The sequence below is a fragment of the Lucilia sericata genome, unplaced genomic scaffold (assembly GCF_015586225.1).
Source record: "Lucilia sericata isolate MDLA Ls3-8-SP2 unplaced genomic scaffold, ASM1558622v1 Contig000480F_arrow, whole genome shotgun sequence".
Classification (NCBI taxonomy): Eukaryota; Metazoa; Arthropoda; class Insecta; order Diptera; family Calliphoridae; genus Lucilia; species Lucilia sericata.
This window is the reverse complement of record NW_023994495.1, coordinates 148,756-292,934: the sequence shown is the minus strand read 5'-3', so window position 1 is coordinate 292,934 and position 144,179 is coordinate 148,756. Positions and strand designations below refer to the sequence as shown.

Sequence of the window (144,179 nt, the reverse complement as noted above, 5' to 3'; positions counted from 1 at the left end):
TCTCAAAATCACTTAAACACATATTTCTCATTACTAAATAAAGGTATCCATACAGATATCCATAGAAAATTGGCACAAATATTGCTTTTATCTACAGAAATCTTATTATAATTTTTTTCGGTCGATCCATAATTGGTCATAGTTCCCATTTAAGGTCCCCTTTCGAGAATAACTTAAACGCATTACCAAATAATGATATCCATAAAAGATTTGGCACAAATATTTATTTTTTAATTTTGTCATACATATTGTTTGGGAATCCACTGAGTTGAAAATCGAAATCAGTCCACAATTTCTTGTACCACCCATAGGGATTGAAAAATTGATTATTTTTCGCAAAAAATTAAATAAAAACTGTCCAAAACGAACAGGAATCTCCCAGTTACTAGATTTACGCCATTCCCACTACACTATCAAATAGCTTCGTAATTGTTTGCAACTGTTCACATAGAAATTCTCTTTCCTGTTTGTGTTAAAAATTGTTGTTAACCCAAGATCAAATAATGCACATTGAGAAAGTGTAACTGATAATTTCTTATGCCATTCAGCAACATCAGTGTTGATAAAAGTTATTCAGCAGCAATGTTTTGTACAAACAGAAAATAACATGGCATTTTTATATTAAAAATATTAGTTAACGAAGGACAAAATAATGAAGTGGTGCTGTGGATGGAAGGGAGAATTAACAAACTGAGCATTGCAGGTTCGATTCCTGGTCGATTTATCTTTTTTTGTCATAAATATTTAATTTTTTGTTAATCAAATTAAGTGTCGAAATTCGGTTCAACAATAAAAATTTAAAAGCAATTTTTTTTCATAGGATCAACAACGTTGAAAATCTATTGTACCTCCCGTACAACATTATATAAGTTTTATAACTATTAACATACATTTCTCTAACACATAGAAATTATTTTAAATACAGAAACATAGGTTAAATTTAGTATGCTCTGTAACAGTCTGTTAAGTGGTAATTTTGTTTTTAGTTCTATATTGTAAGGCGTAATGAAAGTAATTCTAAAATATTAGGGTAAATTTGAATCAATCCATAAAATTTGATAATTTATGAAACCAGTTTAAGGTGGAGGGTATTTAAGATTCGGCAGAGCCATATATAGCACTCTAACTTGTTTTTTAACTAATATTTCAGAGTGATTTTATCGAATTCTTCTTATACACTATGTTTCCTAGATTTTAGGCAGAATTCTCGAGGAACATATGAAAAATGATGTATAAAATGTTTAATTTACACTGATTTTTTAATAACACAAAAAATTTTATAAATCGAAATGAAGGATTGCTACTTAAAATTTAAATCTGGCATTAGAATTTTATTATCATATCAATTTTTTTATTGCCAACATCAAGAGTATATATGTAAATTCTGGGTCCTTATTATACCCTTCCCTTCGTGAGAAGGGTATATATAAGTTTGTCATTCCGTTTGTAATTTCTATAATATAATTTTCCGACCCCATAAATTATATATATTCTGGATCCTTATAGGTAGCGGAGTTGATTAAGCTATGTCCGTCTGTCTGTGTGTTTGTTGAAATCCATTTTTAGAGGACCCCAGATATCGGCGAGATCCGAATCTTCAATAATTCTGTTAGACATGCTTTCGAGAAGATCGCTACTTAAAATCAGCAAAACCGGTCCATAAATACCGGAGATATGAGCAAAAATCTGAGACAACCCCTGAAAATTTGCTAGAGAGTTGAAATTTTCCACAAATATTTCTTATAGGTAAGGTTTGTTTGGTATTGAAAATGGGGAATATCGGTCCACGTTTTCGCATAGCCCCCATATAAGTGGAAAATAAATAACATTTTATGAGGATCGGTCCATAAATGACCCTACCCCTCATATTTTGTCTCCTCCAAAAAATTACTTCAACGCCCATTACTCGCTTAAAAATACGAGTCTAGCGCAGAAATTCTACTCCCCATATAAGGCCCCTTCAGAAAATGACGTTAACGCTCACTACTGGCTTAAAAATAAAAGTACACCGCTGAAGTTAGACATACGTAAGTTTCTTACGAGCACAAATCTCTCTACCTAATTTTATGAGAATCGGTCCATAATTGACCCTACCCCCATATAAGGCCCCCTTCAGAAAATGACTTGAACGCACATTATTGGCTTAAAAATGCAAGTTTAGCAATGAAATTCGATGTACAGAAGTAAGTTTCTTACAAGCCAAAATCTCTATCGAATTAATAAATATAAAAATAAGAATAAAAAATATAAACAAAATATAATTGACCTCAATTGACCGCTCATATATGTTCATGGTTAAAAAGATGGACAACAATTTTCAAAATCCCGCTTTTTCAATATAATTTCATTCAAATCCCGCTTTTTAATCACTCGGATCCCGCCTTTATTCTAAAACCATCTGGTCACGTTATGTATGGATCATATATGGATTCATATATGAAGCATATATTTTCATATATGTTCAAATCCGAAAATTGGCGGAATTGGGCATAATCTCCATATATTTTCATATATTTCCATATGTGTTCATATATTCTCCATATATGGAGAATTTTTTCATATATGATTCCATATATGTGTCCATACATGACATGATCATATATCGCCATTTTTCGGAAGGAGTCAAAAATATTTTTTGAATGTTCTCCGGTTTAAAAGGGGTGCAAAAAAAGTACCAAAATACAGTTTTTACCCGTTTAATCCCTAAAGGGGCCGAATTTTAAAAAAGTACCAGACACCTGTCCGCTTATTTTTTAAATGAACGACGATAAGCTTTAAACAGTTTTTGTATTTTTTTAGGAGATATGAGGTTACCGAATTTACCCTTTTTTACCCTTTTTTACCCCCTAAACATTCGAATCTCAAAAATCCCGTCTTAGTGGATCTATTTGATGGGAGATCAACCTCCTGTCCAAATTTCAGCTCTTTAGCTTCAACCGTTTAGGCTGTGCGATGATGAATCAGTCAGTCAGTAATGTTAGAATTTTATATATATATGTAGATATTAGGATATGTTCATAATAGTCTGTAAGGAGTGAATCCATTGACTTAAATAAATAAATAAAATTAGATTAAACATATTATGTTTAATATTTAACCATAATATGGTCACTTAAAAAAAACATATTAAACTCGAGTTTTATCTCGATTGCTTTATTTATCAGTGAAATACGAACATATATGGATTCATCCGTAAATAATTTTGCCATACATGGGATCATATATGAAAATATATGATTTCAAAACTGATATTATGTTCCATATATGGAATCATATATGAACCCATATTAGAGCTGTTGATATGTACGAACATACCACATATCCAGATGTTCAATTACTATATACATATATTCATATGTACATATGTATGTATGTATGTATGTATGTATGTATGTATGTATGTATGTATGTATGTATGTATGTATGTATGTATGTATGTATGTATGTATGTCTGTATGTATGTATGTATGTATGTATGTATGTATGTATGTATGTTGTATGATATGTATGTATGTATGTCTGTATGTATGTATGTATGTATGTATGTATGTATGTATGTATGTATGTAGTATGTATGTATGTATGTATGGTATGTATGTATGTATGTATGTATGTATGTATGTATGTCTGTATGTATGTATGTATGTATGTATGTATGTAGTATGTATGTATGTATGTATGTATGTATGATGTATGTATGTATGTATGTAGTATGTATGTATGTATGTATGTATGTATGTATGTATGTATGTATGGTATGTATGTATGTATGTATGTATGTATGTATGTATGTATGTATGTATGTATGTATGTATGTATGTATGTATGTATGTATGTATGTATGTATGTATGTATGTATGTATGTATGTATGTATGTATGTATGTATGTATGTATGTATGTATGTATGTATGTAGTATGTATGTATGTATGTATGTATGTATGTATGTATGTATGTATGTATGTATGTATGTATGTATGTAGTATGTATGTATGTATGTATGTATGTATGTATGTATGTATGTATGTATGTATGTATGTATGTATGTATGTATGTATGTATGAGTATGTATGTATGTATGTATGTATGTATGTATGTATGTATGTATGTATGTATGTATGTATGTATGTATGTATGTATGTATGTATGTATGTATGTATGTATGTATGTATGTATGTATGTATGTATGTATGTATGTATGTATGTATGTATGTATGTAGTATGTATGTTGTATGTATGTATGTATGTATGTATGTATGTATGTAGTATGTATGTATGTATGTATGTATGTATGTATGTATGTATGTAGTATGTATGTATGTATGTATGTATGTATGTATGTATGTATGTATGTATGTATGTATGTATGTATGTATGTATGTATGTATGTATGTATGTATGTATGTATGTATGCATGTATGGATGTTCATATGCATTCATATTTCTCATAATTGATCTTTATTAATGAGTAATTTTTAAAAAATATTATTAAAATTATTTTCAAGCGAACAAATATTATTTTTAACAAGCTTAATTACATGTTTTCTTGTATATAAAGCAGAGACTGAAATAACTGGGCCATAAAAGCAAAGTGATTGAATTGTGATTTATTTTTTATTTTTAAAAATAAATCACTCAGAATAACAGTTAAATAATGTTTTTTGTTTATGTGCTTTGGTATGACTTTTACTACTTTTTGTTGTTTTTAATGATTGCAGTGATACACAAACAATTTTTTCAATTTTCATTGTGGTTGATCTGTTTTGCTGTTTCAATTCTTTCTCTTTTATTTCGATTATGCATAGTAGTTAATTTTCAACAAACTTTAGGAAGAAGTTTTATATTTGTACAGTTGTTCCTTAAGGAAAGAGTGTCGAGATGGGTCGAAAAACCAATCGTGAACTACGAAATTTTTTCAATTTTCATTGTGAAACAAATAAAACTGTGTGCAAAATTTGTAAAAAAATATATAATGGAAATCATTTGACAAATTTAAGAAGACATATAATGCAACATCATAAATCCGTTTATGATGATTTATCTATCGCCGATTATGTGGAAGTTCAGAATAAAAGAGTGAAAATAAGTTACAAAATAAACAAAGATGATTTTGTTTCCTCAATACTCCAAATTCTTACGGATGATGGGAGACCTTTATCCATTTTACATAATGATGGATTTAGAAACATTGTTGATCCCATTTTCGAATGTTTAAAAATAAATCCAATTAATTCCCATAATGTAAAAATCTTTATTGAAGAAAAGGCAAATAAACTAAAAGAAGATATCAAAATACTTCTAAAAAATAAAATTATATCCCTTAAAATTGATGTCGCTACAAGGCTTAACAGAACCATTTTAGGGATTAATGTACAACTGGTAATGTTTACAAACGGAAAAATGCATATAGTTATAAAAAATTTGGCAATGATTAATTGTGAAGAAAGAGTTACAGGGGACTATATTAAACAGGAAATAATGAAAACCCTGGAAAGATTTGCGATAAATATTAATCAAATTTACAGGTAAGTTATCTTTTTAATTTACGTACTTACAAAATTAACATACTTTATTCAACGTTTTTCAACGTTTTTTTTTTAATAACGATATGATTCCCTATACCAATTATAATTATACACAAATTATATGTTATGTATCGATAAATTTGAAACATGATTTCATTCAACCTCATTGAGCATAGAAACATAAAATTAAGCATGTAGACCACGGAATAAACAAGAACCTGTAAAAGGGGATTTTTGGTACTATTTAATCCTTCAAAAAGCACTTTTTGAATAATTTAAAATATTGAACCTAGAAATAAATATGGAATTAAACACGCAACATCTTGATGAAATGGTAGTCTATAACAAGTTAGAGTGCTATATTCGGCTGAGCCGAATCTTAAATACCCTCCACCAGCTACTTTTATATTAATACTTTTTTAATTGAACAAATATTTGTAAGTTTTCTCATGTCTTAAATAGAAAAACCCCAAGATTTAAACAGCTTAAATCTGTTACAATTCCAAGATTTGTTGAACATTACAAACCCCATTTTCTTTTATATTTGTATAGCGCCCTTAGATATGCTTTAACGATATTTAATAATGTGCATGTGTGTGAAAGATTTAAGGATTTTCAAAATACATATATATAATTTTGTTCTACACAAATTGTTTTTAGGGGCACGACCTAGTATGGGAAGCTAAATTTCTGTACATAAAAGCTATATTTCAGTCAAATTTTGTATCTATATAGTAATTTAGTAATAAGTAATGTGTGTTCAAGTGATTTTCTGAAGGGACACTTGCATGGGACCGATAGCACCCATGTTATGGACCGATCGTGAAAAAATCTTGAAATAGAATTTTTGTATACCAAACTAATATTTGTGCCAAATTTTGAATCAATAGCTTTATTTGGTAATGAGTATTGTGCGTTTAAGAGATTTTCGTAAAAGGACCTTGTATGGGAGCTATGACCAATTATGTATATAAAGACAAAATTTCAAAATTCTGTATCTATATCATTATTTGGCAATGAATATCGTGCATTTAAGTGATATTCTGGAGGGGACCTATTATGAGAGCTATGACCAAATATGGATCGATTGCAAAACAATTTTATAGTGTAATTAAGTATATAAGAGCAATATTTGTGCTAAATGTATGGATATCAATATTTTGTAATGAGTTATGTGCGTTTAAGTGATTTTTGGGAGGTGACCTTGTATGGGAGCTATGACCAATTATTAACCGATCGGAAAAAACTTCCATAATAATATTTCTGTATATGTGAGCAATACTTGTACCAAATTTTATATGGATATCTTCATTTAGTAATGAGTTATGTGCGTTTAAGTGATTTTCGGGAGGGGACCTTGTACGGAAGCTATGACCAATTATGGACCGATCGGGAAAAAAATTCATAGTAATATTTTTATATGTGAGAGCTATACTTGTACCAAACTTTATATGGATATTTTAATTTAGTAATGAGTTATGTGTGTTTAAGTGATTTTCGGGAGGGGACCTTGTATGGGAGCTATGACCAATTATGGACCGTTCGGAAAAAAATTTCATAGTAATATTTCGGTATATGTGAGCAATAATTATACCAAATTTTATATGGATATCTTGTTTTAGTAATGAGTTATGTGCGTTTAAGTGATTTTCGGGAGGGGACCTTGTATGGGAGCTATGACCAATTATGGACCGATCGGAAAAAAAATTCATAGTAATATTTCTGTGCATATGAGCAATACTTGTACCAAACTTTATATGGATATCTTAATTTAGTAATAAATTATGCGCGTTTAAGTGATTTTCGGCAAGGGTCCTTGACCAATGACTATGACCAATTATGGACCGATCGGAAAAAAATGTCATAATAATATTTCTGTATGCGAGAACAATAATTGTACCAAATTTTATATGGATATCTTGATTTAGTAATGAGTTATGTGCGTTAAAGTAATTTTCGGGAAGGGACCTTGTATGGGAGCTATGACCAATTATGGACCGATCGGAAAAAAATTTCATAGTAATATTTCTGTGCATATTGGCAATACCTATTCCAAATTTTATATGGATATCTTAATTTAGTAATGAGTTATGCGCGTTTAAGTGATTTTCGGGAAGGGTCCTTGTATGGGAGCTATGACCAATTATGGATTATACTTATTCCAAATTTTATATGGATATCTTAATTTAGTAATGAGTTATGCGCGTTTAAGTTATTTTCGGGAGGGGACCTTGTATGGGAGCTATGTCCAATTATGGACCGATCCAGAAAATTTTTTCTTTGGATGAATTCTATTGACGTAAGATTTTAATTTGTAAAATTTTGACGGAAGTTATTAACAAAAAACTCATTTTCCGGGAATATGTACTTTTGTATGGGAGGTATATGAAATTCTGGACCGATTCTGGAAATTTTCAGCAGGAATCAAGATGTTGTGTAGAAACGAATGTATGATGACTTTCATGAAATTATCTTGCATAGTTTTCGAGAAAATTACATCAGAATGTGTAAAAAATGCTTATTTTTTTCGGAGTTGTTTTAAATTTTGATTCATAATTTTTCCCGATGTGAACAGATTTTGCTCATTTTCAATACCAAACTGTACCGGATAATAGTGAATATTTTGGGTGAATTTGGTTAAATTATATTGCTTCGTTTTAACGTGAGCGTGTTTTACACAGACAGACAGACAGACGGACGGACGGACGGACGGACAGACGGACGGACATAGCTAAATCGACTCAGAGTTTCATAAGGACCCAGAATATATATACTTTGTTGGGTCTCAGATGAATATTTCTTGGTGTTACACACGGAATGACAAAGTTATATATACCCTCTACACCACTGATGGTGGTGGAGGGTATAAAAATGCACATTTTGGAACCTTTTCGATCTTTAGCTAGTACATTTTGATTTTATGCAATATTGATTTTGATTTTTATATGCAATATTGATCCTATTGAAGAAATTGCTTTCCAAAATTCATTGAAATCGAATGAGAAACAAAAAATGGCGTTTAATAATGTTCCATTTAGAAATTCGTGATTACCTTTACAAAACATTCAGAAATGCCAGATTTATTTCTAAAATTACCTCTCTGACCCACTGTACAACGCAATGACACTGATTGTAAATTGGGCAATAGTTGTGATGAATATATACTGATAATCTTAACAGAATTATAAGCTCTAAAGGCAATTGCATAAATAATTTATTTATCTATTTTAGATGAGAATTTAACATTATAAAATTAGACTTATTTAGCATTACAACGGATAATGGGAAAAATATGATTAGAGCTGTAAAATTCATGAATGATGAAATGTTAACCGATGACATAGAAAATTCAGATACCGATGATCTGCTGGACAACATTTTAATACCAAACATTCATTTAATGCGATGTGCAGCACATACGCTACAACTTTGTGCTGTAGACCTCCACAAACAAAATGATTTAAAATATAAAATAGAAGTTGCAATTTTATTATTTTGTAGACTAATATTAAAAAAACACAATCAAAAAATACCTCCTTTAGATGTTATAACCCGTTGGAACTCAACATACACAATGATTAAATCATTAAATGAAATTCGTGAATTTATAGACGAAAATAACCTTTTAGTAGTGCCAATAGATTGGGAATGGATTAATATGTATTTGAAAAAAATGGAACCAATTTGGAACGTAACAATGAAATTCCAAAAAGAACAATTTCCTTTATGCGAATTGTTTAAATTATGGATGAATTTAAAAAGAGGGTTTCAATTAAGTCAATTTGAAATGCAAAAGCGTATATCGCAAATTATGAATGGGAGAGAACATTTCCTATTAGATAATGTGACTTTATTAAGTGCTGTATATCTGGATCCACGTTTAAACTTGCTTTTAACTGCTACTCAGAAGCTATCAGCCAAATCTAATTTAAAGAATATTGCTAAAAGAATCCAAACAATAAGAGAAGTATGTTGATCTTATTTACATGTATAAGTCTGTAATTTTTATACAGCCCTTACAGATAAATGGAGATGATGTAGAAGCCAACCAAATAGAACAAATTCCAGATATTGTTGTAAATGAGAACTGCAATACAAATGAAAATGATTTTCTTACATCGCTGATGAATGAAATTGAATTGGAAAATACCACATCAAATTCCTCCGAAAGTTTTGAAAATTTACTCGAAGTTTACAATAAAATTGAAAATTTTGAAAATATCCATAAACGACTTCCCATAGACACAAATATTTTTTCATTTTATGAAAATATTAAATACAGTTGCCCACAAATTTACCAAATAGCTGCAATAGTGCTTGGTGTTCCTGCTACCCAAGTATCCGTAGAGAGAGCATTTTCTTCTCTACATTTCATTCTAAATGAGGGGCGGAGTAATTTAGGTCCAGATATTTTAGAAAAGTAACTCTTTATTAAATTAAATTCTAAGCATAATATTTAAATATTGATAATCAAATGAAATAATAATAAATTAAAAAATGTCTATTTGTATTAATATTGAATATGAATTAATATATACTTGTACTTAATTAATATTAAGGTGAACTATTGTTAATTTGCTCTTTTATACATATATGTAGAAAAAACTTACTTTTCTTTTGTAAATAAAATATTTAAACATAAAAATATACTATATACATAATAAAATCAAAAAACATCAAAGTTTCTTAATAAGAATAGCTTTATTTTATTTTTATTTTATTTGTTTGGTCTATAGATTAATATAAATCCTTACAGACTAAAGTTATATACAAATTTTTAGGAATTTAAATGCAAAACAATTTTTCTTTTTATATTAGCATTACTTTCCGAATAATCTATTAAATGATAACATTTGTTAAAATTTTCACATATGCGGCGAAAGGAGTCGTTGTTAGCATACACGGAGCTGTAGTACATTATTTTCAACGGTTGAAAGTTACGGGTTGATCGAGATGGGACATTAAAATTAATTTTACCAAGCAAAAACTCCGATTCAATATCACCACGGATTAATCCAAGTAAAAATGAAATACCCAGCATTAATCTACGACTTTTTAGTGTTGGTAACTTTATTAGATCAGCCAAGCGCCAAGAAACTGTTACTGTAGTGGTGAGAAAATACTAAAAATATTGCCTAATTACGCTTGTTATGATCAAATTTCATAACAAGTAAAATAGTAAATTTTACAGATAAAAGATATTCAAAGAAAAATATATATTTCTACACAAAGATAAAGTTTTTTATTTAAAATGTGTAAAAAAGGTATCAAAAATACTGTTTTTATGTGTTTTCATTCTTATGCATTAGTAAAATTTTTTGGAGTGTACGAGTTTTTTGCAAGTAATTCTCTTGTTTACAAATTGTGTTGTTGTTTTTACAAAATTGTTTTTGCAATTTTTGAAACAAAGCGACATCAACCTACATTGTTGAATGCTGTTAAGCAACTGAAGATAATTTTTTGTATTTTTACGCCTCTTGCTATGAGTTTTGTTTACGATCGGGTAGTGTACGTGTGAATTGCCGAAAATCTTCGTAATTTGAACAATATGAACGCGCAACGCTGCTTTAGATGCAGTGTTGCCATAACGGCATTTAATGTGCGATTCTAGCACTTTTTTTTGGCTGCTGCACTTTTTTCTGAAAAAAATGCTAAATGCTTTTTAGCATTTTTTTGCCATTTGCTGTATTTTTTTAGCATTAAAAGTGCATTTTTAGCATATATTCTTAAATTTTGCACTTTTTTATCTGATAATTTTTAAAATTCTTAATATATATTATTTTAAAAATTATTTTTTTACATTACTTCTTTAAGTGTATTTGCTTGACAGAAAACGAATACTTTTTGTTTACAACTCTGTCAAAATATACAAATACTAAACTTATTTACAACGCTGATTAAAAAATTGACACTTAACGAATAACGGAATTAAAAGAATAAAATTTTCCTTTAATTCTTTTAAAAAATTCTTAAAACGTTGAAATGTACCTTGGCGAAAACGTGTTTAAGAGTGATTTTATCAATTTAAATAAATATGTAAGTTTAAAACATACAGAGTGATAAGAAACAGGATTTAGCACAACCAGCAGACAGTTAATGACAAAATTGTAAATTTCATGCATTTGTTTCGATTTTTTAAAATACCATCGCAATATAATTTGAAATTTTTTTTAAGGTTATATGGGAGTAGAATTAATAATGGACCGACCCCCTCAAAATTTAATAGGAATTTTTGTTCTTATAAAAATTATGTATGTATGTACTTTAAATTGTTTTTCTGAAGTGACCTTATACGGGACTTATTTTGTGGGAGTTTGTGTTATCGTTATATTGTCCATTTCCAATGCCAAATAAATCATATCAATAGAGGTTATACGCGGCTCTATAGTTCCCCCCGTGTGAGTTTTTAAATGTGCTATTAACATTATAATATAAAAAATGACAAAATCCATATAGCCCCATATTTTTCGACGGTGGATACAGCTGGTCTAATCTTGACTTGTCACTTTTTGTATTTTTTAAAATGCAGCAATTTCAAATTATAAATTTAATTATCCATAGGAATCGGGAAAAGAAGAAAACTCAAAAGAAAACTAGTAACACATTAGACAGGTACGTACAAACAATCCTTTTTATTAGAATTTATTTAATTTTTCATATTTACTAGGTTTTTCGCAAGCAAAAGCCAACATGACAATTCTGAAAACGACACTAGTGTTGTTCCAAGATTACTCAAAGAAACAACACGAAGCCCAAATCTCTTAACTATCGATGACAGTGATACCAGTAGCAATGAGTCAACACGTTCTTCCCAGATGTCTAATTCTAATAACACATTGGAAGTCACAGACGATGATATAAATAATAATCAGGAAAGTCAAACAATGAAAGGGTAAGTTTTACTTAAATTAAAGAACAGTGGCGCTTTTTGAATAAATTTTAAATATATTGTAACTCATTTGTATAAGTTATTTCAATATTCCTTTTAATATGAATTTATTAAATTTAAAGTTTTTGGTTTTATTCTGTGTAAAATTTGAATAAACTTCTTGTCTAGAAATGTAATGGGACCATCCAGAGGTCCTCAAACTACACAGAGGGAAAAAGAAATATACACGCTTGGTACCAAATTGGCACCAAAGAGTTTGTAATTTTTCAATAACAACCGTTGTCAAAGTATATACATACGTACGACAACACTATGTCGCAACGTTGTCAACATTGCAACAATTCGTTGTCGAAATCTAAATTTTTTACACATACGTTGTCTAAATTTTAACAAACGTGGTAAGTTCACTATTGCAAACAATCCGTTTATAACGAATTTATATATAATTTTTAATATACCTATGATCTTATTCATAGGTATATTTTTCTTAATATCTTTTTATGATTTATTGTTTTTTTTTCAAGAAATTAAAAAATATATTTATTTTAATACTAATATAATATTCATTTAAATTACATCGGTCCATGAAAAACATACTAAAGTAAAAGCTACAGGCGATTGAAATTAAGAAATTAAAAAATTAGATTTTTTAATAAAAAAAGTACATACTTTTAAATTTTAAATTATTTTATTTTCTCACTTTTTACTGCAATTAGTAATGAAAAAACAATATTCTTTAAGTTATAACTTTAAGAAATCATAAGATTTATAGTTTCAAACCGAATTTTATTTTAAAGATATGAGTGTTTCCTTTGAAACAAAGGACAACAACTTAAAATTCTTTGACAAATCGTCCGTATATTATTGTTTTGGTCAAACAATTATAATTTTTCTCTGGCTCTACGTTGGCCATGAGACAGTAAGTAAATTTGTTATTACTTTTGTAAAAATGAAGAACATTAGAGTGTTTTCTAAAACATATCTATATATGTACATATGTATATAAAATTCTTACGTTACTGACTGACTGATTCATCTTCGCACAGCCTAAACGGTTGAAGCTAAGGAACTGAAATTTGGACAGGTGACCGCCAAATAGATCCACTAAGACGATTTTGGGAAATTCGAATGATTAGGGGGTAAAAACGGGTAAATTCGTTAACCTTATATCGCCTAAACTAGAAAAGATACAAAAGCAGTTTAAAAAATAAGCGGACAGCTGTCTGTTACTTTTTCTAATTCGGCCCCTTTAGAGAAAAAAACTATATTTTGGTACTTTTTTTGCACCACATGTATCTTTTAAACAAGTGAACATTCAAAAAATATTTTTGACTCCTTCATAACTTAACGAATAAATAAAAATATGAATTCAGTACTGTTAGGATATTCGGACGTTTAAGGGGTGAAAATTGTATCTATTTTTAGTACTTTTAAACATTGTATTTGGTTAATTAACTTATAAATATGAATACATTATAATGGGCTCCCACTACGATGTTGCAACTTTTTGGAATAGAATTATTATTTCATTAATGGGGAGGAAAAAAGTATAAAAAGGGGAAATTTGATTTTATTCAAATACAATAAGTCAATTTAGATAAAAGTTTTAGATTAAGAAACACTAAATATGCTAATGGGGTTATTTGGAACCCCGGTACCAAGTGATATTTTTTGGTACTTTTTCATTCTCCAACTGGTACTTTTTGAGTTTTCTATGATATTGAAATCGAAATATGAAATTAATATTAAAGGGACTTTTCTTTAAAATTAAACCTAGAAACATAAAATTAAGCATGTAGAGCCCGGTGTAAATGGGACATATAAAAGGGAATATTTTGGTACTTTATCGTACTTCCACTGGTACTTTTTGAGTTTTATATAAATTGAATTTGAATTTTTTATAATATTGAACACATAAACATGAAATTATGCATGTATAACCCGGATTAAGTGAGAACCTATAAAAGGGGACTTTTTGGTACTTTTTCGTTCTTCGAAAGGTACTTTTTAAATTTTCTATAATATTGAACCTAGAAACATGAAATTAATCATGTAGAGACTGTAATATATGAAAACCAATAAACGGGACTTTTTGGTATTTTTCCGTTCTTTAACTGTTACTTTTGGAGTACCCTATAATATTAAACCTAGAAACTTGAAATTAATCACATAGAACCTGGAGTAAATGAGAACATATAAAAGGGGACCTTATGGTAATTTTTCTTTTTTTAACTGGTACTTTTTGAGTTTTCTATGATAATGAACATAGAAACATAAAACTATCAGGAACTTGAGTAAATGACAATTTATAATGGAGTATTTTCTGGTACTTTTTCGTTTTTAACTGGTTCTTTTTTAATTTTTTTTCTAACATAGAACTTAGGAACATGAGGTCTTTTCGTACTTCAACTGGTACTTTTTAAGTTTTGTAAAATATTGAATATATAAATATAGAATTAAACACGCAGTATCCTGATTGAACGAAAATTTAAAAAGGAGACTTTCTGGAACCTCTTTTTACTAATACTTTTCGAATTTTCTATAATATTGAACCTAAAAACATAAAATTGAATTGTATAAAAATCTGTATGCGAGGAATTTCTGGTTGAAAATTAAACATCACCCTGATTTAATGAAAATCTATAAAAAGGCACTGTTTTGTACTTTTTCGTTCTTCAACTTTTTTTTTAAATTGTCTGTAATATTGAGACTAGATTCATGAAATCAAACTTATAGGGTCCTTATTGAAAGGGGACTTTCATAGATTTTCAATATTGAAACTAGAAACAAGTATGAAAATCTATAAAAGGGTACTTTTGATATTGAAGTTATATGTATATACATGCATTTACATATATATATATATATATATATATATATATATATATATATATATATATATATATATATATATATATATATATATATATATATATATATATATATATATATATATATATATATCTATATATATACTATATATATATATATATATTGGTACATTGGTTCAAATCATCAATTTTCTGAGCGAAATTTATTACGACAAAATAATTAAACACTTTAAAGCCTAAAATAGAGCAAAGCCATAAATAGGTATATAGAACAAATTTAAGCCAAAATTAACCCTTTGGTAGCCACTAACACATTGACCACAATTAAGAGGACTTATATAACACAACTTTTTTCATTTTGGAAGGACTTGTCGGATTCGCGGAAGTTTTTTGGAACTAATTTCCAGTGTAAGATTCTTTGCTTCCGAACTACGGTTGCTACTGTCCGGACTAATAATTCAGTTTTAATCAGAGACAGTAATTGTTATTATTTTTATTTAAAAAAATCTAATTTAAAAATTATATTTGATTTGTATTTCATTTCTCAGAAAAAACAAATTGCTGAAATGAAAATTAGTTATAAAACTCATTATGAGATATTTAGGTTTAAAACACATTAAAAATTATCGTTTCTGAACAGAGATTAACAGTAAATTGGTAAGAATTTCTTAACCACTGATATCGTCAACCGAATTTGTTGACATTTTGCAGAAATTAGATTCCAAAATTCGAAGTTATGTTAGAAACATTTTTTATGCTCTTAAAATAATCTCTAAATTATGAAAATTAAATAAAATTTTCGAAAATTCAAACTTAAGTTCGAAAAAATCTTAAAGCTGTTAAAACTAGGGTTATTTCAAATATTGTCTTTATTGGAGTAAAGGGATAATTTTTCCAACCATGAACAAGAATATATATGAACTACTGACACCTCTAAGTGCTTTCCATTTGACAGTTATTAAGAATTATTTACACACTTTCCAGAATTGCCGTTTAAAAATAATGATTAAATATAGACAAAATTTTCTTTTAAATATTTGTTTAGCATTTCGGAAAAATCAATTACGAATTTGAATTTGGTGTACTGTTAATATAATTACATCAAAAAAAATTATATTCCCAGTTCCAAAATTTGAATTTCGCACAGGAAAACTGGTAGTTTGAACTATAGTGCATTTACGATGAGGGCAGCGAAGCACACTGGGTATAGCAGCTAATCATTTCATAAAAAGCGATGAAAAATTTAATGAGTTATATTAAGTATGTAGCATAACTCAACTAATACTCAATGTATTAGTAAAAAATCTATTTTCATTAATACTATTGAACAGCTATGAAAATATAGATTTTGAATTATGGATTTCTCATAAAGGTATTGACCAAATTTTACATTATTCTTTCAACAATATAAAAAATTTCACAAATTAATATTTTATTGTGAATAAGGCGTTCTGAATATTATAATTTATTTTTAATTGTCGCACTGTACATAGGGAAATACATATCTAGAATTGTTCATAAATATTTTATAATTTATTTATAGAAAAAGTATGTATGTACAGAAGGTGAGGTCAGTATGGTTGCAGAACCCGAACTTGCAATGAAAATAACAAAAACTTCGTAACATGCAAATTCTGTTCCTGTGAACTACAGGCAAAAGTGTCTGTTTTAAAAACACATTCCAACACTAAAAAACATAAAAAATATGCTGAATCCTTCGGAACTTCCCAAAAAAAGATTAGTTTTAACGCTGAAAACAGCAAAGAAGCGAAATTAGCACGACTGTGGGAGAGTAGAATTTCTTTGTACGTTGCATCTCATACATCTATAAATTCCGTCACACATCTTACTGAATGCGAAAAAGAAGTATATAAAAATCAACCAGTTTCATCAGAGTTGAAATTGGCGAAGACAAAATGTACGGCTATTATTCGTAACATTTGGGGTCCACATTTCAAGAAATTGTTAAAATCTGATATCGAAAATTGTCCATTCAGTTTAATTATAGATGAAGCTACTGATATAAGTAATGTTAAGTATTTGGGAATTATAATAAAATATTTTAGCATTCAACGGAAACAAATAATTACAACGTTTTTGGCTCTTGAAGAGTGCGAAGACTCAACGGAAAATGGTTTGCTAAAAACGATAAAACATGTTTTAAAAGAATTTAATTTAAGTATAGATAATATGTCCGGAATTGGTACTGATAACGCCGCCGTGATGTTGGGATCGAAAAATGGATTATATAATAAATTGAAAGAACTTAAAAGAAGTAAACATTTAACGTTAATACCTTGTGCTTGCCATTCCTTACAACTAGCGGTTACTGAAGCTGTGTCTAAAAATTTTCCACCTGATATAGAGTATATTTGCAACAAAACGCATAATTGGTTTTCCAAATCGCATAAAAGAACTATAATGTACAAGAATATTTATGGTGCAATAAATGATGGAGCAATACCTTTAAAAATTACGAAAGCATGTCAAACGCGATGGATGTCGATTGAAGTTGCAATTAAAAGAATAAGTGAGCAATGGATCGAATTAAAAACACATTTCGGAATTGTTTCGGTATCAGAAAAATGTTTTTCTGCAAAAGTTCTGTATGGATTGTACAAGAATGAATCACTTTTCTTAATATCGATATTTTTAAAAAATATTTTAAAGGAAACTCAATCACTAAATAAGGCTTTACAGGCAAAAAATTCAGACCCAACAAAAATCTTTAATGATATCATATTCACAATTAAAACCTTAGCAGGTATGATATACATCAATGATAAAATTAATGAAATTATTGAACCTAGTGAGGAAACGGACTTCGAAAAGTATTTGCTTCCAAAACCATACTTAGGGTATGAATTTGAGACTTTGTTGGAAGAGAAAGTAAAAGAAAATTTAATAACAGAAGAAGAAGAACAGAATGTGAGATTTTCATGTATCAGCTGCACTAAAGATTTGGTTTCAGAATTAAGAAAACGCCTTCCCCAAAACATCAGAGCTCTCCAACAAATATCTATATTTTCCATAAACAACACATTAAATCCAATTAAAGAGCCCATATATGACATTTTAAAAATCATGAAAAAGAAATCTTCAGAAATCGATACTATACAAAAGCAATGGAGACTTATAGCAGACCACAAATGGAACTCTAAAACCAGTACAGTTGATTTTTGGATAGAAGTTCATAATTTTAGAAATTCAATCGGTGAAAATACGGGAATGGCCATAGATAAAACATGCTGCAAATCATATAACATTCCAAATTCTTGATAAAATTGGCAAATCCGAAAAATATCAGACATATGAAAATGAAGCAGAAGATCATATAGTTGATGAAATTATGAATGACCTGCAGTTGATGTAGAACAATTAATATAAGTTTAAAATAAAGGTAAGTAATTAAGTAAGTACTTTAATTTATCGTATTAATGAATTTTATTTTTCAAATATAGGATCATCATTTTTCCATTAAAGAATTCTACTTGTTCAATTCAAAATGAATTAAAAGCTAATATGTTAATACATATTTTATTCGGTATATATGTAAACATAAAAAATCGATAGTATGTACGTGAAACTAGACACTATTCAGAGTAAAACTGGGTTTGTAGTTTTTCGATATCGGATCTGTTTTTCTTTTAAAGTTTCAATTTAAGATGTTCATTTCATATTCAGAAAAACTCAATTGTTAAAGCGAATTTTCGGTTCAAATCCAGAAAAGCTCAATTGAAATTCGGATTTTTTCATTTAAAATTTTGAAAAGTGCAATTGATATTGAGATTTTTCATTTGATATTCGGAAAAATTCAATTGAATTTGTCAAGTTCCATTTCAAATTCAGAAAATACCAATTTAAATTGAGATTTGTCACTTCAAATTCAGAAAATCATAAATGATAATGAGAATTTTCATTTATAATTCAGAAAAACCCAATTGAAATTGAGATTTTTCATTTTGAATTCGGAAAAGAACAAATGAAATGAGATTTTTCATTTGGAATTCGGAAATTAACAATTGAAAATGAGAAAATAACAAATGGTATTGATAATAATACAATTTATGTTTAATTTTAAATGAATGTATGAAATAATAATGTAATTGTTCATTTCCTAATTGAAAATTTAAAATCTCATTTTCAATTGATTATTTCCGAATTTCAAATTAAAAAATCTTATTTTCAATTGATTTTTTCTGAATTCAAAATAAAAAACCACATTTTCAATTGTCCTCTTCTGAATTTTACATGAAAAATCTCAATTTTAATTGAGCTTTTCTAAATTATAAATCAAAATTCTCATTATCATTTGTGATTTTTGCAATTTAAAATGATAAATCTAAATTTAAATTGGTCTTTTCTGAATTTGAAATCGAATTTCTCAAATTCAATTGAGTTTTTATGAATATCAAATGAAAAATCTCATTAAAAATCCCAATTTCAATTGAGCTTTTCTGAATTTGAACTGAAAATTCGTATTAACAATTGAGTTTTTCTGAATATGGAATGCAAAATCTCAATTTCAATTGGTATTTTCTGAATTGAATTGAAAAGTTCTCATTTTCAATTAAAAAAGGTGAAGTTTGTGTAATTTTGTGTAATACTTGCAAAAGTGTTATATATAAAAATTAAAAATTTCATCTCAAAAAATTTTAACTTGACAAATTTAAAGCTAGTAAATTATGAGATAATTAGGAATAAGTTCAAATTTAATATTTCCAAAAATTTAAATAAATCAAAAAATATTTATGTATATAGGAAACAATACAAACTACAAAATCGTCTTTATTGTTTTCAATTCAAATAGGAGAAAGAAATTAAAGGACATAGATATTCCTAAAATAATATTTAAACTATAATATATTTATATAAAATTAAAATTTGAAAAAAAAATTATAAAAATTTTTAACAAGAAGAGTTGAAAATAAATTGCATAAAAATGGCCCATAAAACAAGATGTACCTAAAACTATTTGTCTATTAATATAAAAACTGTAAATATTTATTTTAACGATATTTATAAACAAAAGGTGTATCTGAGTTTAAAATGTCTGCTTGAAATGTACAAACTTAAAGTATTAAAACAATTTTTCCAAAAAATTAAAAACCATAAAATTATTTATGAGGAGCTTAAAAATAAAATGTTTTGATTTGTATGCATATTTAACAATATATCGTCACCTAAAAATTTTACAGGAGAGACAAAAAACTTAATAAAATGAAAACTATAAGTGTTATATAAATGACATTTTCATACATGTATTATATCAATAAACACCTTTGCATATAAGTGTGCCGCCAAGACATTGTCTATTATATTGCTTTTTAGGACATTCTGACTTGTTTAAATTTTTTTGTTTTGAATTTCATGTTAATAATGTCGGTGTTTTTGACAGAATTCTAAAAATTTGCGACAACATGTATTTTAATGCAATGAGTAATTTTCAATCAAAAAGTCGATTTTAAATGTTTTGGTTGTTACGCCCTTTTGCATTTCAGGTGACAATATGTACATATAAACTAAACATATTAAAAATATTTTGGTATATAAAAATTGTTTTTGTCAATAATATTATTTCCAAACTTAAAAATTATACAGAGTTTAAAAAAATTACTTAAATGGTAAAACAAGATTCGAAATAAAAAAAATATTTTTGAAGAAGTACGGCTGTATTTATAAAAACTTATTTTAGGTTTATTAAACAATTTTAGGCAAAATTCAGGAAAATCGTATTTATAAACGTGAAATAGCTTAAAACACCTTCAATAAACCATTGACAATTAGAAGAATTTTATTGTAGGCTCGACCCTTCTTTAAGCCAACAATAAGTTGATTTTTAACAATTTTTTTCTCAGATAAAGATTTTTCCGGTAATTTTAGGTTGATTGCGAAAACTAATTATGGTTTCTTTTAAAATAAAATCTAAAAATTCTAATTTTAACGTTTACAAATTTGTAAATAAAATCCCAGAAAATTTTTAAACGATTATATTTTGAGGAAAAAACTCAAATCTAGGCATTATTGGATTAATGCATGAATATTTGACAATATTCCAATTGTCCAGCACTATTTTTTGGCAATTTGGAAGTGCCCGTCTGTCAACCAAATGATGGGCAAAATCATTTGATTTGGCTTTTTCAAAGTTTGTTGGTTAAATATAATGCCATAAAGTAATTAACCATGTAAATTATATTGATTAGTGTTATACTAATGCAAAATATATTCGCCGGCATTAAAATTAGTCAAATATCAAAGAAATTTATCAATATTTGCAAAAATTTATCAAAAATTACAAGGAAAATAAGTAAAAATAAGAAAATGTGTCATAGTGATGTATATTTTGTCGCAAAATATCCGTTATTCGGACACTTTTATTAATAATTAGAAATTATATGTTATATTTATACATCTGAACTAAATAGACATTTATTAAAGCCATATATATATTTATTTTTCTTAAAAGTTTGTTTTTATTGTCAAAAATCTATTATAAACAAAAATATGAAATTAAGAAAACCGAATCAACGAATATTTTATCCTAATTGTACGCAACACTAACACATAAAATGACAGCCATATTGTACAGTGCTGCCAACTTAAACATAAATCAGCACAATAGTTAATATACGTTTATTATTTGTTTATGAATATCACAATTTTATAATTGGTTTTTAAGGCTAAAGTGTGCTTTAACTATTGAGTGCATTAAAAGCAAAAAAAGATTTTTTTATAAATACAAGCGGTAATATTTAACGATATACAATTTAATTCTTTTATTTAAAAATTAAATTTTCAAAAGTTTAAAGCTAAACATTTATAAGATATTTTAAAATAAAATAATTTTTAAATAAATCCTTAAATTCAATTTAACAAAATATAAGTAAAGTTTTTACTGAAAGTAGTCGCACGTTGTGTAGGAACTAAAATAACAAAAAGGTTGCGTAAAATATATTTTTTTGTTGTAAATATTCTAAACTATTATCCTGAAATATGTATATACAAAAATTGCAAAACAAACCGAAAAAATCCTTTGTTATTATCTACTGATATAACCTAAAAACAATCAAACATTTTTTTTAAATTTTAAGCTCTGATATTGATTAACGAATTAAAAAATCATTTAATGATGTATAAACATTTTAGTTGTTATAAAAATTGAAAAATTATTACTCTTTGCAACATATAAATGGAATAAAAAAATAAACTGCTAGCTAATATGGTATTCAAATTTCTTCATAAAGTAATTTATACTTATTATTAATAATACTTTTTTGTTAATAATAATCAAAATAAAATTAATGTGTTGTTTCTAGATAACGTCTGAGTAGTTTGAGTTAAAATTTTACTTGTATTTTGTGTTTGTTGCAATAACAAAATACAAGTAAAAATTGTGCTCAAACTACTCGCACGTTATCTAAAAACAACACATATAACTAATATTTATTTGCAAACGTTTTTACGAATTTATTAAACACAAACAATAAATTCAGAATTTATATTCCAAAAATTATTTAAGATTTATTTAAACAAAAAAATATTCAATTATTACAATTTTTGAAAATAATTTATTTTTTATGTATCTATATCAGCTTAAAAAATTGAAATACCTATTATATCTCAAGAAAATAAGTTTAAGAAATTCATGTTTTATGTCATAGAAAGTGCAATTACTCCTTTTTTGTACAAAGCATTTGATTTATAGTTGAATACTACTATTGAAAAAAAATTTAAATTCTGTAAAGATGTTAATTAAACACCGAGAATGAAAATGTATTCTTAATTATTTATATGCATACTTTTTAAAATATCTATTGATGTAAATAAAATTTTTCTATAACTTATAAAATACTAATTTTTCGATATTACTCTTGTTAAAACAAAAATATTATATGTTATAAACGTATATAAACATTGTTTTTTAAATAAAATATCGTATTTTTCTCAATTACCCGTTTTAAAGTTTTAGCATTTTTTTATACAAGATTGCACTTTTTTAAGAGACTTTTTTCCACAACGACTTCTGGCAACACTGTTTAGATGATAGAATTTTTGCGATTTATTATTCAAAGTATGTTAATAAAGGCTTCTGCTTAACCTTTACGAACAGTATGAAATAATAAATAACAAATCATGATTTTTGTTTACCTTTACTTTTCTGTTTCTCTCAACCATTAACCTCAGAATTTCTCTTTTAAATCACTCTCTCAGTGATTTAACACAAAAAAGAAATAATAAATAGTATATGGTACTAAAATATTTCAAAAACCAAAATGGCCCAGTTATTTTCGGTCTCTGATATAAAGTAATATGAAAATTGTGTTCCTAAATTTATTCTTGGCATAAACAAATGATATGCCTACATATTTATGTCTAAATTTGTAACATACGCTCCCTGTGTTATTTTGATGTTGTTTATCATTTGGGAATGCTGAAGTGGCAAATAATGACCGAACGGGACAATTTTTTCTCTTGGAACAGGTTGGTTTTTCGTTTTACATATAAAATATTTATTTACAATTAAACAGCTGATGTATATAAGTGTTGCTAATTTTCATTTCCAACAGTTAAATTTGCTTGGCAAATTTGTTGACCCGTGTTTTGTAAAACTTTACGTGCATACATATAAAAAACCGCGAGAAACAGGTCAAAAATCCTCATAAATGTTTATTTATCACTAAAAAATCATTCAAGTTAAGGGTACCAAAATCTTTTTACCATACATTTTCTAGAATTTTATTACATTTACACGTGTTTTTTTTTCCTTTTTTAATTGACAATGTTTTTTTTTCTAAAAAGTGGCATATTCCCAAAATAATTTTGCGAAATATGCTTTGTTGTGGGTTTTATTATATTTTCATACATATGTATGTATAAAAATCGCGAAAACTCTTCGTCTCTTCGTCGTATGCCTCAAGCATTGAAAATTTCGATAAATTACGGCATAGCCGTCCGATACAGGAATGTAGTCCGAACCGGAATAGTCAGTCAATTTCGCTCTCGCTGCCACAACAAGAAGTAGCACCATAAGAATCCTAAGTTAAATAAAAAGAAAACAAAATGAATAAAACTACTCTATCTTAAATTGTCCTTATGGACCACCCTCCCTTTAATGAGAACCGTTGTCCCCAGGTCGGCCTCAATAGTTTCCTTAACATATAAGGGTGTAAGCTTGTTGCCCAATCTCCGATTCGCTTTCACGAGAACTTTTTCGCCCACTTCAAATGTTCGATTCCTTCTTGTCTCATTAAGTCGCTGCATTTGAACTTTCTGCGCCCTTTGTAATCTATTTTTCAAATCGACTTCAATCTCCGGAGGAGTTGAGTGAATTACGTCAATAGGTCGTTTATTCGTGACACTTTGAATCGTTCTGTTATATTCGATGGTCGCCATGAGTATCAATTGTACCGTATCATTGATAGATTTCTCAAGCTTAAGACCACGGGCAATTTCCAATAGGGTACTATGTATTCTTTCCACCTGTCCATTTGAGGTACTGTGGAGTAGTGGTGCGTTTGATTTTTGCACATTAAAACTATTAGCCAGGAGTGACCTTATTGTCTCTGAATTAAGAGAAAGTTAATTGTCACAGAATATTGTTCTTGTGCGATGATAAATATTTATAAGTTGTAAAATCGATAATTTTACATCCGCTATAGTCCAAGAAGCTATTGACTGAAAAAGTGCAAATTTAGACAGTTTGTCTACACATTTTAAAAAATATACTTTATCTGTGGAAAATATATCTATATGTAGAATTTCCCCAACACATGAAGGAATAGGTGTTTCACCGAGTATCTGTTTTTGTGGATGGCGATTGTATTTTGCCTTTTTGCAAACTTTACAATTCGCGACAACCTCGTTCGCCAAATGGGTCATTTTTGGGAAAAAAATAATCCTCCAGGATCTGTTTCGCATTCTCCTGGGCTACTCTATGAGCCCTGTTATGCTCTGTCACAACAATTTCCCTCTGTTCATCCCTGTTAGTAACATCTGTCACCATATATTTCGCATAACGAAATGTTGTCGAGGGAAATGCTTCGACCAATCCATGCTGTATGAACGCCAAAATTGAGAGCTCGCAATGCATTGCGTTTACCACGTCCTCCTTTACAACATCAAATACCCTCTTCATTAGAGTTGTCCTATCTGAGAAAGTAATAGAGTGTCTGGTTTTCTTCCCGAAAATAATGTACGTTCGTGTTACACCCAATTTACATGATGATTTTTTTCATGTTTGCCCAGACGTCTGTTTTCATGTTTGTCGATGATTGGTGGTGAGCGGGGTAGAGAAGAATGGGGGGTAAGAAAACAAACATGATTTGGGATTTTCATGATTGTTTTTGACATTCCTCTTTAAACTCATTCGTACTGTTGATATTATGCTCATGTAAAAAAATAATTATGTCTTTTTTTTACATGAAAACATTAAAATTTGCATTAAAAAAATACTATAGCGTGTTATTAAATTTTTTTAAATCAAATTAAATGGTTTTTATGTTAAAAATTTAATTTTGTTTTTATTACGAATAAGTAATTAAAAAGGATTATACAATTAAACATCAAAAAAATACATGCATAGTTGCATGTAAAAAATCACCGTATAAATGTTCATGATTTTTTGGAAGATTCTCAAAAGAGAATTGGAAAAAACAGACGTCTGAAAAGTCTTCATGTAAATTGCGCCTTAGTGATTCTGTGCTCTCTTCAATAACTATTTGATTTCGAAAGCAATTTAGAGGTTTATCAGTAGATTCAATAGTATAAGACAGAGAAATCTCGCTATGAATTATAGCAATGTCATAGTTTGCATCTTCTTCTAACTTGTGGTCACTTTGCAAAGCATGGATATTCTGTAAGGCATGAATATTTTGCCGTGATAGCGCGTCTGCAACGTGATTTTCCTTTCCAGGTTTATAAAAGATCTCAGCATTGTGTTCGTCGATAAAGGCTTTCCACCTTTTTATTTTTGCGTTCGGATTTCGGTCTGAAACCGCAAACGTAAGCGGTTGGTGGTCTGTAAAAATATTCAAATCCCTTACACTATATAGATAATTTCTAAGCGTCTTCAGAGCCCAGACAATTGCGAGCAATTCGCGCTCATTGGTTGCAAAATTTAGCTCTTTTTCCTTAAGAGTCCTCGAAATCATGGTTATAGGTTTCCCGTTTTGAGACAAAACTGCCCCCAGGCCGTAGGCCGAGGCATCAGTTGTTAAGTCAAACGGTTTTTTATAGTCAGGATAAAGTAACATAACATCCTCGGATGCTAAAACCTCCTTAAGCTTCTTAAAAGCTTGAAGTTGTTCGCCGTTAAAATCTATGTTAATTTTCGTGGACTGCCCGGTACCAATTTTGCCGTTTTCCTCCTTTAGAATGTTTGTCAAAGGTCTTGCTATTGAAGCAAAGTCTCTAATAAAATATCTATAATAACTGGCTAGTCCTAGAAAAGATCTGAGACTGAAGAGCGTAGTGAGCTCACGAATTCCATAATAATAGGTCCTCATATGACCCTAGCCCATATGAAAAGCCCCCATCAAAATTTCACTTAAATGTCCACAATTTTATTCAACAATAAATGGCATAAGTATGTATATCTGAGGCAAGGTACAATTCAATTTAAATGCTTTATTATTGCAACTAAATCACATTATATTTTTGTCAAAGTTGTATGGTATTACATACTATGTAATACCGACTATGTAATACATAGTCGGCCTCGCCCGACTATAATTTCTTACTTGTTTTTTTTAATCAAATTAAGTGTCGAAATTCGGTTCAACAATAAAAATTTAAAATCAATTATTTTTTTCATAGGATCAACAACGTTGAAAATCTATTGTACCTCCCGTACAAAATTATTTATGTTTTATAACTATAACTATTACCATACATTTCTCTAACACATAGAAATTATTTTAAATACAGAACATAGGTTAAATTTAGTATGCTCTGTAACAGTCTGTTAAGTGGTAGTTTTGTTTTTAATTGCATATTGTACGGCGTAATGAAAGTAAGTCTAAAATATTAAGATAAATTTGAATCAATCCATAAAATTTGATAATTTATGAAACCAGTTTAAGGTGGAGGGTATTTAAGATTCGGCAGAGCCGAATATAGCACTCTAACTTGTTTATTTTACATTATTCACTTTACAAATATGTGCTCAAATAAAAAATACAAATGTTTTCATTTATGTGTGCTTAAAATAAAAAAAATAGATTCTCATTTCCGAATGTGAAAAAACATAAATTGCTAATTTCATTCATGTCTATTTATTACGAATGTATCAATTTAAGTGTTCGTACATGATTATTTCTGAACTCTGCTGATAACAATAGATGGAAGTCTCTTTCTAACTCTTCTACTGGAATTTCATATTGAGCCTGTAAACGCTCTATACGGAAAATGAAATGCTCTATGCTCATACGTAAGTTATTCCCATCAAAAATGAGACCCCATTTATCTATTCTTATCCACATTTTAGGTAACTCTTTATGTACGGCAATATTTGGAATAAACGATGTATTTGGGACATTACTATTGCCGAAACTATAACCAGTGGTTGCTTGATTGTTACTAAAATTTCCATTAAATGGTAACTTACCAACTAGATAATTAGCGTTAAATTGAATACCAGTGGTTTGAGGAATCTGATTTGTGTTGCCATTTTCTCGTGACACAAAATTACTATAAACAGTTCGAGTTGGTAGAGCTGGTATTGATAAAGGAGTTCTCTTTTGACTATTTTCTGAACACGCTTGACCTGTCGGAACTTGACTAGTCCCTGGCATTGCGTTTAACTCTACACTCGGTGGATTAATGTTGTAAAGTTCAGCGACTCGTGCTCCACTTACATTATTGTTACCTACATTAGTGGGCTGTGTAGTTTGATTATTTCGGGAAGCATTTTTCGAAAGATCTCCTACAACTTTCATTAAATCTCCTATTGATTTTCTAACTTCCTGCATCTCACCCTAAACCATACTTCTAATCTGCTCATGTAAAGTTTTCTGAACAGATAATGCTTCATCAGCCACTAAATCTCTGACTTCTGGTGTTATTTCTTCACTGATAGCACTACTTTTGGCAGAATTCATGGGTAATCCTGTTTCCGTTTGTTAATTTCTAGATGTACTGGACCTATTTGATATTATTGTGTTAGATAAATCTCTAACCTGACCTTCGTTGGATTTACTATTATTTTCATTCATATTGACTATGGGTGTTCTAATTCTACGCTGTTTCGGAGACAAAGCATTATAAGTTCTGCTCGTATCAAACTCAACTTTTCTTTTTCTATTTCTAAATTGCGCTCTAGTTTCCCTTTTCATCACCTAAATGAACCAAAATATATATTCAATAGCGATCATTTTGAACTAAATAAGAAACAAAATAATAACATTTCGTTTTGTAAATAGATGTTTAAAAAAGTATCAATATCAATACTGTCCCTGGCATTGCGTTTAACTCTACACTCGGTGGATTAATGTTGTAAAGTTCAGCGACTCGTGCTCCACTTACATTATTGTTACCTACATTAGTGGGCTGTGTAGTTTGATTATTTCGGGAAGCATTTTTCGAAAGATCTCCTACAACTTTCATTAAATCTCCTATTGATTTTCTAACTTCCTGCATCTCACCCTAAACCATACTTCTAATCTGCTCATGTATAGTTTTCTGAACAGATAATGCTTCATCAGCCACTAAATCTCTGACTTCTGGTGTTATTTCTTCACTGATAGCACTACTTTTGGCAGAATTCATGGGTAATCCTGTTTCCGTTTGTTAATTTCTAGATGTACTGGACCTATTTGATATTATTGTGTTAGATAAATCTCTAACCTGACCTTCGTTGGATTTACTATTATTTTCATTCATATTGACTATGGGTGTTCTAATTCTACGCTGTTTCGGAGACAAAGCATTATAAGTTCTGCTCGTATCAAACTCAACTTTTCTTTTTCTATTTCTAAATTGCGCTCTAGTTTCCCTTTTCATCACCTAAATGAACCAAAATATATATTCAATAGCGATCATTTTGAACTAAATAAGAAACAAAATAATAACATTTCGTTTTGTAAATAGATGTTTAAAAAAGTATCAATATCAATACAAATAACTAAAATAAGAATAAATATCTTCGTAAAAGAAATAATAAATATCTAAATAAATAGTAAAATAAATAAATGAATAAATAAATAATGTTAATAATTGAAATTTCACGATATAACACAAAAAAATTAAACTAATACAAAACTATAGTTACTCCTTATTTCGATATTAATTTTCTAAGGGATTGTTGATCAGTGGCGGTATGACGGTTTATTAAATTTTTCTTGATTCTCTCCTAGATAGCTATTGTGATCTTACCGTAAATCATACTAAAACAAAAGTAAATATACTAAACATCCTTATGTGTTTTACACTTCTAACGATAATCATTAGAGGGAAGTATGGGATGAATGTCGACCGCTTGTCTCAAGCGGCTGTCGCTTTTCATCCATGCTGTTTTGCACTTACAGATTCAGACTGAAACTACAAATATAACAACAACAAAAACAAGACTAGGTGTACATTTAGACTGATTCAAGCGTCAATTCTAAGGACTTTCCTCTTCTTGAAGGTATTGGTCTATTATTTTTTTGGTCACAAGCAATCACAAAAGAAAGAGTAGTTCACACAACGGACTTCTTGATTTACTTTCCCAAAAACGGATATGACTTTACCCTTTACCCTGAAGGAGCTCCCTAATGACGTTTAAGCACAATCCTTTTCGTAACTAATTTATTGTATCGCGCCTAATTTGAGCACTTAAGGTAACTAATTTTATATAATTCCTTTTGTTTATAGATTTCCCTTTTTTAAGATATGTTTGAATTTAAGGATTATATTTTCTAATTTACTTTTTTAGATTTTGTTGTTGGCCTTAATCACTTACACCTAAACATAACAACACTACACTCTCGAAGGACAGAATATTTTGTTCACAATAACACAACTAATTTATCAATCTTATTTTTTTCTTATTGTTCTTTTTTATATTTTGTATATTTTTTTTTCTTTTACATCGCCTAATGGCTAGATTTGGCTTTCCTTTTTTCTTTCGCCAATAAATAATATTCTTGTATATTTTCTTTTATATTGCCTAAAGGCTTTGTTTTGCTTTTGCAAATAAATGTGGCTTTATTTCAAATTATTATCTATAGTCTCGGAGTAAAATTTTCTCTAGCCTCTTCTTATTAGGCGTAGTTTAAGATATGTGCAAGGATTACATATAAAATATATATGTATATAGGCAGTACTTACCTGGCTATTTCTCCTGTGATCTATTGCTTATCCGTCACCAGTTCAGAGAACAGCCAGCTATATGGAAAACAACATTTTTTAAATATTTTTCTTGTAAACATCTATAACAACTTATTTTACTTGGATTCTCTGTTAATACACAATAATTAGTTATTTATGCACTTTACTTTTGGGTTTGATGGTTGTATTTTCTGTTTAATTAATTGTCTTTTGATAATATTTAAAATTCTCAGATTGTCTGTGACTATTTTAAATATTAAAATTTTCTTTTCTTTCTTTGCTTACACTTGCACTTTTTTACACCTTTTAAGCTTGTCTACCTAACCATTACTTCTTTTACACCACTGACAGCTTATTTACTGACAATATTTTGCCGGTATTATTTCCCGCCGATACTTATTTATTTCTATATAACCTTTCCCGCGAATTGGATTCTGAATATATTAAAAGAAAATAATATACATAATTTATTTAAGCGCAACAAAAAAACTTTACTTTTTGCTGACTTTATTTGTTTAAACAAAATAAATTAACAAATTATGCGTTACTGCTCTTTATCATCCTCGTACAATACCAGGCGTTCAGTAATTTTAGCAACATATAAAAATTCATTCATAATTTTCTATTTTCATATTTTGATTTTCAAAACTAGTTACTTTTGAATGAAAACTGCAACCCTGCACATATTTTCTACTTAGTGCGTTGCCACTACTATGCTTACTAAACACTGCTTCCCTACGGCTTGTACTCAAACAGCTGTTATTTACATACACATGGCAAGGTAAATTCAATGAATGATGGTAAGTATTACTTTATTTTTTTAATATTTCTCTTTCTTTCATTCTTTCTTTCTTTCTTTTTAGGAACCCAGGACAATAATGTGGAAATGGGTATCTACTGACCATCTGGGTGAACACGTGTTGTTCCAAATAGTTCATTTATAGTTTATTAATATGTTTTCTTTTCTATTTCTATTCAGATACAAAATTTAAACAACAAAATCAAATCCACCGAGATTGGGCTGGAGGAGTGGTGGCTCCAACTGCATTTTTTTAGCCCAATATCCTAATAATAAAACCAAAATTGAGCTGGAGGAGTGGTGGCTCCAACTGCAATTAGTAGCTCAATCTCAATTACAAAAGAAATCCTCCGGGAGTGGGCAGGAGTGGTGGCTCCAAACGCATATAGTGGCCCCTCCCAATAACGAAAAATTAAATCCACAGAGATTGAGCTGGAGTGATGGCATCATTTACTATTAGCTCAATCTCCATTAAGAAAAATCCACCGGGAGTGGTCAGGAGTGGTGGCTCTATACACAATTAGTAGCCCTCCCTATTTGAAAGAAATTTTTGGGAAAAAAGAGGTTTTATGACTAAATAACCTCTTCCCAAACCGCAATTTCCCCGTCCCCCCACGCAAAATTTTTTTCCAGGAAATCATTTTACGAGAAGTAGCATAAACAATACTAATAATAATTATTTTACTTTGTTAAAATTTTGTTTATTTTCTTTTACTCATATGCATCACCAACATAAACATGACTTGGCCTACCCAATTTGTTACAGATCGCTTTTAAGGTAAGTCAAGTTGTTTTGTTTAAGTTAATGGTTCATTATGAAAGGTATTAGGAATATTTAGAGACAAAACTACGTAATTTTGCACGATTTCTACTTGTTTTACATTTGTATATTTTTGGCGTGATAGATACCGATTGGTTTACCCTGTAACGTTTCCAATTCATACATATTATTTCCCACGGGTTTAACTACCCTACATTTTAGAAACTATTTGCAGAATTTGGCATTTATATTTTTACTAAAATTGCTTAGTACAGTATTTCTCCGGTAAACTTCTTGACCGGGTACCAATCTAATAATACGTGCTCCTCGATTGTATCTTTCCGCGCTCTTCTCCTTCGCTTTTTGTATAGTTTGTTCCATCTTCTCCCTTATAATTTCTAACTTGTCATTTCCACTTATTTCTAAGATTTCATGATCGCTTAAAGATTGCAATTTACTCCCTAATTTATAATCGGCTCCACTAGTGCTTAAAGATTGCAATGTGATACCCAAAAAGTGCAAAAAATGGGGTTACACCTGTGGCTGTGTGTACGGACGATCTGAGTGCACACTCAATTTCGGAAAGGCACAGGTCCCAGTCTCGATGATCTTTCTCTAAATATACTCTTATAGCAGACAACACGGATTGATTTACTCGTTCACTCGCATTGCTCTGGGGTGAATACACAGCAGTTGTTATTAAATGTTGTATTTTATAGGTTTTTAATAAATTTTCAAGGCTTTTGGCCACAAACTGACTGCCATTATCGCAGTCAGGCACTCCGAATTTATGGAAGATTTCGTGAACGAGAAAATTTGGTTGTCGCTTCTTTCATCGCTTTCAAGAACATGAACTTAGTAAAATGATCAAGGACAATGAAGATGTAACTATTTTCCTTTCTCGAGCGAGGATATTTTCCCATGAAATCTATATACAATTTCCGTTATGACAGATTTTCCTATTTCGGGTCTCAGATTGAGGTTGCAAGGTTTTGATTCCTTACAGACTATACAATTACCTACAAAGTTTTTGAATTGAACTGCCATTTCTGGCCAATAAAAAGTTCGTCTCAATCTCTCAAGTAGGCTTGCCAGATTTGAAATCAACAAAAAACGTACATCGTAGTTAAAAAAGCTGTACAATTGAGTAGAAAAAAGTACAATTGTTTATTTTAAAAAAATTCAATTAAATTGTTCTAAAAACGCTATATTGATATAGGTTGTTATGATTTTTCACAACAAACTCAATTGAAAACTAATTTATGAGAAATAAATTTATAATTAATCCAATTACAAATCATTTTTTAATATTCGTGTGTTATTAATTTATATTTTTTCTTTAAAAAATGTCGAATTCACCAAATTTTTGTTTTGTTTAGTTTGTTTACATATTCAAATATAAATAATTTGTTGTGAACATTGATATGTTTGATATCTTTTAATGGAGAAAAAATATCCAGTAAAAAATTCTCTATCAACGAACTGTCATATTTTTCATTCTCATACTCTCTCGTTGCAAATTTTGTAAAGTACGCGAACGGAATATAGTAACAAATTGTTACAAATTACCGAGAACTCGAACTGATATATTGTTGATAGAAAAACGTTCTAAAAACCCATACAATTTTATTCTGATATTCAAATTTGTCATTTAGCTCTTTTTTATTTAAAACATATCAATTATTACAAGTCAAAAACTTTCTTCCAACTTCCTCAGATTCTTCATTTACGAAAACTTAGAATGGCAGGATCGTTTTTCTTTAAATCGTTCCACAGCGGGTATGGATAAAGTCATCGAATGGTACATGACGGAGCATTACAGACCATTTTAATATTCAAACATGTCCTTCAGATTTCAAATTTTTTTATTTCGAAAATTCATTAAAAACTTTCATTACATTGATGTCTAAATCAAATGTTAATAACTTTAAAGCATTAATAATAAATGTAATATTTAATACATGACAGTTATGCAGTTAAAAGTACACGTACTGCTAAAAACAGTACGTCTACTCTCAAGTGTCTTTGCTACACCCCCGTGTGCTGTTGTTAATGTCGAGTGAGCATGTTCAATTAATTGGTGTGTAGTCATCACTATAATCCATAATTTCCATGGTGATTCTTCACCTGTTTCATCGAAACCAAATTTTTGTTTTTTAAACCATCTTCAACTTTTATATCAGGCAATTTGTATTTATTTTCCTGTATATGTTTCACCAAATCTACATATTCTTCACTTTCGAATTCATTCGTTTCAAAACCTAAAATTTCTGTTAAATTGAGCTCATCAACATTTGGTAATCTTGATAGCATATCGGCAACTATGTTTTCTGAACCTTTTCTATGTTTAATATCAAAATCAAATATCAAACATTCTTTTTCGGTAACGCTATAATTTCTTTGGCACGAATTCAACTTTTGCGAAAAGAATGCAATGGGATGTTCCTCATTTTCCCCGAATATTTGGTACAAAACAGCACCGATACCATATTCGCAAGCATCGCATTGCACATAGAGCCTCTTAGTGAAGTCCGGATGACGAAGCACTGGTGCTGAGGTCAGAGCCTTTTTCAAGTTTTCAAATGCAACTATAGCTTCTGGGGTCATTTCGAACGTTTTTGATTTTTTTAGGGTATCTGTTAGCGATGCAGATATAACTGAGAAATTTTTAATGAATCTGCGGTACCGTCCTGCAGTACCCAGAAAACTTCTTACTTCTCTCACAGATTTTGGCATTTTTATTTCCCTGATTGCCTTAACTTTATCAGGGTCGGTTTTAAGCATGCCTCCACCTACGATGAATCCTAAGCATTTCAATTGCTCGAAACAAAATTGGGACTTCTTTAAGCCTACTGTTAAGTTGGCTTTTCTCAGACAATTAGCTACATCCTCCAGTAATGCAAATGTTTATCAAAGTAATTCGAAATTATTAACAAGTCGACAAGATAGATAAAAACATTGTCCTTCAAAGTTTGTGGTATAACCTTGTCCATCAACCAAAGGGCATAACCCGAAATTGATATAACGGTCTCCCTGCAACGGTAAACGCGGTATACGGTTTACATTCTGGATCTAGTTCTATTTACCAGAAAGCGAATTTAAGATCAACGCTACTTATAAAATACGTCTCATCAATCCTACTTAAAATTTTGGTAAGGGATATGCGTCTTTAATAGTTAATTTATTAAGTTTTCTCTCGTCGAAACAAAATCTATTTTTACCAGGTTTCCTTACGATTGTGGTTCTGTTACTCAACGCACTCTCACTTATTTCTATCACATTTAATTCTAACATGTTATCAATTTCTTTATAAATAACATCTTGAACTGCTGGTGAAATAGGATAGTGACGATCCTTGATCGGTTTGGTACCATCTATTAGCTTAATCGTATGCTTTTCTAAATTCGTTTTTCCCAATCCTTTTTCTTCAAACGTATCAAATTTAGCAATTACTTCATCTAATCTATGTCTTTGTTATCCTTTAATTCATGAGGTCCTATTCTATAATTATCTCTTTCCTGCGCAAAATCTTCTAAAACTTTATCTATTGCTATTTCATCTACGCCTACAACTTCTGGGGCTAAATTAAAAGTACACAAAAAATCTATTCCTATAAATGTTGTTCCAAATCAGGACAAAGATATAGAATTATATTATCTTTCTTATCTTTATACTTTATGGATAAATTTACTTTACCTAAGATTCTATGGTGTTGACCACATTGCAGAATATTGGTATTAATTTTAAACCTAATTATTCTACTAGTTCTCTAGATCCTTTTCCTAATATGCTCACAGATGCTCCACTATCGAATAATCCTAATATTTTGGATTTTTGGATGGACGATGGTCCCCAGTCATTCCCACGCCCGTTTCAAGTTTACCTGTCAAATTGGGCAGTTTGGAGTTATCACGTTTGGTTTCCCACAACAAGAATATTTTTCATTTAAAATTTACAAGAATTTTTATTGTTGATAAAACACCAACGTTTTTGCAATTTTTGTTTTTAGTTTTACAAATTATGTTTGCAATTTCTGAAACAAAACGACGGTAACCTACTTTGTTTCATGTTATCAAGCAACTAACTGGATTATTTGGCGCTTGTTGAGTTTTTTGTTTATTGTGAAAAAAAAAACTGTTTTTATTTTTTTCATTTTCAAACAACTCACACATGTATGCAATTATTAATAAGTGTGATGAGAAGACTTGTCATATTTGAGTATTTTGCATTTTTTATTTTTCACTATTCACTTTACAAATATGTGCTAAAATAAAAAATACAAATGTTTTCATTCATGTGTGCTTAAAATAAAAAAAAAATATAGATTCTCATTTCCGAATGTGCAAATAAAAAAACATAAATTGCTAATTTCATTCATGTCTATTTATTACGAATGTAGCAATTTAAGTGTTCGTACATGAATATTTATGAACTCTGCTGATAACAATAGATGGAAACAGTTCGAGTTGGTAGAGCTGGTATTGATAAAGGAGTTCTATTTTGACTATTTTCTGAACACGCTTGACCTGTCTGAACTTGACTAGTCCCTGGCATTGCGTTTAACTCTACACTCGGTGGATTAATGTTGTAAAGTTCAGCGACTCGTGCTCCACTTACATCATTGTTACCTACATTAGTGGGCTGTGTAGTTTGATTATTTCGGGAAGCATTTTTCGAAAGATCTCCTACAACTTTCATTAAATCTCCTATTGATTTTCTAACTTCCTGCATCTCACCCTAAACCATACTTCTAATCTGCTCATGTATAGTTTTCTGAACAGATAATGCTTCATCAGCCACTAAATCTCTGACTTCTGGTGTTATTTCTTCACTGATAGCACTACTATTGGCAGAATTCATGGGTAATCCTGTTTCCGTTTGTTAATTTCTAGATGTACTGGACCTATTTGATATTATTGTGTTATATAAATCTCTAACCTGACCTTCGTTGGATTTACTATTATTTTCATTCATATTGACTATGGGTGTTCTAATTCTACGCTGTTTCGGAGACAAAGGATTATAAGTTCTGCTCGTATCAAACTCAACTTTTCTTTTTCTATTTCTAAATTGCGCTCTAGTTTCCCTTTTCATCACCTAAATGAACCAAAATATATATTCAATAGCGATCATTTTGAACTAAATAAGAAACAAAATAATAACATTTCGTTTTGTAAATAGATGTTTAAAAAAGTATCAATATCAATACAAATAACTAAAATAAGAATAAATATCTTCGTAAAAGAAATAATAAATATCTAAATAAATAGTAAAATAAATAAATGAATAAATAAATAATGTAAATAATTGAAATTTCAGGATATAACACAAAAAAATTAAACTAATACAAAACTATAGTTACTCCTTATTTCGATATTAATTTTCTAAGGGATTGTTGATCAGCGGCGGTATGACGGTTTATTAAATTTTTCTTGATTCTCTCCTAGATAGCTATTGTGATCTTACCGTAAATCATACTAAAACAAAAGTAAATATACTAAACATCCTTATGTGTTTTACACTTCTAACGATAATCATTAGAGGGAAGTATGGGATGAATGTCGACCGCTTGTCTCAAGCGGCTGTCGCTTTCCATCCATGCTGTTTTGCACTTACAGATTCAGACTGAAACTACAAATATAACAACAACAAAAACAAGACTAGGTGTACATTTAGACTGATTCAAGTGTCAATTCTAAGGACTTTCCTCTTCTTGAAGGTATTGGTCTATTATTTTTTGGTCACAAGCAATCACAAAAGAAAGAGTAGTTCACACAACGGACTTCTTGATTTACTTTCCCAAAAACGGATATGACTTTACCCTTTACCCTGAAGGAGCTCCCTAATGACGTTTAAGCACAATCGTAACTAATTTATTGTATCGCGCCTAATTTGAGCACTTAAGGTAACTAATTTTATATAATTCCTTTTGTTTATAGATTTCCCTTTTTTAAGATATGTTTGAATTTAAGTATTATATTTTCTAATTTACTTTTTTAGATTTTGTTGTTGGCCTTAATCACTTACACCTAAACATAACAACACTACACTCTCGAAGGACAGAATATTTTGTTCACAATAACACAACTAATTTATCAATCTTATTTTTTTCTTATTGTTCTTTTTTATATTTTGTATATTTTTTTTTCTTTTACATCGCCTAATGGCTAGATTTGGCTTTCCTTTTTTCTTTCGCCAATAAATAATATTCTTGTATATTTTCTTTTATATTGCCTAAAGGCTTTGTTTTGCTTTTGCAAATAAATGTGGCTTTATTTCAAATTATTATCTATAGTCTCGGAGTAAAATTTTCTCTAGCCTCTTCTTATTAGGCGTAGTTTAAGATATGTGCAAGGATTACATATAAAATATATATGTATATAGGCAGTACTTACCTGGCTATTTCTCCTGTGATCTATTGCTTATCCGTCACCAGTTCAGAGAACAGCCAGCTATATGGAAAACAACATTTTTTAAATATTTTTCTTGTAAACATCTATAACAACTTATTTTACTTGGATTCTCTGTTAATACACAATAATTAGTTATTTATGCACTAGAATAATTTACTAGCACTTTACTTTTGGGTTTGATGGTTGTATTTTCTGTTTAATTAATTGTCTTTTGATAATATTTAAAATTCTCAGATTGTCTGTGACTATTTTAAATATTAAAATTTTCTTTTTGTAATTTTAAAATTTTCTTGAAATTAACTTTGCTTACACTTGCACTTTTCTACACCTTTTAAGCTTGTCTACCTAACCATTACTTCTTTTATACCACTGACAGCTTATTTACTGACAATATTTTGCCGGTATTATTTCCCGCCGATACTTATTTATTTCTATATAACCTTTCCCGCGAATTGGATTCTGAATATATTAAAAGAAAATAATATACATAAAATATACATTGCACGATGGTGGAATGTTTTGCCGTACTCTTTGCGTATTTTTTCGCATTCGAATAACGTGTTTCGTTTAAAACTCATTCAGCACTTTACTAATTCCATTTAGTATTTTAGGTGTTAGTATTTATCGTTATATGCATTTTGTATTGTACGCAAAATTAAACTTAAAGAATTTCTAAGTTTTGCTGTTGAATGGGACCTTTTTTGTATTTTTTATAATAATTTATTTTTTATTTTGTATGGCTGGGGAGCCGTTTTGATGAAAATAATTGTGCTTTTTAAAATAGTTTTATATTTTGCATATTAATCAAAAACGTTTTTATTTTTATATGATTTCAGGTATATTTTTTTACTGTGTAATATTGTTATTTTGGCCATTGTGGCTTATATTACTGAATTATGATAATAAATAAATAAATAAATAATTTATTTAAGCGCAACAAAAAAACTTTACTTTTTGCTGACTTTATTTGTTTAAACAAAATAAATTAACAAATTATGCGTTACTGCTCTATATCATCCTTTTACAATACCAGGCGTACATTAATTTCAGCAACATATAAAATTTCGTTCATAATTTTCTATTTTCAAATTTTGATTTTCAAAATGAAAACTGCAACCCTGCACATATTTTCTACTTAGTGCGTTGCCACTACTATGCTTATTAAACACAGCTGCCCTACGACTTGTACTCAAACAGCTGTTATTTATTTACACATGGCAGGGTAAATTCAATGAATGATGGTAAGTATTACTTTATTTTTTAATATTTCTCTTTCTTTCTTTATTTTTAGGAATCCAGGACAATAATTTGGAAATGGATAACTACAGACCACCTGGATGAATATGCATTGTTCCAAATAGTTCATTTATAGTTTATTAATATGTTTCCTCATGTGAAGGAGGCTTAAGAGAGTAATTTCTGGTACTTTTGCGTTTTATTTTATCTAATAAAATTCGTACTGACAGTTTTTACCAAATCAGATAGAACTCTTATTTGCTTTAATTCGAAATGAAATTTCACTTTTCCATAAAAACACTCAATTTAAACGGATGGTTGTATTTGTTTATCCTAGACACTACGCAGTGTTGCATATGCTATTCTTGTTCGAAAAACTCATTTTCGAAAGTTTTAACTCAAATCTAGGGTATAAGGTGCAATTACACAACTCGCGTTGTACGCGTCAGCGTGTTATAAGTTTCTGCCAAAAAAAGTAGAAATAGTATATTTTCATTTAACAGGTTACACACTGTAGTTTGTAACGCGTCTGCAGCGAAAAGTTCAATAACTTTCACATATTGGCGAGTCGGCAGCTGATCAGGGTTGTTTTGTGTAGAATAAGAATAAACTAAAATGAAATAAATTTCACCTGCAATGAAAGAAAAATATTAAAAAATAAACAAAAACTTAAAATTTTCATTTCTAAAACAGTAACACCATGTCTATATTAGACAAATATTTATCACGGCACTTGACAAAACACGGCAAAAAATTTTAAGGTTTTTGTTAATGTTAATGCATAAGGGTAATAATACATTCCGAAGAAATACAACTAGGACACAATTGGGCCTGTTGTGCGCTCCTTTTCATGAAACAAAAAATTGTTAACTGAGTATATTATTTTTCAGTGTTCAGAAACTCAGTTTCCTGGACGTAATTCCTAAAAATTTTCCAGTCAGTGTTATTTGAAAAAATCTCGCGATTCTTTCAAATATTTCTCCTGCTGCGCTTTTCAAAAGAAAACAACAAACAGCTCATAAAACTTTTAACTTATTTCACATTATATATTATAATCACATATACATTTCCCAATTGTTATATAATAATCGGGAAAGATATATGGGCACTTGTCAAGTTTCAAAACCTTTTTTTTAGCTTTTGGCACTAAATGGGTTAAGAATAATATATTTTGCATATCATCTGAGAGGCCTTTCCACCACCTCTCATATCATATTATGCAAATTATGGGCACTTTTACAAAAAAGTCATGTTTCAAAACCTTTTTTTTTAGCTTTTGGCACTCAATGGGCTAAGAATAATATATTTTGCAGATCATCTGAGAGGCCTTTCCACCACCTCTCATATCATGATTTTTTACTTTGATTTTTAACTTTATATATACATATATACAGTTTTTGAACGTCTAAACTCCATAACTATAAGAGAGCAAGCCAAAAAAATAGTATCGTTAGATTAAAATTAAATTTACTATTAATGAAAAAAAAATTACAAAATTAATGAAAAAAAATTACAAAATTTGGAGCCGTTTAGAGTCGTTAAGGAGTTCCAAATCTAGTACATAAGTAGCCAAAAACAAATAGATTTGCTCAAAACTCCTCATTGGAAACGTGATTTAACGATGATGGAGGCATTTATAAATATTAATTTTTGGATTGTTTATTACACATATAGAACCAATAATATGCAACTCTGTAATACATACTTGAAACATGTGGTACGAATGTTATGAATGATTGGCAGCACTGTATGACAACTCTAAATCGACGTTGTTAATTCGCAAATCATATATTAAACCGGAGAAGAGAAAATAATTAATTCGGATATAATAATAACATTTAAAATATTTATTGAAAATAATACTACAAAACAAAAAGACAGTGATTATTTTGATATAATACAAGAGGAACTGACGTGTAAAAAAAAAAAAATAAAAACTCAAGTGTAACCAAATTTTCTGTCGCGCTGCCATTTTACAAAAAAAGTATAGCAAAGCAAAAAATTAAACTCCCTGCATATATGATCAGGTAAAATTAAAAAAAATGTATATTAATATTTTATAGGCTTGGTAACCAATAAAATTTTCTTTGTTAAAAGACGAAATTCCATCATTCACTTTCTTCTACGAGATGTGACCACGACATCAAATTACAAAAGCTTTATTGTATAGCGGTACTTCCACAAAAAACAACCATAATGAAATGATACATTTCATGTGTCCATCCTTAAAAAATAATAGACGGTGCTAAACGTTATTTTTCCTTTTTTGAATATGCAAATTTTTATCAACAGGCTAGGTTTTTTTATTGTTAATTACCCTTAAAACACATTAAAAGAAAAAATACGTAAAAGCCAACAATAAGGAAAAAAGAAAACTTGTTCACGTGTTTATATGTGTATGTGTGTGTTTGCTTTGTGTAAAATGCATGCATGAGAAGAAATAGCGGAATCCACACTTTCTGTATTAAAAATATATTTCAGTTTTATAATGTTTAGCTTTAATTTCATAGTTTCTTCATGGCTTCACCTAACAAAATATAAACAAATAATTAAATGCAACGCTGCAACTTACACAATGTAGATACATATGAATATTATGTGTATATGTATGTTTGAATGTATATACATTTGTGTGTTGGTCTGTCTGCAATTAAATGTCAATTGTAATAATCTTTGCGAAATAAAGAAAAATGTATGTAAAAAATTAAAATTGAAACTATAACGAAAAATTGTGTCACACTCCTTAAGATTTTTTTAATATACTTATTTCGTAAAGTTTTTTTTTGGATTCATAAAATAAGTTGAAGTTTCCAAACTGACTACCTAATAATCTATAAAATTATTTTGTACACTAATTGGCCAATCTTAAACGTTTACAAAATATATCATTAGTAGTTATAGTTTAACTTATAAGCTAACAAAATGAATTAATGGTCGTAGTTTTTAAATAATCTGGGTCCTTATAAAATATGAAAACCATCCAGATCTGTTCGTCCGTTTCTCTATAAAAGTAACGATGTGACCTAGAAAAAGGACCTACTTCGTTATTATCATTCCCCAAAAGTGCTTTGCTGATTATAAATGATTTCTATTTTTCGTAAAAGAATTAAAGTTATTTTTGCATTTGTAGGCTTTGTATTACAAATAAATGAAGTAAATAATATAAATATAAAAACAAGTAATAACAATATTCGCCGGTCCGTAAATTAAAAACAAAGGTTTACACAATATAAAAAAAATCAACAGCACGCCTCTATTAAAAGTAGCTCTATTAAAAATCAATAAATTTGGATATACTTAAAACGTATTTCTAGTAAAGCCGGTGTTAAAATATGCAAAGAATGTCGATGTTTCCAAAGAAAATTATAAGTGTTCATTATTTACATTTCTAAATAAAAATATAAAATATCACTTTGTTTACTTTGTTTGGATAAATAAATAAATAAAATTCGATGCTACTCTGATTCTGTAGAATATTCCAACACATTATTTGTTTTTATTTATAATTTAGCTTTATTTTTATTTGTTGTTGCATTAAATTGCAATAAATTTTGTTGTAATACCTATCTGGTCAGAAATAAGTTTTTATGTTTTGTTTATAGCAGAGCTATAAACATATAGTTTGAACTAACAAATTACCTATCAGTTTATGTTTTCGATTTTTTTGCTGTTTAATTACTTTAGAATTTGTTATACATCTCATCTTTTGACTTTATTAACTATTATTCTATCATCCAACCAATACCGCACCTCGTTATCGACTTAGGTGGAAGGTTTCAATTTTGTTATCAAGCTAGCGCCAACGATTCTTTTTGATCGAAATGATTTTTTACTTTCTCGGCCAATCGGTGTAATGTGTGAGCTAAACAATTAACTCGATATTACTTTTAATCGACTTTATCTATTACAATATACCACTAATATCATGAAAAGTGCGGAAATTATTTCGTGGTTTAAATTTGGCTGATTTTATATCCTAATCCATAAAAGCAACCGATACATTATCGACATATCAGATGATAAACTAAGAACAAAATTACTCCCTATAATCCAATTAAAAGTAATATTATAAAGTAAATAAACGGTTTACTATTATACATTTTTAAGAAAACAAATGTATAATTGTTATGAAGTCGATATCATTGGACGGATATTGTTCACTTTTAACAATATACCCTTTCATATTTTGAAATTTTTATATTATGAAATAATAGTTGATTTATAAAAATTTAAAAATTTCTTCGAAATTAATAAAATTGGCCATTTAAAATTTTATTTAAAAATGATTAAAGGTGAAGTGAAGCAGAAATGTCTGATTTAATTAATGATCAATCAAAATAAAACATTTTCTTTATTTTGAAATTCAAATTCTATTAGTTTTAATTTCAAAGTAATATATATTATTGAGCCAAAAATCATTCCCCGTCAGCCGGTTCTACGTACCGGAATGACCCGAATTATTCGGCCAAGGGCTGTCAATCCCAGCAACAACAACAATTGAGCCAAAAATAAATTTAAAATATAAAAATTTTGAAAAAAAAAAATTCTATTGAAAAAAGGTATTTTGTTAATTTTTATATTTAAACAAAATCTTATCATTCCCAATATTAACAGGATTTGAACAAAAGATATAGCATTTTAATTGGAAGGAAATTAAAAAAATTAACTTCTGAATGAATTGTCAAAATTTTCTTAAAGATCAAATAAATTGGATTCAGTTCCTAGTAACTCCTTTTAATTCGTAAAAAGGAAGAGTCTTTCTATTGCCGTATCAAAAAATAAAATCAGATTGGAGAAAATTTGAGATAATGTTTATGTCCTGTTTTTTCGTGTATATAAAAAATTCTAAATGTGTAAGCTTGATCTTCTCAACTAGATCTACAAACCGCACTTGGCGACATGTTGAGTAAATTTTTGCAGAGTAATTATTAAGATGTTTTTATTATTATTGTTTAATGTGATTTTGAAGTTGATGTTTTTATTATTATTGTTTAATGTGATTTTGAAATTCGAAAAATTGCTATCCATTAATTTTATGTAAAATCTATTTAATGTTAAAATTTGAATTATCTTTAAATAATTGTTTAAAATTTATTATACGTAATGTATCAAAAAAATTTATGATTTTTGGTAAAATAAAAAAAAAAAATTTAATTATTTAAAATTCCTATAATTTAAAAATACTTACATATTTTTTTTTCAAGTCGTATTAATAGAGGAAGCTTTTGTATAGCCAACATATTTAATAATAACCAGCAAACTGTCTTCAAATAGGCAACAGTTACCCGATTCTGAAAAATTGACGCCGCAGGATCAACCATCACTTAGTGACCAGCATATACTATACACACCGGTCTTCTATATCTCTGGTATGTACCCAATTATTTCATTCAAATAACCAGGGACCAAAAATAATTGTTATTTTTTTTCTTTCGAAAGAAAAGGTTACGCAAAAAATCCCTTTAGGTCTCCGTAACCAATTAACATGAAAAGTATATTTTTTGGTTATGAATAACTGTTATTTAGCAACCAATATTTTTTTGGTAATAGATAACCAAAATTTATTTAATTTATCTTTTGGTCAATATAAATATTAACGAAATTAAAAGGCAAATTAATTTAAATTATATTTTATTTATAAAATGAATAGACATTTGTTGCAAAACTGGCTGGTTAATTTACTTTGCCAAAGATATTTAAAAAAAATATAACCAATAACAATTTTTTGGTTACGATAATTGTTATTCGTAACCAAAAAAATATATTTCTCTCTGGTATTTGTTACGACGACCAAAATCAAATAAACAAATAACACTTATTACACATATATATAATATTTGCAAATTTGACTTATATTAAATAACGATAAATATTTTTAATATTTTAGGGAACGGTGGTTATGTAGCAGCACCATCTGCGGGTTATACATTACCCCAACAGAGTGGGCTGCAACAGCCAACTGTAAGTGCAGCAGCTTCAGGCTCTGCTGTACCATCACAACCCCCACTTCAACTTCTACACGGCATTCAGCCAACAGTAACTTCTGGGCAACAAACAGATTTATATAAAATGCAGCCTCAATCGGCGCAAAACATTGTAAGTTGCTATCTCTTTAATTTATTATAAGCATATATTTCCCTTCATACTTTTTTATATGTCTTGTTAAAAAGACATACATTCAATGCACAAGATATCATTTATTTGTATGCTCTGTAAATCCGTTTGAATTGTAAACAAATACTAAGAAGGATATTATGGATCTTGTGGATTTATGTATGTTAACTTTCTGTTGTTAATATATTTTTATTTACTTATTATTATTGTTTTTGTTATGTAAATAACATTTTAATATTTTTTATTATTAAGACCTAACAACACCACCTACTCTAAAAACGTTTTAAATTAAGGGACTGACTTACTACAATATTTTCTTATGTTAAATTTGAAACGATTCTTCTTCAATGGAGCGCTTTAGGTCTTTATAAAATGTAACATAATATTTACAGTCCAATTAATACACTTCAGTATATTTTACTTGTATGTCAATTAATAATTTTCACCATTCTTTACAATTTAAATTTGAATCTTATGCACAATTTTATTGATTTCAGTGTATCTGTTGGTGTTAGGCGATATCATGGATTGCTATATTCTGTTATTTTTATACCCTCCACCACCATCAGTGGTGATAGAGGGTATATATAACTTTGTCATTCCGTGTGTAACACCAAGAAATATTCATCTGAGACCCAACAAAGTATATATATTCTGGGTCCTTATGTAATTCTGAGTCGATTTAGCTATGTCCGTCCGTCCCTCCGTCCGTCCGTCCGTCTGTCTGTCTGTGTAAAACACGCTCACGTTAAAACGAAGCAATATAATTTAACCAAATACACCCAAAATATTCACTATTATCCGGTACAGTTTGGTATTGAAAATGAGCAAAATCTGTTCACATCGGGAAAAGTTATGAATCAAAATTTAAAACAACTCCGAAAAAAATCAGCATTTTTTACACATTCTGATGTAATTTTCTCGAAAACTATGCAAGATAATTTCATGAAAGTCATCATACATTCGTTTCTACACAAGATCTTGATTCCTGCTGAAAATTTCCAGAATCGGTCCATAATTTCATATACCTCCCATACAAAAGTACATATTCCCGGAAAATGAGTTTTTTGTTAATAACTTGCGCCAGAATGTTGATATCTTCACAAAATTTTACAAATTAAAATCTTATGTCAATAGAATTCATCTAAAGAAAAAATTTTCTGGATCGGTAAATAATTGGACATAGCTCCCATACAAGGTCCCCTCCCGAAAATAACTTAAACGCGCATAACTCATTACTAAATTAAGATATCCATATAAAATTTGGAACAAGTATTGCTCATATGCACAGAAATATTACTGTGAATGTTTTTTCCAATCGGTCCATAATTGGTCATAGCTCCCATACAAGGTCCCCTCCCGAAAATCACTTAAACGCACATATCTCATTACTAAATTAAGATATCCATATAAAATTTGGTACAAGTATTGCTCTCATATACACAAATATTTCTGTGCAATTTTTTTGCGATCGGTCCATAATTGGTCATAGCTCCCATACAAGGACCCTTCCCGAAAATCACTTAAATGCGCATAACTCATTACTAAATTAAGATATCCATATAAAATTTGGAATAGGTATTGCCAATATGCACAGAAATATTACTATGAAATTTTTTTCCGATCGGTTCATAATTGGTCATAGCTCCCATACAAGGTCCCTTCCCGAAAATTACTTAAACGCACATAACTCATTACTAAATCAAGATATCCATATAAAATTTGGTACAATTATTGTTCTCGCATACAGAAATATTATTATGAAATTTTTTCCGATCGGTCCATAATTGGTCATAGTCATTGGTCAAGGACCCTTGCCCGAAAATCACTTAAACGCACATATCTCATTACTAAATTAAGATATCCATATAAAATTTGGTACAAGTATTGCTCTCATATACACAAATATTTCTGTGCAATTTTTTTGCGATCGGTCCATAATTGGTCATAGCTCCCATACAAGGACCCTTCCCGAAAATCACTTAAACGCGCATAACTCATTACTAAATTAAGATATCCATATAAAATTTGGAATAGGTATTGCCAATATGCACAGAAATATTACTGTGAATGTTTTTTCCAATCGGTCCATAATTGGTCATAGCTCCCATACAAGGTCCCCTCCCGAAAATCACTTAAACGCACATATCTCATTACTAAATTAAGATATCCATATAAAATTTGGTACAAGTATTGCTCTCATATACACAAATATTTCTGTGCAATTTTTTTGCGATCGGTCCATAATTGGTCATAGCTCCCATACAAGGACCCTTGCCGAAAATCACTTAAACGCGCATAATTTATTACTAAATTAAGATATCCATATAAAGTTTGGTACAAGTTTTGCTCATATGCACAGAAATATTACTATGAAATTTTTTCCGATCGGTCCATAATTGGTCATAGCTCCCATACAAGGTCCCCTCCCGAAAATCACTTAAACACACATAACTCATTACTAAATTAAAATATCCATATAAAGTTTGGTACAAGTATAGCTCTCACATATAAAAATATTACTATGATTTTTTTTCCCGATCGGTCCATAATTGGTCATAGCTCCCGTACAAGGTCCCCTCCCGAAAATCACTTAAACGCACATAACTCATTACTTAATTAAGATATCCATATAAAATTTGGTACAAGTATTGCTCACATATACAGAAATATTATTATGGAAGTTTTTTCCGATCGATCCATAATTGGTCATAGCTCCCATACAAGGTCACCTCCCAAAAATCACTTAAACGCACATAACTCATTACAAAATATTGATATCCATACATTTAGCACAAATATTGCTCTTATATACATAAATTACACTATAAAATTGTTTTGCAATCGGTCCATATTTGGTCATAGCTCTCATACTAGGTCCCCCCCAGAATATCACTTAAATGCTCAATATTCATTGCCAAATAATGATATAGATACAGAATTTTGAAATTTTGTCTTTATATACATAATTGGTCATAGCTCCCATACAAGGTCCTTTTACGAAAATCTCTTAAACGCACAATACTCATTACCAAATAAAGCTATTGATTCAAAATTTGGCACAAATATTAGTTTGGTATACAAAAATTGTATTTCAAGATTTTTTCACGATCGGTCCATAACATGGGTGCGGTCGGTCCCATGCAAGTGTCCCTTCAAAAAATCACTTGAACACACATTACTTATTACTAAATTACGATATAGATACAAAATTTGACTGAAATATAGCTTTTATGTACAGAAATTTAGCTTCCCATACTAGGTCCTGCCCCTAAAAACAATTTGTGTAGAACAAAATTATATATATGTATTTTGAAAATCCTTAAATCTTTCTCACACATGCACATTATTAAATATCGTTAAAGCATATCTAAGGGCGCTATACAAATATAAAAGAAAATGGTGTTTGTAATGTTCAACAAATCTTGGAATTGTAACAAATTTAAGCTGTTTAAATCTTGGGGTTTTTCTATTTAAGACATGAGAAAACTTATTTCTACAAATATTTGTCCAATTAAAAAAGTATTAATATAAAAGTAGCTGGTGGAGGGTATTTAAGATTCGGCTCAGCCGAATATAGCACTCTAACTTGTTAATGTTACGTTCTGTATTTTATCAGGTTTATATATTGTTTACATCGACTTCCATTTCAGTGGTAAAGGGTACATTAAAACAAGTAAACAGATATTTTACATCTGGCTTTTTAGTGTGCGATAAATTTACAGTTGAATATAACTGATATTCAATCACAACATATGGGATAATAGTTACCTTTTCTGACAATACTAATTTAGTAGGACAAAGTAGTTTGCTTTTTATATAAATTGAATATTAAAACTTTTTAAATTTTTTGTACAACTGCTATTGGAGATGTATAACAAAATCAGCAGTTTTTAAACTTTCTCGCAAAAAGTTTATTAATTTATGTTGTTATATTAATTAGAAATCTCTGCATCAAGCAATAATTCAACTTTCATAGGTACGATAAATAATGAGCTAATGATAAATAGCTTTTTACGGATCTTTCTTAATTATATTAAAATTAATTATTCTTTTATGATATAGGTTTTTCGATAGAAATCTGTGATTATAACTAATATATTCGTTTTTATATGAAATGCACATAATCGTGTCAACCCAGAAACCACTACGCTAATAGACAACCCTGACAAAATCGATATGTACAACTCTGTTAATTTTGCGTCTCTGAATTTTTGAATATAACCGCTAGAGTGTGAAGCGAGGCACGCAACGTCTTGTCGTCGACGTCAACACGAGTTGAACTAAGAGTATTTTTAATGTATTAGAGAACTATTTTTAAGTTTTGGAAAATAAAGTTTTGTTTTAATTGAATAAACGTGCATTGGAAAATTATTTTAAATCAGTCAATCAATCAGTTGACAATTATTCAGAAGTGGGATCTGAATTCCAAAAGGAAGTGATCTGAATTCCAAGAATACACGATGGAAAACTTACGCACATTTACTGTGAAGCAACTTCAAGCAAAGTGCCGTGAAATTGGAGTTTCGTGTTCCGGCAACAAAAATCAATTGATTGATCGACTCGAGGATCACAACGTTCAAAAGTCACGATCCATTCCGACGGATTTGAACCAACGTGTCCTACAACTGGAGGATCTTTTGGCGAATATGCGAACACAAACTGATCGTTACCGAACATCCGATTTTGATCCAACAGAAGCTTCCTCGCCCCAGCAAACATTTATGACGCCTGAGGAATCATCACCTCAACCGACAACTAATTTGTTTCATGGTGTACAAACGACATCTTCGTCTGATTGTCCTCAAGTTCACATGATTCCGTATACCTCGTCGCAGACAACGTCAACTGCTAATTTGTTTCATGGTGTACAAACGACATCTTCGTCTGATTGTCCTCAAGTTCACATGATTCCGTATACCTCGTCGCAGACAACGTCAACTGCTAATTTGTTTCATGGTGTACAAACGACATCTTCGTCTGATTGTCCTCAAGTGCACATGATTCCGTATACCTCGTCGCAGACGACGTCAACTGCTAATTTGTTTCATGGTGTACCAACGACATCTTCGTCCGATGTTCCACGGGTACAAATGATTCCGTCTTCTCCATCGTATCCGTATCCATTGGTCTCGATTGATGCAGCACCTCGATCTGTGTACAGCCATCAATACTCAACTGCTGGAGAACGTCGCTCAGCAGTGACAATGAATAATGTACCATCGTATAACAACGTTTTACCCTACGTTCAGGGTATTCTACCACCTTTCAATTTCGTACAACAGGTCCCGACACCTACAACTTATCAGAACATATCCCGCAACACGTCTGGTCAACAAGTGACCGTGGAAAATGCATTTGTCACACAAGCGTCACAACCTATGTCATATGTTCGTCAACCGTATACTTCGACAAGTGACTCGAACGTAATGCCACAAAATCTTCCGCCAACTCAACCGTTTTCTCGGCCCAGTGTTGGTACAGGCAACCCCTATTGCCACGTAAGGGAAATTATTTCCCTATTGCCCGATTTCAACCCCATTACAGAAGAATCTGTAAGTTCGTCACAATTCGTAAAGCGTGTCAAAATGTTGAAGGCCGCTTATTGCTGGGATGATCAGTCAGTAATATTTGCAGTGCAGCAAAAGATGAAGGGTCCAGCGAAATATTGGGTCGACTCACTGCAGGAAGTATTCTTGTCTTGGTCACATTTTGTAAGTAAATTTCTTTCAGATTTTCCAGACACGGAGAATGAAGCTGACGTACACATTAAAATGTCTACAATGGTACGTAGTCCACAGGAAACTCCACAGGAGTATTTCTATAAAATGTTAGCTTTTGGTGAAAAGGGTCGTCTCCCCGAAAGGGCAATTATTCGACATATTGTTAATGGAATTAACGATCACGGTTTGAAAAGGAAAATTTCCAACGAATACGCAACATGCAACCAGCTCCTGGGTGATATTAATTGCTATTGTAGCTACAACGATATAAGAACACAACCAGTTATTGCACACAAACCCAAAAGGAACGACAATGCCGTATCATCTAGTACAACATCTGTCAAAAACGAGAACAGCAATCCGATGGGTAAGATAAAATGCTACAATTGCCATGCCTATGGACATTATTCGGTAAAATGTCCCGAGCCGCAGAAGAAGGATCGTTGTGGAAATTGTAATCGTACTTCTCATAAAACAGCTGAATGTAAATTGGCGAAAGTACAAACCGCAGATGTAAACAAAATTGATGATATAACTTCAAAGTCAGTTGAGCTTTGTAAAGCCGTCAAAATAAATGGTGTTGACACCTTAGCGTTTATTGATTCAGGCAGCGAACGCAGTTTGATGAGAAAGTCGTTCTCAGATAAAATTAGTAAAACGGCTGAATGCAAAATTATATTGAAAGGGTTTGCAGGCGGTGAATATATTTGTGTTGGTAAAGTGATCGCACTCGTATTGATTGATGACACTACCACAGAGGACGAGTTTTTTATAGTTGAAGACGATATGCTACCAACGGACGTGCTTATTGGTCGTAATCTACTGTGTCAAAAAGGTAAACGTACAATTATACAGGGTGATGAGTGTTGGGTGCAGAACATAAGGAAAATTGATTTTCCGGAAAATGTTACGGCTGATGAAGGTGAACGACTTCAGATGATACTTGAGGATAATAGAACCTGTTTTTCGCAGAACATCGATGAATTAGGAAAATGCAATTTGGTGAAAATGAACATTGCGGTAAATAAGACCGAACCGATATGCACGAAACCGTACAGAATTCCATTTGCAAAACGTCCAATTGTATCGGCCATGGTGAAGGAACTTCTTGATAACGAAATTATACGAAAATCCGATTCACCCTATGCATCTGGTGTAGTGCTAGTGGAGAAGAAGAATGGAGAGCACCGGTTATGCATTGACTACCGACAACTGAATAAAGTCACTGTAAAGATACCTTACCCTATGCCGGTAATCGAGGAACATTTCTCCCAACTCGCCGGAAATCGTTATTACACAACCCTCGACCTGCGGATGGGCTACCATCAAATTGAAATAGAAGAGGCATCGCGCAAATATACAGCGTTCGTGACAACTGATGGTCATTATGAGTATAACCGTATGCCATTTGGTCTCGTAAATGCCCCTGCGATGTTCCAGGCGGTGATGAATCGCATTGTTGGTTTAATGGAACCAGGAGAAGTACTCGCATATCTGGACGATGTAATAATACCAAGTAAGACCATTGATGAAGGCATAGATCGGCTTGATCGATTTCTGAAAATCCTTAAGGACAGTGGACTAACTTTACGTTGGGATAAGTGTAAATTTTTGGCCGAGGAGATCTCTTATTTGGGGCACAAGGTGAATATATCAGGTATTACGCCTGGAAACGAGAAAGTAAGTGCTATTAAGAACTTTAAAAGACCAACAAACATTACCGAGGTACGCCGATTTCTGGGGTTAACAGGATTCTTCAGGAAATTTGTGGAGAACTATTCGGAGATTTCGAAACCACTTACAGTCCTGTTAAGGAAAAATGAGGCGAACAATTTTCTGTGGAATGAGCCTCAACAACAAGCGTTTGACAAATTGGTGGAAGTACTTTGTGGAAAACCCGTACTGGCAATTTACGATATAAAGGCCAAGCATGAGGTCCATACGGATGCTAGCAGTTTAGGGCTGGCAGGAGTTCTTCTTCAGTCAAGTGAAAATGGTAAATGGCATCCAGTATTTTATTTCAGCCGACATTGTTCCGAGACCGAGGCGAAGTATCATAGTTATGAGTTAGAGGTATTGGCCGTGGTGGAAACCCTAGAACGTTTTCGCATTTACTTGCTAGGCAAACCGTTTCGCGTGGTGACTGACTGTGCAGCAATCACAAGAGTGAAATCGAACAAAGAACTCCAGCCGAAAGTATCTCGATGGTTATTAAAATTGTTAGAATTCGATTGTGAATTTATACACCGTGAAGGCTCCAGAATGGCCCATGTCGATGCTTTGAGCAGATCACCAGATTTACCTGCAGTAGAAACAGAGCCAGCCGGTTTTGTTATGAACGTGAATGTGGATAGTGAAGATTGGTTATACACTATGCAGTTAAAGGATGAAAAGCTAAATCATATAATAGGCGTTCTACGTGGCAATATAAAATCCGACCAACACCGACAAATAAAGACAGATTTTGTTTTACGGAATAATCGTCTTTATCGCAAAACAAATGACGGACTCCGGTTTGTTGTACCCAAGGCTGTTCGTTGGCGTATAGCCAAACATTCACATGATGACGTGGGACATTATGGTCTCGATAAAACCCTAGAGAGGGTTAGACAATCATTTTGGTTTTCCCGCATGGGAAAATACCTACGAGAGTATATATCCGCATGCACCGAGTGTTGCTACAACAAAGTGAAAGGAGGTAAGCCCGAGGGGGATATGCATTATGGTGTTTTGGATCCACTTCCGTTCCGCCAAATACATGTGGATCATTTGGGACCGTTTGTTAAGAGTAAGAAGGGCCACACGCACATTTTGGTAATCTCGGATGCGTTTACGAAGTTTGTAATCGTGAAGGCAGTAAGGAGTACTAAAACCGCCCCTGTCATATCTGTGTTGAATGAGCTCACCAGTTATTTTGGTTTACCGCGACGTGTTATCTCTGACCGTGGTACCGCGTTCACAGCGAAGGCTTTTGAGGACTATTGCGAGAATAATAGCATACAGCATATCAAAACAGCTGTCCGCACTCCACGTGCCAACGGCCAGGTTGAGCGAGTCAACCAAACTGTTTTATCATTCTTACGTACCACTACGGAAGATCCGAAGTTATGGGATACATCATTACACATACTGCAGTGGTCGATTAATTCGCAGAAGAATGCAACTTCTGGATTCAGCCCTAATGAACTAATCTTTGATTACAGGCCCATCGATTTAGTGCAGAATCGAATAATAGCTGCCGTACAGGACGATACAATTGATGAATCAACGTCTTCGACCCATGAGAAACGAACGATAGCTTTGGAGAATATCGAGCGTGAACGTGAAAAATGGAAAAAAAGATTTGATAGTAAACACAGCCGACCTACTATTTATGATGAAGGTGATTTGATTCTAATACGACACGATCCTCAAGCAACGGGTGAGTCGAGAAAACTTGAACCTAAATATAAGGGTCCGTACATGGTTTCACGAGTCCTTGGGAACGATCGCTACTTGATAGAGGATGTCCCTGGTTTGCAAATAAGCTCTCGTAAGTTTTGTTCCGTGTTTAGCTCAGACAAGATGAGAAAATGGTGCGATGGTTCTCCTGAGCTTGATGATGTGGATGAAGAGGAAGTCGAGGACGACTTAGAATCAGGATTGGCCGAGCTGTCAACCCAGAAACCACTACGCTAATAGACAACCCTGACAAAATCGATATGTACAACTCTGTTAATTTTGCGTCTCTGAATTTTTGAATATAACCGCTAGAGTGTGAAGCGAGGCACGCAACGTCTTGTCGTCGACGTCAACACGAGTTGAACTAAGAGTATTTTTAATGTATTAGAGAACTATTTTTAAGTTTTGGAAAATAAAGTTTTGTTTTAATTGAATAAACGTGCATTGGAAAATTATTTTAAATCAGTCAATCAATCAGTTGACAATCGGATTCTATATTCTGGACGATCTTATTCTTAATATTCAACAAACCGAATATGTATATCACACTTAATTTTTTGTACTTGAAAACGAGTGGAATGTAATTTAACTAAACTTTAAAAAAAAAAAAAACAATTGTTTACTTATTATAAGTAAAAAATTTTTCAAAAGTAAACGATTGATTAATTTTTGATATGTTGAAAATTTAATAAGTTAATTGTAGTAAGTAGTAAATAAAATATTTATTGAGTTGACCATTGATGATTGATTTGTTTTTTCTTTCTTTTATTACTTTGGTTTTGCTTGTTTTATCATTAACTTATTTTAACATTACTTATATCATAAAAAGAACATGCGGTGTTAAAATATGCTTCTGCTTTAATTTTAAACAAATTAGATTTTTGATAAAAAAATTATATGAACTTGTTTCCTTCTTTTAACTTATTAATAATGAAAAAAATATATATTACATTGAGTATCAAAAATGAGTATACAAACGTGTCTTATTTTGTTTTATTATTATGCAGAACATAAAAGCGATTTATAGATACAATTTTTAGAAGTTAAATCCTTAAATATTAATAATGTTTGCTCTTACATAGAATTTTAATGAGAAAAATTTAAATTTTTCTTAATGAAACTGATTAATAACCGCATGGAATATGAAACATATTAAAATTTTTGTTAGTTAAAAAGTTTGGTCATTTTAGTGAAATAATAATTTGGAAAAGAAGCAGAAAGAAGGCCTTTAAAATTTGTGGTAACTGCTGGTGAGTTTGGCAACTTCCATTAGTGAAAATCTTAGTTTTCTTAGCATGGTAATGAAGTCAGAATAGAATTTTCATCAACATTTTCCTTTATTACCTCAGAATTTTATTTTATGTGATAAAATATTTATAAAAATCTAAGAAAATTATATTCCTTAAAAAACGGTGACATTCGCCATTTATAACTAAATTTAATGTGCCTGTATACTTACTCACTTTAGGCTCGAAAATTTTGGAGTTTTTCACTTTAAATAAAAAAAGTAAAATGTTTACAATTAAAATGGAATCGTTTTGCTCTTCATTATTAATTAATAATTAAGGATTTTTTTCTTTTACTAATTTTATCTACAAATCGCTTTTATGTTTTGCATTATAATAATAAAACAAAATAAGACACGGGTTTATACTCTCTTAGTGTATGTATGAAATTTGCACCAAGGTTAGTGTTATTGGATAGTACACAACAAAAACGTCCATTTTGAAAAAAATAGGGGGAAATTAAGTGCCAAATGTTGAAAAAATATCCCACTCGCATCCCATTATCGGACTGTAAAGACCTTAAAGCTTTCGTTTGAGAAAAAAAATTGGGGTTTATTGAAAAAAAAAATTAATTATTTAAAATGATGATGATGTGCAGTTGTTGTTTAAAGGCAGTGCTGAATTTCCTGGTGTGTTACAGAATATGATAAATTATAATGTTGATTTGTTGCTTAACTGGATTTCTAATAATGACCTTATTATTAATACTGGTAAGACTAAGGCCTTGCTGTTTGGTAATTGTGGTGGTAATAATTTCTCAGTAACTTTGGGCAGTGATTCGATTGAGTTTGTAGATAGGATAAGGTGTCTAGGTGTCATTCTGGATACAAACTTGAGTTTTGAAGGCCATATTAACTCAGTGGTATGCAGAATCAATTTTACTTTGTGTAAATTATACAAATTAGTTTTGATGTTTCCTTTTTATATTAAGGAGAGGGTTGTCCATGGACTAATTATGCCTATTTTTTATATGCCTTGGAAGTGTATAGTGGTAGCTTGGAATATGTTTTAAAGAAGTTGAGATTGGCTTTTAATAGAGTGATACGATTCCTGTACTCTCTTAGAATACGGCAACATATTGCATCTTATGTTGTAAAATTTCTGGGACTTTCTTTTGAAGATTTTATAAAGTTTCGATATTTGATACATTTTTATAAGTCTTATAAGTTGCAAACTCTAAAATATTTAGTTTACTTATTTGAATTTTGTAGATCTAATAGAAATAGACAATTAAAAATTCCACTATTAACTCCCATATTAGAAAGATCATTTCAGGTTAGAGTGGCACGTTCTTATAATAAATTACCAAATTCTTTGAAAAAATTTAATGTTTCTTCCGATACATACAAAAAAAGGCTCTTCCGAGAATTATCCCAGAATAATTCTGTCCAATAGATGTAGTAGTGAAGTAGTATGTGTTTTACTTAGTAATGCTTGTATATTTAACTGGTAATGAAATAATATGAAAAAAATAGTTGACAAATTTAGTTACACTTAGTTATGTTCTGTTTTTATTGGGAAGTTATGTTTTGTTTGTGCATACTAAGTGTAGGAAATGACTCATACATTTGTTATAAGGTCATACATTGTCGTGTAGGTGTTTAGTGGTGGTATTTTGTATGTGCATTTGGCTTTGAATAATCTTCACCATCTTTCATGATGGAATAGTATTCTTGGTTCCATAACTGTATTTTTTTTATTTTTTTTTTATAATTTGCTGTTATTTTGTGATTTTAGCTTGTTTCTCTATAACCTAAATTTATTTATTTATTTATTTATTAAAAATTCATTGTAATATAAAAGTCCCACTGGACCAAAATAACTTATATTACATAGACAAAAATACCTGAATATAATACATATGTACATGTGAAACTTATATAAAAGAAAATCCTATTCAATGCCACTTATAAATAATTATCGCTAATGGCTCCCCAACCATAAAATATAATAAAATTATGTAAAAAATGTCCCATCAATAGCAGCAAGATACACTTAAAATTCCATTAATCTAATTATTTCATTAAAGAGAATGTAATAATACTTCAATATTTTAATATTTTAAGCACATTCAGATAGAGCCCTCAAAGTATTTCAGGAGTTTCAGACGAAATACATTATTCGAATGTGAAAATATTCGAAGTTCAAAAGGCAGTAGATTCCACCACCGAGCTACTCTTACTACAAAAGCTTTATCAAATAAGTTATTGCGTATCATAGGTATAATAACCTGAGGATTTCGGGTGGAACGAGAAAAATTAAATTCCGATCTCAGTTGAAACGGCAATCCGCTTTTAACCACCCTAAAGAACATCAATAGATTTCTAAGTGATATAAATTCCCTAAATGAACAGCCTAAAAATGATCTTACATATCCAGAAATATGCATCCTTCTACGAACATTATAAACATAACGAACGATTACATTTATAATTCGATTTAAACCTAATTCACCTTTTATCTTTCTTCAATACTTTGAAGAGTTTATATTATTAAAAAACTTTGGCTTATAATATTTTAAAATTATGTGCCAATTTACTTGAATAATTGCATTTCTAAATAATTTAATTTATTCATTTGTTTTTGGGAAAACTATTATTACTTACATATATTTACCCTTTCTTAGCAAGCAAAGATATTAAAATAGTATTGTTAAATTTTTAAGATTTTTTATATTGTATTTTATTTTATAAGGAAATCTTGTTGTATTTTTTTAGTAGAAATTTGTAACCGTCTATGGCCTTATAAAGGCTAGGTTATGGTAATAAAATAAATAAATATATAGTTTGCTATCAAAGGATGCACCTATGTAGTGGACAACTTCGTTTAAAGCGGCTTCCACCGATCGTCCCTTTACATAAGCATGCTGCTTAAATTTTAGGTCGGGTATACTGCTTTTAATCATACGACTATCCGTTCCAAGGTTTTAAGTAGGAATGACGTAAGACTTATCGGTCGATAAGACTTAGGTGTCCTTAGGTTAGGTTTTCCTGGTTTAGGTATAAATATTACCCTTGCATCATGCCATTTAATGGGGGTATATGTGAATTTCAAGCATGCAGTAAATATCTGAGACAGATGTACGGAAACCAGTCCCGCCTCCAACTGTAAGAGTGCCGGGAAAATGCCATCCGGCTCTGCAGCTCTATAGGGAGCGAAGCTCTTGATTGCCCCTTTAACCATATCAGATGTAATTACAATTTCCGTGTTAGCCTCCCCTTCCTCCAATATCGGTTTATCTATGTTATTCGATATAGCGGGTGGGCAATGAGAATCCATTAGGAGTTTCATTGTCTCCTCCATATCCTCCTGCCCGTATCATCGACCGTAGATTCCAGTTGCACATGAGTTTTGGATAGGAATTTTTTATCTTCGATACGCTGTCTACCTGTTCACAGAAAAGTTTCCAGGAGTCTCATTTGGCTTTACGAACAATTTTCTTATGTTCACCAAGTTTACTACGATACTCATCCCAGTATACTGCGTTCTTTTTACTTTCATATAGATTTATCAAAGTTTACATCTGTCTATTCCTTTCGTTTTGAGATTTAGATGAGAAACATACATATTAACAACTATCTGAGACTGGTTTAATTTTGCAAATCCCTTGATTTCTTTTCTAAATTTATTAAAAAATATTAAAATAAAATTATATATTAATTTTCCTAGAAACAACTTTTTTTTGATTATGCCAGTCTTGTAGCATATAGTTTTGTAGATATATTAAAAAGAAAGCTGAATCTGGCGAATAAAAATAATTTCTTTAGTAATATTATGTGTAAAATTTCAAGCCATTAAGTATGTAAAAATTAAAATTAATTTTTTCGGGAGGATAAACTAGTTCCTATGTTCATTTTGCAAATTATTTAAGGCCGCTTATCACAAAATTAATTTCAAAATTTGTCTACTAAACTAAAAATTGTTTTAGCTGTGTTTTAAAAACAAAAACCGAGGAAATGCGCATGCTAATCCTCCCAACAAAACATAAAATTAATGGCTTGAGATTTAATAAATTTACTAAAACATTGTATCAATTCAATACATAAACTTAAATAATTTTAAAATTAAATTAATTGAATCTCTTTGAAATATGTGGGGACTAGTACTTGAATAAATTTCCTACTATAAACATTTTATTTAATAAAACACCCATGCGTTCTGTCCATACAGATATCAAAACTTTAAAAGTCCGGAGCTTAGTCTAAAACTTTTAGTTATAAGCATTCTGAGTTAAAATATTGAAAAATGTATAATAAAATTGCAAAATGTAGGATATGTAAGTAAATTTATATAATATAAAATAATTTTAAAAATCTATTTATTAGATGTTAATCTTAATGAAAATGTAAATACTTTGTTGAAAATCACCCTTCAGTTGTCGTTGTAAAATTTTATTTGTGGTGTTTTGTCTTCGATATCACTTCTACGCTAGTTTGACATTTTCTAACAGTCTTGAGACGACGTCGACTGATTTTTCTTTAGTATTTTTTAATTTTTTATTTGACAATATCTTAATTAATAACTGAGTTCACACAGTCATGTACGATTAACAATTCTACTAATATTTTGGTACTAAATACTACTTAGACAGATATTTTATATAACGAGTTAAAAAGTTAAGTAAAATCAAAGACTTTATTATTTTATTTATTTTTGGGAATCTCCTTGGAACATTACATTTTTCCCTGATTTTTATATAGTACTCCCCGAACTGTTTTCTCTGGATTCGTGTATTGAGATAACTTACAAATTCGCCAACTTTGCCTCTAAGGTATTAAAATTATCCGCCATTATAAACGTTTTGAATAAATAAAAAAAAATATCTAAAAATATGTAGTTGGTATATTTATAATAACAATTTATAATAGATATAGTGGGGTCGAATGTTGAAATATATTATTAAGACGTTTTAAAGTGATAACTTCAAAGATATATAATGTTTGTGAAAATAAATACATATATATTTAATGGAAATAAACATCTGGATTTTTTAGGGGATTTTTATTTTATTTTTTATATTTGTTGGGATAGAAAATTACAGAAAACTTGGATCTAGTCGAGAATATTTAACTTTTTTTGTAACTTTCTAACCCTCAGCACTTTTTTAAGTTCATTTCCCACTTTTTAATTGCTTAATTAGAATACAATTTTTCTGGCGTTAATGATTTATTATTATTTTTTTTTAACTTTTAAAGTCTTTGTCGAGATTTTAAAACTTACAGTTACAGCATAATTCTATTTCGACCGAATTGCGTATGGACAGGACCGATATTGCTATTGTTGTCAGTGTGTTTGGTATTATTATAGAATCAAGTTTATTCCACCTTTTTTTTTATTAGTTTGTACTCAAAATGGACAATTGTTTATTTTGTAAAACTTTAGGAATACAGTAAAGGTTTAATTTGCCATACTTTTGTTTAATTAATCTCTTTTGTTATTTTTTAATTTCATTTTATATTTTGTTGTTTGAGTTGAAAATATTTTGTTTTTCCAAGACATATACAAAAAAGATTTCAATCAACAAATGGTCCAATGGCCCTTAATCATATAAAAAAAACAAAAAAATATTTATTCATTATAGATTATAACATCTAATAAAAAGAAAAAATACACTTCTAATGCTCAAACAGCATCATTAGCGTCTAAACAACAACATCAACAACACCAAGTGGCATTATTACAAAGTGTAAATAAACAACAACAATATCATATAAATAAAGGTTACAATGTGGTTTCTATATCTATGAGTAGCAATACTATAAATACGGCGGCAGTAACAGGAAGCGGAGGGGTCCAACAGCAAATACAACCCCAGCAGCATTCATATCATGTGCAACACCATCAGGGTCATGTTACGCAGCACCATCAGCCACATCAGCCATCCATAGTGAACTGCAAAATAAATCAGAATTTTATTACTCGAGGAGCCAACATGTCTCTATCATCTGCTGCAGCTGTTGCTCCTTCAACTGGCAACGGATCTGTAATATGTACAACAAATGCTGTGCTTACATTACATCATAATGGTCAACACTCTTGTCCAGAACCTTTGAATTCTCAAGCGATGTTTAATATGTCTACTCATAGGGCAGTTGGTGCGACTGGTTTAAACACGTCATTACCATCATTAGTTTCAAGTGCTAATGGCAACAATCAAATTGATACGAATTCTTCAGCTCTCTTAGTTGGGAATGGTGCCGAAGTTGTGGTAAATGATAATAGTCATAATATTGGCTCCCTTCAAGGTACCACTAATATGTATGGATGTAGCACGCCACCTACGAGCGATGGGGGTTTAATTACCTTAAGCAGTACCATGCACGCTGCTGGCGCCAATACCTTGCCGCTATCTTTAGGTGGAAATTCTGCTGTGAATGCAGCACCTTCTATAAATTCAAGTCTGACGGCTGCATGTGGCTCAAACTCTACTTCCTACATCACTTCCACAACAATACATGATAAAATCAACATTGGAGTTAACATGGGCTGTCAAGACACTAGAAAATATGACTACAAAACCAATAAATTTAATACAGCCGCAACAGCTATCAACTCGTCAACTACACTAAATAATAACTATCAAATGCATGCAGAGGTATGAGATTCGATGCTTTGACCGGTAAAAATTAGTAAAAATATAACTAGTAAAGAACGTTTGAGTAGAGAACCTAATTCAGCTGTCAAGAAACCTAAGCTGATAGATTCTGAGTACAATTGGAGGCCAATACATTAAACGACTCATTAAAATATATTCACTTGAGTACAGGAGTGTTAGGGTTTGTCTTTTCTTATTAAAATTGTGTATAAATTCGATAAAATTCTCACAACATTTATCAAAGAAGTTTTACAATCATTTTAAGGTAAATACATATACATATAGAGATTTTCTATAAATAGAAATTGTGTTATTTTCGGCTACTTCGGTTAGTTTAAAATAAAGATGTATGTTACATCATATTCGAAGATATATACCTTGCCCACAATCGGACATCTTTACTTCTTTACGAGAGTCATTGGAGTGAAACGAATCCCGACCTCAATATTGACCAACTCACTACCAATTAATCTACCAGTTGCACTCAATTAAATAGTATTAATTAAGAGAAAAAATTAAAAATCAGAAACAAAATTTAAAATAGAAAATAGGTATTGGCTGTGCCATTTTTTTGTAACTTTTTAACCACGTGTGCTATAGGTTAAATTTTTGCTTGTATTTTATTTTTATATTTTGCAATAAAAATAATATACAACTTTTTTCAAAATTTATTTGTTGCATTTGCTGTATGAGTTTAAAAGTCTGAACCTGCGTAGAGTACTTACATTAATAAAATCTTACTTACACCTGTTTTGATTGTGATTGAATTTAATTAGACTGTCATTGGATATAAATGCGAATTACACGTTTGCTACGTGTAATTTGCATTAAGAAACTGTTTCCTTTTTAATCTATAAATTTAAAAATTGTCGTTAATGTACGAATTTGTTTCGGTACCGTTTTTACATGTTTTTCTTCTCAACTTAAGCGTTTGAATTATTCTTTTAAACTTTTTTTGCTGCATTTTATAAACCTAAATATCTAATTTGTTGTAATTTAGTGATGTTATATAAAAAAGACTCACCCGCTCTATCAAAATCTTTATCTTTAAATCTAGCCTATAAAGAATTTCATGACACAGACTAACTGCTATTTTTTATTGATGTTTTATGTATATAATACCATTATTTTTTCAATAATTTACTCATTAGCAATTTAAGAAGTGATTTCCATAATATTTCATTAGGCGCCAACAATCAAGTAAAAATCCATCTCTTTTTTATGGAAAATTTCTTCTTACATTTGTATCAATACTTTAAAAGTCCTAAATTTCATCTAAAGAAAACAATAATAAAAGAAAAAATTATCTATCAATATTATATTGCAAAAATGCATTTAAAGGCAGTATTTTGTAATGTCGAATATATTAGACAAAACCACAGAAATGGTTAATAGATAATAGCATACCTCTTGCAGCCAAAAAAAAAAATAGTACAATTACATTTTTATGTATTAGGTCTAAATTTTATATAGTAAAAATACTTAATAATGCCACAAAAAAGCGAAATATCCAACACCAAGTCTAATACATGAACACTAACATTAAAAGTAGGTCCAACAATAATCGCAAAAAAAAAAATAAATCATTCGTTAATAATGCTTATTTTATTATATTGTATTGAAGTTTATTATGTATGTAATGATCAGGAATTTAATAAGTGTTTACTATTTTTTAATAGAATAATACGTTATGTCTATACATTAAGACAATTATTTTCCAACAAGGTAAATATTAATAACGAGCGACAAAAACTAAAGTTTTACGAATTTTCTTTTCACAAAACGACTAATTAATTCAAATTTTACTAGTTTTTTGTAGATATTTATAATACAAAAAATATATGATTTTTTAACATATGACTTGGGAAATAGTCAATAACTTTGTTGTCTGACCTTTAATATAAATGTATTATACACACCTCGAAAGAATTATAAGGTAAAAGAATTATAGTCGCATAGCTTTACAACTAATTTATTTTTCATATTCTTGTAACATGGTTTAAAAACCTTCTGGGGATTTTAATATAGACAAGTAAGTTATAAAAATAACTTTCACTTTAATTCATTTAATTTGATTTATTTCAAAATTAAACCTAGCGGTTACAAATTTCTGCTTAAGAAATAGGTGTACATAAAAAATAATAATAATAAAATAAATAAAAAATATTTAAAAATTAAAAAATAAATTAATATTAAAATATTTAAAAATGTTCGATTAAAACGTCTAAAGTCAAAATTTTACGTTTTAATATATTGAACAAATTTCACCCTTTTATAAAAAATATTTTGAAATTTCCAAACAAATAGTTAATTTTTTTTCGAAAATTTATGTCAGTTTTAGGCTTATTATAATGCAAGTTATCCGAATAAGACCCTATTTGTAATAAATATAAAATTTTAAAGCAAATAATCATTGAAATTAATTAGTAGAATTTAAATCAATATTTTTACTGTTAAACATGACATTTTGTGACTTAAACATAAACTTACTTAAATGAATTAATCATATAAAAATGCTGTCGCTATAACCATAGTCTTGTGGAAAAGTTCTGGAATATTATATACTAAACGATCATAAAATATTTAAATTTAGTAAATCATGTAGTTTTCAAGGTCATTTCGAAGATAAGTGGAAAACTATAAAAACTTAAAATTTTGTGGAATTACAAAGATTGCATTTGCGTAACTTGCGCGTATTTTAGACTAATAATTAACCCTTTCAGGGTCAAAAATAATTTATGTCTAGAAAAAAACTTGAAAACTTATATTTAAGATAATTTGAGTATGCTGAATCCGGGAAAAATAATATTTTTTGAATTTGAGTTTTCCCTAGTGAGTTATAGAAGGTAAAGTTAAATGTCGAATATATTCGACATTTGAAAAACAGTCTCCAAAAAGTACCACCAATATTTTTTATGATTTTTTTTTGTAAAATGTCTTCTTAAACTTCTTTCAATACAATACAATTTAAATCTGCATAGTCTGATCTCTTAAAATACAATTTTTTTGGCCATTAAATGAAGCTGTTTTTTAAACGTTGTTAAAAAGCACTTTTTAACAAGTAGTCATAAGTGACAATTTCTTAAAATCTGATTTTTAAATACTTTTAAAAAACGGAATATCTTTCAAAATCTCAATTATAAATATAACAAAGTCTTCATTTTCATCTAAAAGAAAAAAATGAAAACTAGAGTTAAATATTATACCCAAAAAATGCTTAAAATCAGAGTCTATTGTAATGTCGAATATATTCGACAAAACCACGGAAAGGGTTAAATTATGAGATTAATTTATTTTATATAAAAACTTCTTAGATAATAATAAGTTCATTTAAAATTCGTAGGTCTTTGTATAATTCACCAACATTTTTAATGGGAAGTACGAATCGAGACATTTATTCTAATGTTTCTATATAAATAATAAATATTCACATGTATATAATTATTTATTTATTTATTTATTTCAATTCAGGTAATAATAAGAAGCCATATTTGGCCAAAAAACATTATTACAGAGCTTACATCTAAAAAAAATTCAAATTTTACAATTTAATTACTTAAAATAAGTTGGAATTAAATATAGGAGGCCCCCCCGCCAAATTTGTAAAGAATAAATAACAATAAAGTAAGGTCCATGATAGTAACAGCAATGTTTATATTAAAAATATATGAAAGGAGATTATGATGACTCACACATATGCAAATATAGTTTATGTTTGAATATGTTAGCCGAATTTGCAAACACCCTAAGATCTGGTGGTAGGCAGTTCCAGAGACGGGCAACTCTCACAAGAAAAGAGTGTTCAAATATAGATTTAAATATTCGGGGAATTAAAATTTGAACATTTGATTGATGATTTGATAATTGACAAAAGTTCTAAAAAATTGCTCATTTATCTATATGAAGTAAATAACAACAACAAAAAATGCAATTGTTGTAAATTGTTAAGTCCATACTTATTTAAAAATTATATGTTTTATATTCCTTAACAAGACCCAGCAAAAAGTTACATGACAAAGATGTTGTTTAATCAGAGGTGCAAGTGATGACGAAGTGGTTCGATTTAGGTGAAACATGCATGATTTTAACATTAGCGTGTCTTTGGAGATCATGTGCTTATGCGAAAATTTTGAATAATTGAACCAATGCAAATTCGATGATTCGAAAACGATGTTTCATTGGTTCAAGCTATTTGTTTTGAATGTGTTTTTGGAAAATATTTTAAATAAAAATATTATAATAAGTATGGAAAAATACATAAAATTATATTAAAAATAAAAATTATTTCTAATTACACATAAATCTCATTTGATTAAATTAACCATCTGAATTAATTTTTGAAGTTTTAAAGAAATTTTTTAACTGCGGAATAGGTTGAATTTAGGAAGTCATTTAGAATGAGTTGTATTAGCACTGTTATTAAAGAAGTCATGAAACTTACATTTCCTTTGCACTTGGCAATGGTTAGAGTTGTTAAATAAATGTAATCGGGTATGTCCTAATCTTACTCTAATATATTTTTGCAGATTCACTCTTTTAGCTTCATTCCTTAATTTTAATGGCACAATTGTTGAAGAATTCAAAAAAGTTCTAGTATATACTCAATTTTACACATTTCAATCGATTTCCGGCACGGGTACCCGTTATGCGATTTGGTCACCTCTAAGGACCATGTTTCTTCATATGTAGCGGATTTATTGGGTTGCTAATATATGAATTTTGTTAAAACCCTAATCTGTAATTGCCCTGATCATGTTAGAAAGCCTTTCGAATTTTTTCATTCTAATAGAAATACTCAATTTTTTAATTCCTGCAATAAATCAAATTTACATTAAAAAGCGAAATACAATAACGACTCTCTTTAGAGTAATTAAACACTTTTGTATTTAAAAAATGTCACTTTACACTTTATATAATTTCATTACGGGCACTATATTTGGGCTATAATTCACTCCATGTAATGATATATGTATATAAGTACCCCTAGCTGAATTATATATTATATTTATACATCTGAACAAAATAAACATTTATTATATCCATATACATATACTTATTATACCCTTCAACTTCGTGAGAAGGGTAAATGTATATAAGTTTGTCATTCCGTTTGTAATTTCTATAATATAATTTTCCGACCCTATAAAGTATATATATTTGGGATCCTTATAGATAGCAGAGTCGATTTAGCCATGTCCGTCTGTCTGTGCGTATGTTGAAATCAGTTTTCAGAAGACCCTTAGATATCTGCGAGATCCGAATTTTCAATAATTATATCGGAAATCAGATCGAATAGAACGGTATTTAAAATCAGCCCAATCGGAGATATGAGTAAAAATCTGAGACCACCTCTGAAAATTTCATCAAAAATTTACATTTTTCGTGTATGCTTATACAAAAACAATAAACAAACAAAAAAAAAAAAACACAGTATCAAATGGTAATTTTTTTTGTTATTGTAATTCCTTGTTTGTAAACAGAAAGCAAAGAATGAATGAAAGAACGTTACGTTGTTATTGGCTAGAAACATGAAATTAAGTTTGTAGAGCCCGGATTAGGCGAGAACACATAAAAGTGGACTTTTTGGTACTTTTTCGTTCTACAAAAGGTATTTTTTGAATTTTCTATAATATTGAACTTAGAAACATGAAATTTAGCATGTAGGGCCTTGACTATGTAAAAACCTATAAAAGGGGACTTTTTGGTACTTTTTCGTTCTACAAAGGTACTTTTTGAATTTTCTATAATATTGAGCTTAGAAATATGAAATTTAGCATGTAGGGCCTTAATTAGGTGAGAACCTATAAAAGGTGACTTTTTGGTACTTTTTCGATCTACAAAAGGTACTTTTTGAATTTTTTATAATAGTGAACCTAGAAACATGAAATTTAGCATATAGGGCCTTGACTAGGTATGAACCTGTAAAAGGGGACTTTTTGGTACTTTTTCCTTGTACAAAAGGTACTTTTTGAATTTTCTATAATATTGAACCTAAAAACAAGAAATTAAGTATGTAGAGCTTGGATTAGGCAAGAACACATAAAAGGGGACTTTTTGGAACTTTTTCGTTCTACAAAAGGTACTTTTTGAATTTTCTTTAATATTGACCTTAGAAACATGAAATTTAGCATGTAGGGCCTTGATTAGGTCAGAACACATAAAAGGGGACTTTTGCTACTTTTTCGATCTACAAAAGGTACTTTTTGAATTTTCTATAGTATTGAACCTAAAAACATGAAATTAAGTATGTAGACCCCGGATTAGGCGAGAACACATAAAAGGGGACTTTTTGGTACTTTTTCGTTCTACAAAAGCTACTTTTTGAATTTTCTATAATATTGAACCTAGAAACATGAAATTTAGCTTGTAGGGCCTTGACTAGGTAAGAACCTATAAAAGGGGACTTTTTTGCACTTTTTCGTTCTACAAAAGTTACTTTTTGAATTTTCTATAATATTGAATCTAGAAACATTAAATTTAGCATGTAGGGCCTTGGTTAGGTAAGAACCTATAAAAGGGTACTTTTTGATACTTTGTCGTTCTTCAAAGGGTACTTTTGGAATTTTCTATAATATTGAACCTAGAAATATTAAATCATGCATGTAGAGCCCGGATTAAGTGAGAACTTTTTGGTATCTTATAATTGGTATTTTTTTATTTTTTGTAATAAAATTCGTACTGACTGTTTTTTAACACATCATGGTGAAGGGTATATAAGATTCGTCACAGCTGAATATAGAACTCTTACTTGTTTTTCTAATTGTGCACAAAACTAACACTTAAAATGACAGCCAAATTGTTCAGTGCTACCAAGTTAAACAAATATTTAATGTAGGTTTATTGTTTGTTTATGAATATCATAATTTTATTAATGGTTTTTAAGGCTAAAATGTTTTAACTAATGTGTGCATTAAAGCCAAAGCGTAAATGTTATCTTAAGACATTAATCGTTAAAGTATGGTGGTGTATATCCCAGCAAAAAAATTTTGAAGCTATTCAAGAAGAAGGGATACTTTCACGATTTCTTTTGTACGTATTCAATATAATGCGTTTTAAATACATTCCTATATTCTAATAAATTTGTCATAAGTGAACGCATGAAAAATTGCATCCAATTCACTCATGTAACTGTAATATAGGAATTGTAACATTTCACTGTAATTTGGTATTCTCTTAGGATTTAAAGGAAACGTGAATTTTAAACCAATAAATATTAAAAATAACATTAATTCTATTAGGTTTTTGTATATAATATTTGTTAAAATTCATTTTTAAATCTTAATACGAAAAGGAAAAAAACAAGTTGACTGACTATTTAACGGATTTGAAAATATAATGGGTATTTTAATGCATTTTAAAATCAGTCATTAATGTTTTATTTTGTTATCATACATAATTTTTATCAATATCACAATAAAAATTAATTTAAATCATAAAAATTAATTCATAGTACCTTCAATAATGCATTTTAAAATAAATATAGTGCACCAATGAAAATTCGCATTAAAAACATCGAATGTTCATTGGTTATAAGCACTCATTTTAATGACGAATTATTTTTCCAAATACGAACCCATGCTCGCCAATGACACGCTAATGTTAAAATCATGCATGTTTCACCTAAATATGAACCAGTTCATTATCAGTTAAACCCATGCATTTACTACTTTTTTTGCACGTCTTTTTTTGCTGGGATATTAATCTTATTATTTCAAATACAATAATAATTAGTTGCTTGTAATGATTTAAATATTTACTTAGTATATGTATATATTGTTACCTACAAGAGTCAAAAAAGTACTTGTATATACATTCCCAGCAAAAAAGACGTGCAAAAAAGTAGTAAATGCATGGGTTGAACTGATAATGAACTGGTTCATATTTAGGGGAAACATGCATGATTTTAACATTAGCGTGTCATTGGCATGCATGGGTTCGTATTTGCAAAAATAGTTCGTCATTTAAATGGGTTCTTATAACCAATGAATATTCGATGATTTTCATTGGTGCACTATATTTATTTAAAAATGCATTAATGGTATTTCGATTTAATTATCAATATTTAAATAATTTTTTTGAGTGATATTGACAAAAATAGAATAAGATAAAACATAACTAACTGATTTTGATTGGATTTAAATTCATGCAGAGGAAAAATACCCATTGTGTTTTAAAATCCGTTAAGCAGTTTTGGTTTTTTCCTTCTCTTATTAATGGACTTAATATTACTAATTTTAATGGACTTAATATTGCTAATTTTAACAAAAATCTAATAAAAAATTAATGTCACTTTTAATCTTTATTGTATGAAATGCACGTTTTCGTTAAATCTCCTAAGAGAATACCAAATTACAGTAAAATATTACAATTCCTATAGTGGAGTTACATGAGTGAATTTGGGTGCATTTTTCATGCCTTCACTGATGACAAATTTATTAGAATTTAGGCATGTATTTAAAACGCATTAAATAGAATACTTACTAAAGAAATCATGAAAATATCCCTTCTTCTTTAACAACTTCAAAATTTTTTTGCTGAGTTGATAAAGTTTTTAAAGTTTTAATATAATACTTTTGGAATCTAAATTTTACAGTTTTCCGGGTTACCACGGCCTCTATTGCTGGTCCGTTTATTTATACTTATTATACCCTTCACCTTCGTGAGAACGGTATATATATGTTTGTCATTCCCTTTGTAATTTCAAAATATAATTTTCCGACCCCATAAAGTATATATATTCTGAATCCTTATAGATAGCGGAGTCGATTAAGCCATGTCCGTCTGTCTGTCTGTCTGTTGAAATCAGTTTTCTAAAGACCCCAGATATCGTCGGGATACAAATCTTCAATAATTCTATCAGACATGCTTTCGAGAAGTTTCCTATTTAAAATCAGCAAAATCCGTTCATAAACAACGGAGATATAAGCAAAAATCCGAGACAACCTCTGAAAATTTTATAAAAAATAAACAACAACACTGCTTATTTATTGCCTTTGTATTTTGTTTTTGTTTTTTTGAGTATTTCGTTTCGTATGTTTGGATGGCTGTGTGTTTCATTGCCTTGTGTATATTGTTTTTGTTTCTTGGTACATTCAATTTCGTATGTTTGGATGGCTTGTGTATATTGTTTTTGTTTTCTTGGTGTATTGAATTTCGTATGTTTGGATGTCTGTTGGTTTCATTGCGTTGTGTATTTTGTTTTTTTTTTTTTTTTTTTGTATTTCGTTTCGTATGTTTGGATGTCTGTTGGTTTTACTGCCTTGTGTATTTTTTATGTGTGTTTATTTCGTTTAGCGTTGTTGTTGTTCATTATATTTTGCTATTGCTATAATAATGATATAGTCGGGAAAATTAATTTTTAAATATACTATGGTGAAGGGTATATAAGATTCGGCACAGCCGAATATAGCACTCTTACTTGTTTTTAAGTCCTTTGGTCCATGGAAATATTAATATTTTTTGTCGAACATTTTGTAGAACACCGAAAACACTAATAATACCTGTTTTTCGCATTTCCCCCATTTTTAACCCCTTCTACTTTCGTAAAATAATTTAGACTACATAGATCTATCTAAACTAGTGGCTGAAACTAATGCAATTGATGTTCCATTAATGTCGAATTGTCTTATTATATTACTAACTAAAAAATAATTAAAAATTTCAATTTTTTTTTTGTTAAATATGATTTAAATACTCAGAATAGAATTGGCAAAAACTAATGCAACTTCTTCATAAAATTTTTTTAAATTAATTATACCCTTCACCTTCGTGAGAAGGGTATATACAGTGAATCAACTAATTTTTTTGCCTACCTTTTTTTTAAGAGAATTTTATTTTTTGTTCATAAATAAAATTCAAAAAAACAGGTAAACGGTAAATTTATGTTTTCTAATTGAAAATAGAGATTGTGTAGAATGGGAAAACCAAGAAAAAAATATTAAAATAAAAATTTTGGTGCATTTGTTGTTGCATTTTATTAATTTTCATCAGAATTTGCACGTCAATAAAGTATTTTGCATATTGAAATTTCCAGTTAATTTCGTTGGGTTTTTCAAATTATTTTTTAATTGCTTTTTGGAATTTATTGTTTTATTGTTAAAAGGACACGTGTTAAGTATTTTTCAATTGGAATTTTCAAAAATCATATCCTTATTGTGTGATATAACATGTAATAGTTCTATAGTGGTATACGGTGATATCCCCATACTTAGAGTGGCTAGGATGGTACTTAGTGTAAGCTTTATTGAATAAGAATCAATATTATACAATTCTAAATAAAATTCACACAGTACTCCCCAAATAGATGGGGTTTCCGTAATGTAGTTTTTGTTTATCAATACAAAATGACCAAAAACCCATATTATTTTTGTTATAATCTATTGATTTATACCCCACTAAAATTTTTTTTCTAGGTCCAAATCCATTGATTTCCTAATATATCATGTATCCAATTCAAAATTACCTATTATTTTCGAAATTAAATCAAAGAAACGATAGATTTCATGTTAAGTCAAATATTGAAAAATTCTTATAGGTATATAGGATAATAAATCGGTTAAGAAATGTCCAAACTTAGTCGTTCCACTACTAAAATATCTAAAAAAATATATTCTAATATATAGGAGTAATAAAAATATAAAATTTTATAAAATAATTCAGCAATATTAAAAAAATGAACAAAAAACCTAAAAAAGCAAAATACTTTATCGACCTTAAAAATTAACAATACGTTCACATTTTATCAAAAATCTCGTTAATTAATATCACGATTTTACTTTTTATGGTAGAAAATTAAAATATAAGATATTCTTTAAAAAATACAACAAGCAAATTGCTTTATTTTGCTAAAAATATTTGTTCAGATAAAGTTTTTTCTTAAAATTTATAAAATTTTACATAGGCAAATTACTTAATTGATTCACTGTATAAGTTTGTCATTCCGTTTGTAATTTCCAAAATATAATTTTCCGATCCTATATATATATTCTGAATCCTTGTACATAGCGGAGTCGATTAAGCTATGTCCGTCTGTCTATATGTCTGTCCGCCTGTCTGTTTAAATCAGTTTTCAGAAGTTTCCTATTTAAAATCAGCAAAATCCGTCCATAAACAACGGATATAAGAGCAAAAACCCGAGACAACCTCTGAAAATATCATAAAAAAGACAATTTTTTTCATGCTTTGATAAATAAGCAACAACAACACTGCTTATTCATTGCGTTGTGTATTTTGTTTTTGTTTTTTTAGTATTTCGTTTCGTATGTTTAGATGACTGTTTCATTGCCTTGTGTATATTGCTTTTGTTTCTTGGTGCATTCAGTTTCGTATGTTTGGATGGCTGTATGTTTATTGGTTTTGTTTCTTGGTGTATTCATTATGTGAACCGATCTCCAATGATCCAAAAGAATAACATGGGGGTTCTGATCAGGAGATCGATGGATCATTGGAGATCGGTTCACATAATGAAATAGAGAAACTAAAAGGACAATTTCTTTGATTGCATAAAATACCCAAGGAAGACCATTTCAAAGGATCAAGTAATGCTCATAAAGGCTTCTATGACTCCCAGATGTGCTCCTACTATAAAAAAGTATGGATATGCTATAAACTCTTATATGAAAAATTTATTTAAAAAATGTTTATGAAGAAGTTGCTTTAGTTTTTGCTAAAACTAGTATGAATTTTTTTCTGTGTATTTAAATCAAATTTTAGAAAACAATTTTTGGAAATTGTTATATTATTTTTTAGTTAGTAATATACAGTACTTAAAACCAGAAACAATTTTAAAATATTTTCAGCGTGGAAAATGTTATAACCACTAGTTTCAGCCACTAGTGTATGTGCGTCAACCACGCACAAACAAATAAATAAACTTACAAAGACCTGGTAAACCAGAAAGTAATATTGGAAACCAGTAGAAACTACTTATTTTTTTATTTATTTATTTATTCAAACAGTAATACAAAAAAAGCCTCATTAAGGCCAATAAAACTTATAATACAAAGGTATTTTTCTGAATATTATTTAAATACAATTCAATGAGCAATAAGTTTACAAAACATTCGAGTTTATTGATTGATTCCCCTGATTTAAAAGCAAATTGTTTTATGTAAAAGTCTTAGCATATCGATCCCAAAGTAACAGATAAAAATAAACGTATATGTACATTTATATAATCACTAAGTTTTAATTAAAAAAGAAAAATAGTTATAGAACTAAAATCATATGTTAGAAAAAGTCGATAACAATTTTAGGCGAAATGCATTATTTTTGGGGCGAATAACTACTTATTTTTGTTCGACGGTATCTCTGATAGTTTCTCAGAAACTATTGGATATATCGCAACGAAATTTCACACGTTTGGAGCTGAAGTGTTTTTGAGTTTTGAGTAGGTGGTCGAGGACAGAATGAGAGACAGTGGGTATACCCTCATAATTGATAATCTTGATTATTAAATTGAGCTGAAATTTTAAATATAACTACTTCTTGAGAAGATCAACCAAAAATGCCCTCATATGTGGATTATCTCTTTTGCTTTAAGAGATATTTAGTTTTAATTTTTTTCATTCTTAAATTTTCCCGACCTATTTTTAGTTTTTTTTTTAATATCCTCTAGTTTTCTTAAAAAATTCTAAAGAAAACAAAAAAACATTTCAACAGTTATCTTGTCCCTATAAAAAGTTAGACGCATTTAAAATTGCAACATGTAAAAAGTGCCCCTATTCTTTCTTCAATAGAAACAAATTTTCTTCAGGACTTTATACAAGTTTTATATAATCCGGAAAGAGAACTTAATGTAGAAGCGTGTAAAATTAAACTTGACTTATATAAGCGGACACTGCCCCCACCAGCCCTATCTAAACTTGGTCAATTTTGAAAAAAATATTTTGATTTGAATAAAATATTTAAAAAACGCAGGTTATTTATATAGCCATATATGTTCTTTATGCAAAATATTTTTACTATCGCACGGTAAATATCGTGTTCACTTTTATCAAAAAACTCATTTTTGGAGCACATTTTTTCCGCTTTAGGAATTTCGGTATTTGTGTCTAGAAAATGAAATAACTTGTAACGGTATTATTCTAGAAAGATTTGGATTTTTGTCCAAAATTTTGTTCCGACATCTTTACCCGTTCAGATTTTACATTAATTTAAAAAATCTCTATATTATGATCTTTAAACTTTTTCGTAAATGATGTTCTAATAAAATATCCGTTATATTATATATCTATTAAAGTTTAATCCCAAAGTCATTAAGTTTTCAATGATACCAAATACTTGAATAAAAACTATAAACTTAATCTCCAGAAAGTTCCCAAACTTATACTCCTTTTGATATTTTTAATGCTTTTTTATGATTTGCAAGCAATTTTCGCTTATTAGTCCTGCCCCAGAAAAGAAGAATTGTCTTTGGTGAGTCTCAAAAATTCTCCGAAAAAGCATTCAACAAATGTTTGTAGGGCCTTTCTAACTATATTAAAATGAAACTTACATCAAATCATGAAGCTATATATTAGCGTCGATATGTGGCCGTTTCTCTTTTATAATAAAAAATCACAATTTTTAAAAATAGGTCTCACAGACCAGCGCGCGCGTATAGGAAGTAACATAATTTGTTAACTATAAAATAAATAAAAAATCCCAAATTTAGTGTATACATATATATGATTTAAGCACACAAAAAATTCAACCAATTTCAATTCCTTTATTCCAATAGCCTATATATAATACTTAATACATATTTTTATAATTTTAATTTAATTTCATTTTAATTTATTTCCAAAATAAACCTAGCCTATTGGCCATGATCGGTTAGAAATTTGTACTTAAAATAATTTATACATAAAAAATATAATCATATAACAAAGAATTAAAAAATAGATTATTAATAATAAAATCAATTGTAAAATAATTTTGAAAAAAATACACTATCGGACAAAATAAAGTGCAAAAGTACTCATGTATATTCTTTCAGCGAAAAATCGGTTAAATGATTATTGAATATGGAATTTTTTTCAAAATCATTTAGTTTATATAATAAATAAAATAAAACTAAATTATTGTACTTACAATTTTTCTGTATAACATCTAAAATTAAAATAAATTCACTTTTTTGTCGGACAAAATAAAGTGTAAATTTTATATATCATTATTTAAATTTCTTGTATATCAAAATTTTTTATCTATTTTGGTTCTGATTTGAATATCTGTATCTACTTAAGCCATTTTGGTAATTTTGTTCTCCATTATTATTCGCAATCGCCTTCCCTTCCCCTTGCTATCCCCATATGATAATTTTCAAAAGAAATACGTTTTAGATCACTATTTCATCGGAATTTTTTGATAAATTGTGGTCCAAAATTAATCTATTGGATTTAGGGCGGTGCTCTGAGCAGGACATTGCAATTTTTCAGTGATTTTTCCTACAGAAATGTTATTTGTTTAACTTTATCAAGTGCTTAAGCTTATTATCTTGCCGAAATATAAAGTTGCCCAAGTCCATTTCGAAGGCACTGATCTTAAGATTTGACTGTAATATGCTTATATAGTGTTCATTGGAGCTTTTTGAATAAATTTCACCTAGGTTCCTCACACCTAACGTTAAAAATTGGACACATACGAAGAGTCAACTGACCCATACCTTCAATCTTTCACCAACATATTTAAAAGCTTAAAAATTTTTTCGATTTTAGTATTTAATTTCGTAATTTTTAGCTCAAATTTACGTAGTTGGTCAGATGAGTCCCAATTTCTACCGAAAATTTTGAAATGTCGACAATGAGTGTGAGTTAAGCCCTTCAATATACAAAATTTTAAAAACAATACCCCAGGTTTTAAACATTATGGTGGAGGGCTATCGGTATTGTTACATTATTCAACTTTAAGAGCGAGAATCTTAGTGAAAATCGAGTAAGCAATAACAAATGAGCAATTCACGAGCGTATTTAATAAAAATTTTGAAATAAATGCCGTAAAAATGGGTTTGGGAGACTTAATGCCTCAACCGATTCATGACTTCAAACATACGACTAAGGTCAAAAACATTATTGTAAGAAAAAAAAAAAACACTGAAAAATTTGAATGACCTGCTCAGAGCATCGCCCTAAATCTAATAGATTAATATTTGACCACAATTGATCACAAAATTCCGCTAAAATAGCGAACAAAAACGGATTTCTTTTGAAAATAATAGTATGGGAGAAAGCAAGGGAAAGTGAAAGCGATTGCGAATAATAATGGTAAAAAAATTACAAAAATGGCTTGAGTAGATCCAGATATTCAAATCAGAACCAAAATAGATAAAAAATTTTGATATACAAGAAATTTAAATAATGATATATAAAATTTACACTTTATTTTGTCCGACAAAAAAGTGAATTTATTTTAATTCTAGATGTTATACAGAAAAATTTTGAGCACAATAATTTAGTTTTATTGTTATTTTTGTAACATTGTATATAAACTAAATGATTTTGAAAAAAAATTCCATTTTCAATAATCATTTAACCGATTTTTCGATGAAATAATGTAGCATGAGCACTTTTGCACTTTATTTTGTCCGATAGTGTATATATTAAAAGTTGTACCACCAAAATTTAAATCCTAACTCAAAATGTCAAATTTCATCAAAACCAGCCAAGAAAAACAAACAAAATTTTTTCCATCGGATAAGCCATTTTTATTTTTATAGTTTTGATCTTCATATTGTTCTATTATTTGTTCATATACATTAGTTCTTTGCTTTATTTTCAATTAATTTATTTGGTTTATTTCCTATTCTGTCAGGAGTCTTTAAATTGTTTTTTTTCTGTTGAGCGAATTGTTCTATGGTTTGGACTCTAATTGCAATTCAATTGTTGTTCCTCTTATCATTTTGTTTATTATCTGTTGCAGTTTTTAAGGGATACTTAGTTTAATGTAATCATTGGTATTTCATTTTTAAATCATTCTTTGTTTTCAATATTTTGTGTTTTTTATATGTCACTCATTTTCTTCTCTTGCATCGTGGGTTTTAGAGGTTATTTGGTTGTATTATGGTCGTATATTCTTAGAAGAGTTAATGAGTTGTCATGGTGACATATTAGTGACTGACTGAATTGTTAGTCTTAGACATTTTGTTGAGACGTCTAAAATATTTTACTTTGTAGTTTTTATTTGCGGATAGTGTGTTGTCATTGAATTGGTAAACGGAGTAGGTTTATTTTTCTGGCAGATATTTTTTATCTTGACTTCTTGTCGTATTTTTCAATTGTTGTACTTACTTCTGATTACAATATTTGAATGTGGAGCTTGGTTTTAGATATTTGCTTTTTTGTGACTTTGTTTTCTATGTTGGGTAGTCATTCCTATTATCTTGTATAGCTAGGGGTGCGTTTGACTAACAGGCTTTCATGTTCTTGTTTTTTCAACTTTTTAGAGATTGGAGATTACATTTCTATATCTTAAATTGGTCAATTATTTTTATGGCAGGGATACAGTATCCTGACTTTGGTGTAGATTGTTTTTCTTGGCTGGTTTTGTTGAACTTCCATTATTAATCTTTTGGCGTTTTGAGTTAGGATTTAAATTTTGGCGGTACAACTTTTAATATTTTTCAAAATTATTTTATGAATTATTTTATTATTAATAAGTTATTTTTATTTTTAATTATTTGTTATATGATTATATTTTTTATGTACATATAAATTCTTTTTTTAAGTAGAAATTTGTGACCGATTATGGCCAATAGGCTAGGTTTATTTGGAAATAAATTAAATTAAAATTAAATATTGTGTTCATACACTTTGCAATAGTAATATAATTACGAAATATTATGTTATCTGATATCCTTAGTTATGCACAGTTATTGTATGGTATGGAGGACCTTTATTCAGGGTAGGATACAACCTTTTATACTCTGGTATTGAACCTCATTACCAAATAAGATAGAAAAATTTCCGATATTTCTGTAAAAGTGAGATTAAAAACCTTATTTTAATCTCACTTTATTTTTTATGCCGAATATTCAGGTATTCCAATACGAATGTGGTCAAAAACTCACCATAAATGAATCCAGGTAACATTACTACTTAGTTTATATAGATTAGAATTCCCTTTTTCAAATCGTTCTCAAGCTATCAGTTTAAAACACAGACAAAAGTTTGAAAATACTGGGTTATTTTCATTAATTTTAAAAACTGATCTCAAGTATTTCTCTAATCTTAACAATAGTTTTTTGGTTAAACAAAAAATACATATATCTTTATTTAATATTAAACATTTCGTACTATGTGAAAATCATTTCTACATTTAATGTTTTCTAAAGATTCAAGCAATCATATATATACATTCTCCAAACTGTTTGCTCATTTGTAAAGGAAACTGAAAAAATATATTATTTATTTTAAAATACTATTTTTATGTAAATATTGTATGTAGTGTCCGACCGAACGTTCGGGTACGGGTTCGGAGTTCGGTGAAAAGTGAGGTTTGGTCAATATTCGGTGTTCGGCGAAATTTTGACCGAACACCGAACGCCGAACTTTTTATAAAATGTTTTTTTTTATTATATTTTTATATCATCAAAAAGTTTTTACATCCTGCCTGTACAATAAATTTCGGATATACATAGGTACAAAACGCCTTTTTAACCGTTCGTTTTTTCGGCTGATTTGAAAAACTGTTAACCAGAAACTCATTAAAAAGCTAAGAAAAGTGAAACATTTAATTTGAATTATCTAGTTTCGATTATAAATCTTTGATTTCATTTGTAACATCGAAATTTTCTAGGTTCTTATTCTCAAACAATTTAGACATGTCTGTCAGTCAGTCTGTCAGTCTCTTGAAAGAACGGTAGGACCTAAACTATTGTTGCAGTTTGATTCGTATTCAAAATGGACAAAATCGGTTTACATTTGGACATGACCTCCATATAATGTTCGCTTTAGAAAATTACTAACGTTTATAACAGGCTTAAAAATGCTAGTATTTTTATGAAATTATACTTAAATTTTTTTATGAACCAAAATTTCATATAAATTGGCAAATTGAAATTTGCGAATTGTGTTAAGTATTGTATATATATTTTTTATTTGTTTAAAAACTTATTTTACTGATTCGATAAAATTCATTTTGATTTCGATACATATTTAAATATCATGATGAAATATTTTGACGGTATTTAATCATATGATATTTTAAAATTGTTACAATAACAATAATATGTTTAGACTTGAATCATAATTTTAATCATAATATGTTGCTCTTATAACATGGTTATCACAACCATGTTTTTTCTCAGCGTGCTCTTACTTTCATTTAAGAAAAGTTCGTGTTCACCGAACTTTAAAAACCGAATAAAGTTCGGGTTCGGCCGAACTTTCAAATTTACCGAAGTTCAGGTTCGGTGTTCGGTACCGAACGAAATTTTGAGTTCGGTCGGACTCTAATTGTATGTATTGAAAGGTTTAAAAATACAATATTTACAAAAGTTTATATTTTTTTCTATAATTTCGATAAACGTTATCTGATAGTATTTTAAAGTAGTGGTTTTGACAGCTCTTTATTAATATGTATTATAAATTTAAAATAATTTATGTTTTTATTATTATTATATTAACTAGCAAAAATAGAAATTATAATTGACAGTTTTTTTTTCATTATTTTTTTAGTACGTTCCGCAAAGTGCGGCAAACAATTCCCCAGGGAGATCAAATCAGCCGACAGCAGGTAATATTTATAGACAGAATCCTTCAAGTCCAGCAACAAGGAATAGATACGTTCATTCTGCCACTATGTATCCTGCAGTACATCAAAGCGTTGTATTGGGACAGTTTACAGCACCATATGCAACGCGCACTCCACAATTACAACAGTGTCAATATTCACCTCAATATTATCCGCAAATGTATTATCCTTACTATTTGCAACAGCCTCCACAACAACAACGTACGACAGTTAATCCGGCTGTCGGAGTTGGACTAAGCGGTGCTATGGCCGTACAACCGGGAGGTTCGGTTAGTGGCCCCACAGCACCTGGCAACCAGGGTCAGATACCTTTAGGTGTAGCACCAGTTGCTGCTAATACGGTTCTAAGTGTTGCCAATACATCTGCAGCTCAACCAGTTGGAATCCCTCCATTAGTTGGAATGCCACATCAGCCACCACCTCAACAACAGCAACAAAATCCGCCCCAAACGAAGGGGAAGCTACGTTCACATGCGTTGCAAATTATTCATCCTGTTACAAATAGAAATATTTTAGATGATTTGGATATCGATAAGGTAGTTATTACATTGAAAGCTATACTATAGACATTTATTTAAGTGTAATTTTTTAAATACTTACAGAATGAGTCGCCTACCGTTGCAGCAGGAGTTCAAGTAACATCATCTACATCTGGGCCAAATGTAGATACACCATTAGATACAGATATTGGTTCCTTAACAACTTCATCTACATCTATAAAATCGACTGTCAAGATACCTGAAACATCAAAATCACACACGGAAGTCGTGCAACAAATGGAAACGTCACCAGTACACCAATCTAGTACTGAACGAAACTTTAAAGGTAAATACTAGAATTATATTCCAATGGAAGCACGAATTTTTAACATTTTGTTAATTTTGAAATGTATAGTTACGTATTATAGACAAAATATATTTCTAGTTCACTTCTAACCCTTTTTTGTCAAAGCTGTATAATGGATCTTTGTGCTGAATACAATTAACTTCTAACCCCTGTATTAATAAATCGTTTATTTTAGGTTTATTACGAACTTTTTCCATACAAAATTCGTACAATTAACCAAATTTAGCATTTTTAAATCTGATGTAGGAATATCGCTTGATATTTTTTTTGGATGGGTTCTCATTTCCATACCGTCAATTGAAAATTAAGATCTTAGTTCGGCTGAACCAAAGTAGTAATATTAATTCTATAATATTTGCTTTATCACTTACTTTTTTCGCTTGGAAACCAGTGCTTGTAATATTTAGACATTTTCTTTGTAATATAGTTTAATTGGCAAATTTTTAATTTTTAATAACTTAATTCACAAATTGAGAGAAAATACGGATGGAAAATTTGACGGCAGCTTGTTATAAAATATACCAGCGGCGGCTAAGAATTTGTTCTTTACAGAAAATTTTCTATATATGTATGCGTTTGTTATATAGAAAAATGTGTTTATTTTTTAGATTTGTTAGATAGAAAAGTATCTCTATATAAGTATTTTCTATAGAAAACTGTCATTATTACAGTTATTTTTATGAAAAATTGTTTCTAACAGTTTTTTTCAATTTTTATACATGAAGACAAAATCATAGCAACTCTTTTCAATTTGTCTGAAAAAGTGGCAAACTCAGTTCAAATGTTTTAAGAAAAACATAAGTTTTTGAGTCGGCGGCGGCGCGGCTTGACAAAACTTGGCTGGCGACCAGCCGCCGACGATTTGAGCCGAGACGGCTCTCTGGATGGAATTTCATTTTACTTTTTCATTAGACTTTACGTATGTAAAATGTGATCGTGGGCTCTTAACTGAGTAGCAAGAACACCCACCCAAAGTAAAAAAAAAAAAACATTTTTGAAAATTACCAAACTATTGCGTTAAATAAGGTTCCTTTTTGGTAGTAGAATAATAATTGTTTTTATTCAAGTGTGTATTTTTTAATCCATAAAATTATAAAGAACAATAAACAGTATTTAATAACTAATTCTTTAAAAAATGTTTTAGAAACAACTCAACAACTGCAGCAAACTCCAATTGTATCGGCAATGACAGACGCGCCATCTGTTGAAATATTCCCTACACAACCACAAAAACAGAAAACTAAAAAGTAAGTTAATCAATATTTGTTTTATTATTTATTTAATCTATGTATATAATTAAGTTTGTTAAATAAAAAACTAAATATGCTTGTCTTCGTTTAGTGTAAATATTTATTAATTTATTTTTTAGATCCCAAAATGTTACCGGCATGAAACAGGACCAAAACTTGAGTCAAGGTGAGTTCTTTGAAAATATATACATATGTAGTTAAAGATAACTTTTTTATGCCTATAGGAATATTAAGGATATGAATATACCAATATTATAATGATATTATTGATTGTTTAACAAAATATCGGCTCTTATGAAATTACAATTAAATAGCTTTAATTTTTTGATGATTGACACAGTATTGGTCATAAGTTTCATATGGGTCTAAAAATCATTCTGTCTTTAAACAGCCAGATGTAGGAAATATGGGCTTTCTTTAATAAAAGTATATTTTAGTTTTACTTTATTTGTTTAGCCATTCTTACTTTTAAAATCCTTTCAACTCACTACCGCTACCCATAAGATAACGTTATCGAAATTAGTCAAAAATAATCAATAAATATTAATCCTACAAATCGAATTTTCGAGGAATTTTAATTTATATTTACAAATGTAACTATAACTAATAGGAGTGCTATTCATATTCAGTTGTGCCGAATCTTATATACCCTTCACCATCAAAAAAGATGGAAGGTATATTGTTTTTGTCATTTCGTTTGTAACACATCGAAATATTCGTCTAAGACCCATAAAAGTATATATTCTGAGTCCTTATTAGATTCTAAGACGATCTTGCCATGTCCGTCCGTCTGTCTGTTGAAAACACGATTGAGTCTAAACAGGAAGAACTAGAGAGCTGAAATTTTGCACAGATATTTTTAGTTAATAAACATGTTTTATAACAATCTAAATCTCTTTGTAAAATTTTATAAGGATCGGCCCATAATTGACCCTACCCGCCATATAAGGCCCCTTCAGAAAATGACTTTAACGCTCATAACTATCTAGAGGAAGCATATAAACGTGAAATTCGGCATAAACATGTTTTATAAGAACCTAAATCTCTTTAAAATTTTATAAGGATCGGCCGATAATTGACCCTAACCGCCATTTAAGATCCCCTTCAGAATATTATAACTGGCTAAAGGAGGCATATATGGCGGTGAAATTCGGCATAAACATGTTTTATAAAAACCTAAATCTCCTTGTAAAATTTTATAAGGATCGGCCCATAATTGACCCTACCCGCCATATAAGGGTCTTTTAGAAAATAACTTTAACCCTCATAACTGTATAATGGAAACGTCTAAAGTAGGGAAATTCGGCATACAGATGTTTTATAGGAACCTAAATCTCTTTGTAAAATTTTATAAGAATCGGCCCATAATTGAACCTACCCGCAATATAATTCAGAAAATTACTTTAAAGCTCATAACTGGATTTTATAAGGATCGGTACATAATATAAGCTACCCTTCAGAAAATGACTTTAACTCCCAGTACTGCCTTAAAAGTATGGATACAGCGTTAACACTTGACACAAATATGTTTCATACAAGCCAAAATCTCTCCATAAATTTTTTTGATGATCGGTTCATAATTGACCCTAAACTCCACATAAGGTACCCTTCAGAAAATTACTTTGATGCTCTACTGACTTAAAAACTAGTATAGCGATGAATTTATAAATAAGTTACTTACACGACAAAATCTCTCTGCCAAATTTTATGAGGATCGGTTTATAATTGACCGAAGCCCCATATAAGGTCCCCTTAAAAAAATTACGTATACGACAACTTTTTTAAAAATACGAGTACATCGAAGAAATGCGAGATAACTAAGATTATTACAAGCCAAAATTTCTCTACCAAATTTAATGAAGATTGACACAAATATGTTTCATACAAGCCAAAATCTCTCTACCAATCTTTTGGATGATCGGTTCATAATTGACCCTAAACTCCACATAAAAAAATTACTTTAACGCTCACAACTGGCTTAATAGTAGCAGTGTAGTGGTGAAATTTATCATAAACAAGTTTTATAGCAACAAAAATATCTCTAAAGGAACTATTCCGAAAATCACTGTCTATATTATATGATAGTAAAATTAGTATCAAATAAATGAGAAGACCTTCTAAAATTTACTTTAATTTTTTTTATTTTTATTTTATTTATTTACGAAAAACCAACCGAGCCCATAGGGCCATATATAGTTGGTAGACTAGCATATGTTAAAATAGGCAACTTAAATCAATATTACAGATAATTTCATTAATACATAAGAGGCTGACTACAAAAATGAATTGCTTATGTGTACATATGTGTGTGTAAATAACTTCATATATGATAATATCTATTAGCGCTGTATAATTTTAAAAATTCATTGCAAAAAAGTAATAAATACATTAAATCACATGTCAGAATGCAAAAATTCAAAAGTATTTCTAACATATTCAGGGCAATTAGCTATTACTACCTTATAAAAGAACAATAACAAACGGATTTGAACAAAATTCATAAAAGAGCAACCGAAGAAATCTCTAACATAGTCAGACACATGATCATGCATTTTTAATTGATAGACATAACGTATTATTCTGTTAAAAAGTAGTAAACACTTATTAAACTCCTGAGTATTACATCCAGAATAAACTTCAATATAATGCAATAGGTTAGACATTAGCAAAGAATGTGCAATAGTTTTTCGAATAGAAAGTGGTAAATACAAATTTAAGGAATATAATTTCCTTAGAATAAAATTAATTTTAGAGTTCAGAAAATTAATATGTTGGGAAAAAGTTAGATGTTTATCCAGCTGAATTCCAAGACATTTGATACATTCAACGAACTCAATAGGTTCATCATCAACTGTAATAGATAAATGCACTTCGGAACCATGCGGTTTAAAAAGCATAGCTTTAGTCTTTGCAGGGTTTATCTTCAGATTATTTTCTCTCATCCATCCAGAAACATTAGATAATATAAGATTTATATCATATTGAAACACATCAAGAAGCTGAAGATGACCAGAAAATAAAAGTTGTATATCATCTGCAATTTTACGGCACAAAATTTGATGGTGGCTATAGAAGATTCGGCATGGCCGAATATAACACTCTTATTTGCTTAATTTTTAAAGATTTTTCCTAACATTTAAAATTTTTAATTTTTTCTTTAATTTATCCAAAAATTTGCGTTTCATTCAAAATTGCTTCCCGTTACTGACTGTTACAAGTAATAACAAGTAAGAGTGTTATATTCGGCTATGCCGAATCTTATATACCCACCATCAAACCTCGTTTGACTAGAATGAAACTTACTTATGTCGAATTTCATCTATATACTCGTATTTTTTAGGCCAGTTATAAGCGTTAAAGTAATTTTCTGAAGGGGACCCTATATAGGGGGTAGGGTCAATTATGGGTCGATCCTAATATAATTTGGTTGACAGAATTTGGTTCGTATTAAATTTATTTGTGTCGAATTTCATCGCTACATTCGTATTTTTAAGCCATTAATGAGTGTTGCAGTCATTTTCTAAAGGGGACCTTATATGGGGGGTAGGGTCAATCATGGACCGATCGTCATAAAATTTTTTAGATAGATTTTGACTCGTATGAAACTTACTTATGTCGAATTTCATCTATATACTAGTATTTTTAAGCCAGTAATGAGCGTTAAAGTCATTTTCTGAAGGGGACCTTATATGGGGGGTAGGGTCAATTATGGACTGATCCTCATAAAATTTTGCATAATGATTTTGGATCATAAGAAACTTACTTATGTCGAATTTTATCGCTATATTCGTATTTTTAAACAAGTTATGGCTGTTAAAGCTGCTTTTCGAGGGGCCACTTGTATGGGGGCTATCAGAAAATGTGGACCGATATTGCCCATTTTCAATACCAAACAAACCCTATCTGTAAGAAATATTTATGTGAAATTTCAACCCTCTAGCTCTTTCCATTGAGACTCTATCGTGCTTTCAACAGACAGACAGACAGACAGACAGACGGACGGACAGACGGACAGACATGGCTAGATCGACTTAGAATTTAATGAGGACCCAGAATATATATACTTTTGTGGGTCTATGACCAATATTTCGATGTGTTACAAACGGAATGACAAAATCAATATACCCCCCATCTTTTTTGATGGTGGGTATAAAAAACAGCAAATATACAGTTAATCTCAAAAATAAGTATACAGAAATACTGACAATTGGTTTTATTTTAAAAAGGATATTATTTTTTCAAAAATCAAAAAAGTAACACATTTATTAATTAAAAACAATTATGATAATTATTATTCACTACTTTTTTCCGGGTTATTTTGGTTACTTGAGTTCTCATTTAAGGTGTAGTTAAATAGGTGCAAAATTTACGTCACAAAAGTATGTATACAGATAATTTCAATATGTATTTGTCTCAATGATATTTACAAAATTCATGAAAATTTTACCTGTTTGAATGTAATTATTTTATAATAAAATATTCTGTACACTATAACATGGAAAAAATTCACTTTTTGTTCCGAAAAATTTTAATTTTTGATAATTGATCTGAATAATATTTATAAGAGCATTTTTTCCTATTTAAGAACATCTGGCTATTTAAACCCCCGGAGTTTTGGATCGGGTATTCAATAATATCCCTCGTTTGTTCATTATGATGCATTAGAAGACGATATTTTAACTTTTAAATTAATTGTTTCTTTACAATAATTGCAATCCGTTCATATTCGATATTTAACGGTGATTTCCTAAATGTATATCTTAAAATGCGATATTAATAATATTTGTACTAGTATCCATTAATTAAAACAAGTTTTTTGGTTCCAATCATCCGTTACACACTCCTAAATACTATCAATAATCGTCAAATGTTGACCATGATACACTACATATCGGTTCTGAAATTGATTATTGTCCTAAATAGTAAGATTTTTATATTAAATCAGGCTCAAGTGGTGGTATGAATACGAATTGAACAATTTTGAAAACGGGTACATCTTAATTTGTTGCTATAACAAATAAAATGTCCGATCCATAAAACATGGTTATTGTATTGAGTATATCAAGATATGATTGGTAGCATTATTGTATGCTTTGGAAATCGGAGTATTTGGAAAACCTGTTTAAATTAAAGGAAATATATAGAATTATCCAAATTTTAAAGTTTATGTTATAAGTCTTAAGAAATCGGAGTTAAATTTCGGTTTTTTAAGAACGTACTGTGTTCAAAATGGTTAAATCCATGCATATAACATTAATTTCGAAATAACAACTCTTTTCAAAAGTTAAAAATTCTATTTCCAATGCATCACTTGGAGGGTTCAATGACGACAAAATCCAAAATCCGGGGTCTAAAGTAGAAAAAATCGTAGAAATGAGAAAAAAAATCGGCCCAAATTTCAAGATTTCGGAACTAAAAGTAGATTTTTTCCAAGTTATTGTGTAAAAAATATTTTATTAAAAAGTAATTAAATTAATACAAGTAAAATTTTCATAAATTTTGATAATATCATTAAACCAAATATATACTGAAATTATCTGTATACTTACTTTTGTGACGTAAATTTTGCACCTTTTTAACTTCAGCTTAAATGAGAACTCAAAGAACCAAAATATGAAGAAAAAAAGTAGTGAATAATAATTATCATATTTGTTTTTAATAAATAAATGTGTTACTTTTTTGTTTTTTGAAAAAATATCTTTTTTTAACTAAAACCAATCGTCAGTATTTTTGTATACTTATTTTTGTGATTAACTGTATATGCTAAACATTTCCATTGGTTTAGTGTTTGCTATAAACAATCAAACAACCTGTACGTTGTTGTTATTTTCATGCATTAAGGATCCAGAACATATAGGTTCGGAAAACTATATTGTGGAAAATAACCTTTTTAAGGCATATATTTTACTATGTAATATTGTTATTTTGGCCAAAGTGGCTTTATATTACTGAATAAATAGAATAAATAAATAAAATAAATAAATAAATAAATAAATAAAATAAATAAAATACAAACGGAATGACAAACTTATGTATACCCTAGTAGAATTTAAGAAAGTTAAAACTTCAATTCCACGAGAGAAAATAATTCCAGAAATAATCAGACAAGTTTCAAAGAACATAAATATTTACTGTGCATCTGTTTTATAACTGAAGTCATAATCCTAAACTAATGCCCAGCAAAAAAAGTAGTAAATGCATCGGTTCAACTGATAATGAACTGTTTCATATTTAGTTCAAACAAGCATGATTTTAACATTAGCGTGTCATTGGCGGACATGGGTTCATATTGGGAAAAATAGTTCGGCATTAAAATGAGTGCTTATAACCAATGAACATTCGATGATTCCCAAGCGAATTTTCATTGGTGCACTATATTTATTTTAAAATGCATTGTTAAAGGTATTACGAATTAATTATTGATATTTAAATTAATTTTTTTAGAAAAATTAAATATGATGACAAATTAAAAATTAATAACTGATTTTGAATTGCATTAAAATTCATTCAGAGTAAAAATACCCATTATATTTTAAAATCCGTTAAGCAGTCTGTTTTTTCTTCTCTTATTAAGTAAGATGTTAAAATGGACTTCATATTTCAAATGTAATAAATCTTAAATACAAAAATCGAATGAAATTATAGTGAAATATTTCAGTTTCTATATATAGTAGAGTTACATGAGTGAATTGGGTGCAATTTTTCATGCCTATGACAAATTTATTAGAAATTTAAAATTTAAAACACATTAAATAGAATACGTACATAGAATAAATATAATACGTACGTATAATGACCCTTTTACTTGAACAACTTCAAAATTTTTTGTGCTGGGTTATTAAGTAAGATTTTAAAATGGACTTGATATTATTAATTTTAACAAATATTATATACAAAAACCTAATAAAATTAATGTTATTATTAATATTTATTTCTATAAAATTCACGTTTCCTTTAAATCCTAAGAGAATACCAAATTGCAGTGAAATATTACAATTCGTATATAAGAGTTAAATAAGTGAATTGAATGCAATTTCACTTAAGACAATTTTATTAAAAACGCATTAAATTGAATACGTACTAAAGAAATCATGAAAATATCCCGTCTTCTTGAACAGCTTCAATTGTACAAAGATTTGGTATTGTATAACATACCCAGTTATACTTTAATTAGTTTTAGATGAAAAAATTCACCGACATTAAGGGCCAATCTTTAGGTGAAAGATTAGCGATTAAATTAAAATTAATCCTCGAAAGGCGTTTTTGAGTACTCAATTAGTTTATTTTGTTTGCAAGTTTAAGCGCCCAATGGAGGTGGTTTAAACTTAAGCACGAAATACAAAAGCGTAAACAGCTGATGCAAAAAAATTAATACAATTTTTATAAATATAAACATTAAAATGTTCTATTTATTGATTAGTATAAATTATGGACACTTCAAAATACATTTTTTGTTTTAAATTTAAGTTTTCATTAATTTTCTTATTAAATTTACAATTGTCTTCTTCTTTTTTATAAAACATGCAATGTTTAGATAACAAACAGTGACGCTTTCTGTTGTTTTGTATGGTAACACTGCGAAATTTAATCTTGTACTCAAAACATCAAAGGGGATTAACATAATATTAAATTTATTTTTAGATTAACTAATCTGATTATTAATTGGCATTTGATTGCCAACTCAAAAACCCGCTCTAAAAAATCAAAAAGTCAGAAAATCAATTAAACCATATACTTATAAGTTTAAAATAATAAGATAGGGTTTATATTGATTGTATTATTTCGTTCATTAGTCAAAGACCGACGAAAGTATATAGACCCACCCAGTAAACAATTGTTTAAACATGTCTGATGTCAGAATTTTTTTAAAATCTTCCACAGACATTTAACAGAATAATCGGCAAATTTTATGTTAGAATTTTTTGAAGCATTAAACGATTATCATCACACTTGTCTGCACATTGTCGAAAGAAAATTTCATTGTTACGACAATTATGTGACTACTCTGCACCTTGGCGGAGGACAATTCAATATTTTATTCTTATATTCTTCTTTAGACATAAAAGAGAATAGTCTGCACATTTTCTTAACTAAAAGAAAAATGACATAAGAATTATATCCGAAAATTTTCACAATATCTTAAGAAAGTTGTTTTTGTACCTTTATCAGAATATTAATCAAATCATCTAAATTTATTCAATTTTGTGCCCGTTTTCAGTACTGTTATAAGAAAACATTTTCATAATCTTTATCATCGTGAGAAGGGTATATATCAATATTTTGACTTATTTCGGTATTGGTATTTTAGCGTTATCGGTATTTTGGCTTATTTCGGTGTTGGTATTTTAGCGTTATCGGTATTTTGGCTTATTTCGGTAATGATATTTTAAGGTTATCGGTAGTGTACGAAAAAGATATTTTAGGTATAATTTCGGTATTTAAATGCATTTACAAACATATTTTTAATTAAATAATTAAAAATATGTTTGTAAATGCATCATCATCAGCAAACTTTCAAATAGAAGAAAATAATATTGGTATTATTGTTTACGTACTTTTTTTAAAATTTAAATTACAAACAGTGTATTTCGATTTTTATTTCTTTAATTTATTTATTAATAAAACATAAATGAATAGTAATTAGTGAGAGTTCTAGATTCTGTGCCGAATCTCATATACCCACCTATAAACTGTATGCCGTAAAAGGAATGCCCCCTATAAACATCAGGATGGTATTTGGAATATGGCTTAAGTCAATTATGGACCGAGCTATTTTGAACTAACAAAATATTAATTTTTGAAAAATTTTTTTGTTAAATTTTAAAACCGTGAGCGTAAGAGTAATTTTCTGAAGGGGGCCTTATATGCGTCAATTATGAACCGATACTCATAAAAATTTATACATAGATTTTGTTTTGTATAAATTTTGTCGATTATCTTTGCTTACTCGTAATTTTCTGAATCCTCATCAATTTTCTGAAGGGGGCTTATATGGGGGTAGGGTGAGTAACCGACACATTCAGTATGAAGAATGTGCAAAACACGAATTTCATAACTCGTGTATCTTAATAAAAAGTTTACAATATGCTAAAATAAGTTAAATTTAAAACAAAAAAGTCGAATTAGTATCGAAAATGGTTGACAAATCAAAATGTCATAGGGGACTTAACATTGGAAATTAATATCTAAGTATACAGAAACAATTTTTATATGGTATAAAATCCTACAAACAAAATTTTTTCAATCTTTTTTTGATAATAAAGGCTTATTAGACTACTAAAAAATATAATCAAACGAAAACTATTTTAAATGTTTTGGTTTTTAAATTTATTTTTAATTTTTATATAATAAAATATATCGTTCCTATAATGGTATTAATCCCAAATTCTAAACCCTCTATTGCGTTATAATTTGTCATGAATTTTCAATGCTAATTGGACTTTTTGTATTAAATTTGACTTATTTTAGCATATTTTAAACATTTTTTCGAAATACCTTGATGTTTAATTCCATTTTTACCCATTCTAAAGTGTTCAAATTGTTAAGTAGTGCTAAATTGGCCAAAAATTACCCTGAAAATTGGTAAGTTTTCGATACTTATTGATGGTCCCAATATTTTGAAAGTGAGACCCTCGATTCAGCCGTCAGGTTCCATATACTCAATAAAATGCTGATAAAACCAACTTTAATGTGAAAAATTAAAGCAAAAAGTCTATTTAATTTTCAGAAATACATTTTTTTACCCTACACCACTTTAGTGGGGAGGGTATATTGGATTTGTGCTGATGTTTGTAACATACAAAAATATTCGTCCTATACCCACCTTAAAGTATACCAATCGGCTTAGAATCGTTTTCTGAGTCGATTAAGCTATGTCCGTCCGTCTGGCCGGCTGGCTGTCGATGTGTGCAAGGTACAGGTCGCAATTTTCAAGATAATTGGATGAAATTTGGCACGCAAGTTTTATTTGACCCAAGGGCGAAGCCTATTGAAAATGGTTAAAATCGGTTCATTATTTCACCTAGCCCCCATAGAACAGGACCCCCCGAAAAGGGCTTCTGAGCTCATAATTATGTTAAATATACAGATATATCGATAAAATATGGCACAACTAAGTTTTATAGAAGTCTTGATGACCCTGCCAAATTTCATAAAGATCGGGCCCCATTTGACCCTAGCTCAAATACAAAGTCCCCTTCAGAAAATTACTTGAATGTCCCAAATTAACTTATAAACACAAATATCGCGATGAAATTCAGCACAATAAAATATTATGTAAATATAAATATATTCACAAAATTTTATCAGGCTTGGTCCATATTTGCCCCTAGCCCCCATATAAAGCCTCTTTCAGAAAATTAGTTTTTCATACATAAATTGCTTAAATGTATCGGAACAAGGGAATATTGAAGATAAATGCTTTATTATGAAAAATAAATCACATTTAATATTCATAACTGGTGTAGGGTATCATATGGTCGGCCACGCCCGACTATACTCTCTTACTTGTTATTTAAAATTTTTCAAAAGAAATGAAGAACAAATATTTTTTTAAAATATTTTCTTACATACCCAAAGTATTATATAACTAGTTTCTATTATTTTTTCCAACGCTTATTTCAGTTAAATTTTAGTAAAAATTTCCCGAGTCCAAAAAAACTATAATAACTGAATAACAGATCATCAAATTCCACCATATAGTTTGGCAGAAAACAGATTTTACACTGAAAAATTTTCTTGTTTCTATTTTTTTGCCGGCACTGTAGTTACTACTGATATATCGGTTACTAGTTACTAATGACTGTGCCGTCATACAGCAAAATATTACGTTAGATTTTCTGTTCCAAACACTTGTATTATATTAATTGCTGTTGTTGGAATAAATAAATTGAAATGGAATGCATTTTACTTTCTAATTTAATTTAATATATTTCCAAAATAAACCTAGCCTATTGGCTATAATAGATTACAAATTTCTACTTAAAAAAATGTATACATAAAAAATATTATCATATAACAAAGAATTAAAAAAAAATTATTAATAATAAAATCAATTGTTAAATAATTTTGAAACAAACAATATATATATTAAAAGTTGCACCAGAAAAACAATCTTCACTAAAGTCAGGATACTTAATTCCTGCCATAAAAATAATCTACCAATTTAAAAGATAGAAGCATGATCCCCAATCTCTAAAAAGTTGAAAGCACAAGAACGTGAGAGCCTGTTAGCTAAACGCACCATTAGCTATACAAGATAATAGGAATGACTACCCAACATAGAAAACAAAGTCACAAAAAAGCAAATATCTAAAACCAAGTTCCACATTCAAACATTGTAATCCGAATTAAGTACATCAACAATTGTAAAATACGACAAGAAATCAAGATAAAAAATATTTTCAAGAAGAAAACTTACTCCGTTCACCAATTCAATGACAACACAATATCCGCATATTAAACTCCAAAGTCAAATTTTTTTGACGCCACCACACAATGTCTAAGACTAACAATTCAATCAGTCACTAATATGTCTAATAAACTGACAACTCACCAACTCTTCTAAGAATATAGGACCATAACACAACCAAATAACATCTAAAACCCACGATGCAAGAGAAGAAAATGAGTGACATAAAAAAAAATATTGAAAACAAAGAATGATTGAAAAATGAAAAACCAACGATTACATTAAACTAAGTATCCCTTAAGAATCAACAGCTAATAATCAGAATGATAATAAGAACAGAAATTGAAATAAACATCTAATTGCAAATAGAATCCAAACCATAGCATAATTCGCACATATATTCGCATATATTTTGTTGTGGATAATTTTTTATTTTCTTTTTAATTTGGTGAAAATCGCACAAATATAAATCAAGGAAATTTCGACAACTAATTGGAAACGGTCATTTTTATTAAAAATTTTTTAAGTCAAGTCTAATTTTGATAAAAAAATATTTAATTGTATTTTGGTATATACAGTAGTTTTCCGATTTAACGAACCCATATGTTGTCAGGCCTGTTCGTAAAATTGAAAAGTTCGTTATATGCAGTACTAACTAAAACGTGGGTTTTTGGTAGGAAAATAATTAAAAATAGGTACATAAAATATTTTTTAAATGTATTTTATAAAAATTAATTATTTTTTTTATAAAAATAGCACAAAACACAAAATTCCGAATCTTATATACCCACCTTCAGTCATGAGCGTTAAAGTTATTTCTCGAAGTTCATCGCTATACTCGTATTTTTAAGCGAGTAATGAGCGTTGAAGTAATTTTCTTAAGGGGGCCTGATATGGAGGGTAAGGTCAATTATGGACCCATAAAATTTGTTAGAGATTTCGGTTAGTATAGAACATGTTTGTATCGAATTTTATCGGCGTACTCATATTGTTAAGCGAGTAATGAGCGTTAAAGTCATTATCTGAAGGACGGACGGACATAGCTACATCGAACTAAAATTTAATAAGAACCCAGAATGTGTTCCAGTTTTGGGTATTGTTAAGCACCGCTTAAAACAACGGTATAGTTTTTTGCTACAACTTAGGTTATTTGTTATTTTTGATATATGTCATTTTATCTTCATTTAAATAATAATATTTTTATTAGTTCGTTAAACAGAGTACAAAAAACAAGTTTTGTTCGTTATTTAAGGTAGTCAATAGGAAAAATTAGCTTGTTCGTTAAATGCGATGTTCGTAGAATTGAATGGTCGTTAAATCGGAAAACTACTGTACATACATATTATTTAAAATTTAATGTATATTAAGACTAATAATGGGAATAGGCCATAGAAATAGTGTAGCTCAGGGTAGATCAATTTTTGAACTTCATAAAGCTTGTAAATCTTAAAAGGATATAGGAGAACAGCTCAATTGTTCCAAAAAATATTTTTAATGAAACTGATACTAATGTTCCATGTCGCGGTGTTTGGTGAGAGAATCATTCAAGAAGCCTTTTCAAATTAAAATTCAAAGAATTTGTAATATCTCTTGCAAATGAAACATCGTGTTCAATTTACCTGATCTTATCTCAATGAGACATTTAATCAGTGGAATATATATTACTTTGGAGCTTTGAAATAAAGATTAATCGCATTAAACCCTCCCAGCAAAAAAATTTTGAAGCTGTTCAAGAAGAACAGGTATTTTCATGATTTCTTTAGTACGTATTCAATTTAATGCGTTTTAAATATATTCCTATATTCTAATAAATTTTGTCGAAAGTGAACGCATGAAAAATTGCATCCAATTCACTCATGTAACTCTAATATATTAATGGGTATTTTTACTCTGAATCAACTCAAAATCAGTTATTATACCCTTCACCTTCGTGAGAAGGGTATAAATAAGTTTGTCATTCCGTTTGTAATTTCTATAATATAATTTTCCGACCCTATAAAGTATATACATATATTCTGGATCTTTATAGATAGCGGAGTCGATTTAGCCATGTCCGTCTGTCTGTGTGTATGTTGAAATCAGTTTTCAGAGGACCCCAGATATCTGCGAGATCCGAATTTTCAATAATTCTATCGGAAATACGGTCGAATAGAACGCTATTTAAAATCAGCCCAATCGGCCCATAAATAACGAAGATATGAGTAAAAATCCGAGACCACCTCTGAAAATTTCATCAAAAATTTACTTTTTTCGTGCATGCTTATACAAAACAATAAACAAACAAAAACAAAACACAGTATCAAACGGTAAATATTTTTTGTTATTTGTTATTGTAATTCTTGTTTATAAACACAAAGCAAAGAAAGAACATCACGTTACGTTGTAATTGGCTAGAAACATGAAATTAAATATGTAGAGCCTGGATTAGGCGAAAACACATTAAAGGGCACTTTTTGGTACTTTTTTTCGTTCTACAAAAGGTACTTTTTGAATTTTCTATAATATTGAACCTAGAAACATGAAATTTAGCATGTAGGACCTTGACTAAGTAAGAATCTATAAAAAGGGATTTTTTGGAACTTTTTCGTTATACAAAAGGTACTCTTTGAATTTTCTATAATATTGAACCTAGAAACATGGTATTAAATATGTAGAGCCCGGATTAGGCCAGAGCACATAAAAGGGGACTTTTTGGTACTTTTTCGTTCTACAAAAGGTACTTTTTGAATTTTCTATAATATTGAACCTAGAAACATGAAATTAAGTATGAGAGCCCGGATTAGGCCAGAACACATAAAAGTGGACTTTTTGGTACTTTTTCGTTCTCCAAAGGGTACTTTTTGAATTTTCTATAATTTTGTACCTAGAAACATGAAATTTATCATGTAGGGCCTTGACTAGGTAAGAACCTATTAAAGGGGACTTTTTGGTACTTTTTCGTTCTACAAAAGGTACTTTTTGAATTTTCTATAATATTGAACCTAGAAACATGAAATTAAGTATGTAGAGCCCGGATTAGGCCAGAACACATAAAAGGGGCCTTTTTGGTACTTTTTCGTCCTACAAAAGGTACTTTTTGAATTTTCTATAATATTGAACCTAGAAACATGAAATTTAGCATGTAGGGCCTGGACTAGGTAAGAACCTATAAAAGGGGACTTTTTGGTACTTTTTCGTTCTACAAAAGGTACTTTTTTAATTTTCTATAATATTGAACCTAGAAATATGAAATTAAGCATGTAGAGCCCGAATTAGGTCAGAACAAATAAAAGGGGACTTTGTGGTACTTTTTCGTTCTACAAAAGGTGCTTTTTGAATTTTCTATAATATTGAACCTAGACACATGAAATTTAGCATGTAGGGCCTTGACTAGGTAAGAACCTATAAAAGAGGACTTTTTGGTACTTTTTCGTTTTACAAAAGGTACTTTTTGAAATTTCTATAATATTGAACCTAGAAATATGAAATTTTTTGATTTTTTTTTTTTTTTTTTAATAAAATTCGTACTGACTGTTTTTTAACACATCATGGTGAAGGGTATATAAGATTCGGCACAGCCGAATATAGTACTCTTACTTGTTAATGTTTTATTTTGTTATAATACATAATTTTAATCAATATCACGCTAAAAATTCATTTAAATAATAAAAATTAACCCTTTCACGCACAAAACTAAACCGCTAGACTTTTTATGGATATGACTTTACCACACACTTTATTTTGACGTATATTGATCATTTTTGATGAAAAATGGAAAAAGTGTTTTCGAAAGATATCGCAGGATATTATCCTTTTTAGCATGTAGTGACATCAAATTCTAAAAACTAACTTATTTTTCTTTAGAAGTAACCGTTTACTGTAGCTGTGAACTCAAAATTACGCTCTATATCGAGAAAAATGTAAAAAATCTTGGGACACCGGTGTCCCGTATAAGTAAAATAGTTAATTCATAGTTTCTTCAATAATGCATTTTAAAATAGATATAGTGCACCAATGAAAATTCGCATGAAAATTATCGAATGTTCATATATGTATATAATGTTATAAGCACTCATTTTAATTACGAACTATTTTTCCAAATACGAACCCATTCTCGCCAATGACACGCCTATGTTAAAATAATGCATGTTTCACCAAAATATGTACCAGTTCATTATCAGTTGAACCCATGTATTTACTACTTTTTTTGCTGGGCTTATATACAAGGTGTAATAAACGGTTCTTCTGGGAATTTTTCGTCGTGTTGCCCGTTACAGTAACACTGTAAGTCCAAAATTTTGGTTTTAATTTGATCATAGTAAATAATATTTAAACACATATCAACATTCTTGAGTTAGATCATAATGATATCGTGCCATGCAGCATGGAGGCCATTGGTATATAAAAATAATGATTTTACTATTTTGAATGGTGTTTCTTCGAGGCATGTTTTGGAGTTGTACACTTCCACAACACATTGAAAACTTAAAGTGTATAAAAGCTGATATCTAAAAGAATATATACCAAAAAACTTTCCCCGAAAATAATTGATCCTAGTATTATAAAAATGCACTTAAGTTCCAATATATTGAATTAGCGACAGAAGAATGATCCGAATAATTTATCTTGGAACGTTTAAATACAGATTCTTGTAACAAAAAATACTATTTTTAGATACCCCAAGGGGTCTTATAAGTCCCAATATCAAATTTTTGTTTTATCTCTGGAAATAAGGAGAAAAATTTACAATTATGGCCAAAAATATCCATTTTAATGATACTACTTGAAAAAAGGTACAAATTCCCCAAATTGTGGACCAAATGGGCCAAAAATATATCCTTTCCGTGGATAGTAACCCCTTAAAACAATATTACGCATAAAAACCATTCGATTCCAAAATTTGTGTTGCGTATAATATGATCAAATATGAAATACAGGAAAAATTCGTATACTTTTGAGAGGCAATTTCATGGACTTTTTTTAAAAAAAATCCACATTTAATTTAAGTCAATGCAAATTTTTCAAGTTTTAAAAAGCGTGATATCAAACATAACGACTATCTAGACAATATAACAAATTAATTTATTTGTTTTGCACACAAAATATATTATTAAATTTGGTTTCTTTTTATAGTTTACCCAAATTCGAATAATTATGAGAGACACTGTATATAAGTTTGTCATTCCGTCTGTAATTTCCAAAATATAATTTTCCGACCCCATAAAGTATATATATTCTGAATCCTTATAGATAGCGGAGTCGATTAAGCCATGTCCGTCTGACTGTTGAAATCAGTTTTCTAAAGACCCCAGATATCGTCGGGATACAAATCTTCAATAATTCTATCAGACATGCTTTCGAGAAGTTTCCTATTTAAAATCAGCAAAATCCGTTCATAAACCACGGAGATATAAGCAAAAATCCGAGACAACCTCTGAAAATTTCATAAAAAATAAACAACAACACTGCTTATTCATTGCCTTTGTATTTTGTTTTTGTTTTTTTTGAGTATTTCGTTGCGTATGTTTGGATGGCTGTGTGTTTCATTGCCTTGTGTATATGGTTTTTGTTTTCTTGGTGTACTGAATTTCGCATGTTTGGATGTCTGTTGTTTTCATTGCGTTGTGTATTTTGTTTTTTCTGTATTTCGTTTCGTATGTTTGGATGTCTGTTGGTTTTACTGCCTTGTGTATTTTTTTTTTTTTTTTGTGTGTTTATTTCGTTTAGCGTTGTTGTTCATTATGTTTTGCTATTGCTATAATAATGATATAGTCGGGGAAATGAATTTTTAAATACACTATGGTGAAGGGTATATAAGATTCGGCACAGCCGAATATACCCTTCACCATAGTGTATTTAAAAAATATCAATTTTATAAAATTTAAATTTATTTTATTTCATTAAATTTATTTTCATTTATATCATTATTATAGCAATAGCAAACAAAATAAACAACAACAACGCTAAACGAAATAAACACACAAAAAAATACACAAAATACACAAGGCAGTAAAACCAACAGACATCCAAACATACGAAACATAACATAATTATTTGTTGAATACTATCCTGTAAAATATTTTCTAATTTTGGTAATGAGTTAAATAATTAAAAGTAATTATTTCATACATTACTTGGCAATAAGTGGTCGTTATCTAAAACATTAATCATTTTTTTTTCAATAGGATTTGTAACTAATTATCTAGACATATGTCTAATAAGGAATTAGTTAGTGATTCTAATCCTAATCGATATTAGAAGTTTTTTGTAAAAATATTGTTTTTTTACAGTTTTTTTTAAAGCCATTCCAAATAGCATGATAAAATAACTTGTTAATGAAGCATTGAGTAAGAGAATAGACTAATAAATCCGGGAATGTTGGGAATGTACATTTGGAATCAATTATTATTATTTTTTTTTTTTCGTCGAACAAAAACCGGGTAAGTAAAGATTTTGTTGGGTAAATTTAAACAATGGGAAATTATCCCCAGATTTTTGTTCAAAATTACCCAGTAAAATCTTTACTTACCCGGTAAGTAGGCAATTTTGGAGTAAAGAGTAATATTGGAGTAAAGAGTAAGTACTTTTTTTTTGGTGAATAACTACTTATTTTTGTTTGACGATGAACAAAAAATAACTGGTTACAAATGTGCTTACCCGACTTTTCCGGATTTAAAACCGGCTTTACAGTTATTTTCTGTATTTATTAGTCTATTCTATTACCCGATGCTCCATTAACAAGTTGTTTTGTAGTGCTATTTGGAACAGTTTTTACACAAAGATACAAATCAATATTTCTTCAAAAATCTTCTAATATCCACTAGGTTTAAAACCATTAACTAATTCCTTATTAGATATACGCTCTATACATCTGGCTACAAATCTTATCCAAAAAAAAATGAAATAATTTTATTAATAAAGACCACTCATTACCAAGTAATGTGTGAAAGACCTACATTACCTACAATACTCATTACCAAAATTTGAAATTATTTTACTGGGTAGCTTCTCCACAAAATGTGCAAATTTATTTTTGAACCTTAAAAGATCTTAAAAATTTTACCATCCTTAGATTAGACTTTTGGAAATCTATTAAAGATTTTCATACATAAATTATGTTTCGTTTTTATAATATACATAAGTATATCTCGATCCAATTGACATTGCTGATGTAGCAAATTGTGTTTTACAGTAATGTAGATTTTCTTTTCCCAATTATTTTAAAAGCTCCATGTCATTTTTGCTTTTGTGAAGTTAAGTTTTGACAATCAATTTGTTAGAATTGCAAAAAAATCAATAAATATAAAGGATTTACAATATTTTTAAATTGGGAAATCGGCACTTTACAATTTTTAGGGTAAATATCGGCAAATCTGGCAGGCCTGATTATATCGCATAATGAGTGTTTTTGAGTGTCACACAGCGTAATCGATAACAATAGAGGTCGATTTACCATTCCTTAGTATGGACCAAAGGGTTGAACCCAAGTTTTGATCCTACAGCGAGCGTCAAAAGATGGTGTACAGCTATTTTATTTACATAAAAACTTGTGTTGCAGTATAATTAATGATTAAACATTAAATGGTTCAAATTTGTTTATATTGCCTTGGGTATTAATAAAATATATCTTCAGAAGTAATGATCAGAGTTCTGACCCATTTTTGTAAATTTTATCCAGTTTCGTTGGTTCATTTTTGATATGAAAGTGAGGTTTCTTTAGAGGCAATCTGGTATGTAGTGTGTTTATTAAGGTGATCTTTGAATTGAACTCATATTAACTAAGTTCCCTGGTGTAACTGTTATATTTTTCGATAACTCAAGAGCAATTGTCAGGGATTTGGACTTCGATCCTCACAATTTTTGTCGTTTTCAGCGTTAGTAAACTATTTTAGTCGTCCTGGTTAACGAAAATTCCCAAACGTATGATATCACACACATTTTCCAATATCTTTTATTGTTAAATGATGTTTGTCACATTCCCCGTAAATATTGATTTTTAATTTAAATTAGAAACGATATTTTACGGTACCTGGGTATTCTATTTATACATTATTTAAAATTTTTTATATTTGAACTTATTTTTAGCAAAATCCGTATAAATCTGCAAAAAAAAAAACATAATTTCTCCATTCGATTGCACAGTGTTGCCAAAAGCCAATCTAGCTGGAAAAAATAAAATTTTTGACGTTTCAAAATTTAAACAATTTATTAAGTATATCAGATTTTTTTAATTTGTTTGTTATTGGCTTTGCAATGCAGATTCAAATATGAGCAATTCCATTATAGCAGTTTTTATAAAATGCTGTCTTTTCTTAGCGTCATTTTTGAACTGATCGTAGTAGCAAATAAAAGATTATTACTTTTTTACTGAATAATGCAAGCTTTAATGCAAAAATGTGTTTAATCATAATATATTTAGTGTAAAAAAATTGTGGTCGAAAATATGCTATTTGTGTTATAAATATTTTGGATAGTCAAATAAGATTCCCGTATAATGTTTTATTGTATAATTATCTATAAAATGTCCACTTTAGAAGGAAAAAAGATTTTCTGCTAGTACATGCAAATACGTTTTTTAGATGCGAATATAGATTTTATATCCATAACTCGGGGAGAGCTTTGTAAAATGTGCGGAATGTAGAAAAGGAAAGCAAAAAAATTTATATGAAAAACACATGACGTCCTTTTACATATAGAGGAATACCGAACGACACGTTTTGGGGGTGGAAGAGGTCTCCTGAGTACTTAAAAAGGGCAAATTTGAATAAATTCTTATCAAAGTTATTGAAAATTGTCAGGTATTCTAAATGTATAAATCCGTAAAAATTACGTAATTAAAAGAAAAAAATATATGAGTTTCTATGGGAAGTGCCACGCCCACTTCACTCATAACGACCATTTTTGATACAAAGGATGCTTTTATCAAGATATACTAAATCCTAATATTTCATGCATCTAGCTGCTTCCAAAATGAAGTCATTACTTTTTCCAGCTAGATTGGCTTTTGACAACACTGTGGATTTGCTTGCATAAGTACTGTCTTTCGAAGAAATTTAAGCATTTTCCCATACAAAGAACGAAAAAGCTATGCTTCCATTGTACCTTTTTTATGAAATTAGCATTATTTTTAGAAAACATTTAAATTGTAAGTCTGTCAGTCAATTCTAAGTGATTGAATTGTGATTTATTTTTGTTTCTTAAAATAATTCACTCAGAATAAAAGTTATAAAATGATTTTTTCTTAAATGGTTTAGTATAACCTTTACTACTTTTGTTTTGTTACTTATGTTTTTGGCTGAGCACTTGGTTTTTGTATTCCTTTTTTCTCTTGCTTATGAGAGTAGGAGAGTATATTGTTGTTGATTTCTAAAGAAAGTATGTGTGTCCTAATAGTGTATTTACATTTGCGATATATTGTTTTGCTTTTAAAAATAAAAATCATAAGCAGACTTTTTCAAAAATGTTTACAAAATAAAAATCAATTGTAGCGAGTTATTTTGTTTTTCTTTTCGGTTTCTCTCAACCACTTTAAAAAAAAAATTTAACAAAAAGTTTTCTCTCAGTGATAATCTGCAAAAAGACAATTATAATGGTGATCACAGCAATTAACCTTATAAAAAAAGTGGACCCGTTATTTTCAGTCTCTTCGTCTTTGGATAGTTCTGGACGTAATATTTAATAGCAATTAAATTGCCATGGACCTCGTTAATGCAATTTTTAATATCCGACTTCGACACTGGTCCTCCCGTCTGTGTCACTTATTATCATTTATTAAAATCATCCATAATATTTTTTCTTTCAATAGCAAAAAAATACTTTTGAGGTGCCATTTTGAATTTTAATTTGCAGGAAAGTGCACTTCAAAAACTAATGATCAAAAATTACTGTAAAAATTGTATGAAGTTACTTCATTTTACATTAATTTTTATGTAATATATTCATAAGTAGAAATTTATAACCGATTATGGCCTATATAGTCTAGGTTATTGGAATAAAGAAATTGACACTATATGTCCATCCACCTGTCAGTTGAAAGTACTATAGGGCCAAACAGAAAGTCTAAAATTTTCAATAAATGTTCTATGTAGAAGGAGTTTCTTTAATATTTGAAATAAAAATTTAAACTATGTAGTGTGACTACCGTTGTCTTTAGTACCCATATAATATTATATAAATTGTGTTTCATTCGTTTGTAGTATGTATGTGACTTCAAAACCTCGTGTATAATTTTAATCTGTTAAATAAATTATTTTTTAAACGAATTACATTATTTATGAATTAAATTAATTAAAAGTTTTTTTTTTCATAAATAAAATATGTTCAATAATTTGATAATTCATATAAATTAGAAATAACATTGTAATATTAATGCATAGACTATTACAAGTAAGAAATTCACACCTTTTTTCTGGCAACATGTGTGCATGTTGTGATACCATATGAAATGAAAAAATTTTTTTGGCGTTTTTTGTATCTTTGTATTTTCTACATTATGTGGCAGCACTGACCTGACCACACATTCATCTTTTGTACATTCATCTGTTGTTTATAAGGTTGTCTTTGAAATAAAAGAAGAAATAAAAAAAGAACAAAAACGTGTGCAAAGTTCAGATCCATTACGCGTTATCATTTTTTATGTGTTAATACATTAAAAAAGTTGTGTCTATATAATAATTATTATAAAAAATAATATTTTATAAATTAATTTCAAATAAATTACAATAATAATTTAAGTATTTACTCAATCGTTTTGATACATATTCAATTAAAACCAATAAATTTTTTTCTTAAACTAAAAACCCAAAAAATAACTATCTGTGATAAAGTTGCAACTAAATAAAATTATATTTTAATAACATAACCCGTGTATAGTGAACGTAATACAAAAGTTGAATTATTTAAGTTAAACATATACATATATACACATATATATAAAAATAAATTGCCATAAATGTTAAAAAATACTTAAATGGTATGAATGAAAAATTGCATTTTTGTTTAAAACTACTATCCGCTAAAATTATAAGACAAAACCACGCACATTGTTGTTGTTGCTGTCATTCTTTTTTTTGATCTTTTTAAATCATGACCAACTTGAATATTGAGGTTATGTTAAAATGTTGTCATATGTGTAACATGCAGGGAAATTAAATATGCCTCTCAAGTGTGAAGAGAAACCTATACAAATTGTTGTCAACTTCAGACAAATATTTTTTATAAATAATATTTCGTGAGTAATGTACGCACATGCTTTATTTTTTTGCTTTATATGATAATTGTTGAAAAATATCTTGGTATAAAAAATAAACATGAGTATGTAAAAAGCCGGCAACTATGTGGCGCTGCTAATAATGTAAATTACCGACACACCACCCATACATTATCTTACAAAATTTCAATTTTATTAGTGTTTGTTGGGGATTACGTTTAATCCTAAGGAGAACATACATAATACATACATATTTACATATGTAGGTGGTAACTTGAAAACATTTTCTTTAAAAATGCAGTGATTTAATTTCGCCAATGTATATACATACATATGTACATACGTACATCATATATATTAAAAAAGACACACGAAATTTCAAAATTAAATATACTTAAAATGCAGCATAAAACGTGTTAGAAATGTATGCATAATGTGAATTTTTTCCAATCGTGCCACCTTTGTTAGGCGTTATGAACATTTATAGTATGTACAGAACTTGTTTTTTCATCTTGGCAAAATTTTATTTATTACTAACCTATGCCGAACAAATTCACCCGCGGCTATAGCCGGCTAAAAAATTTGATCAAAGGTTAGTTGGTAGTATACTAGCGTATAAGTCTGGAAGTTGGTTTGATTTCCACCAGAGATCCTGGTCTGCTTCATTGCAACGGACATCGTCACCCTGCTCCGTAAATATAATATAATTTTAAATTGTAATAGATAAATAAATAAATTTTATTATATACATAACTAACAGCTCATCATAAACCGGTCCTGGAATAGTAGATTGGATTGCAAAGTATCAAAGGCCCTATGGCCAAAACTTCATATGGGGGCTACAAAAATACTAATAAGACTGGACAAACGCAATCTAAGGATTCTGATAGGGATTCTATTCCTTGAAATGGCTAGGGAATATGCTCCATGGCGAAATTGGGATATTGCTGGTTTTTGTAAAACAAGAATTTAGTATAAATATAAAAATTTAAAAAAATGGACAACAAACTATTAATCTTAATAAATATACTGATGAAAATCGAACAACAATTGTTATTATTATTAATCTACTTTCTCAAGATTTGTCATTAAATTTATTTTACTAAAGTGTCTGATTTTGGCTTAAAGCGACTGTAAGTTTACTTAAGAACGAGACTCAACTCTTTTGCATTTTGTGAGAAATTTTTAACTGAAGTGCTAAAAACATTAATTTTTAATGTTCAAATTAAGTCTTTACACATTGGTTTAGAAACGTATGCAATACTATAAGTGTTAGAGCGGGTGATATGCATTTGTAATGATGTTGTTGTTACAGTTAATTAAAAAAATGGCGCGAAAGAACTTTTCTGTTCAATTAAATTTATTGAAATAATAATGTAGTTATAATGTAGTTAAAAAATTTCCAACGGTATTCAATTTAACAACAAGGTGTACATAAAATATATAGTGTAATGTTTACATGATTTACACAAGAAAGAAAATTATCAATGTTAAGAAAGTAAAGTGAATGTTAATACTCCAACACTCCTCCTTATTCACTTTAAGTTGTATTCATTACGAAAATAAATAAGTTTGATTGGCGGCAACGGCTTTGTAGCTTAAAGTTATTATACCTTTCTTTACCAAATCTGTTATCATTTTATATTTTGTGTCTATGTGTTTTGTCTTAAAAAAATGTGTCTTGATTTAAAAGGCGTAGGCAGCTTTGATTATCGTTGAAAATGTTTGTACGTATATATTTCAAGAAGTTTTGTTTCTCCTCCTTTTCCGTAACTTAGATCCATTGGTGTTTTAGTTGGTTTTGATTCTTCTAGTCCAAATTCTTTGGCAGTTTTATTAATATAATAGAATGGCAATGCTGAAAATTACCAACTTTATCTTTTGATATTTCAATACCTAAATAATGTCTCTGTATAGCGATACTGCTTGATAGTTTGTTTTCAATAAATGTTATCTGATCCTTAGTTGAACAGACTAATATTAGATGTGCTACATATGTTACATAATTGTTCCTGGAATTGACAACAAAATTCCGAACGTAATATGAGATACCACTGAGGCGAAAACCTCATCGTAATTGATACCATATTTTTGTGAGAAACCTTGCGCAACAAGGCGAGCTTTGAAACGACATATATCAACGCCAACATTTCGATTAATTTTATGAACCCATTTGCTTCCAATAGGCGAAGCTTTCTCAGGAAAATTAACAAGCTCCCATGTTTGATTATTCTTCATCGATTCCATCTCATCCTGCATTGCAGCTAACCACTGCTGCTTTTCATAACTATTGATAAGATTTGTGTTCTTTAGACTCTCTTGTTAACCGATTTCATTTATTAATTTTCTAGGCTCTTTACCATTATTCTCTCTGCTAGAAACTCTTACGGTAGGTGTTTGTGTCTCCAAATGTGCTTCAGAATTCTGCTCGCTAGTATTAATATTTCATCGGCAGCCACAGCATCATTATTGATTGTTACATCATTTATATTAATTGATGTAGAATTCTTCTCCTCAATCAATAATGGATCAAAAGTACGAGTACGAAAATCTAGAGTAACTTGCTTTTTTGAGCCATACCCCAATTCGTGTTAATTTTTTGGTTTTGAAAAAACACTTTTTGGAATATAATTTGCTGTTGACACAGCTTCTCCCCAACAAGTATACGGTAAATTGGCGTCAATAAGAATACATCTAGCCATTTTAATTAAAGTCCTGTTCTTTCATTCTGCCTTTCCACTTTGTTTTGGACTGTAAGGGGCTGTTAATTGATTCTTAATTCCTTGAGACTTCAAAAACTGTATAAAATTCTTTGCTGTGTACTCAACACCTCTACCGGATCTAATTACCTTAGGACATATACCGGCGTATAGAGAGGCAGATTAAAAAAATCACCACTACACAAACACTATTGATATTTTTTTCAATGAAAATGCATTTCAATTTAAAATGTACAAAAAAGTATTAAATATGAATGATCTTTCATTTCATTGTTATGCATTTTAGAAAATTATTTAGGGTGTAGATTGTTTTTGTAAATTATGCTATTATTTTTTCAAATTGCGTTTGCAATTTCTGAAACAAAGCGACATCAACCTACCTTTTAATGCTTCTTCTACTTCAGATTTTCTTGATAATAAACGTAATGTCGATGACCTAATTTACGATGCCACTGATGAATACAGTTTTCATTATGTTGCATTATGGTATTAATATTCTCAAATTGACGTAAAATATACATTTCCCCTTTCAGATCTGCCACTCCAATATTTTTGAATGATATGTCGAAACCAACTTTTGTTAATTGTCTAACCGACAGTATATATCCACTAGACTGGGTGCATACAAAAACTCTTTAACGAGAATTTTATTTTGATTGCCATTCTCATCGCATAACACAAATTCACCAGATCCAATACTTTCTATCTCAGCTGTTTCACCATTTGCCAATTTAATAGAAATTTTTTAGCAGTTATTAATCGTCGTGAAAAATTTATAATCATGTCGAGTCGCACCTGAGTCCACCAGCCAACAACACTTTTAATTTTTAACAAATGTGAAAAGAAAATCTACATTTTTCCTTAACAGAATTGATATTTTTAAATTATTATATTAGAAGATTGTAGGTTTCCAATTTTTATACTTGCCGCTATTTTTCTTCTGATCACCAGGATTTTTACATGGATTATATATGATAAAACAAATATTAATCTTATTGCAATTTTTAAATTTACATAGGGATCTGAATGTAACTGGACCTAAATTGTCATTCATTATTTATCTTCTGATTTGAAAGGACATGTTTGAAAATATCGTCTTTTTATGCAAAATATTTGAACATTACATTTTAATAATTTTTAAAAATTTATTTTTTCACATGTCGAATAAAAATCTGTCTGCAAGTGCTGTCCTTCAACTACTTCCAGTGCTAGTATTTTTTCATATAAACTCTAACCCCGTTTGTATTAGTGTCTGCTGTTTTAGTATTATTACTAGTGGGAATTCGACAAGTATCGCTTCATTTCCTGCAGGATATACTTATATGTACATGTTGCTATTATTCCTATATGTTTAATATTTTACAGAAATGTTTAATCAATGATTTAAATGTCCAAAAACACTACTCCTTCTATACTCTTTCCCACAACCTATTTTTCTAGATCCAAAAAAGATAAATTCTCAAAAAACTTTGCGTTTGCCTTTACGTCAAATATTTGATCAATGGACATTCAACCTCTATTATAAAACTTTATAATTTTATTAACAGTTTCATTGAATTTTGTAAACACATCTATTTTCTTTCAAATTATGAATAAATATATGAAAATTAGTACAAAAATTCTGTTGTAAAAAATCGTTAAATTTAGCGTTAAATCGTCAAATCGTCAAATCGTCAACAGAGCATTTTTAACACTGAAAATCGTCAAAATTACGATAAATAGTCAAATCTGGCAATAGTATTAGCAACCACTTTTAAAACAGCGTTATTGTCATCATGTAAAGCGACACGGCCTCACATCAATTTTGTTTGACACAAACGGTAAGTTTTTTGATTGTGTTGATTGTGTGAAAAAAACTCACATGATATATGCGGTGTGGGTTTTTTTACTAACAAAACTAAAAATTTGCCGTTTGAGTCAAACAATTTTATGTGCCGCCAAAGCGCTTAAAAGTCGTTCATATTCTGCAATCACCCTTTGTTGAAACAAATCAAACGTTATTTCATCCTCTTTACGAGACTCCAGTGAAGTTGTCAGAGTATCATAACTTTATGGTAAACTACTTAACAGCACAGCAGCACTCCACTTGTCAGACAAGGCGTGTTCATATGTGCAACTGTGTCACCACCTTCAAGTTTAAAACTACATATCGATCTCTTCAGATAAACTTTGATACTTAAGGTGTTCTTTTCGTGATATTCCATTAAAGTATTCCATGTGTCTGCTGCAGTCTTCATGTTACGAATATGGCATAATTGATCATCCATCACAAGCAAACCGATAGTACCTCTAGCTTCATCGTTCTTATTATCCCATTCATTTATAATGGACTGATTGGTTATTACTCCAGCCACATAGATTGGTGAGGGACGTTTACCTTCAATGACATGCTTCCATAAATTATGTTTGCGTAACAGAAGCTCCATTTTAAATTTCCAGTTGGCATAGTTTTCATTATTAAGTTTTGCAAATTTAAACACTAAGTCTGCCTTATTTTCCTTATTCCAAATGTAGCAATAAAATTTGTTCAATACCCTTATAATTTTATTACTTTTTAATTGTTCTTTAATTTATTTTAAATCCAATATTTAGCAAAGGCCCATAACCTCTTAAAGTTAATTAAAAAATGGCACGAAAAATCTTTTCTGTTCAATTCAATTTATTGGAATGACTATTTATTACAATATTTATAATGTAGTTACAAAATTTACAACGGTATTCAATTTAACATTTACACAAGAAAGAAAATTATTAATGTTTACAAAGTAAAGTGAATGTTAATACTCCAACAGTTGTTAACATGTATCCAATCGGCTATGAATACGGTAATATTGAGGTCTACAAACAATTAAGAGTTTTCAAAATAACCTGATAAAATTTGGCATGTATGTATGTACTATGAATTTGGGATAATTTGTAATTGGGGAAAATTTTCCGCATCGCATCGATTTCTAAAAACACTTTTTTATATTTTTTGCTGTTCCAAATAATTCGATTTTTCCTAAAATTGTATGAAAAAAAATTAATTATGAATTTATAATTGTTTTAAATAGTAAAATCGGTATGTTTGTATTCGAAATTCGGAACAGTAACGCAATTTGCGTTACTCAATGTAGATCTTGGGTAAAAAATAACACGTATTTTTTTAATAATTACCGATTTTAAATTAATAAATATGTATAAAGTTTAGTTTAGATTAAATGACGTAAACTTTATAGCATTTGCAGCGGAAACTTTTATATCGCTCAGGAAAAGTTATATACTTTTTTGTACACTATGTTTGTTATGGCCATATTATTATACCCTTCACCTTTTTGAGAAGGGTATATATTAGGGTGTATGTTGCTGACGTTCCCGCCGAAAATTACCAGATACCATTTCTCAAATATTTTGAGAAATTTAAATAACGAGTATAAAGTTCGATAGACAACAAAATTCTGTATAATATAGTGAATTTTCAATACTTCAAGTTGAGATTTGTAGTTGAGACGATGTCAAAGTCATGAAAGCGTTTTTAGAGTTTTTTTTCATTATAACAGGTTTATATGATATTTTTTGTGGCTAAACTAATAGATGTTTTATATTGAATTTTTTATTTTTAGATTTTTTATTTTAATATATATCTTATAAAGAAATGTTAGAATAATTCGTTAAAATTTTGAAAATAATAAAAATTTTATACTTTTTTACGATTTCCAAAAAAAGATAAGGATTTTAAAGGTGAAAGTAGTTTTTAGTAGAACTCTCTATATTCGGAATAAAAAGAAAAGTTTTTGAAATTTTTAAATTTTGAGTTTTTTGAAATTTTCACTTTTTTTCAATTTTAGCTCACATTTCATATACAGCTTGTATCAATTGTTAATTTTTACAGTTTTAAGAGATATTTATAACTGAAAGTAGCAAATTATCAATGATTGTTATATACTGCAATAAAATATATAATGTCTATTTTCAGAAACAAGAAAAAAAGTTTGCGCAAATTTGGGAATTTATTTTCGGAGTTTTTTTTAGAAAATTTCACTTTTATGAAAAAATTAAAAATTTTACCCTTATTCTACCAAAAAGTAAATAAGATTATTGCACAGAAAAGTAGCAAGAATTTAAAAAATTGTTATATACCGCAATAACGTATGGGATCTCCATTTTCAGAAAAAATAAAAAAGTTTGCGCAATTATTTTTGGTGATATGCTTTATTATGAACAATAAATCACATTTAATATTCATAACTGGTGTAGGGTATCATATGGTCGGCGACACCCGACTGTACATTCTTACTTATAACAAAAATTTTAAAAATTACCCCTTTCTTACCAAAAATACATAAAAACTTTACAACTGAAAGTAGCAATAGATAGATTTTTAATTACCTGTAAAATATCTGTTTTTGCAAAGTGAGCATTTTAAAAGCTAATAATTCATATAATAAAATGTACTTTATTCCAGTATAGCCACAATTTTAGAATTTGGGGAAGGATCCGAGATATCAGAATATAGAATATGACGTCGAATCAAAAAATTGTCTAAGAGTGAAATATAGCTACACTTAAGCCATAAATACTGATATATGTTACGATCAAATTTAAAATGGCGACGAAATATATAAAAAACAAAAAGGGCGGTATTTCTAGGCATGGTAAATTTTTTTTCTATTTTTGGAAATGTTATTAACATATTTCATTTCCCTTTATTGCCTTTTCATTTCTTTTGTACATTATGGTTGGGGAACCGTTATAAATATTGAATGTTATTTTGTATTATTTATTATTTAAGCTTAGGTATTATTTCTAAGTAATATATAAGTTTGGCCTTGAAAGCTTTGTATTATTGAATAAAATAAAAAATAAAGTATCAGAATTTAGAACTGAAAGAAATTCTTCAATATTGTCCAAATTTTGAAATGACTGTCCCCTTAAGTAATGTAGCCAATTATTTTATATTACAATTTATGTGCGGATAATCTGTTATATAATGAAAAGTGAATAAAGCAGATTTTTAATAAATTTCGTTTTTACTTTTTTAAGGCAAAACGGAAGAAAATATAAAGCAAGTGTCTGATGTATCTCCAACCTCTACTACTGCAAATTCCAATTGTGTTCAAGAATCGCTTCCAACAAATTATATTAACCAACAAGTGCCACACCAAGAACAATTAAAAGATAAACATCAGGAGGAAAATATTTCACCCGAGACGCCGTCATCATCTTTAGAAACTACAAGTGATATCAATACTGTTAGTAAACAAAAGGACGAGAGGAAAGAAAGTTGTACAGGGGATTATTTCGGTGCTAGTGAACAAGACAAATCTACTATTTATAATATAACGGAATCTGTAAAAACTATGCAACTAGGAGAAAAAGAAACTTTAACATTACCTCAACAAAAACAAATAAATATTGTTAATAGTAATGAGCAGCAAGAACAAGAGCAGCAAGAAACACAATATTCAAATGCAACAAATGGAAATAATATAACAACGGCGACAACATTGACTGAAACAATAAACAACAACATAGTTAATAATAGCGATATTGTTAACAACAATAATAACCAAAACAGCAATAATGTAAATAAAGCAAACGTGTTTTCTACTAATCCCGCAACCAATAAAAATACTGACAAAATTGTCAAAAAGAATGATAATGTTACTGAAAACCTTAAAACCGTATCAGCTAAAGTTGAAGCTAGAGCCGCGGATACAGGCAATACTGTTAGTAATAACACAACGACTTCGAAGGATGAAACAAACGATGAAACAGACAGAGCTAATATCTTAACGAAAAATGAATTAGAAAGTAAACAAAAGAATGAACAAGTTTCGACACCTACAAACGATAACACGTCAATAAAATCTCCTAAGAATGAAAAAGCGGAACCTGCCAATGATAATATTAGTAAAGGAGGTACCGATGATAAGGAAGAGGGTAGTAGCGAAAGCAAAGCCACAGATGAAACGGCCGCTAACAATAAACAATCATTTGAATCATTGATTAATTACAATGAAGGTCAGTGGTCGCCATCAAATCCTAGTGGAAAGAAGCAGTACAATCGTGAACAATTGATGCAGTTACGTGAAGCGAAGGCTTCTCGCATACAACCTGAAGTGAAAAACACCTCAATATTTTCGCAAACCAATTTAATGCCAGCATTTGCATCACGAGGCAACAAAAAGGTTCAGTCAATGGTTGGTGGCTTTGGTGGAGCCAGGGGCAGCAGTAGTGGTGATGGCAACTACCAAAATAATTATATGAAGCAAAGTTCCATGTCTGGTCGCGGAGGTGGAGACGGTCATCATAATCGGAATAGTGGCAAACCTATAATACATTTAAATCTATCCCTTAATCAAGATGTTAAACTGAATGAAGCCGATAACGCCTGGCGCCCCAGCGTATTGGTTCAAGGTGCTGAAAAACAACTTGATCCAGAAACGAAGGCGCAACGTGAAAAGGACGAATTGATACGCCGTGTCCGTGGTATATTGAATAAACTAACTCCCGAGAAGTTTGAACCTCTTGTGGAAGAAATTATTAAACTTAAAATAGATACCATGGAGAAAATGGAAGCTGTAATGATTTTGGTTTTCGAAAAAGCTATCGATGAGCCAAATTTTTCAGTATCATATGCTAGTTTATGTCACCGTTTAATCAACGAAGTAAAAGCCCGTGACGAACGCATGGAAAGTGGCACAAAATCCAATCTCGCTTACTTCCGTAATGCACTTTTGGACAAAACAGAAAGAGAGTTCACTCAGAATGTAACCAAGAGCAGTGCAAAGGAAGAAAAACTGAAACCAATAAGAGAAAAGATTAACAACTGCAAAGATCCAAATGAAAAGGTTGAATTGGAAGCTTTATTGGATGAAGAGGAGCGCAAGATACGCAGACGTTCGGGTGGTACAGTGCGTTTTATTGGTGAACTATTTAAGATATCCATACTCACCGGCAAAATCATACACACCTGTATTGAAGCCTTACTCAAAGACCCCAATAACGAGGATATGTTGGAATGTTTATGTAAACTTTTGACCACTGTTGGACAGAAATTTGAACAAACAAACATGCCCAAAGAAGATAAACGCAAATACTCATTAGAGAGCGTAATACAAAGAATGCAAAACATTGCATCGAAAAATGAGAATTCAAAAATATCATCACGTGTTAGATTTATGCTACAGGATGTTATTGATTTACGCAAAAAGAAATGGCAATCAACACGCAATGAAGCTCCCAAGACTATGGAACAAATCGAAAAGGAGGCTAATAGTGAACAGTTAAGCAATCCGTACCATTATATGAACTCAATGCCCAGTGGTGGTGATTCACGCAAACGCGAAGGTGGTGGTCGTAATGACGGTCGATCTAGTAATTATGGTGGAAGCCATAGTCAACGAGGTGACACAGGTAGCCTTAAACGTCAACAAGGTGGAGTTGGTGGCGGTAGTCACAGTCAATCTGGCAATTCAAATAATGATGATACATGGCATGTACAAACTGGTAAAGGCAACCGTACTCTGGCTGTAGATTCCAGTAAACTGGTTGGACTGGTAAGTTTTTAAGAAAATTATGTATGAAATTCATAATAAGGTTAGCACACATTTGGCAAACATCTGGTAAGCTGTTGTCAACGAGTTTTTAAACACATACTAACTTGTTGAAAACAGCTGTATACTGTCAAAGAAATATATAAATTTAAAAACAAAAAATTTCTTCTAAAAAGAAAGAAAAGAAAATGGTTGCAATTGATAACATGGACTTGTTAAAATGTTTAAAATACATAAATAAAAAAGGAACAAATACATTGTTTATCTATGTAAATTAAGATTTTCGGATAAAATTATGATAAAAAAAATAGTTTACAGTCATAATTATAATTACATACCCAGCAAAAAGTTACATGACAAAGATATTGTTTAATCAGAGATGCAAGTGATGACGAAGTGGTTCGATTTTGGTGAAACATGCATGATTTTAACATTATCGTGTCATTGGAGATTATGTGTTTATGCGAGAATTTCGAATAATCGAACCAATGCAAATTCGATGATTCGAAAACGATGTTTCATTGATTTAAGCTATTTGTTTTGTATGTATTTTTGGAAGATATTTTAAATATTTCTAAGGAAAATATTATAATAAATATGGGAAAAAATATAAAATAATATTAATAATCAAAAATATTTCTAATAACACATAAATTTCATTTGAATAAATTAATAATCTGAATTAATTTTTTAACTTTTAAAGAGATTTTTAACTGCGGAATAGGTTGAATTTAGGAAGGCGTTTAGAATGAGTTGTATTAGCACTGTTATTAAAAAAGTCATGATAATTACATTCACGTTGCACTACTGCAAAATTTTTTTGCTGGGTAGTTGATACAAATTATAACGAAGAAAAGAGTAACAAACAAATGTGAAAAGTATTAATAACACGGTGTGACAAAATTACAAAAAAACAATACAGTCATCGCGAGACCTAGTAAATTGGTAGGTCTAGTAGAGTAGATTACAGTACCATTTTTAGATTCTTCAAAATACCCTAAAAATCGGAAGATATTGGAAAAGAACGATTTTTTTTTTTTTTGACTAGACAGATTAAAAAAAATATATCTCAAAATTTTCTCAACCTTTTTAATATTTTTCAACTGTTTTGGAAAGAGTTTCATTTGTACTTTTCAAAAAGTACACACACTTTTATTTTTTTAATATTTTTTATTTTAGCCCATATTTTTATGCATAAAATAAGATATGAAACGTTTAAATCGGATAAAAACTGACAGAAAAAGAATTTTTTCGTAAAAACAAAAATGTACCATAACTCTCTTTGCTGCAGTAAAATATCAACGTAAGATATGCACACAAATATAAGCTTTATTATTCAAATTGATAATTTACTTTGGAAATGAGAGATTTAGTAAATTTTTTATTTTACGAAAAAATTCTGTATTTTTGTCAGTTTTTATCAGATTTCAAAGTATCATATGTTCTTTTATTCATAACAAGTAAAAGAGCTATATTCGGCTGTGCCGAATCTTATATACCCTTCACCATAGTGTATTTAAAAATATAAATTTTATAAAATTTTAATTTTTTTCATTTTCTCGACTATATCATTATCATAGCAATAGCAAAACATAATGAACAACAACGCTAAACGAAATAAACACACAAAAAACAAAATACAAAAGGCAGTCAAACCAGCAGACATCCAACCATACGATACGAAATACATACACACAAAAACAAAATACACTCATTGCGTTATGTATTTTGTTTCAATCAATACCCTGCAAACAATTGCTATCTAAATAGTATCCATAACGTAACAACGTGTAGGTAAAAATATCTAAAAAACATCTAATATTGCACAATTTGAAAGGAAGAAAAGTGACCGCGTTGGTAAGAAACTGTTCCTCCTGTTTAATACTTACTTAGTGAGTCGATTTCGTTTCAGTTTTAAGTCACTATTTTATAGCATAAAAGTGCGTAAAATTAGTAAAATTTCCAGTTTTGCCATAACAATAGGGAAACTGGAAATTTATCTAATTTTACACAATTTTATGTAGTAAAAGCGACTTTATAATACATTTTCTTTATTTCTCTTACTTTACGAATAATTTAAAATTCTCACTAATCTCTCACTTATGTTTATTATATATTAAATTTTTTTTATATATTAAACTTTAAATAAAATCATTACAAAATTTCACAATGTGTTACTATTTATACAACTGATCACTATGAACTTAATATATTTACTGAAATATACAAACACTTTTCCTTTTAAATTTTGAGAGAAAAAATAATTCTGTCTTTTATTATCTTGTTAGTGTATTAAAAAGTGTTATTTTTATACATTTTTATTCTATCTAATTATTATCATTTACGTTTCTTTTTGGTATATTAAATCGAACTTAAATTTTACAAAAATGGGATAAAAATTAGAAAATAATGTATTTAGTTTTTGTAAATATTTTTATTTAGCACTGAGAAACATGAAGTTGAGCCTAAATAGTGTAAATTTAGTTCAGTTATCCAAAATTAAACTCAAATTTGCTGGAAGGGTAGACATCCAAACAAACGAAACCAACACCAAGAAACAAAAACAATATACACAAGACCTCTGCCAGCAAATTTGAGTTTAATTTTGGATAAATGAACTAAATTTACACTATTTAGGCTCAACTCCATGTTTCTCAGTGCTAAATAAAAATATTTACAAAAACAAAATACATAATTTTCTAATTTTTATCCCATTTTTGCAAAATTTAAGTTCGATCTAATATACCAAAAAGAAACGTAGATGATAATAATTAGATAGAATAAAAATGTATGAAAAGAACACTTTTTAATACACTAACAAGATAATTTAAGGCAGAATTATTTTTGCTCTCAAAATTTAAAAGAAAAACTGTTTTTATATTTCAGTAAATATATTAAGTTTATAGTGATCAGTTGTGTGAATAGTAACACATTGTGAAATTTTGTATTGATTTTATTTAAAATTTAATATATAAAAAATAAATTTAATATATAATAAAAATAAGTGAGAGATTAGTGAGTATAAACAATTTTAAATTATTCATAAAGTAATAGAAATAAAGAAAATGTATTATAAAGTCGCTTTTACTACATAAAATAGTGTAAAATTAGATAAATTTCCAGTTTCCCTATTGCTATGGCAAAACTGGAAATTTTACTAATTTTACGCACTTTTATGCTATAAAAAAGTGACTTAAAACTGAAACGAAATCGACTCAATAAGTAAGTATTAAACAGGAGGAACAGTTTCTTACCAACGCGGTCACTTTTCTTCCTTTCAAATTGTGCAGTATTAGATGTTTTTTAGATATTTTTACCTACACGTTGTTACGTTATGGATACTATTTAGATAGCAATTGTTTGCAGGGACAATGAAACACACAGCCATCCAAACCTACAAAACTGAATACACCAAGAAACAAAAACAACATACACATGGCAATGAAACACACAGCCATCCAAACATACGAAACGAAATAATCGAAAAAACAAAATACACAACGCAATGAATAAGCAGTGTTGTTGTTGCTTATTTTTTATGAAATTTTCAGAGGTTGTCTCGGATTTTTGCTTATATCTCCGATGTTTATGGAAGGATTTTGCTGATTTTAAATAGGAAACTTCTCGAAAGCATGTCTGATAGAATTATTGAAGATTTGGATCCCGAAGATATCTGGGGTCTTCAGAAAACTGATTTCAACAGACGGACAGACAGACAGACAGACGGACAGACAGACAGACGGACATGGCTTAATCGACTCCGCTATCTATAAGGATTCAGAATATATATACTTTATAGGGTCGGAAAATTATATTTTGTAAATTACAAACGGAATGACAAACTTATATATACCCTTCTCACGAAGGTGAAGGGTATAAAAATATGGGCTAAAATAAAAAAATATTTTTAATTTAATTTATTTCCAAAATAAACCTAGCCTATTGGCCATAATCGGTTACAAATTTCTACTTAAAAAAATTTTACTTAAAAAATATAATATAATAATAATATAAATATAATCTATATATATAAAAATGAATGTGTGTTTGTTTGTATGTTTGTATGTTTGAACGTTATAGACTACTAAACGGCTGAACCGATTTTCTTGAAATTTTCACAGCATATTCCTGCATGTCTGGAATAGGTAATAGGCTACTTTTTATTTCGAAATTTCAAGTGGGCGATGAGCCACGCCCACATTAAGAAAATATAAAATCCGTATATTTTAGATAATATAACAGTTAGAGTCCTCAAATTTTGTCGGAGCCACTTTAGTGTCAATATGATCATTTAGGACAAAAAGTAGGCGGACTAGCATTAGGGGGCGTGGTACCTCCCATATAAATTAAATACAAAAATTCGTTTATCTGGGAAACTAATAGAACTAAATTCTTAAAATTTAGCACGAAGAACTTTAACATCCATATAAACATTTTGGGTAATAAATTGGCGGACTACCCATGAGGGGAGCGGCACCTCCCATATTAATTAAATACAAAAATTCGTTTATCTGGGAAACTAATAGAACTAAATTCTTAAAATTTTGCACAAAGAACTTTAACATCCATATAAACATTTTGGGTAAAAAATTGGCGGACTACCCATGAGGGGAGCGGCACCTCCCATATTAATTAAAAACAAAAATTCGTTTATCTGGGAAACTAATAGAACTAAATTCTTAAAATTTTGCACGAAGAACTTTAATATTCATCTGAACATTTTTAAGGAAAAAAGAGCGGACTTTCACCTGGGGGGCTTGGAGCCCCCATATGAATAAAATAGAAAAATTCGTATATCTGAGAAACAATTAGAGCTAGAATCATTAAATTTTACTTGAAGAACTTTGACATTCACCTGAACATTTAGAATGGAAACTCTTATATTATTCAAATTTTTTGTAGATAGATAGAAATTGGCGATAAATAGAAACTGGCGAACTTGCAATAATTTGCTTGACATCTTTTATATGTAACATATAATAAATCTGGTATTTATTTATACATATTCCTTTTAGGGTAGCAAAGCACACTGGGTATAGCTAGTATATATAATATAATATAAAAAATATAATAAATAAGAATTAAAAAATAAAAAATAAATTATTAATAATAAAATCAATTGCATTGTATATTTAAAAAATATGTTTTCAAATAAAGTGTATGTCAAAAATTATCGTGAATTGTAACAAAAATTATAAAAATATATAAAAATTTGTATTTAGATCTAAATATTTTACACATTTCCTTAAGAAATATAAAGGTGTGTGTACTTTTTGACAAGTACAAAGGAAACTCTTTCCAAAACAGTTGAAAAATATTAAATTGGTTGAGAAAATTTTGAGATATATTTTTTTAGTCAAAAAAGCCTTTTTTTCACAATATCTTCCAATTTTTAGGGTTTATTGAAGATTCTAAAAATTGTAAAATGATCTACTCATCTAGGTCAATAAAAAGCATTAATGAGCACGTAATGAGTGTTTTTGAGTGACACGCACTGTAATTATAGAGTTTCCAGCATATTCCAATTAAGTTTACATAAAATAAATTATTCAATGAAATCACAATTGCAGTTTAAAACTTATTATGAATAAACTTCATGCTTCTAAGCTTAAATAACACTCTAGTAAGCAGCTCGTTGTATGTGATGTATGAACTGCTGCCAATTTTTAGTTATGAATAAGGTTGTAACTATATATGTCATAAAATAGTTTATAATATTTGTTATACATTTTCTACAAATTTAAATAGACTACTGTTGATATGAACAATAAGAAAATGGGTGGTCTTTCATTATTCCTGTGGCCTAAAACATCATCGCAACCAACAACAACACCATCAAATTCCTTTGCAGCATTGTCGATGGATTCAAACAGAAGTTCCGACCGTGATAGAGAACGAAGTGGACCACGTAATAAAGGTTCATACAACAAGGGTTCCATGGAGCGTGATCGTTATGATCATGGTAGTAAGAAAAGAATACATGTCAAAGTAAATAAAATTTTAATATTAACAAATACATTTTTAAAACTTAGGATTATTATCACGGAATAATTCAACACAAGCCTCGCGAGAAAATTCTTCATCTCGTAGTGCCCAGGGAGTTCGTGGAATGGGTAGTAATTCGTCAAATATGCAAAAATCTGCTAGTCATTCGAAATATCAACAACCCATGTCCACTTCCTCTTCGTCTAGAATGACTTCAACGAAAATGCCCGGCGGAGGAACATCAGGTTCTAGTATATACCGTGATAACCAACAGCAATCTTCTTACTATGGTTCCAATGCTACGCATCAACAACAACATTTCAATCCTGCAGCAAGTGAATCAACTCAGCCATCATCTGCACCTCCAGCAGTTTTTGAAGAGCCAACTGAAGCAGATTTGAAATTAATTAAGGCTGTTGTCATTGAGATGGTTGAAAACGCTGCCAATTCTAAATCAATAGACAGCACGACTGTATCCTGCATTAAGAAAATAAAGGAAAATCAGCGATGTGGTTTACTATATTATATACTTACGGATTATTTGCATTTGGCAGAGGTTAGACCAATGTGCAGGCGACATCTGGCAAATGTTGTAGCATATTTAATTGAAAATAAATACATTTCCGTCGAACATTTCCGCTTAGCCTATAAACAATTTTCCGAATTTGCTAGCGATTTAATGGTCGATATACCCGATCTATGGTTGTACATTTTCGAATTTACCGGTAAGAATTTGTATGAAATTTATTTAAAATAATCACAATCTTATATATTTACATCTATTTTTACAAGGACCCTTAATTGTTAAGAAACTAATAACTGTAAATGATTTATGGAGCTCACAGTTACGTGAAAGCGGATCTTCTAGTTTTAGCACCAGATTCCTTAAAACATTTATACAATATTGCACACGAGAAGTCGGTCCTAGTTTTACACGAAACATGTGGAAGAAAAATCAGATAAAGTGGACAGATTTTATGAATGAGAATGAAGTTAGCAAGTTTATTCAAACAAATGTAAGTAATTTATATATTTTACACGTATCAAATATAAATTATAAGTACACAATATAAGTATATATGTATACAAATTAAATAATATTTTTTGTTATAATAATTAGTTGTGTATTATCTGTTTATTTTTAGAAATTTGAATATGTTGAAAATGAAAAATGCCAACCAGACATCGATAATAAAGAACCTAAAGAAAAGCGTAATAAACGCGTTGTAGAGCATGTAGACCAGTTGTTAAAAGAGGGCTCCAATGCTGATAATGTCATTGATTACATCAATGTATGTATACACGTTAGGATTAAATAAAAAAACTCAGGGGTGAAAAATTTAATATTACTTCGTAACAAAACAATATTTTACATTTTTGCGTATGGAGTATTATAAGAAAAGGAATCAGTTATGCAGAATTTAAATTTTTAAAATTTGTTATTCAAAAACCTGGAAAAAAAATATGTTATGTTATCTGCTAGTATATATTTTCCAATTTTACACATCAAAACTGATAATAAACCATACAACAACTTTAGTACATTGTACGAATTTTTTAAAGTTAGACATTGGTTATTTCGGGTTAGTCATCCCTGAGTTAAATTTTGAATGAATGTTCAATTTGAATGTTCAATGTATTTTAACATTTTGACAAAATAATTAAAAATTGTTGTATTATATTTTTTTCAGGGAAATATTGTAGATGTGGATAAAACTTTCATTAAAAGTTTAACGACAACATTAACAAGCTTTGCTATAAAGGATTCCAATAATTATAGTTTAGATTTATCGTGCTTCCAAAAAATTTGCATACCTGTACTGCTGCGTTACTTAGACTCTAAAGAAGATTTGGAACTGGAATGCCTATACGCCATACAATTGTTGGTTCATAGTCTAGAACATCCAAGAGGTAAATAAAGTTACTGTCAAGTTAACTGCGTTTTATATAAAATATCTACATTAGGGTGGGCCGCAATTTCAAACTTTGACGCTAATACGCGAGCTTTAATTAATATATTGATATTTTATATACTTCTATTAAAAAAGTAAAATAAAATGCTATGTATATATTTTTTTTATTTATAGGTTTATTGGGAGCTATTTTTGGTGAACTAAATGATGCAGATGTTATACCCCAGGAATCCTTTATAGCGTGGCGTGATTCGAAGGATCAGTCTGCAGGAAAAGGTAAATATTAATTTCCCTAGTAATCATACTCTACTACATTTAAAAACCTGTAAATTAATGTTCAATTTACGTTCAAAATTATGCTTACTCTGATAATTTTGTTCTGATATAAAAAAAACTATTAAAGTTTGAATATTAAAATTTTCTTTTTTGACCATGATTTTACAATTTTTTTAGAAATAAAGTTCCTACTAATGAAATCAAACACATTTTAAATGTTAATCGATTTTGAGTTCAAGAACCTATTACTCTTAGACAGATAAAGAAAAATAAATTACAAAAACTTCTATATTACACTATGCGACAAAAATAAATACCTATTTTTCTGAAAGGTGGATCCGAGTAGAACAAGAGTGTGCTTTTGAAATTTGCCAAACACCTCCAAAATCTTGAGATTCGGGTAAAAATCCGGTTTTTCGTACCTTCAAACACTTATAAGTCAGAAACTTAGTTGAATCTCAACCGATTTTAAGTTTCTCAACGGATAGAATGCAGAGGCTGAGGCCTTTATAATGACATATATGATGTTTAGATATTCTGTAGAATTATGCGTACATTTCATCGGTAAACATATATTTGCTTTTGGTTTTGCACAGTTTTCCAAGTTTGGAGATGTTTTTACAAAGTATTTTATATACGAACCGTACTATTTATTAATGCATTAGAAAACTAAGTCTGTTTTTGAGTAAAATGCAACTTTTCTTTTTAAAATCCTTTAGCAATTAACGACGTTATTGATTTTTTTCTTAATATAAAATTGTTCAAAAACTGATTTTCTGAAAGATGCTTCGTATGAGGGATAAGGTTAAATATCGGCCGATTCTCGAAAAACGCAACTTTGTTTTAAGAATGCGTTAGAATTTGACGTCGTTATTGATCTTTTTCTTAATACAAAATTGTTTATAAACTGATTTTCTGTAGGATGCTTTATATGGGGGATAGGGTTAAATATGGGCCGATCCTCGAAAAATTTGGTGTAAGGATTTATGTTTATATTAAAGTTTATATTAAAGACTAAGGCATTTAATTCTGTGAATTTCTCTGTTTTGATAAGAAAATTGAGAGAAATATAAAATTTTTCAAGTACGGCGTGTAGGTTAATTTTCTCATATCTAACAGATCGATTTCAGTTTGTTGAAGTTGCGAATGTTTGCTCTGAATCACTTCGTCTAACATCTGCTTTTATTAAACTGTGAGAGATTTAATGGTGTTAATTTTCAATCGCTTATCAAAGATGTTCTTCTTCGCTTCTCATTTTGGTCATCCGACAATCATCTGCGGATTAATACTTCGAAAACTAAGGCTATAATATTTGGCTTTATTAAAAGATATTTGATTAACCCTACTAATTTTGTGGGAGGTGATGCTGTAGAGTTTGTTGATCGATTGGAATGTATGGGATTTCTTTTGGGTTTGTTGTTGGGATCTCTTTTGGATGTGAAATTAAATTTTGAGGGCCATATTGATCGTATTGGCCGTAAGATTTCTGCTATACTTCGTCAATTTTATTCAACGAATCTATATTTACCTCATCATATTAGGATGCTTTTGGCACATGCTTTATTGATGCCTCATATTTTATATGGTATTATTTCTGGATCTTTTGATTATGTTGCATCCAGACTAAAGCGCATCTTTAATATGATTATACAGTATGTATACGGTGTTGGTAGACGTGACCACGTATCTAGATTTGCTGAACGTTTTCTTGGATGCTCTTTTACTGAATTTATTCTCTTTCGTAATTTGCTTTTTTCTATAGGACTATTAAAAGGGGATATCCTTCTCAACTTTGCTTCAAGTTTATTTTTTCGCATTCTACTAGGAATCCCCAGATTATTGTACCTAGAATTAATAGTTCTTTCTTTGAAAAGTTGTTTTTAGTGAGAATTGCCCGGTGTTGGAACTATTTGCCACTTGAACTGCGCCTGTTTTCCATTCCAATAATGCCTTCCGCCTGAAACTGTTACCAATTCTTCTTGCCATTAGTGTTGACAGTTTGTATATCTACACTTTCCTTTCTTTGTGATATGTTCTATTATGTAATTCATTGGGATCGAGTTCTTTAACTTTTGCTTTATCACTTACCTTTTTCGCTTGGGAACCAGGGCTTGTAATTATTTGAGATTTTTTTTAGGTTTAAGCAATTTTTGTTTAATTGATATTTAGGCATTTTCTTTCTTTGTAATATAGTTTAATTGGCCTAATGAGGCTTTTATATTACAGTAACGAATAAATAAATAAAGTTATTTATGCTGAATTTCATCGTGATATTATTATTAAGAGGAGAATTATGGAATTCAAGTCATTTTCTGAAGGAGAGTTTGTATGGGGACAGCAGTATCAGTAAAGATTACAGCAAACTCATTTATATCCATTTTTATATTGTTTGGACCTTATTTGCAAATCCTCCTTCAGAAAATGACTTGAATTCCATAATTCTATTAATTACATCAATATCACGATGAAATTCAGCACAAATAACTTTTATATAAATCTAAATATTCCCACCAAATTGTATGAGGATCGGCCGATATTTAGCCCTATCCCTCATATAAAGCATCTTTTGGAAAATCAGTTTAGGAAAAGTTTTGTATTAAGAAAAAGATCAATAACGTCGTCAATTGCTAACGGATTTTTAAAAACAAAGTTGCGTTTTTCTTATGAATAGACATGGGTTTCTAATCAATTAATAAATAGTACGATTCCTATATAAAATACTTTCAAAAAACATCTCCAAACATGGACAACGGTGCAAAACTTAAATAAAAAATATGTTTGCTGATGAAATTCTCACATATGTCATTATAAAGGCCTCAGATTCTGCCTTTTAAATCCGTGAGAAACTTAAAATCGGTTCAGATTTAACTAAGTTGCTGACTTATAAGTGCTTAAAGGTGCCTCTTACATAACTGCTGTTATATTTTTTGTTGTATTTTTTCATTTATTATTTTTTTTTAACAATATTTAATTTACAATGATGTAACAGTATAACGTATGTTATATTGTTACATCATCGTATGTTGTTACATCATCGTATGTAAACTGAACAAATATCACATTCCTTTTGAATTTACTTTAACGGAATTATCGTTAACATGGACCATACCAGTTTTTGTGAGTTTTACATATTCAAATATCTTATATACTACTTTTTTGACTGGGGGGCCATAGTTTATAGTTTTTACTTGTAATTGTAAATAACTCGTTAAACTCTGTAATATTTACTATTATTATTAATATGTATTAATTATTAATTAATTATTAATATTTACTATTATTATTAATATTATTGACCAAATGTGGCTTTAAAACATTACAATAAATGAAAAAAAAAAAAAAAAAAAATAAAAGGTACGAAAAACCGGGTTTTACCCGTAACTAAAGATTTTGAAGGTGTTTGGCAAATTTCAAAAACATATTCTTGTTCTACTCGGATCCACCTTTCAGAAAAATAGTATCACTTCCCAGGTATTTCAATTTTCGTTTATTTTGTCTTACTGTGTTATTAATTACGGGCAAGTCCGTGATATGTGGCCCAACTTAAAAAAATCTGTTTGTCCATTATTTATATTGTCCATATATTAATAAATAATATAGAAGTTTTTGTATTTAATTTTTTATTTATTTCAAAAACCAACCGAGCTTATAGGTTCATATATAGTTGGTAGACCAGCAAATTTATATGTTTACATAGGCTGTTCTGCTCCAACAAGATTCTCAAGATTTTATATAAAAATAAAACAAAAGTATATTTCAAATTTATTAGAGACGAAGATCTCTTTTTATTTAAACCTAAATATTACCTCGTAGAAGTAGATGGTTTTTTAAATGTTATATGCACGTAGTGCTTGTGTCATAGACAAATCAAAAGTGATTTATATTGTCAAAACGAAACAAGCATAAATTTGGTGGCAAACAATATGCATCGTTAGGGGTTTACTCGTTAGAATCTTCCAACAAAGTTGCAATAAAGTGGAACTTTATAAGATTCTTACGTTGTTATAAAAAGTATTACAAAAAATGTAGTTATATCAATTCTAACTTAAACATAGGATATTGCACATAATTTCATTAATACATAAGAGGGTGACTACAAAAAAGAAATGCATATACATACATACATATGTAAGTGTAAATAACATCATATATGATAATATCTATTTAGTGCTGTATAATTTTACAAATTCATTACAATCTTTAAGAAAAATGTAATAATTATATTAAATTACATTAGTGGATGCATATTCTAAAAGCTCCATCATAAATGTTGTAAATCGTAAATCAAAACATATAAGAATTCGAGGAAGAGATTTCCAATTCGATTTATTATAGGAATTCAAATTTATGAATTTCTATCAGAATGGAAAAATTCAAAACCCAGCAAAAAATAATTGATATCATACTTTACAAACGACATCTTAATCACATCTAAAAATGCGATTACATATTTTTCGCTTTTATAAACCAAATATTTCCTTACAAATAAAAACCCAGTTAAAAGTGAGGAAAGATAAGCGTATCATTGAAAGAATGTGGTTTATTTTTGACATCCAAATGTCGGAATTTTACTGCTTCTAAAAATAAAATTAGGCGTAGTTCAAAGTTGTCAAAAATGGACAACATCCCTCCAATGAGACGGTAATGTAAAATTCATAGGGTTTTCACCCGAATTTGAAGCACTTCGGGTTACTACACTTTTTTTGTTGGGAAGTATCTCTAACATATTCAGGGCAATTAGTTATTACTTCCTTATAAAATAATAATAACAAACGGATTTCAACAAAATTCATAAAAGAGCAACCCAAGAAATCTCTAAAAAAAATTACAAGGTCCGCCCTATATACATCCCTATTCTGCATTAAATTTGCGTGTTCAAGAATATTTAATTTATTTGTATGTTTTATTACATTATATCTAATGATACATTAGAAACGTAAAAAAATGAAATAGCCATATCAAATGCATGACATACCCGGGTATGTTGGTTGTATTGAGCAACGTAAATTTTCTCGGGTATAGATAAGACAGTTAAAAATAATTTAAATTAATTTTTAATTATTTTTTTTTAAGATTTAATCACTTTCAATCGGAAAGGAATTATAAATATAAATTGCTTAAAATAGAAGATATTTGCAGTAATAATAAAATCATATTTACATATATTTATTTTTTGTTTATTCATTTAAAGTGATTCATCTACAGCACAATATGTAAACATATTCTATAACAGCACGGTACAATTGAAGCAGTCCTTTCGAAAAGGGCAAAAGTCGTTCTATGCAAACTTTTCAGGAAGAACAAAAAACGTTTCGTATAAATGAAATTGTATGGCCCTAAAAAAGTTTAACATAAAAGTTTATAAACAAAAACTCAAGTAATTTTTTAATATTTATTTTCATTGAAAACAATAAAATTATCATACACATATTTTGAAATCAAATTGTTGGTGTTATAAAAACAATTCTGTGACTCGAGTCCTTTTCGAAATGACAGCTTTAATTGTGTTGCATATCTATGATTTAAAAAGAAAAACTGGATTTTTATTAATATTTTAACTCTAATTATAACTACCTATAAAAACAGCTTTTATAATTAACATTTATTTTATGGTTCATTCTAGGTGTGGCCGTAAAAGCTCTTAATCCATTTTTCAATCAAGTTATAAACGGTGAAACAAGCGACGATAACTAAATTATTCATCACCATATGCATACAATATATTTTGGAGATTGTGCTGTGCAACTATTAAGAGAAAATAACATCTATCAATAATTTTATAAGCGAATAATAAGTTAAAAACTTAATATTAAAGTTTTTTATATAAAGAAGGTCAAAACTTTTTGTATTGAAGTATGGGAATGAAAAATGTAATAAAAATACTATAAATTTTTAATTTTATGTTATATTTTTTTATTGTATTTGTAAAAGTGAAAGATTGTATGAAATGAATTATATATTATAAATATTTAAACGTAACTTTCTAAGGCCTACTATATATTACATTATATGCATAACGATGAAATATTACAGAAAGTGTTAAATTTGTTGTATGTTTTAAAACACAAATTTTTTTTATTGGTTAATATTGTACAACATCGATATTCGAAAAATTTGCTAGTAACCGATAAAAAAACATTATGTTAATTATATAATTTATACTGAACAAGTCGAATCAATTTGTAAACAAAACAGACAAATTTATAAGTAAAAATTACGAAAAACACAAAAGGAACTAAAAACTGGATTTAAACAAAATGCTATCACATATATATATTATATCTCTAAGAGATTTTCAATATATGTAAATGTTAAACTTAAGTCGTTGCTCTTGTAAAAACAAAATAAAAAAACAAAGAAAACACTACACGACTTAGTTATATATATATGAAGTTTTTAAAGTTATATAAAAAAGACAGACGTATTTATAGTTTTGTATGTATATTATTTTAGGATAATATTTGGTAAGTATTTAACTTTTTTGTTTATACAAATAAAATTGTATCAATTCCTTAATAAGAATTAAATGGAATATTTTGGACATTTGCTACTTTCAGTTGAGATATAATTTTTCGAATCGGGTCAGTAAATAAAATATTTTAGATTTCCATTAAGAGGTCTCTCAGCCAGGGTACAGATCGAGCGATTTAAATGTTTAATTTTACCTCTAATCAATCTTTTTGACTCGCGAATTTAAAAATTTAGCTCGCGATAAGAGTTGGAAATTTATAGAGCGTAAAATTGAACTTGCTCGCTCGAGTCAAAACGAATTAATCGCGAGTTTTATAATTTTGTAAATGAAATAAATTAAAAGTACAAGTATGAAGTCTATATTCGATTTTGCCGAATCTTATAGTGTATTCAAAAATATTAATTTTATAAAATTTCAATTTATTTCATTTTCCCGACTCTATCATTACTTAAGCAATAGCAAAAAAAGAAACAACAAAAACGCTAAACGAAATAAAACACAAAAAAAAAACAAAATACACAACTCAATGAAACCAACAGGCATCCAAACATAAGAAACAAAATACACAAAAAACAAATACAAAATACACAACACAATGAAACCAAACGTACGAGACAAAATACACAAAAAAACAAAACACATATCGCAATGAAACCAACCGCCCAAGGCGAATTCCCATAAGGTGGTGTTATTCATCTGATAATTTTTTAATCCGCCTGGTTTACGTAGCTGTCAAAGTTTGTTACTCTTTACATTTGTATACCCTTCACCTTCGTGAGAAGGGTTTATATAAGTTTGTCATTCCGTTTGTAATTTCTATAATAATTTCCCGACCCTATATATATTATGGATCCTTATAGATAGCGGAGTCGATTTAGCCATGTCCGTCTGTCTGTCTGTGTGTATTGAAGTCGAAGTGCTTTACGTGAGTACCTGCCGTGTTGGCCTATCTCACGGTGGTCTTTTTCAACCACTGGGTGAGCTTTGTGACGACTCACCACCGCCCCTTCAATCTTCAGTGAAAGAATCAGGTGGCAATTTCTGTACATGGCTAAAGCCTGTCCATGTACAAGCGCATTGCTCAAATGTTCGAGCTATCTAATCTCTGACCATTGCTGCCCCGTTGCTTAACTTCTGAGATGTAAAACATCACTTCCGTTTACAACCACGCAGATGGGATGGACTCTGTTGATTCGGCAACAGCACCTAGAGACGTAACCAGAAGACCGAAGTACGAATCCATCAAATAAGCCGAGACTTTGATCTTACTCACAGTGACAAACTGTGGTAATTGTGATATGAATAGAGTTTACTCTGAACATACCTGGACAAGGAAGAAAAATTTAATGGTATCACTTGTGATACCTTTCATCCATCATCATTCAACCAAGCGCACTTCTCATTTATCCGACACATTCATAAGAAAAAAACATACGACACAGTCATTTAGGTTTACGGGTGGAGTGAAGCCCGCATACCTATACATTCATCCCGTATTATATATAATTTACACCAACTCATTTCCAACGCTTAGTCCCATAGTCATTCCTCTGTGGGGTATCTGTTGTCATTTGGCAACAGCACCGAACTTATCCAGAAAAACCGCCACTTACTCTTCCCGCGAATTTGGGTTTAAACCACAGCCACTACGTGTATTCCAACTGACAAGCCAGGACATAGTCCTGCGGGCAACTGGCCACTCGTAGTACCAGATTATGTGGTTCTTTGGTTAGACCCCAAATCATACCAAGGACAAGTCGAGGAGTGAAGTGACATCACCAGTTTATAGTCCGGGCAGACTAGAGGTACTGGTAGCACCTCTATATCCTCGGATTGCAATACACCAAGATGGGATCTATCATCAAGGAAACATGCCCGGGGGGTAGAGAGATAGTCTGTGTGTATGTTGAAATCAGTTTTCAGAAGACCCCAGATATCTGCGAGATCCAAATTTTAAAAATTCTATCGGAAATACGATCGAATAGAACGCTATTTAAAATCAGCCCAATCGGCCCATAAATAACGAAGATATGAGTAACAAGTAAGAAATTACAGTCGGGCGTGGCCGACCATATGATACCCTACACCAATTGCGAATATTAAATGTGATTAATTTCAATAATGAAGCATATGTATGCTGGCTAGGAGAAATAAAACACCAATTTCAATCATTTTCACAGCCTTCGTCATTGGATCCTGAGAATAGTATGTGACAAATTTTAACAAATTATATTCAAAATTGTGATCCGTTGCGGGCACACAAGGTTTAAACGGTCACAATGACGGACATAGCTATGGACAAATATTTTTGAGTGTTACAAACATCACCACATTGTGCCGACTTTTGGATATATAGTAGTATATTAGACGTAGTTAAAAGATAAAAGGCCGTAATCGGAGGGTCCGGATGTATGGGGGCTAGGGCAGAAATTAAGCCGATCCTTATAAAATGTATTATTATATATAAAAATGAATGTGTGTTTGTTTGTATCTTTGTATGCTTATATGTTTGTGTGTTGATATGATTTCTTCAAATTTTCACAGCGTATTCCTGTATATCTGGCAATAGGCTACTTTTTATTTCCGATCATGGCGAAAAATGACAGTGTTATTTATGATTATACCAAACTTAGTTGTGCCAATTTTTGGGAAGATAATAGTTTATTTGTCGTAGTTCTGAGCTAAAAGTCCCAAATCGGTAGGTCCGGTTGTACGGCGGCTAGGGCAAAAATTGGTCCGATCCTTTTAAAATTTAATGTCGACATTTATGTTTATATAAAATCTATTTGTGCCAAATTTCATCGTGATACTAGTGTTTATAAATGAACTGTGGACATTCAAGTCATTTTCTGAAGTGGATTTTGTATGGGGGATAGGGTCAAATAATGCCCGATCATTATAAAAATCAACAGTGTTATTTATAATTATAACAAACTTAGTTGTGCCGATTTTTGGAGAGATAGTAGTATATTTGACAAAGTTATGAGCTAAAAGGCCCAAATCGGAAGGTCCGGTTATATGGGGGCTAGGGCAAAACTTGGGCCGATCACTATAAAATTTATTGTTGGGAATTATGTGTACACAAAACGTATTTTTACCAAATTCCATAGTGATACTAGTGTTTATACGTGAGTTGTGGACATTCAAGTCATTTTCTGAGAGGAACTTTGTATGGGGGCTAGGGTCAAATAATGTCCGATCTTTACGAAAATCACTAGAATTATTAAGACATATATAAAACTAAATTTTTCCAATTTTTGTAGAGATAGTAGATCATTTAACATAATTATGAGGTCAAAAGCCCTATTCGGGGGGTTCGGTTGTATGGGGGCTAGGTGAAATAATGGACCAATTTCAACCATTTTCAATAGCGTTTGTCCTTAGACCAAGAGAAGTGCATGTTCCAAATTTTTTTTTCAATTTCAATTTCAAATTCTTTATTTCAATAACCTAGCCTATATAGGCCATAATCGGTTATAAATTTCTACTTATGAATAGTTTACATAAAAATTATTTTTTTCATACTTAAAATTATGATTTAAATAAAAGTAATAAATTAAATTAAAAAAAAAATTAAAAATTGATATACTACAATATTAAAATACCTCATAGCCAAAACGTAAATACATTCAATTCCACTTTTAGTTTTCAATGAAGTGAATTTCTATAGGCTTATAGTTTAGCGCAAATTATCTCAAAAATTGCGACCTGTAGAGTGCGCACAAAGTTTACATGGACACACAGACAGACGGACGGACGGACAGACGGACATAGCTTAATCGACTCAGGAAGTGATTCTGAGCCGATTGGTATACTTAAAGGTGGGTGTATGACCAATATTTTTGGGTGTTACAAACATCAGCACAAACGCATAATACTTTTTCGTACTTTTTTTTAGTACTTTTTCGTTCTACAAAAAGGTACTTTTTGAATTTTCTATAATATTGAACCTAGCAACATGAAATTTAGCATGTGGGGCCTTGACTAGGTAAGAACCATAAAAAGGGGACTTTTTAGTACTTTTTCGTTCTACAAAAGGTACTTTTTGAATTTTCTATAATATTGAACCTATAAAAGGAGACGTTTTTGGTACTTTTTCGTTCTACAAAAGGTATTTTTTGAATTTTCTATAATATGGAACCTTGAAACAATGAATTAAGTATGTAGAGTCTGGATTAAGTGAGAACCCATAAAAGAGGACTTTTTGGTACTTTTTCGTTCTTCAAAAGGTACTTTTAAATTTTTATAATATTCAACCTAGAAGCATGAAATTAATCATGTAGAGCCTAGATTAGGCGAGAGCACATAAAATGGGACTTTTTGGTACTCTTTCGATCTACAAAAGGTACTTTTTGAAATTTCTATAATATTGAACCTAGAAACATGAAATTAAGTATGTAGAGTCTGGATTAAGTGAGAACCTATAAAAGGAGACTTTTTGGTACTTTTTCGTTCTTCAAAAGGCACTTTTGAAATTTTTATAATATTGAATCCAGAAACATAAAATTGCATGTAGATCCTGGATGATGTGAGAACCTATAAAAGGGTACTTTTTGGTACTTATATAAAAGGTACTTATTGATTTTTTTATAATATTGAACCTAAAAACATGAAATGTAGAATGTAAAAGGGGACTTTTTGAATTTTCTACAATAATGTACCTAGAAAGATGAAATTAAGTATGTAGAACCCGGATTAGTCGAGAACACATAAAAAGGGACTTTTTAGTACTTTTTCGTTCTACAAAAGGTACTTTTTGCAATTTCTATAATATTGAACTTACAAACATGAAATTAAGTATGTAGAGTCTGGATTAAGTGAGAACCTATAAAAGGAGACTTTTTGGTATTTTTTCGTTCTTCAGAAGGCATTTTTGAAATTTTTATAATATTGAATCCAGAAACATAAAATAGCATGTAGATCCTGGATGATGTGAGAACCTATAAAAGGGTACTTTTTGGTACTTTGTTGTTCTTCAAAGGGTACTTTTTGAATTTTCTATAATATTGAACCTAGTAATATTAAATTATGCATGTAGAGCCCGGATTAAGTGAGAACCCATAAAAGGGGCACTTTTTGGTACCTTACTAAAAAACAAAATATAGGAGTATAGGTTAAACATGGGCCGATCCTCATTAAATTTGGGAAAGGATATATTTTTAAATAACAGTTAGTTTTGTTGAGTTTCATCGCGATACAAATGGTGACAAGTCAATTTTAGACGTTTAAGACATTTTTTGAAGGGGGTTTGTATGGGGGCTATGGTCAAATATGGACCGATCATAACGAAAATCTGCAGTGTCATTTATACTTATATAAAACTTATTTATACCCTACCCCTTATAGTGTGGTGGGGTATAAAGAGTTTAAAATGCCCATAACATTTATATTAAGTTACAATTGTATCAAAAAACGCAAAAAATAATTATTTAATTTATTAGAATAAAATTAAATTCAATTTACTTTCGACTAGATTTGTGTACTCGGTTTTAAAACGAGAAAAATTATGAGAACTCGTTTTTAAACGAGAAATTTATTCGGATTCGGTTTACAGAACAGACAGAATCAGTACTAATCCTAAGATAACGCGATTAACTAAAAAAGTCTGTTCTGGAATACTTACATATGTATATAGAAACACATATGAAGTATTTACACGGCTGGCAGTAGCTGACTTCTATGTTATGGTTTAATTTTGAAATCTATTAAATGTTAACAAATTAAACAATATTGTTTTATATGTAGATACGTGATTAACTAAAAAAATCTGTTCTGGTATCCTTTGTATAACAAAACCCATATGAAATATATAGCCCGCCTGCCGCAGCTATGTACGTTATGGCCAACTATTGAAAATTACTACGCCGGAGTAGAATTATCCATTCTCAACAAAGATTCATTTATCAGTAATATAATTTTTTCATGAATATGTACATACATATGTTTATTTTATTTGTATGTTTATTTTTCATATAAAATTAAGTTTTACATAATTTCAGACACTCACTTAAAGTTTGCAATTAATCAATTCAGGATATACATACATACAGTTAATCAACTAAGATTTTTGCCTACCTTTTTTTAAGAGAATTTTATTTTTTTGTTCATAAATAAAATTCGAAAAAACAGGTAAAAAGTAAATTTATGTTTTCCAATTAAAAATAGAGATTGTGTAAAATGGAAAAACAATATAAATATAAATATAAATATAAATCAATAAAGTATTTTGCATTTTTTTAGAATTCGAGTTAATTTCGTTGGGGTTTTCAAATTATTTTTTAATTAGTTTTCATCTTTGTTCTCTCATTTGTTCATATACATGAGTTCTTTGCTTTGTTTTCAATTAATTTTTTGGTCCATTTCCTATTCTGCCAGGAGTCTTGAAATTGTTTTTTTTCTGTTATGCGAATTGTTCTATGGTTTGGACTCTATTTGCAATTAGATGTCTATTTCAGTTGCTGTTCTTCTTATCATTATGATTATTAGCTGATGCAGTTCTTAAGGGATACTTAGTTTAATGTAATCGTTGGTATTTAATTTTTGATTCATTCTTTGTTTTCAATATTTTTTGTTTTTTTATATGCCACACATTTTCTTCTCGTGCATCATGGGGTTTAGAGTTTATTTGGTTGTGTTCTTAAAAGAGTTGGTGAGTTGTCGTGGTGTTTTATTTGACATATTAGTGACTAATTGAATTGTTAGTCTTAGACATTTTGTGGAGGCGTCAAAACTATTTTGCTTTGGTGTGCTGTCATTGAATTGGTGAGCGGAGTAAGTTTATTTTGCTTGCAAATATTTTTATCTTGATTTCTTGTCGTATTTTACAATTGTTGTTGTACTTACTTCTGATTACATTATTTGAATGTGGAACTTGGTTTTAGATATTTGTTTTTTTTTTGGACTTTGTTTTCTATGTTGGGTAGTCATTCCTATTATCTTGTATAGCTAAGGGTGCGGTTAAATAACAGTCTCTCATGTTCTTGTACTTTCTACTTTTTAGAGATTGGGGATCTTGCTTCTATCTTTTAATTTGGTCGATTGGTTTTTATGGCAGGGATACAGTATCCTGGCTTTGGTGAGATTGTTTTTCTTGGCTGGTTGTGATGAACTTCCATTATTAATATTTTGACATTTTGAGTTAGGTTTTTAATTTTGGTGGTACAACTTTTTATATATACAATGCAATTGATTTTATTATTAATAATTTATTTTTTATTTTTATTTATTATATTTTTTATATTATATTATATATATTATATTTATATTATTATTATATTATATTTCGATTATATTTTTTAAGTAAAATTTTTTTAAGTAGAAATTTGTAACCGATTATGGCCAATAGGATAGGTTTATTTTGAAAATAAATTAAATTAAAATAGAGTAATTGATGAAATGATCCAAAGAATTATTAGAAAAAACGCACTGAATGGTCTTTCAAAATCTTTAACTGCCAAAGGGAGGCAACTTGTATCCAAGGAAAACCATTGGACTCCTGATTTATCTTCTCCAAAAGACCTCTAAACAGACTTTAGTTTGTTAGGAACCAATGTAAAGTGAACTGTCGTGTAGTACAGGAAAAATACCTAATTTAGATATTTTAAAATAGAGGTGGTTATCATCACCTAAGGTCAACAAAATTATATTTTTCAGCTAATACATACACTTATATATATTTAGAACCCAAATCAAGAATAACTATCCAGATCCAAATACGCCTACTGTATCTTATTCATAAAATAAAGCATTTAAAATGAGGTTGAAAATCAAGATTTTAGCATGTAATAGTTCTATAGTGGTATATGGTGATGTCCCCATACTAAGAGTGGCTAGGATGGTACTTAGTGTTAGATTTATTGAATAAGAATCAATATTCTACAATTCTAAATAAAATTTACACAGTACTCCCCAAATAGATGGGGTTTCCGTAATGTAGTTTGTGTTTATCAATACAAAATCACCAAAAACCCAGATTATTTTTGTTATAATATATAGATTTATACCCCACTAAACATTTTTTCTAGGTCCAAATCCATTGATTATCTAATATATCATGTATCCAATTCAAAATTACTTATTATTTTCGAAATTTAATCAACGAAATGATAGATTTCATGTTAAGTCAAATATTGATAAATTCTTATAGGTATATAGGATAATAAATCGGTTAAGAAATGTCCAAATTTATTCGTTGCACTACTAAAATATCTAAAAATGTTATTCTAATATATATGAGTAATAAAAATATGAAATTTTATGAAATAATGCACAGTGGGGCAGAATGGAAATTTTTTGGAAATAAATCTGGCATTTCTAAACGGCTGATCCGATCGGGATAAAATTTGGCGTGAGCGTAGCCAAGGAGTATTCGAGTTTAAGTTTTGAAGATGAACCCTGCAGATGCCCCAGGGACGGCGCTGTGGCGGCTCAAAGTAGGGTACCTACGACATGTAAAATTTTTTAACTCGTGCCATTTTTTTGTTTTCTGTTTTTTTATTTTTTCTGAAAGCGCTCGACGAGATCTTGAAAAAACATGCTTGGACATACTACTTATCTCTTATAATATCCGAGTTATAGGCATTAAAAAATTTAGTGATACAAAATTTACCATACCTTGGTCCGCCTTTTTTCTTGTTAGTTAGACAACAAAATTTCCAATAATATACAAAAAATTTCAGATCAATATCATTTACAGATCCAAAATATACGTTTTTTAATTTAAAAATTCAAAAAATTTTAGATTTTTGCCGTTTTTTTGCCAAAAATGTGTCTTAACTCTTTTATTAATAAAATAAAATTTTCTTTAAGAACATGTAACAATTTTATAGTTTTCTAAAAGGTATCTTTACGCAGAACGCTTTGGCGTAAAAAACTTGTCCTATTTTTTGAAAATGTTGCCACTGCGTCCTTCCGAATATGACCTATTTTTTATCAAAACTTCAACTTTGGGCGACATGTTCTAAAATCCCAAAGCTGGGATCAGAAAACTGAAAGCAGTTTTGGAAACCTTAATATGTTTTCTATTTACTCCAAAAGTATTTTCCCAGCCCTGAAAGAAATGTGGCCCTATGGGCAAAAAAGTAAAAAATCCCATTTTTTAACACCAACAGTACACAAAGTATTGTGTCATGGTCAAATAATAATTGAATCGAATATTCATCCACTTGGAGAGTTAACAGAAGAAGCCCAGGAAGCGAGGAATCGAGATTTTAAGCATGTTCAACTATTCAGCTCAAGAAAATGCTCCAGGCAATCACAGAATGAAGATATTTTTAATAATTTACTTCTATCTTCTGATCCTCTTCTTTCAACTATGCGAAAAAGATGGATTTGTTATGAAACTCTATCATCTCAAAACAAGGAAGATTTAAAGGACTTATATTACCTTCTGGATATGTATACCGATATGACAGATTATTTTATAGAAAATAAGTAGTGTTAGGAATTAACTATATAAGTAGGTTGTAAGAATTAATTGTATTATGTTTAAGATAAACAGTTCAAATAAAATAGCTATTATACTAACTGATGATATTGTATTAAATTGTGTTTTATGTTTCGGTGGGCGGGAAAGGTGGTTTGTGTGGTGTGATTTAGGTGTTGTTGTGCGTGGCTCATAATAAAATTATAATTTTTTTTATTGTATATACAATGTTATAGTCTTTAATAAAATAATTAACTAAATAATTTTTAAAAATTGTCCAAATATTTTATTCAACACCAAATGTATGTTCTGTCATACTTAATACTAAAATATGAAAAAGATAAAATTAAAGGACACAGGTTTAAATGAACATATTTTTGAATGTAATTGAGATATTGGCTTGAAATTTTTCGTAAAGGGTCGAGGGATAGGGATAAATATGGACTAAATTGTTGTAGCTATCTGCGACCCTATTAAAATTTTGATATAAATCATAGTTTTAGAAATATGTAATATATGACAAAATCTTTATTTATGAACAAAACTCAATGAAATTTTCAACGTTTCTTAAATTTGTCATTTCAAATAAGAAAATGCAAAAAAAAATTGAAAAGGTCAAAGGGCATCCCGCAATTCCCAAAAATAGGAATGAAAATCCCAAAAATGGGATTTTTACTTTTTTGCCCATACTTTTGGAGTAAATAGAAAACATATTGAGGTTTCCAAAACTGCTTTCAGTTTTCTGATCCCAGCTTTGGGATTTTAGAACATGTCGCCCAAAGTTGAAGTTTTGATAAAAAATAGGTCATATTCGGAAGGACGCAGTGGCAACATTTTCAAAAAATAGGACAAGTTTTTTACGCCAAAGCGTTCTGCGTAAAGATACCTTTTAGAAAACTATAAAATTGTTATATGTTCTTAAAGAAAATTTTATTTTATTAATAAAAGAGTTAAGACACATTTTTGGCAAAAAAACGGCAAAAACCTAAAATTTTTTGAATTTTTAAATTAAAAAACGTATATTTTTGGATCTGTAAGTGATATTGATATGAAATTTTTTGTATATTATTGCAAATTTTGTTGTCTAACTAACAAGCCCGGTATTCAAAAAAAGGCGGACCAAGGTATGGTAAATTTTGTATCACTAAATTTTTAAATGCCTATAACTCGGATATTATAAGAGATAAGTAGTATGTCCAGGCATGTTGAAGTATATTTTTGTCACATAGCGACTCATCATTGCCTATATCTCCGAACTTTTTGATTTTTCGCAAATATACTATTTTACATCCCTAAATCAAAAAGTCCATAAAAAGTTATTTGTTGATCATATTTGTTTTGACCATATCTCCGATTCTTATGGAACGATTTTACGAGTTTTAAACAACTAAACACTTAAAAGCATATTTGAATTAATTATCTAAGATTTGGATTCCGAAGACATATGGAGCCTTCAAAAAACTGATTATAAAAAACAGACGGACAGACATTTGGTGCGTGAACTTTTTAACCAACCGCGAAAAAATAATAATGTTGTTTCTCATAGTTTTTAATACTCTATTCGACTATGATATGCCAGCTTGCATATTTGTAAATAATGTCAATAGTTATATCCCAATGTACATATTTTCTTCGCAAATTTTTTTATTTACCTTTATATTTTAATAAAATTAAACATTTTACAAAAATTTTTAATGAAATGAATTCGCCGTACTTACTGTTTTTGACATCTACGTGAACCAAACGCAAAAACAAAATACAAAAAAAAAATAAAACAAAACTCACAACGCAGTGAAACCAATAGACTTCCAGACATACGAAACGAAATACACAAAAACACAAAACACACAATGCAATGAAACCAACAGACATCCAAACATACGAAACAAAATACACAAACAAGTTAGAGTGCTATATTCGGCTGAGCCGAATCTTAAATACCCTCCACCAGCTACTTTTATATTAATACTTTTTAAGTTGATCAAATATTTGTAGAAATAAGTTTCCTCATGTCTTAAATAGAAAAACCCCAAGATTTAAACAGCTTAAATCTGTTACAATTCCAAAATTTATTGAACATTACATTTTCTTTTACATTTTTATTTTTATATTTTTATTTATAGCGCCCTAAAATATGCTTTAACGATATTTAATAATGTATGCATGTGTGTGAAAGATTTAAGGATTTTCAAAATACATATACATATATAATTTTGTTCTTCACAAATTGATAATGCAACTAGTTAAATACGGTTAAAGTGCTTTTAGGGGCAGGACCTAGTATGGGAGATATGACCAATTATAGACCGATCGTAAAAAATTCTTTAAGCTAAATTTCTGTACATAAAAGCTATATTTCAGTTAAATTTTGTATCTATATCGTAATTTAGTAATAAGTAATGTGTGTTCAAGTGATTTTCTGAAGGACCGACCGCACCCATGTTATGGACCTATCGTGAAAAAATCTTGAAATAGAATTTTTGTATACCAAACTAATATTTGTGCCAAATTTTGTATCAATAACTTTATTTGGTACTGAGTTATGCGGGTTTAAGTGATTTTCGGGAAGGGACCTTGTTGGGAGCTATGACCAATTATGGACCGATCGGAAAAAATTTTCACAGTAATATTTCTGTATGTGAGAGCAATACTTGTACAAAACTTTATATCGTCACCTGAAACGCAAACGGCCCTAACTAACCAAAAATCCAAAATCGATTTCATTGCAGATTCTAATGTATTGCATCAAAACAAATGTCCACAAAATAAATTAGTCTCCTTCGACCAAAATTAGCGATTTTATTGACAAAAAACAAAAGGCCCTATCTACAAAAACATTTAAATATTAACCCCCCTTATTCATAAACACAATTTTATTTTATAAACGATTTATAAATCAAATTTCGTATGGAAATTTTATTTTATTAACCTTTTATAAAATAAAATGTTTATGAATAAGGGGGTAAAAGTAAAAAGTCCAATTTATCCACTTTTATGTACGTCAATATCAACTATCATAACAAATAATGCGTTTCACCATTAAACAATTTGTTTATTTTATAAAAATAAATCGCGCAGATAGAAACAAACTTTTCAATTTAAATAGTTTTTTACTTCTCCTGTAAAATTTTAAAAATGTTAGATAGGGCCGTTTGCGTTTTAGGTGACGATATGGATATTTTAATTTAGTAATGAGTTATGTGCGTTTAAGTGATTTTCGGAAGGGGACCTTGTATGGGAGCTATGACCAATTATGGACCGATCGGAAAAAATTTCATAGTAATATTTCTGTATGTGGAGCAATACTTTTGCCAAATTTTATATGGATATCTTAATTTAGTAATGAGTTATGTGCGTTTAAGTGATTTTCGGGAGGGGACCTTGTATGGGAGCTATGATCAATTATGGACCGATCGGAAAAAAACTTTCACAGTAATATTTCTGTGCATATGAGCAATACTTTTTCCAAATTTTATATGGATATCTTAATTTAGTAATGAGTTATGCGCGT

The 144,179-nt window shown here is 29.5% G+C and overlaps 2 protein-coding genes and 1 long non-coding RNA gene across 11 annotated transcripts; all 3 read left to right on the top strand.

The window, feature by feature from the left end:
- The first annotated feature begins 11,510 nt into the window (after window positions 1-11,510).
- LOC119605385 lies at window positions 11,511-17,280 on the top strand. The gene is made up of 4 exons (XM_037958452.1): window positions 11,511-11,560; window positions 12,086-12,136; window positions 12,192-12,416; window positions 16,788-17,280. Coding segments are annotated over exons 1-4 (339 nt in total). The 5' UTR covers window positions 11,511-11,558; the 3' UTR covers window positions 16,849-17,280.
- Window positions 17,281-41,479: 24,199 nt separating this feature from the next.
- On the top strand, window positions 41,480-131,139 carry LOC119605383 (eukaryotic translation initiation factor 4 gamma 3). Of its 9 annotated transcripts, XM_037958447.1 has the most exons (17): window positions 41,484-41,785; window positions 41,856-41,930; window positions 44,963-45,127; window positions 45,646-45,854; window positions 61,904-62,917; window positions 81,571-82,182; window positions 82,249-82,471; window positions 83,637-83,739; window positions 83,862-83,908; window positions 114,083-116,601; window positions 122,347-122,563; window positions 122,631-123,308; window positions 123,376-123,599; window positions 123,729-123,875; window positions 124,275-124,494; window positions 124,671-124,772; window positions 130,396-131,139. In XM_037958447.1, the coding sequence occupies exons 4-17, from the start codon at window positions 45,828-45,830 to the stop codon at window positions 130,464-130,466; spliced, it is 6,204 nt and encodes a 2,067-aa protein (XP_037814375.1). In that variant the 5' UTR covers window positions 41,484-41,785; window positions 41,856-41,930; window positions 44,963-45,127; window positions 45,646-45,827; the 3' UTR covers window positions 130,467-131,139. The 9 variants fall into 9 exon arrangements, with proteins under 9 accessions (XP_037814373.1, XP_037814378.1, XP_037814375.1 ...); XM_037958445.1 differs by lacking the exon at window positions 41,856-41,930 and having other exon boundaries at window positions 41,480-41,785; XM_037958444.1 differs by lacking the exon at window positions 41,856-41,930 and having other exon boundaries at window positions 45,033-45,127.
- On the top strand, window positions 106,144-107,384 carry LOC119605384. The gene is made up of 2 exons (XR_005231581.1): window positions 106,144-107,032; window positions 107,101-107,384. It is a non-coding gene; the product is annotated as an uncharacterized LOC119605384 (long non-coding RNA).
- Window positions 131,140-144,179: the final 13,040 nt, after the last annotated feature.

Bases quoted from the DNA above. Each gene is read 5' to 3' on its own strand.
- LOC119605383 (XM_037958442.1), top strand. From the start codon at position 41,960: ATGATACATTTCATGTGTCCATCCTTAAAAAATAATAGACG. The intron at 83,909-114,082 runs GTGAGTTCTTTG...TACTTTTTTAAG, and splicing joins GGACCAAAACTTGAGTCAAG to GCAAAACGGAAGAAAATATA. The intron at 124,773-130,395 runs GTAAATATTAAT...GGTTCATTCTAG, and splicing joins GGATCAGTCTGCAGGAAAAG to GTGTGGCCGTAAAAGCTCTT.
- LOC119605385 (XM_037958452.1), top strand. The intron at 12,137-12,191 runs GTACGTACAAAC...CATATTTACTAG, and splicing joins ACTAGTAACACATTAGACAG to GTTTTTCGCAAGCAAAAGCC. The intron at 12,417-16,787 runs GTAAGTTTTACT...ATTTATTTATAG, and splicing joins GAAAGTCAAACAATGAAAGG to AAAAAGTATGTATGTACAGA.